The sequence below is a fragment of the Sapajus apella genome, unplaced genomic scaffold (genome assembly GCF_009761245.1).
Source record: "Sapajus apella isolate SASKATOON/1434 unplaced genomic scaffold, GSC_monkey_1.0 scaffold95, whole genome shotgun sequence".
Taxonomy (NCBI): domain Eukaryota; kingdom Metazoa; phylum Chordata; class Mammalia; order Primates; family Cebidae; genus Sapajus; species Sapajus apella.
This window is the reverse complement of record NW_022437035.1, coordinates 5,487,220-5,630,116: the sequence shown is the minus strand read 5'-3', so window position 1 is coordinate 5,630,116 and position 142,897 is coordinate 5,487,220. Positions and strand designations below refer to the sequence as shown.

General features: G+C 46.8%; 3 protein-coding genes, 1 long non-coding RNA gene, 2 other non-coding genes and 1 pseudogene across 19 annotated transcripts in view; 2 read left to right on the top strand and 5 right to left on the bottom strand.

The window, feature by feature from the left end:
• The window catches only part of EMID1 (EMI domain containing 1), a 50,821-nt gene extending 44,626 nt beyond the window's left edge, over positions 1–6,195 (bottom strand). For 5 of the 10 annotated variants that reach the window (XM_032256773.1, XM_032256777.1, XM_032256771.1 and 2 more), the window contains exon 1: positions 6,025–6,193. In XM_032256773.1, coding sequence (XP_032112664.1) covers positions 6,025–6,125 — 101 coding nt within the window. In that variant the 5' untranslated portion in view covers positions 6,126–6,193. Of the gene's footprint in view, positions 1–6,024 lie in introns of all 10 variants that reach the window. The other 5 variants (XM_032256774.1, XM_032256770.1, XM_032256776.1 and 2 more) reach the window with 3 other exon arrangements.
• Positions 6,196–6,337: 142 nt separating this feature from the next.
• Positions 6,338–12,658, top strand: LOC116535602. Of its 2 annotated transcripts, none has more exons than XR_004262282.1 (3): positions 6,338–6,606; positions 6,830–6,977; positions 12,624–12,658. It is a non-coding gene; the product is annotated as an uncharacterized LOC116535602 (long non-coding RNA). The 2 variants fall into 2 exon arrangements; XR_004262283.1 differs by having other exon boundaries at positions 6,338–6,677.
• Positions 12,659–20,438: 7,780 nt separating this feature from the next.
• LOC116535676 lies at positions 20,439–20,547 on the top strand. The gene has a single exon (XR_004262319.1). It is a non-coding gene; the product is annotated as a U6 spliceosomal RNA (small nuclear RNA).
• A 26,282-nt stretch (positions 20,548–46,829) lies between these two features.
• On the bottom strand, positions 46,830–48,978 carry LOC116535597 (annotated as a pseudogene). Its single transcript, XR_004262279.1, has one exon. The product of XR_004262279.1 is annotated as an uncharacterized LOC116535597 (transcript).
• KREMEN1 (kringle containing transmembrane protein 1) lies at positions 46,830–117,327 on the bottom strand. 3 transcript variants are annotated; one of them, XM_032256755.1, is made up of 9 exons: positions 117,218–117,327; positions 94,315–94,477; positions 89,828–89,919; positions 70,710–70,834; positions 67,175–67,328; positions 55,411–55,743; positions 54,293–54,502; positions 52,778–52,862; positions 46,830–51,052 (listed from the first exon to the last, which is right to left on the bottom strand). In XM_032256755.1, the coding sequence occupies exons 1-9, from the start codon at positions 117,312–117,314 to the stop codon at positions 50,884–50,886; spliced, it is 1,428 nt and encodes a 475-aa protein (XP_032112646.1). In that variant the 5' UTR covers positions 117,315–117,327; the 3' UTR covers positions 46,830–50,883. The 3 variants fall into 3 exon arrangements, with proteins under 3 accessions (XP_032112646.1, XP_032112647.1, XP_032112648.1); XM_032256756.1 differs by having other exon boundaries at positions 54,344–54,502; XM_032256757.1 differs by lacking the exon at positions 54,293–54,502.
• LOC116535673 lies at positions 59,231–59,337 on the bottom strand. Its single transcript, XR_004262316.1, has one exon. It is a non-coding gene; the product is annotated as a U6 spliceosomal RNA (small nuclear RNA).
• Positions 117,328–134,838: 17,511 nt separating the features above from the next.
• Positions 134,839–142,897, bottom strand: part of ZNRF3 (zinc and ring finger 3) — a 168,795-nt gene continuing 160,736 nt past the window's right edge. The window contains exons 6-9 of the mRNA XM_032256754.1: positions 142,241–142,408; positions 140,635–140,737; positions 138,170–139,912; positions 134,839–136,211 (exon numbers count right to left, since the gene is read on the bottom strand). Of these exons, the coding sequence (XP_032112645.1) occupies positions 136,168–136,211; positions 138,170–139,912; positions 140,635–140,737; positions 142,241–142,408 (2,058 nt within the window). The 3' untranslated portion in view covers positions 134,839–136,167. The remainder of the gene's footprint in view (positions 136,212–138,169; positions 139,913–140,634; positions 140,738–142,240; positions 142,409–142,897) is intronic.

The window sequence follows — 142,897 nt, the reverse complement described above, 5'->3', positions numbered from 1 at the left end:
AAGATCACATCATTGTACTCCAGCCTGGGCAACAGAGTGAGATTCCGTCTAAAAAAAAAAAAGCCACTTTACAGATGGGAAGACTGAGGCTCTGGAGTTCAGGACGTGCCCCAGGCACCCATGATGGGCGGCACAGTCAGGGTTGGAACACAAGTCCCTCTGGCTCCAGAGCTTGCACTCTCAACCCCAGGACAGAAATGTTTCTCCTAATGAGTAGGTGAAGATTTCAGCCCTTTTGAAGGCTGAGGCAAGGAGGATTGCTTGAGGCCAAGAGTTTAAGACCAGCCTGGGCAACATGGTAAGAACCCCATCTCTATACAAATTTTTTAAAAATTAAAAAAAGCCTGGACCAGTGGCTTACACCTATAATCCCAGTACTTTGGGAGGCCAAGGCATGCAGATCATTTGAAGATCAGGAGTTTGAGAGTGGCTTGGGCAACATGGCAAAACCCCATCTCTACTAAAAATACAAAAATTAGCTGGGCATGGTAGTGTGCACCTATAATCCCAGCTACTCAGGAGACTGAGACAGGAGAATCGTTTGAACTCTAGAGGCAGAGGTTGCAGTGAGCCCAGACCGCACCACTGTATTCCAGCCTGGGTGGCAGAGCGAGACTCTCTCAAAACCAAAAACCAAAAACCAGAGCTGTGGTTTTGAACCTGTTAGGGTTTTATAAGGAGAGTAAGGGCCTAGGCCCCTTTGGAAAATTGTGTGAATTGTGGCTTCTCTCCAGAAATACACATAAAACTTGGTGTACAGGTTAAGAGGGTTCACAGGTTCCTTGTGGTCTATGTGACACTTCCCAGGCTGGCCCAGGGGCTTCGTGAGTGAAGGAGGGAGAGAGGAAGAGGACAATCTGGACAGAGGACAGTTGGAAGCTCAGGAGGCAGGAAAGGGCGCCGGGACACAGAATGAATATGCTATGCCAGTGAGCAGATGCCACAAACATGAACATGCAGGGCCTGAGCACACACATGCATACACAGACACACAGGGCAAATGTGCACACTGTGAACACATGCACACAGACACACAGGCATAAGTACACACGATGCATGCACACATGTGCACCCATGCGCATATACCAGGTCCATATAAACACACAGCTACATACATGAACACACACAGGCTAAGGCAAATCCAGCAGGACACTTAACCACAGAAATGACCGTCCTCCCTGCACAAGAGTCCACACCCACAGATACTGGGCTGTGTGCCCTCACACACTCACACACACACTCATCAGCTCTGTCATAGAGCTGATGGACATAGACAGACCAAAGCAGGCTCAGAGGGGCACACAGTCACAGTCAAAGCTCCTCCCCTGCAAATGTGTTCACATTTGCACACCCACTGACACACCCACACCCGTACCTGCACACACACACACACACACAAACACATGCCCTCTCACCTGAACGCAGATAGGCTGAAGTTATGATCTCTGCACATGTCCATACAGGGACCCGCAGTGCTCTTTCATGTACACCTATGCATACACGTGCACACGTGTACGCACACACACACACATTCTCACATGCACACGGACAGGTGACGGCAAGCCCAGCAAGTCACTTCTTCTCACACATATCTATACAGCACACATGTGGACACCACCCCCAAATGCCCAGCTCCTGGACTAGTCCGGGAGAGGTGGCCTGTGATGGTCCACAATGGCCAGAGCTGTCCTTTTTACCACAAGGGAGCCAGAGAAAAAAACAATTTTTTTTCCTTCTTCTTCCTTAATTAAAATCTCTACCATTGGTGCGTGCCTGTAGTCCTAGCTACTTGGGAGGCTGAAGTGGGAGGATCGCTTCAGCTTGGGAGTTTGAGGCTGCAGTGAGCTATAATCATGCCACTGCACTACAGCCTGAGTAACAGAGTGACACCTTTTCTCTTAAAAAAAAAAAAAAATCTTCCCCATGTGGGTCCCTGCCCGGTTGCCACAATCTGGACAGTGCTTGAATCCTCTCCTTAGGAGACATGGAGCTGGTGGCTAGCTAGCCAGACCTATTGGACAGGAGAGGACATTCATGCCAGCTGCAGTTCAAGTTCAGTCCCTTGTCCCCCCGACATGGGGATCACTAATAACCACCCCATCCCCCACCTTGAGGACCCCAGTCGCAGGACACCTAGCATCAGCCTGAGCTCCTCCACAGGGACCCAGCCTGGCCCTGCCACCCTCCTGCTCCTCTATGCACCTTCCAGGGGTAGCAGGAGGCTCTTTCTAAAGCACAGACCTAATGCTGCCACCATCCACTGTGGAGTCCACAGCACACTGTGGCCCTGCAAGCCCTATCCTTCACTTTTTATGCTGCTCGCCTCTCCCGCACATTCATGCAGCCCCTTCTCCCACCTCTGATCTTAGCATATGAGGATCCCTCTGCCTGGAAAGCCCCTCCCTCTTGCTCTGGCAAACTCTTATTCATTCTTTGGGTCTCAGCCCTAAGGCCCAGGCAGGGGTTGGGCATCTCCCAGGGCACCCGTTAGCTACTCACAATAGCCCTGGTCTTCACTCGCTCATGCAGGCGCTGGGGGAGGATATGAGCTAGGACCAAGTTTGCGTAGGGCTCAGCCTGAGGACACTCAGTGATGTTTGTTGAATGACTGAATGATGGAGAACAGGCAGCAGCTCTGGACAGAAGAGCCAGGACTTGAGGTTTCCACAGATGAAGGGACCCATCCCCATGTGCTCCATCTCTGCAGCCCCTGGGGTCTTCCTTCCCTGGGATGTGGTCATTGATAAGCTGCCCGAGAGCTGGAAGAGGCTGCGCAGTGGGGTGGGTGAGGGCAGGGGCTGGGAAGAGGTGGCACTTCCCTCCTGGGCCCTCCACTTCTGCCCACTCAGCACCTCTAGACCCCCAGAGGCCTCCAGGAGGGGAGAAACAGGCCAGACCAGCTCAGCCTGGCACTGGCCACCCCCATGAGGGCCCCCTACCTATACCCACACTCCACCCCCTGCCACAAGGGGCCCAGGGGACTTTGTCTCTGTAGGTCCCAGGGCTGTGATCTGGAACAGTGATAGGGGCTAATTGCAGGAGGCAGCCAAGCAGGCCGGGGGCCAAGGGCCGTGATGAAAAGGAGAGGAAAGAAAGGAGCCTGGCGGGCGGGGGCGGTGTGATGGGAGCCAGAGCCCCGCAGTGGGGCGGAGTTCCAGTCCTGGCTCTGCTGCTTCCTAAATCGGTGACCTTGGGCAAGGCCCTGACCCTTTCTGGACCTCACTTTGTCCATCTGCAAATGGGGACAGCAGAATCTCCTCCAGCAGGGGAGGCTTCACTCAAAGCCCTTAGCACGGCGCTAACAGCTATTGTTCATTCCTGTTCCTGGACTGTGGGGCTAAGGCCCAGACATGGGCCCCACACCCCGCAGCTGTGGTCCTAGAGCTTGCCTGGGGCTTGGGGACACCAGCATAGTGTCCTTCCCCTTGGAATAGGGATTATCAGGTTCTGCATTTGATAGAAGGAGAAACTGAGGCTCCAAGAGAAAGCACCTACCCAGGTCACCCCTGTGGGCATCAGCTGGGATTGGAGCCCCTAGAGAAAGGCTGGGCAGATCCCCTCTGTTTTAGAGCCCTCCATTCTCCCTGATCCTAGGCTTTGCCCAAAGGAAGCCGGTGCTGCAGGGGCAAGAGGTCTGGGCTGGTGATGGCTTGAACCCTCAGCTGAAGCACTGAGATGAGTGGTTAAAGGAAGCAGGCTCCAGGCTTGGAAGGACCTCAGCGGGGCAGGAAGCCGCTCTAGCAGGGAATGGGGGGCTGGCAGGGGCGGGGGCAAGCCAAGGCAGCTCTGCATAGCCCTTGGGCACCCTGGTTCCGGGGGTCTCCAAGTGTTACCACATTCCTGGGGCTGGGGGCGGCCCCCTGGATGCCTTCCCAGGCCATCTCTTCCCCAGGACAATGCCTCTTTTCTGCCTCTGGTCCCTTGGCTGCCAAGGGGTGCCTGGGGTGCTGGACTGTGGGTGGCAGGAAGGCTGATGGGGCACAACATTCCCATTCTGTCTCCAGTAACGCGGGGACAGGGCCACAAGTGGAGGTCCTAGTAGCCCACAGACTTCTCAATCTCCATGTCCCTACCCCCATGTGACATGGTTGATAGAACCGCTGCAGGTGAGGCGTGGTGCTGATCCTTCCCACAAGGAAAGAAGGAAACAGAGAGCAAAACTGAGAACCATGGCCAGGAAGTGACCCATTTGAGGTCACACATCAGATCCATAACAAAGTAAGGAATTCTGTCCCCATTCTGTCCGAGGCCAGAGCCCCTAACTCCTAACCACGACTACAAACTTTTCCTGGTGCCCCCAAGCCAACAATCTCTTTCCCTCCTCCCAGAGGGCTGCTAGGGAGAAAAAGCCACTGAATTTGGAAATTGAATGGCCTGGATTGAGGTGCCACTTTTCCTCTCTAGGCCTCAATCTCCTTATCTGTACAGTGGGTGCAACAGCATTGTCCACAGGGCTTTTGTGATGCTCCGGCCACTGTAACAGCCTTCTGTGAACACACGGGGCAACAGTCCTCAGTGACCACCAGATACCTGCTCCCACCCAGGAGACCCTGGGAGGTGAGGATCCCAGGCCGGGAAGCCCTGCCTTGGACTGGCCACAGGGCAGTCTGGGCCTTAAGCTGTCGCCTCCATCATCCTGAGCATGACAGTGGATTTCTGAGTTCACACTCTGTCCTCTTAGCATCTGGGATCCTGGTGGCTCACATCCGTCCTCTGGGCAGGTCATGTTCCCTCTCTGGGCCTCACCTTCCTCCTCCATGAAACAGAATCAATCATAAAAAGCACGCCTCCAAGCAGCTGGGAAGATTCTGCAGCTGATAATGCAGGTAAAGGGGCCGACCCAGGCTAGCTGTGGTCTGCACACAATAGGTGGTGGCTGTGACATCTGCCACACCTCCATCCCTGGCTCAGACAACTGCTCTTCTGGCCTCTGATGCCTCAGCCACCTCTGTCCTCCAGCACTGCCCATGTCAACCACTCTTGCTAGCCCAGCAGGGGCATGCTGGCCCCTGACCACTGAGAAAGGAGAATTTCTGAAAAGAATTAAAGAATTGAGGCCGTAGGGGGTGGGGGCTGCGCAGGCCTTTGAATGGGATGAAAGGGCCTGGAGAGGCCTGGCTAGTCCACATTGTCTGCCTTGGACGACGGCTGGCCTTTAAGAGGGGACCCTGGCGGGGGCTGCAGCCAGAACAGGGGCCAGGGCAGGTTCAAACACTGTCATCAAGGACAGAAAGGCAGATATGCAACCTGGCTCATCAGTGACTACCTCATGAGTCTGAAACATGATGCCAATTCCCCGGGACCTCAGTCTGCTTATCCGTTGAATGGGGACAGTTTTCCCTACCTCATTCGGTCCTTGAAGGATTAATGAGGACACTATATACAATAATGGGTCCCACCACATCAGGTTCTGGGAGCTCCTCCATAAAGAGGAGGAGGGAGGAGGGTCCCTGCTAGTAGGAGAGCAGCAGGAAGATAGTGCTCCCTCTTGTCTCTGTCCAAAATGCCAGGTCCCAGGGGAGCCTCTGAAACTGACCCACTGGGCTGTGAGACTCCACCCCAGTCCCTCCTCGGAAGGAGAGAAATAGCTTGGTACTTTAAAACAAACAAACAAACAACAAAACAGGAACACGGAAAAGGGGACAGGGGGTTCCAGGAACAGGGAAAAGGGGAGAGAGGTCCTCGAAGGGTCAGCTAGGGGGTGTCATGGACCTTTCCCAAGTGCAGGGGGAGAGGCCCTAGGAACAAGGCGACAGAAGGGCCAAGGCTTCACTCTCCTCTCGGGCCCCAGGGTTGAAAAGGAGGGAGTGAGGGAGGCGGCCAGCTCCGACACATGGGATGTGGGACCCCGCACTCCAGGAGCCTCAGCGAGACCGCGGGATGGCGGTGTCCCTGCCCTCACCCGGGCCGGCACTGAGGCTGGGGACTGAGTTGCTCTCCCGATCCCGGCCCTGCCCGGAGGCGGGGGCGTGTGCGCCCCGGGACCCCCGGCCAGCTGGGCGCAGAGGCGCCGGGAGCCCTTACCTGCGTCCGGAGAACTGGGCTGCCCCGAGGCTCCAAGCAGCGCCGCCTCCCGGGAGCAGGAGCCCGAGGCAGAGCAGTGCCCAAGCCCGCGGGCCGCCCATGCTGCGCCCGGCGCCCTCCGCGCGCGGCCCTTCGCTGTCGCCGCCCCCAGCCTGCCGGCCCGTCCGCCTGCCCGTGCTGCCAGCCGCCCCAGACGCGCGGAGCCCGGTTCCCAGCGCGGCGGCTGGAGGGAGGGCGGGCGGGGACAGGGGCGCGCGTTCCCTGCCTCGCCCGGCCCCTCAGCGCGGCCCCCGCCCCCTGCGCCGCTGCTGCCAACCCGGAAGGAGCCCCGAGGGGCCCGGTCGCCCCCATCAGGACGCCCGCCAGGTGTCCACCTGAGCTCCACGCCCTTCACCTTGCCCCGCGGGGCTCTTTGGGAGGCGGGGTGCCAGCTCCTAGGTGTCCTCCCGCAGGATATAAACTGGGAAACCGAGGCCCGGGCCACGGTCCCAGACGCGGCCGGGACCCGAACCCACCTCACCTGAGCGAATGATACCGGGGACTCATCCTTTTTCAACACCTTTGCGGGATCCAGCTCTCCAAGTAAACTTCCTGAGCAGTGCGCACCATGCGTACTGGGCACCTCACTGCGGCCACCTCACATTCTGTCTCAGGTGAATCTTCAAGCCACTCTGCTCGTCGAGCTGGGCACAATATCCCCATTTTACAGAAGAGAAAACTGAGGCCCAGACACTCACAGTCTCCCTAGGAGGAGAGCTGGGCTGACCCCATGAGTGCAGGGTCCGTTCTTATTCTCATTTTACAGGTGTAGAAACCAAGGCACAAAGAGGAGCTGTCATTTACCTAAAGCACCCTGGCAGGGGTTTGGCAGAGCCAGGATTTGAACCTAGATGTCCTGACTTCGGAGAGTATCAGCTCTTAACCACAGCACTGATTTCACCATATGTAACAAAGTAAGAATTGGTGTTGAGTGGTTTCTTCTGGGGGAAGGGCTCTATATCCCACAAAGGTATATGTAAGTGTAGTGTGTGTGTTTGGTGTCGGGGGCGGGGGGGATGCATGCGTGTGTGGTGTGTATGATGGGTGTGTGTGCATGCATGATGTAGATTTGTGTGCATGTGTGTTATGTGTCTGTGACAGGAGTGTGTGTTTATGGGGAGGGACCAGAACTCTCATCAGAGAGGACCTAGACCCCCAACCTCCCAGGACAGTCTCTAACCCCGCCTTCTGCCTGGGTGGATGAGCAGCAGGCAGATAAGCCTGGGCTGGGGAAGCCCTTGCCCAGCTTGGCTCCTTCCTGCTATGGCTTATCCAGACCCACAGTCCCTGCTAGAAACACTCCCCAGAAAGGATCTGCCAGTCACTGCATTGCCCCTCCTGGACTCACCAGGGGCAGGCAGCATAGGCCACCATAGGCAGGCAGGCAGGCTGGACGGGGGATCCATCACCAATGTGTCCACACAGATGAGGCAGATGCCCTGTCCCAAGGGACAGGTAGTGAGAGCTGGGCTCAAATCCTGCCTCTGCCACTTCTGCTCCAGTTAGCTCAGGCAAGTCCTGCCCCTTTCCGAGCCTCAGTTTTTATTTTGCATGGAAGACAGTTGTACGTTCCTTACAGGAATGTGGGAAGATTGAGATATCGTGGTAACGCCGTTACCCACTCCCCCAGGTTTCACATGGTCCCCCACGGGTTCCCACTCCCCGCAATGACATTACCATGGTGCCAATGTTTCCCCCTTGGGGAGCTGTTGCCCTCCTTTTCACGTAAAATTTTAGGGCACCTCCTGTGCCATCTGTCTGACCCCCAAGAAATGCAGCTTTGTACCTCTGTGGTTAGCCCTTGTTTTTGACACAGCTGGATCAATGACTTAACACCCTGATAATTTATCACTCCTGAGGGGTGGTGCCCCCAAGAGGATGCCAGTCCTGTCTGAAGCCCCCGTCAAGGAGCCCAGATCAAACCCATCACCCCACGGGGTGCTATGAGCTGTTTAGGAAGCTCAAACAGGCAGCTGTTTAACACGCAGGAGAAGCACCGGGTAGTGCCTTGGAGGGGCTGAGAGGTGTCCGGGATGCCCACTAAGTGCCACAGGAGGAGGAGGCACTGCTGGGTCTGTTTGCAACATGTCCGAGATGCTCCTATCATTAATGACGTCCACATTTCTTAACCAATACTACCAAACTTGTGGCAGACTCAGGCCACTGCAGAATTTCTTCTCCTGGTAAAAGCTGTTAACATTTTCACATGGGAGACGGGCCTATGCTTCCTGAGGCTGGGACTCCTGGGTCCAGGGTATGTATTTATCACTATAGACAGACCCTGTGGCTGTGTGACCTGATGGTTACCACCCCACAAGCTCCGTGACCCGCAGGCCTGCATGTCAATTCCAGAGCAACCTCTGGGAGCTGTGTGACTTGAGACAAGTCACTTCCCCTCTCTGAACCTCATTTCTTTGCCTGAAAAAACAAGGCAAGGGACCTTTGTGTTTTGTTATTTTTGGACAGGGTCTCACACTGTCTCCCAGGCTGGAGTGCAGTGGTGCAATCTCGGCTCACTGCAGCCTCAACCTCCTGGGGTCAAGCGATTCTCCTGCCTCAGCCTCCTGATTAGCTAGGACTACAGGTGTGTGACAGCACATCCGGCTCTTTTTATTTTTTTTTTTTTAAGATGGAGGCTTGCTCTGCTGCCTAGGCTGGAATGCAGTGGCGTGATCTTGGCTCACTGCAGCCTCTGCCTCCAGGGTTCCAGTGATTCTGTCTCAGCCTCCCAAGTAGCTGGGATTACAGGTGCACGTCACCACCCCCAGCTAATGTTTTGTATTTTCAGTAGAGAAAGGGTTTCACCGTGTTGGCCAGGCTGGTCTCAAACTTCTGACCTCAGGTCGTCTGCCCACCTCAGCCTCCCAAAGTGCTGGGATTACAGGCGTGAGCCACTGCACCTGGCCTTTTTAATATTTTTTTGTAGATGCGGGGTCTTGCTCTATTGATCAGGCTGGTCTCGAACTTCTGGCCTCAAGCGACTCTCTCACATAGGACCTTTTGAAGGTCCCTCTGGCTCAAGAGTCTGAGCATCTGGGAAAGTGTGAAAGCTTCAGGTCTTCCTTTGGCGGCCCTGGGGACAGCTGAAGCTCTGTTTAAGGGCTCACTTTCCTGGTGGATGACAGCCTGCTTTCTGGTCCTCTTTCCTAGTTGAGTGGTGGAAAGGCAGGAAATGCCACGGGGGCCTGGGGTTTTGGTTATTTGAGGTTTCAGTGTTTGCTGAAACTGAGAGGAGAGGGGCCGGCTGACTTGAGGTCTCAGGGCCTGTCCCTGCGGGCGGAGCCTCCCTGCTGGGAGCCTGGTCCTTTTCACTGCCAAGACCAGACCACAACCGCCAGTAACGACAGCGGCTTCCGTTCCCGAGCGCTGACTGTGCGCCAAGCGCTGTGCTAAGCATTTTGCTTGTATTGTCTGCTGCGATCCTCTCCACCACCCGGGAGGCAGCCTTACTGTCCCCAGGTGTGGGGCTCACGGCCAGTGAGTGAAGGGCACCTGCCTATGAGCTTACCCACCAGACCACACTGCCACTACCACCCCCCGCCCCCCCACTGAGCCCTGAAGGTGGCTTCTTTGGGGTAAGGGATAACTTGGCTTAGATTTGGGGTCCCATCTTGGGGCTGATGAGGCCAGAGAGAACGCATGGTCACATACCCAGATCTGGACCCATGCCCACGTGGACCACGGGGACACACACAGACACCCTCCTGGGGCAAGGCATGGGATCCGGGAAAGAGTCTGTCTGGGGCAGATTCACTGACACATCCATCTAGGCCTAGTCCAAACAGGAAATGTTTTATCCTCTTAACAAACAACCTGGGCTGCAGCCTCCTTCCCCTGTGAAGTCCCTCAGGGCCAGAGCTAAGGGACTCTCCTCCCGCTGTGTCCCACAGGGCTGTCTCTCCCGCTCGGAGATGCCCCATCATATCAGCCCTGTGCACACGGGCTCATGGGAGCCCAGGCACTCTTCCCATAACGTGCCTGCTCCATAGGTGAGGAAGCAGCCCAAGGGACACCCAGAGCCCATGGCTGCAGCCCCCAGGGGCCCAGGCCTGATGGCCAGGGCAGTACCTGGATGCCATGAAAGGGAAGGGACTGTGTAAGGCCACAGCCTTCAAAGCTGCTAACCAGACAAAGGACAGGGCCTAAGGGCTCAGCCTTCCCAGTGAGCTTCTGCACCTTTGGTCAGGGAGCTTGGCCCTCCTGTCCCCGGCTCTCAGAGCTGGGGGGAACCTGCAGGGCCAGAGTCGGGGCGCTGGGAGAGCTGGACAGCCTGCGGCTGCCTGGCCGAATTATTTATGCTCCATGGAGCTGCCCTTCTCATTCACCCAGCTCATTCTTTCCCCAGAGAGCTGGGACTAGGGCTGGAAGGGAGGGGTGGGAGGAAGGAAGCTGTCACAAAGTCATGAATGAGGGCTCGGGACGGCCTTCCTGTCCTCCTCTGGAATCTCCCGTCTTGCATCTTTGACAGGGGTACAGGGGGAGGATAACAGAATGACAGGGCTGGACATGAGCAAGTGTGGCAGGATGGGGTGCCTGTTGTTGAAGTTTAGAGACCTGGATGTTCTGTGTGATCTAGAGAGTCCCTTCTCTTGGGGCCTTAGTTTCTCCATCTGGAAAATGGGGGTGATGTGAGGACTTGGAGGCTTTCCTGCGACCACTCTGTTTCTTCCCCCTTCCCTCCTCTGGCAGTTTCTCCTAAATCCTCCCGTTTCTGCCCCCTCACCTCTGTCCTCGCCTTCTCTCAGGTCCCTTCCTCTGCTTCTCTTTCATCCCCTTTTGCAAAAATGGATGAACAATATCTCCATATGCAGCATTCACCCAAGTAGGGGGAGAGGGAAGAGCTGTTGGCTCATTCCTACTAGAATGTGAATGACTGACGTGTTTAATGTTTAATGTTGGGTGGAGGGGGAGTTAATGGGGCTTCCTGACATTTAAACCCTAAATCATTGGTAGTGGAAATTCCAGGCTGGTGAGAGAAATGTTTGGTGACCAGAGCCTAGGAACATGGCCTAAGACCTTCTGCGTGGGAAACTGTTAGTCTCCCAGCGCAGTGAGGTAAAGCTCACTCCCAGCTGGATGCATCTGAAGTGGCAGCTGTGAGTCCTGGCGTTTGGATGGATCTGGCAGGAGGGAAGGGCAGACCAGAGGAGCCCCTCAGAGCAGAGGCCCTGGAGCTGCCCACCAGTCCTGCCAATCCTGGGTGGCACCTGCTGGGCCATGAGCATGTGGGTCCCCCCGCCTGACAGCCCCAGGATGCATGGTTTTTACCTCTAGGGAGGTGGTGGTGGTGCTGAGAAGCAGGAGAATGAGAGAGGTGGGGAGAGAGGAGAGAGAACGAGTCAGAGACAGAGACAGAGAGATATAGTGCGAGACTCTCAGAAGAGAGCGTGCCACGTAGCCAGAGAGAGAGAGGGAGATGAAATGATCTAGAGAGATGTCTTCATCTTTCATAGAAAGAAACAGACGGAAAGACAGAGAGACAGAAAGAGACAGACACAGAAAGCGGGACTCTCTGGGAAGAGGATCCTAGGTTGCTGGTCTTAGCTCCTGTAGGAGCCTGGCAGAGGGGGCAGGACCAGGCACCAGTCCCCCCACCATCCCGAGCCTCATTCATTTTCAGCACTGCACAGACTCTGGCCTCCCTCAGACCCCCATCCCTTGCCCCCAAGGGTGGGGAGCCCGTCCTCCTTCCATTGCTCATCCATGCGCCTGGCAATGGCTGCCCTTGGGCTCTGGGCTGCCTAGGGTTGGAATACATCATGTGTGGGCAGCCCCTTAAGGCAGACAGAGCCCTTGGGCCCAGGAGGAATGAATTCCTAACCTGAGGCTTGGTCCTGGGGTGTCTTAGGTGGATTGACAGCTATATAGGGGGAGGGGGACCTGACTAGAGAGTGTCCCTGCCCCACCATCCAGTCCAGCCCTGCAGGGCTAAGTCTGGGTCCTCTTTCTCTGTGTCCATTCCTTGGCTCCAATCCCATCCAGCCTCTGCCTCCTTGAGGGATGTGGCATCGGTCTCCTCAACAGCCTCCTGTGTCCTCTGTGATGCTCTCAGTCCTTTAGGATCTTCCCAAAGGTACGAAGAGCCAAGCAACCCTGGGAGGAAAACCTTCCAGTCTTCCTGCTCCCCTCAGGCTGAGAACTGAGGGTGTCTCAGGTTCTTGTCCTCCCACTGTCCCCAGACCCTGGGACGCCACACATCTCAGTTCCCTAGCCCACCCTGTGCTCTCCGTCTGTCTGCAGGGCTTTCCCGCCCTGTCCCCTCTGCCTGAGCTCACCCTTCAGTCTCGGCTCAGACATCATCCCCACTCCACCTCCAGAAGGATGTCTCACACGACCAGCACTGGGTCACATGTCCACTGGGCTTCACCACTCACAGCATTCTGGGCTGGGGACATCTGTTGATTTGTCTGGTTCCCCTGACGGATCATAAATAGGCATAGATGCTGAGCCCTTTTTATAACCTTTCTAAGAGTTCTAGGGCACATACAACTCCAGAAGGCGTACAAGATACATCTTGTATCTTGTGCATAACAATGTCTTTTTTTTGTTATGTTTTCAAGACAAAGTCTTGCTTTTTCATCCAGACTGGAGTGCAGTGGAGTAATCTTGGCTCACTGCAACCTCCACCTTCCAGGTTCAAGTGATTCTCCTGCCTCAACCTCCTGAGTAGCTGGGATTACAGACACGCACCACCATACCTGGCTAATTTTTGTATTTTTAGTAGAGACGGGGTTTCACCATGTTGGCCAGGCTGGTCTCGAACTCCTGACCTCAGATGATCCGCCCGCCTTGGCCACCCAAAATGCTGGGATTACATTGTGAGCCACTGCACCAGGTCACAATTTCTGCATAGAACAAAAGCACAGCTGACTCTTGAACCACATGGGTTTAAACTGCTGGGTCCATTTATATGCAGTTTTTCTTCCACCTCTGTCACCCCTGAGATAGCAAGACCAGCTACTCTTCCTCCTCCTCCTCAGCCTGCTCAACATGACGACAAGGATGAAGACCTTTATGAAGATCCACTTCTACTTAATAAATAGCAAATATATTTTGTATTCTTTATGATTTTCTTAGTAACATTTTTGTTAAAAAATTTTTTGTCATATTTTTAACAGATGGGGTCTTGCCATGTTGCCCAGGCTGGTCTTGAACTCCTGGACTCAAATGATCCTTCCACCTCAGCCCCCCAAAATGCTAGGATTATAGGCAGAAGCCACCACACCTAGCCACATTTTCTTTTCTCTAGCCTACTTTATTGTGAGAATACAGTATATAATACATATAACATGCAAAATACGTGTTATTTAACTGTTTTTGTGATCAAGCCCCTGGTCAGCAGTAGGCTATCAGTGGTAAGGTTTTTGGGGAATCAAAAGTTACATGCACATTTTTGACTGTGCAAGAGAGGGACCATGCCTTAATCCCCATTTTGTTTAAACGTCAGCCGTAATATGATTAATTGTGGAAAATTTTGCAACATCTAAATCAGATAAAAAGGCTAATTTTCTCCACATATAAAGAGCTCTTACAAATCAATTGATCAATGATTCAATAGATAAATGAAAAAAAGTTGTGAACAGACGACTAACTCAGAATGAAAAGGCTTCACTCAAAAGAAAAGCAATGTGCTTGTGTGTGGTGGCTCACACCTATGATCCTAACACTTTGGCAGGCCGTGGCAGAATGATTACTCAAGATCAGGAGTTCAAGACCAGCCTAGGCAACATAGCAAGACCCCATCTCTAAAAAAAAAAAAAAATTAAATGGTGCACACCTGAGCAAGATCATGTCTTAAAAAAAAAAAAGAGAAAGAGAGAGAAAAAAAGATTCAAATGAAAATCACAATGCAAAGCTGATGGTAAGGACTTAACGATTTTGATAATATGGGTTGGCAAGGGCATGGGGCAAGTGTCACCTTCTTGTGCCCCCTCCTGGGAACACAGTTGGTAAATATATAAAACCAAAAAGTATATATCCTTTTGACCCAGCAATTCCACATCAAGGAAGTTTCTTAACAGGTATATTTGCAAAGAAAACAAGGAAATCAATGGTAGTATCTGTAGCAGCAAAAGACTGGGAGCAACCTAAATGCCCATTGCAGGAGACTGGTGAATTAAGGTACATCAGCCCGGGGAACATTGCAAGACCTCATCTCTACAAAAAATACAAAAATTCGCTGGGTGTGGTGACACGTGCCTATAGTCCTAGCTACTTGGGAGGCTGAGGTGGGAGGATTGCTTGAGTCCAGGTGGATCATGAGGTCAGGATTTTGACACCAACCTGGCCAGCATGGTGAAACCCCGTCTCTACTAAAGATACAAAAAATTAGCCAGGTGTGGTGGCATGTGCCTGTAATCCCAGCTACTTGGGAGGCTGAAGCAGGAGAACTGCTTGAACCCTGGAGGCGGAGGTTGCAGTGAGCTGAGATTGCGCCACTGCACTCCAGCCTGGGTGATGGGGTGAGACTCCATCTCAGAAAAAAAAAAAAATTAAATACACCTATCAGTGGAATACTACATTGCTGTTAAAAAGAAAGAGGGGCTAAACCAAATGTGGTATATGTATACAACAGATATTAGCCATAAATAAAGGAACAAAGTGCTGATACACACCTGCAACATGGAGGGGGCTTGCCAACGTTACGTTAAGAGAAAGAAGCAGACACAAAAGGCCATATATTGTATTCATAAGAGACACCCACATTGCACAAATCCATAGACACAGAAGACAGATTAGTGGTTGCCAGGGACTGGGGCAAGGGATGCGGGGGTGTCTGCTCATGGGTGTGGGATTTCTTTTTAGGATGATGAAAGTGTCCTGCAATCAGACAGTGGTGATGGTTGCACAGCTCTGAATATACTAAAAACCACTCAGTTGTACACATTAAAGGGTCAGTTTTATGATGTGTGAATCGTATATACATAAAGATGAGGGAGATCTAAGTGTTTTGATATGGAACTAGTTTCCAAGATCACCGGTTAAGTGAAGAATGTTAGTACAGCTGTAAGTAAAGGATGCTGCCATTTAGGGGAAAATTGCAGGAATACATATCCATCAATATTAATATCTGAATTGTGCATTCACTTTCTTTTTTTTTTTTTTTTTTTTGAGACGGAGTTTCGCTCTTGTTACCCAGGCTGGAGTGCAATGGCGCGATCTCGGCTCACCGCAACCTCCGCCTCCTGGGTTCAGGCAATTCTCCTGCCTCAACCTCCTGAGTAGCTGGGATTACAGGCATACGCCACCATGCCCAGATAACGTTTTGTATTTTCAGTAGAGACGGGGTTTCACCATGTTGACCAGGATGGTCTCGATCTCTTGACCTCGTGATCCACCCGCCTCGGCCTCCCAAATTGCTGGGATTATGGGCTTGAGCCACCGCGCCCGGCCTGCAGTTTCTCTAGAAGGATTCACAAGAAACTGACCACCTTCAGGAAGGTGAACTGAGGGACTGACGGTGTTAGGTTTTTTTTTTTTTTTGTTGTTCTCCTTGAGATGAAGTCTTGCCCTGTTGCCCAGGCTGGAATACAGTGGTGCAATCTTTGCTCACAGCAACCTCTGTCTCCTGAGTTCAAGAGATTCTCCTGCTTCAGCCTCCTGAGTAGCTGGGACTACAGGCGCATGCTACTGCGCCAGGCTAATTTTTGTGTTTTCAGTAGAGACAGGGTTTCACCATGTTGGCCAGTCTGGTCTCCAACTCCTGACCTCAAGTGATCCCCCCACCTTGGCCACCGGTGTTAGTTTTCATTGTGAATCCCTCTGCACTGTTTGAAAAAAAATTAGTGTCAAAAAGTATGCATGGCATAGTCACCCCTCGCCCTAAAAACGAAGCGTGTGTCTGTGTATATGTGTCTGTGTGCCTGTGTGTGTGTGTCTATGGTATGTGTGTGTTTATGTGGTATGTGCGTGGGGTGTGTGTAAAACAGGAGCCCTTGACATACAGGCGCCCCTTGGCCCATTTGGGCTGCCTATGTTCAGGCTGTGCCTGGCACAGCCTGATCAGGAAGTAGTACCTAGGCTGCATCCAAAACATGTTGCCTGAGGTCTCAGGAGCTGTTGTCTGCAGCTGGGGAGTGCTCCTGGGTGCTGTGTAGAGGTTTCCATGTAGGTTTCCACCTCCAGGGAGAAACATGGGGCAGAGGAACCACAAGTGTTGGGGCTGATTTAGGAGCTCTTCTAACTAGGGCCCCAGCCCCTGGGAGGCCGTGGGGGTGGTTCCTAAGGGAGATGACCCCCTCCATGCTCTCCCAGGATCCCACTGCTGAGGACCCAGGGCTCCCAGTTGCTCGGGACACACCTGAGTGGAGGCTATTCAGGGCAGTGAGTAGGGGATATAGGAACCTGGCCAGGAGGTGGGCTGGCAGGCAGCCAGGGTCTGCCCTATGCCTGTAAGCTGGGGCCTCACAAAGCTGATGTTGGCTGTGTCCTGTGTCCTCCCTTGACCCCTGGGAGAAAGGAAAAGGAAAAGGGGGAAGGGAAAGACAGAGAGACAGACAGTAGTACAGGGACACACACACGCATACAGGGAGACAATGTTAGAGACAGAGATAAAGAGTGACCACTGCCCCGCTCCCCACCGTGCCATCCCTGAGCCTTTATCTGAGTGACTGAATGCATCATCACAGCTGCCCCTGGAGGAGGGAGCTGGCACAGGAAAGGGAGGCCAGGGAGGGTGGCAAACTGTTGCACAGCCAGCAGCAGCCAGATTCAAATTCTGGCTGCGGAACCCTGGGGCAGTCGCCAGGATAATGCAGGTCCAGGATCAGCCCTGGGGCCCTGCACTGTCCCCTTTCCCTCCCGACAGGTGCCCCTTGGCCCATTTGGGCTGCTTATGCACAGCCTTGGTGGGACATTCCTGGGGCACAGCTGACCTGTCTTGGACTCCTCGGGCAAGAGAAGGGTGGCCTGGTGTCGAAGAGGAGCCCAGCACAGGGCTAACAATGTGGGGCCTGTAGGCCGAGCGTGGCCAGGAGGAGGTTTCAGTCCGGCCTATCCCTGAGTGAGACACTGAGTGACCTTGGCCAAATTGCTTCCCCTCTCTGAGCCTCAGTGTGTTCACCTGGAAAATGGGGATAGGGCACTTGTCTCAGGGCAAGTTGCTATGAGAAGCATCTAAATGAGGCCCATGGATTTCTTTGCCCAGTGCCTGGCACAGACTGATCAGGAAACAGTATCTAGGTTGCATCCAAAACATGTCGCATGTAGTCTGCAGAGTGAGGAATCTGGGCAGGCGGGGGGTGCGAGGCCTGGGACAGCAAGAATGGTTGCTTTTGGCAAAGAGGATATTGGGGAAAGAATCTAGGTTTTCTGGGTTTTTTTTTTTTTTTTTTGACACACAGTCTCACTCTGTCATCCAGGCTGGAGTGCAATGGCGAGATCTTAGCTCACTGCAACCTCCGCCTCCTGGTTCAAGTGATTCTCCTGCCTCAGCCTCCTGAATAGCTGGGATGGATTACAGGCACCCACCATCATGCCTGGCTTATTATTATATTTTTGTAGAGACCAGGTTGGCCAGGCTGGTCATGAACTCCTGACTTCAAGTGATCCGCCCACCTTGGCCTCCCGAAGTGCTGGGATGACGGGTGTGTGAGCCACCGCGCCCAGCAGTCTGAGGTTTTCTAAAGGCCTTTTGTTACCAACTGTCACCTGAAAGGCTTCTATTAGCCAGTCTTGTGGGCTGAAGCAAAGAAAACTCATGTTAAAATTCAAGACTCTTCTCTAGGAGGGAAGTATTTACAGAAGACTAAATTCATTCATTCATTTACTGCCCTGTAGTCTTGCTTTGGTCCTAAGTACTGTGCCTGCAATTAGAAAGCTCTGCCACTGGGTGGCGCCTTAGTTTTGCGCCTGCACAGAGAATTTTTTTTTTTTTTTTTCCTCACCCAACACTCGCCCTCCTGGATGCCAGCTCTGATCCACTCCTAGAAGCTGCCTTTTGAAGAATAAAAAGGGATAGAGAGGCTAGAGAGACAGTCTTTAGATTGGTGGAGAAGAATGCTGTGATCAGTTCATAATGTCTGCACTTGGTGAAGGAGTGGAAAGTCGGTTCTGTGCCAGTCATTCTGCCGCCTCGGACCGTGCTTCTGAGTAGACAAGTATGTTTTTCTATTTCATAGTACTTTTTTAGAGTAAGTGGAACTCTTTTTATTTATTTATTTATTTATTTTTGGAACTCTTTTTAAAACACTTGAGCTTACATATTAGAACGATCAATCACTGTGTAAGAAGGGATGCCTGTATGAGTTATTTTTTCAATAGAGAAAATATAATTTGAGATTGGATACTTACACAGAGAGATATGTGAAAAAGCAAACACTGGCCAGGGGCTGGTGGCTCACACCTGTAATTCCAGCACTTTGGGAGCCTGAGACAGGAAGATCACTTGAGCTCAGGAGTTTGAGACCAGCCTGGGCAATGTAGTAAGACCCCGACCCTCAAAAATATTTAAAAATGAGCTGGGCATGGTGGCCTGTAGTCCTAGCTACTGAGGCAGGAGGATCACTTGAGCCCAGGAGTTCGAGGTTACAGTGAGCCATGATCGCACCACTGCACTCCAACCTGGGTGACACAGCAAGCTTGTCTTTATAATGTAAAAATTAAAACAAAAACATTTAGGTGCAGCCTTTCTTACAAATCATGAATAGTCAACAATTTCTAATTTTTTTAACAATGATTTTGAAGAGAGTAAACTTTTATGTCTTTTCTTACCTGATTTTTCCTCTGTGCTCCAAGGCACTCTGATTCTTGCAGATGAGACGGTCATAGCTTTCCTTAGGTCTGTAGCCGTCTGCCTGCTCAGCCTCCGTCTTGGTGGGCCAGTTACTGGAAGAAACTATAAAGGAGTAAGAAAGCCTTTTTGGCTGTACTCTTCTTAAGAATTGCTGAGTTTTATAAAATCATTCTTTTTCATCAATAATTCTCAGTGGGTTCTTAGAATCTTTTTTAGTAGTAAAACATTATAATAGCAATATAATGTCATTAAAACAGTTTTTTAAAAACAAATCACCCATAATCCATCCATCTTAATATAATGATTCCCCAGTTTTGTTTTGTTTTGTTTTTTTTCGGAAGGTTTTTTTTTGGCCTGCTTTTTTGCCAAAGAAACAGTTTCCGGCCCTTTGAATGTCTGCCCACCACCCCCCACACCCCACTCCCTCCGGCTGCTGAAAATCCTCCTCCTTTCTCTTACTCTTAGCTGCTTGGTCCTTTGAAGTCAAAGCTGGTTTTATGTCTAATCTGCACTGAATGGGTCATTACTAATAGGCACATGTGGGATCAGAGGGGCCTGATACAGGCTACCGTCTGCACAGGGCAGGAGCTGTCACAGTTTCCGTTCACACGATTGCTGTGTCACATGCTGTGAAAGTAAACGTTAGCAAATGCACATCTGCAGGGTGGGACACACCAGATCTCTTTGGGGACATTAAGGGTTTGTCCATATATATATATATGTTTTGTTTTTAATGGAGATGAGGTTTCACCATGTTGGCCAGGCTGGTCTTGAACTCCTGACCTCAGATGATCTGCCTGTCTCAGCCTCCCAAAGTGTGGGATTACAGGCTTGAGCCACCATTACCAGCCTCGATATCTTCTTCTTTTTTTTTTTTAGACAGAGTTTTGCTCTTGTTGCCAAGGCTGAAGTGCAATGCCATGATTTCGGTTCACTACAACCTCTGCCTCCCAGGTTCAAATGATTCTCCTGCCTCAGCCTCCCAGCCTCCTGAGTAGCTGGGATTACAGGCGCAAGTATCACCATGCCTGGCTAATCTTTTTTATTTTTAGTAGAGACAGGGTTTCACCATATTAGTGAGGCTGGTCTCGAACTCCTGACCTCAGGTGATATACCGGCCTTGGCCTTCCAAAGTGCTGGGATTACAGGCATAAGCCACCACGCCTGGCCAATATCTTCTTTTTGAACATTTTAAAAATTTTTATTTTTTTGAGACAGGGTCTTGCTCTGTTACCCAGGCTGGAGTGCACTGGCACAATCTTGGCTCACTGCAGCCTCAACCTCCAAAGCTCAAGTGATCCTGCTGCCTCAGCCTCCCAGGTAACTATGACAATCGTTGTGGATCACCACACCTGGCTAACTAAAACAAATTTTGTTTTGTATAGATGGGGCCTGCCTATGCTGCCCAGACTGGTCTTGAACTCCTGGGCTCAAGTGATCCTCCCACCTTAGCCACCTAAAGTGCTGGGATTACAGGCATCAGCCACCATGCCTGGCCTTGTATGGTGTTTGAATTGTGTCTCAATCAAGCTACACACACACATTCAAACAGAACAGACTTTATAGGTGAGAAATGTTTTCTTGTTTCCAATTTGTTACTTTGGTGATCTCTAACGAATTACTTTTGTAATTAAGAACACATGTGCTGCCTTTGGCAGCACATATAGTAGAAATTGGAACAACACAAAGAAGATTAGCATGGCCCTTTAACAAATTAAAAAATATTTAAGCATTAAAAGAAAGAAATTATACATGAAAAAGAACATACCTTATTAATTTAAAAAACACATTCACTGGCTGGGCCCAGTGGCTCAGACTTGTAATCCCAGCATTTTGTGAGGCTGAGGTGGGTGGATCACCTGAGGTCAGGAGTTTGAGACCAGCCTGACCAACATGGTGAAACCCTGTCTCTATTAAAAATGCAAAAATTAGCCAGGTGTGGTGGCACGTGCCTATAGTCCCAGCTACTTGGGAGGCTGAGGCAGGAAAATCACTCAAACCCAGGAGGCAGAGGTTGCGGTGAGCCGAGATCACGCCACTGCGCTCCAGCCTGGGTGACAGAGTGAGTCCCTGTCTCAAAAAAAAAAAAAAAATTTTTTTTTTTTTTTTTTTTTTTGAGACGGAGTTTCTCTCTTATTATCCAGGTTGGAGTGTAGTGGTGTGATCTTGGCTCACCGCAAGCTACGCCTCCCCGTTCGAGCAATTCTCCTGCCTCAGCCTCCCAAGTAGCTGGGACTACAGGTGTCAAAAAAAATTTTTTTTTAATAAAAAAAAAAAAAAAAACAACACATTCACCACTCTTAGGTCTATCTACCCAAGAGAAATGGACATAGGGTCATACAAAAACTTGCACCTGAGTGTTCACAACAGCATTATCTTTAAGAACCAAAGATGGCAACAGCCCAAATGTACGTCGACAGGTGAATGGACAGACATGAGGTCCATCCACATAATGAAATATCATTCAGAAGGAATGAATCACTGGCACCTGCTGCAACATGGGTCAGCCTTAACAACATTATGTACAGTGGAAGAAACCGTCCACAAAAGGCCACATGGTGTATGATTCCACTTACATGAAATACCCAGAATAGGGAAATCTACAGAGAAAGTGGTTTCCAGGAGCTAGCGGTGGGGTGGTGGGGGCTGCAGGAGAATGGGGAATCACTGCAAATAGATATAGGTTTTTTTGTTTTTTTTTTTGTTTTTTTTTTGTTTTTTTGAGATGGAGTCTTGCTCTGTAGCCCAGGCTGTGCAGTAGTTTGATCTCGGCTCACTGCAACCTCTGCCTCCAGGGTCCCGGTTCAAGCAATTCTCCTACCTCAGCCTCCCAAGTCGCTGGGATTACAGGCACGAGCCACTGTGCCCAGCTAATTTTTGTATTTTTTTAGTAGAGACGGGGTTTCACCATGTTGGCCAGTCTAGTCTTGAACTCCTGACCTCTTGATCCGCCCACCTCGGCCTCCCAAAGTACTGAGATTACAGGTGTGAGCCACCATGCCCAGCCGGGTATAGGGTTTCTTTGCCTTTTTTTTTTTTTTTTTTTTTTTTGAGACAGCATTTCACTCTTGTTGCCCAGGCTGGAGTGCAATGGCATGATCTTGGCTCACTGTAACCTCTACCTTCTGGATTCTAGTGATTCTCCTGCTTTAGCCTCCCAAGTAGCTGGGATTACAGGAGTCCACCACCACGCCTGGCTAATTTTTGTTTGAAATGGAGTCTTGCTCTGTTGTCCAGGCTGCAGTGCAGTAGTGCAATCTCAGCTCACTGCAACCTCTGCCTCCCAGGTTCAAGTGCTTCTCCTACCTCAGCCTTCCAAGTAGCCAGGATTACAGGCACCGGCCATCATGCCTGGCTACTTTTTGTGTGTTTGTAGAGATGGGGTTACACCATGTTGGCCAGGCTGGTCTCGAACTTCTGACCTCAGGTGATCCCCTGTCTTGGCCTCTCAAAGTGCTGGGATTACAGGCATGAGCCACCATGTCCAGCTGGGTATAGGGTTTCTTTTTGGAGTGATGAAAATGTTCTAAGGTCAGTTGTGGTAATGATTGTACAACTCAGTTATATACTAAACACCGTTGGATTGTACGCTTTAAAGAAGTGAATTTTACAGTTTGTTGTTTTTTGGGACAGGGTCTTGCTCTGTTACCCAGGCTGGAGTGCAGTGGCACAATCATAGCTCACTGCAGCCTCAACCTCCTGGGCTCAAGCTGACCTCTCATGCCAGCCCCCCAAATAGCTGGGACTACAGGCACTCCCCATCATGCCTGGCTAATTTTTAATTTTTAAAATTTTTTGTGGAGATGAGGTCTTCTTATGCTGCCCAGGCTGGTCTTGAACTCCTGGTCTCAAGCAATCCTCCCACCTTGGCTGCCCAAAGTGCTGGGATTACAGGTGTGAACCTCTGTGCCTGGTCTTGTATGTATTTGAATTATGTCTCAATAAAGCTGTCTCATACACACACTCCCAACACCCACATACCCCACATGTACACATTCAAACAGAACTTCAGATCTTAGAGGCGAGAAAGGGCCAGGTGAGGTGGTTTACGCCTGTAATACCAGCACTTTGAGAGGCTAAGGTGGAAGGATTGCTTGGGGCCAAGAGTTTGAGACCAGTCTGGGCAACATAGCAAGACTTCATCTCTACAAAATGAAAAATTTTAAAAATTAGGCATGGTGGCACATGCCTATGGACCTAGCTAGCCAGGAGGCTGAGGCAGGAGCCCAGGAGACAGTACGGTAGCAATCTCTGATCACGCGGCTGCACTCCGGCCTGGGTGACAGAGCAAGATTTTGTCTTTCTAAAAAAATTCATTTTTAAAGGTGAGAGAAAGGTGTTCCCCAAGACTCTGAGGAAGGAAGATGGGAAGAAGTGGAAAGTGAAGAGTAAGGTTCGGCCTCGTCTGACCTTTAAGCCCTCCTCCTGCCCTCAGAAACGCTGCCATTCTAGTCAGGCATGTTCGCATGTGCCTGTAGTCCCAGCTACTCAGGAGGCTGAGGTAGGAGGATCGCTTGAACCCACGAGTTCCAGGGTGCAGTGAGCCATGATTGCACCACTGTACTCCAGCCTGGGCAACAGAGCGAGACTTCGTCTCAAAAAAGAAAGGAAAGAGAAAGGAAGGAAGGAAGGAAAGAAGGAAGGAAGAAAGGAAAGAAGGGAGGGAGGGAGGGAGGACAGACAGACGGATGGATGGACCTCCCCCCACCCCCACACACCTATTCTGCCTGAATTCTCAGGCAGTGTCTTTTATTTGAACTGCATGCATTTGTAATTAATTCCTCCAACTTCTAGTTGTTTGAGGTCAGAGGAAGGAACACAGGATGGGAATGTGTTCAGGAATGGGAAGAGTTACAGAAACCTCAGGGCCTCTGCTCAGACAGGCGTTGGGATGAATCCCACAGATGGGAATAATCAGCCATGAGACTTCGAGTGAGTGACTCCTCCCATTGAGGCTCACCTGCACAATGGGATGATAGCAGCCACCCTGCCACTGAGGACTGGGCAGCATATGTCAAGTGCCTGGCACACAGCAAGCAAGCACTCAGCACGTGGTGGCAAGTTATCCATTCTTAAAACCATAGAGAGTATGTGAAATGCCATTCCGTGTGCAAACATTGCCAACCCTCAGAACATTCCCCGCTGGCCTCCTGGGCAGCTGAGAAGAGTCATAGCATTGCGGGAGGTGTTATGTTTGGAATTACGTCCCCCCAAAAAGATCCTGAAGGGCTAAGGCCTAGGATCCGTGAATGGGATCTTATTTGGAAATGCGATCTTTGCAGATGATATGTTGAGATGAGGTCACGAGAGTGGGCCCTAATCCAATGTGGCTGTGTCTTTACATAAAGGGGAGATGGGACACGGAGACAGACGCGCACAGAGGGCACAAAGAGAAGATGGCCCCCCACACGCCAAAGAGCGCAGGAGGCCACCTGAAGCCGGGAGAGGGTCCTGGAAGAGACCCTCCCTCTCAGCCTCAGAAGGAACCACACCTTGATTTCAGACTTCCAGCACCAAAATAGTGAGATGATAAGTGTCTGCTGTTTAAGCCAGCCAGGTGGTGTGGCTTTGTTACAGAGGTAGGAGTAAGATCAATCCACCGTCAGAGCTAACTGGGCCTCCCAGGGCCAGCAGGATCCCCCGGGGCCTTGGAGGGGATGGACCAGAGGCCAGTGCCACCCCCCGCCAGCCCCCAGTCACTGCCCAGGCCCATGGCCAGGCCTGGCTGCTCCTCGGCCCCCCACTGCCCCAGCAGGAGGGTACCAGACGCTTCTGGGACAGAAATCTGGGATGCATTTGGAAATCCTGGCAGAGGGGTTTCAAGTTAGGCCCTGTCCTGGTGACTGGGGGAACCGCCATCTGGATCCTGTTTGCTGGTCCCCGGCAGAAGAATCTGAGTGGGATCTGCGGGGAGCCGTCAGGAAAGGGGGCCACTCCTTCTGTGGCTGGGCACAGTCAGCGGTCCTGGGTGGAATCCTGGCCCTGCTACTTGCTGGGTGACCTCAGGCTGCTCATGTCACCTCCCTCTCTTGGCCTTCTTACCTGAAAACTGAGGACAATAGCAGCATGTACCTCAAAATGTCGCTGCCAGGATTTACTAGGATCATGAGAATAGCAGGCTTCTTAATAAACAGGAACTTCAGATTTTTAATTTTTTTTTTTAGATGGAATCTTGCTCTGTTGCCCCGGCTGGAGTGCCCGATCTCGGTTCACTGCAATCTCTGCCTCCCGGGTTCAAGCAATTCTCCTGCCTCAGCCTCCCAAGAAGCTAGGACTGCAGGTGCTAACCACCACACCCAGCTAATTTTTGTATTTTTAGTAGAGCCAGGGTTTCACTGTATTGGCCAGGCTGGTTTCGAACTGCTGACCTTATGATCCGCCCGCCTTGGCCTCCCAAATTGCTGGGATTACAGGTGTTGTTTTTTTTTTTTTTTACAAGTACTGGTAACATATAGATAATGTAAAATTGACTTTTGTTTTTTTGAGGCAGGGTCTCACTGTGTCACCCAGGGTGAAGTGCAGTGGGGTGATCATGCAGCCTCAACCTCCCCTGGTGATTCGACCTCCTCAGGTGATTCTCCTACCTCAGGCTCTAGGTTAGCTGGGACTACAGGCATGTGCCACCATGCTTGGCTCATTTTTCGATTTTTTTTTTGTTGAGGTAGGGTTTCGCCATGTTGTCCAGCCTGGAAAATTGACCATTTTACTTATTTTAACCATTTTAAAGCACACAACTCAGTACATTCGCATTGCGGTGCAACTATCACCACTGTCCAGAGCTTTTTCATTTTCCCCAAATGAAACTGTACTGGTCCAAGGTTGACTCCTCACCCCCCCATCCCTCAGCCTCTGGCAACCGCCATTCTACTTGTCTTTACAATTTTGACGACTCTAAGTATCTCATTTAAGTGGAATTTTACCATTTCACTCATTACAAAATATAACAAAATTTCCCTTTTTTTTTTTTTTTTTTTTGGAGACCAGGGTCTCACTCTGTCAACCAGGCTGGAGTGCAGTGGTGAGATCATGGCTCACTGCTGCCTGGACCTCCTAGGTTCAAGCGATCCTCCCACCTCAGCCTCCCAAGTAGCTGGGACTATGGGTGCGTACGACCATAACAAGCCAATCTTTGTATTTTTTGTAAAGACAGGGTTTTGCTTTGTCAGCCAGCATGGTCTCAAACTTCTGGGCTCAAGCAATTCCCCAGCCCCCTACCTTGGCTTCCTAAAGTGCTGGGATTACAGGCGTAATTGCACCACTGAACCTGGAAAAATTGACCATTGTTAAGGGTACGATTCACTGGAATTAAATGCCTTCATAGTGTTGTGCAACTACCACTATCGTCCATCTCCTGAACCCTTTTCATCTTGTAAAACTGAAGCTCTGTATCCATTAAACAGTAACTCCCGTTACCCCTTTTCCCTAGGCCTTGGCCATTGCCATTCTACTTTCTGTCTCTATGATTTTGACTATTCTAGATATGCCACGTAAGTGAAATCATACAGTATTTATTGTTTTGTGACTGGCTTAGTTGACTCAGCATAATATTCTCAAGCTTCATTCTCTTGTGGCTTGTATCAGAATTGCCTTCCTTTTCAGGGCTGAATAATATTCCATTGAATGGATAGACCTCATTTTGCTTATCCATTCTTCCCTGATATATACCTGGGTTTCTCTATATTTTAGCAATTATGAATAATACTGCTATGAACACGGGTGTACAGGGATCTCTTTGAGACCCTTCTTTTAATTCTTTTGGATATATATCTAGAAGTGGAATTGCTGGGTCACATGGGTAATTCCGTGTTTAATTTTTTTGAGGAACTGCCATCTGTTTTCTGCAGCAGCTGCTCCACTTTGCATTCCCACCAGCAGTGTGCAAGCGCTCTGATTTCTCCACATGCTTGCCAGCAATGAGTAGCGGACTGTTCCCCGGGGCCACCTGGCTCCCCCAGTCTTTCTCTGGGGAGCTTGAAAGGGGCAGTTTACTTAGGGATGCCAGAACCCCTGGAATCCTGACCCCTTTTGAGTTTCTAAGGTTTCTAGAAGATCCCCGGGCCCTAGGGGAAATCCACTGTGGCAGTGACGGCCTGGCTCTGGGCCTGGGGTGCACACTGAGCTGGGGAGCACTGGTTCCGGGCATGCAGGGGTGAGGAAGTGGCTGTGTGCATGAACGCTGTTGTGTATATAAACCCGTGTGAACCAAAGTGGGAAGTGCTGCAATGCCAGGAGAGCCAGGCTCCTTTGGAGATGGTTTAGCATGCATCCGACATAGGGCCTGGAAGTCTCTCCCTCAAAGGGCTACATCTGGGCTCAGGTTCTGCCATTAAGACAGCCAGGCTGGCTGGGTACAGTAGCTCATGCCTGTAATCTCAGCACTTTGGGAGGCCGAGGGGGGTGGATCATGAGGTCAGGAGTTCGAGACCAGTCCAGCCAACATGGCAAAACCCCATCTCTACTAAAAATACAAAAATTAGCTGGGTGTGGTGGCACATACCTATAATCTCAGCTACTCAGGAGGCTGAGGCAGGAGAATTGCTTGAACCTGGGAGGAAAAGGTTGCAGTGAACTGAGATGGTGCCACTGTACTCCAGCCTGGGCAACCGAGTGAGACTCCGTCTCCAAAAAAAAAAAAAAAAAAAACCAAAAAGCAAAAAACAAAAACCAGCCAGGCTGAACTCTGCCTGAAAGAAGCTGAGATTCCCAGACGTACAGCAGGAAGAGGGCTGATGCTAAGAAGGCGACAGAGCCTGCTCATGATAGACAGCAGGGGCTGACCTCCCTGGCCCTGAACCTAGTGAGTGCTCCCAGAGGATGGGGCTCTTGGCCCCTGGGTCAGCCTCCCACATGACTGGGCCTGCTCCCTCGGGCTCAGTGGAACCTCATGCCCAGCACAGATGAAATAGCTGTTGGCTGGATGGTGGCCCAAATGGCCATGTGGTCATCCTTCGGCACAGTGGTCTTCACCATCCAGGGAGAAGGGAAAGCAAAGGAATCTGGAAGCGAAGCACGGGGCCTCGAGGTCAGAAAGACTTTGGCCACCCAGTGGCTTAAGCAGGGACCCCCCTCTCAAGCCCAGTCTCCTCACCAGTAAGCTGGAGATACTAATGACAGCGGCTGCCTGATGGAGCAGGTGATGATTCAGTGGTGCAATGTATAACGTCCAGCCGGCACCGGGTACATTGTAAGTAAATGGCCCTGTTCCCATTAGAAAGGAGAACAGCTGCCTGGACTGAATGTGCAACAGGACACTCCCCTGAAATGTGTTTTTTTTGGATGCATCAGCTCACTTTCTAGCCACTGGCCTCTTCTAGAAGTTGCACACAGATAAAAAGGTCCCAGTTAATGAGGATTCTGGTTAAAGTTTTAAAATTCACAGCAAGCCCACTCCGCATAATAAAGTATCAGAAGCACAACAATCCTTTAATCTAGAAGGAATTAATTGCTGGGCCCAGAAATTCAGGGCACGCTGACAGAATCCTTAATTTCTCAAGCTGATGGTTTCAAAAAGTGACTGATTTTAGACTGGCTTCTCTCTAGGCGTACTTAAGACTCTCACAGTCCCAACAAAGGGCGAGATTGTCTTGGTGTCTAACTCAGTAAGAATCATGTATGTGGGGTCTGAATTAATGTCAGCTCTGAATTTTTCCTGCTGAGTGGCACATGGAGGACTTTAACCCCCAGGAGATTCAATGGCAGCTCTGTGGCCTGGGCATCCCAGGCATCGTCCAGGGAATGTCCTCACTCATCCCACATGTTTACAGAGCGCCTATTCCGAGCCCAAGCTCTGCCTCTGTGTTGGAAATGCAGGAGCCAGCACGACCAGCCTCAAAGACAGACTTACACAAACCCATGGTCAGATAACCGCGTGACTGCACATCGTCAAAAGGAATGAGGCAGCGTGTCTGAAAGGACATAACAGGCTGGGCGCAGTGGCTCACACTGTAATCTCAGCACTTTGGGAGGCTGAGGCGGGAGGATCAGTTAAGGCCAAAAGTTCAAGTCCAGCCTGGGCAACATAGTGAGATTCTGTCTCTGCAAAAAATAAAATATTAGCTGGGTATGGTGGTGCATGCCTGTGGTCCCAGCTACTCAGAAGGCTGAGGCAGGAGGATGGCTTGAGTCAGGGAGGTTGAGGCTGTAGTGAGCCATGATCGATCGCATTCTTGCACTCCAGCCTCAGTGACAGAACAAGACCCTGTCTTTAAAAAAAAAAAAAAAAAAAAAGAGAGAGAGAGAGAACAATAGGAATCTAATTTAGATGGCAGGGCTTGGCAGATAGGGTCACAGATCTAATAAAATGTTTTTTTGAGACAGGTTCTCACTCTGTCACTGTAGATTATTTTGCATTTTCTAGAATTTTTCTTCTTTTTCTTAAAAGAGAGGCTCTCACTCTGTTACCCAGGCTGGAGTGTAGTGGCATGATCATAGCTCACTGCAGCCTCCAACTCTCAGGCTCAAGCAATCCTCCCATCTCAACCTCCCAAAGTAGCTGGGATTACAGATGCACACTGCCATACTTGGCTAATTTTTTTTTTTTTTTTTTTTTTTAGAGATGGGGGGGGGTCTCCCAATGTTTCCCAGGCTGGTCTTGAACTCCTGGACTCAAGCAATCCTCCTGTCTCAACTTCCCAAAGTGCCAGGATTACAGGCGTGAGTCATCTCACTTGGCCTATAGAATTTTATATAAATTAAATCATACTGTGTGTACTCTTTTTTTTGTCTGGCTTTTATGCAACATAATAATTTAAGCCTCATCCTTGTCATCGTGCATATTACTAGTTCATTTCTTTTTCCTGCTAGGTATATTTCACAACTTGTTTGTCCACTCACCTGTTGATGGACATTTGGTTGGTTTCCAGTTTGGGGCTATGATGAATAATGCTGCTATGACCATTTGCATACATATGTTTTCATTTCTCTTGGTTAGAGACCTAGGAATAGAATTGCTGGGTCTCAAGGTAAGTGTATGTGATGTATGAGAGAAACTGCAAACTGCTTTTTTTTTTTTTTTTTTTTTTTTGAGACAGTCTGGCCGTCACCAATGGCATGATCTCAGCTCACTGCAGCCTCCTCCTCCCAGGTTCAAGCAATTCTCCTGCCTCAGCCTCCTGAGTAGCTGAAATTATAGGCATGCAACACCATGCCTAATTTTTTTTAGTTCTCAAGAGTTAGTTTTTCAACCCTTGCCCCCTTCTCTCCCTTCCCTACTTAGTGGTCCCAGTGTTTACCGTTGCCATCTTTATATTCCTGACAATCCGTATTAGTTTGTTTTCACACTGCTATAAAGAAATACCTGAGGCCGGGAGCGGTGGCTCATGCTTGTAACCCCAGCACTTTGGGAGGCCGAGGCAGTTGGATCACTTGAGGTCAGGCGTTTGAGACCAGCCTGGCCAACATGGCGAAACGCTGTCTCTACTAAAAATACAAAAATTAGCTGGGCGTGGTGGTGGGCACCTGCAATCCCAGCTACTTAAGAAGCTGAGGCAGGAGAATTGCTTGAACCCGGGAGGAGGAGGTTGCAGTGAGCCGAGATTGCGCCACTGCACTCCAGCCTGGGTGACAGAGCCAGACTCAGTCTCAAAAAAATAAAAAAAAAAAAAAAAATAAAAGACATACCTGAGACTGAGTAATTTATAAAGGAAAGTGGTTTAATTTACTCACAGTTCCGCATTGTTTGCTGGGGAGGCCTCAGGACACATAGTCATGGCGGAACGCAAAAGGAGAAGCAGACACATTCTTCACAGGATGCCAGGAGCGCGCGCGAGAGCGCGCAGGAAACAATTCCACTTTTAAAACCATCAGATCTCGCGAGATTCATTCACTGATGAGAAAGGCATGGGGGAAATTGCCCCCGCAATCCAATCACTTCTCTCCCTGGACAAGTGGGGATTACCATTTGAGATAAGATTTATGTGGGGACACAGCACCAAACCATATCAGTTCCCAGTGTTTATGGTTTTATGCACTTGTGTTAATTTGCTTAGGATAATGGCCTCCAGCTGTATCTATGTTGCTGCAAAGGACATGATTTCATTCTTTTTTATGACTACGTAGTATTCCACAGTGTATATGTACCACGATTTCTTTAATTCGTCATTGATGGGCACCGAGGTTGAGTCCATCCGTGTCTTTGATTTGTTTTCTTTTGGATATATACCCAATAATGGGATTTCTTTTCTTTCTTTCTTCTTCTTCTTCTTCTTCTTTTTTTTTTTTTTGAAACAGTTTTGCTCTTGTTGCCCAGGCTGGAATGCAGTGGCACAATCTCGGCTCACTGCAACCTCCTCCTCCCGGGTCCAAGTGATTCTCCTGCCTCCTGGGTAGATGGAATTACAGGTATCTGGCACCACGCCCAGCTAATTTTTTGTGTTTTTAGTAGAGACGGGGTTTCACCATGTTGGCTAGGCTGGTCTTGAACTCTTGATCTCAAATGATCCACCCGCCTCAGCCTCCCAGAGTGCTGGGATTACAGGTGTGAGCCATTGTACCCAGCTGGGATTGCTTTCCTTGTTCCAAGGGGAATGCTCTAGTGTTTGCCTGTTCAGTATGATGTTGGCTGTGGGTTTATCCTAGATGGCTCTTATTATTTTGACGTATGTTCCTTTGATGCCTAGTTTCTTGAGGGTTTTTATCATGAAAGGATGTTGGGTTTTATTGAAAGCATTTTCTGCATCTATTGGGATGAGGATTTTTGCTTGTAATTCTGTTTATGTGGTGAACCATATTTACTGATTCATGTTTTTTTTTTTTTTTTTTATTAAATTTTTTAGACAGAGTCTTGCTTTGTTGCCCAGGCTAGAGTGCAGTGGCATGATCTCAGCTCACTGCAACCCCCACCTCCCGGGTTCAAGCTATTCTCTTGCCTCAACCTCCTGAGTAGCTGGACACAGGTGCTTGACACCACGCCCAGCTAATTTTTGTATTATTGGTAGAGACGGGGTTTCACCATATTGGCAGGCTGGTGTTGAACTCTTGACCTCCACCCGCCTCAGCCTCCCAAAGTGCTGGGATCACAGGTGTGAGCCACTGAGCCTGGCCAACTTTTTGATGTGCTATTGAATTCAGTTTGCTAATATTTTGTTGAGGATTTTTGTATGTGTGTTCATCAGGAATATTGGCCTGAAGTTTTCTTTTTTTCATTGTTTCTTTGCCAGATTTTGAGGTCAGGGTGAAGCTGGGTTCATAGAATGAAGGAACATACGTCAAAATAATAAGAGCTATCTAGGATAAACCCACAGCCAACGTCATACTGAACAGGCAAACACTAGAGAATTCCCCTTGGAACAAGAAAAGCAATCCTAGCTGGATGTAATGGCTCACACCTGTAATCCCAGCACTTTGGGAGAGGAGTTAGAAAAGAGTTCCTCCTACCTGATTTTTTGGAGTAGTTTCAGTAGAATTGGTACCAGCTCTTCTTTGTACATCTGGTGGAACATGGCTGTGAATCTAATTGGTCCAAAGCTTTTTTTGGCTGGTGTTTTAGTACTGACTCAATTTCTGAACGTGATATTGGTTTGTTCAGTCTTTCCATTTCTTTCTTTCTCATTCAATCTTGGGGAGACAGTGTCTTTCCAGGAGTTTCTCTGTTGTCTCTAGATTTTCTCATTTGTGTGTGTAGAGTTGTTCATAATAGTCCCTGAGGATCTTTTGTATTTCTTTTGTGTTGTGGAGTCACTTGTAATGTCACCTTTGTTATTTCTGATTTTGCTTATGTAGATCTCTTTTTTTCTTTGTTAATCTAGCTAGCGGTATATTGATCCTGTTTATCCTTTCGAATAATCAATGTTCGGTTTTGCTGATTCTTTGCATGAATTTTTGTGTATCAATTTCATTTAGTTCCACTCTGATTTTAGTGATTTTTTCTATCTTCTGGGTTAGTTTGTTCTGGTTTATCTAGTTCCTCTGTGTATGATATTAGATGGTTCATTTGAGGTCTAGCTTTTTGAGGGAGGCATTTAGCACTATCGACTTTCCTCTGAACACTGCTTTTGCTGCATTCCGGAGATTTTGGTATGTTGTATCTCTGTTTTCTTTCAAAGAATATTTTGATTTCTGCTTTGATTTTGTTGTTTACCCCAAAAATCATTCAGGAGGAAGTTATTTAATTTTCACATAATTGTATGGTTTTGAGAGATCTTTTTTTATAATTTTTTTATTTTTGAGACATACTCTTGCTCTGCTGCCCAGACTGGAGTACAGCGGCATGAACTCGGCTCACTGCAACCTCCGCCTCCCAGGTTCAAGTGATTATCCTGCCTCAGCCTGCTGAGTAGCTGGGACTACAGGTGCCCACCGCCACACTTAGCTAATTCTTTTTTATTTTTTTGGTATTCTTAGTTGAGACAAGGTTTCAACATGTTGGTTAGGCTGGTCTCGAACTCCAGACCTTAAGTGATCTGTCCACCATCACCTCTCAAAGTGCTAGGATTACACATGTGAGCCACCGCACCTGGTCAAAATCTTCGTAGTATTTTCTGTCTTTATTCTACTGTGGTCCAAGAGTTTGGCTGGTATAATTTTGATTTTTTTAAATGTATTGAGGCTTGCTCTTTGGCCAAGCATGTGGTTGATCTTGGAGTATGTTCCATGTGCAAATGAGAAGAACGTATATTCCGTGGCTGATGGGTGGCGTTTTCTGCAGATGTCTAATAGGTCCAAGGTCAAGTGCTGAGTTTAAGTCCAGAATTTCTTTGTTAATTTTCTGCCTTGATGATCTGTCTAATGCTGTCAGTGGGGGGGTGGAAGTCTTCCACTATTGTGGGGCTAATAGACCTTGTCTTTTAAAAAAAAAAGTCCAGGTCTCCTTAAGTGTTTCTTCATATATACAAGTAGAGTGCCCTGAGGTCAGCCTCCCTCTTGCTTTAATCTGATGCCCCCGTTTTCCTATATGGGCAACTGAACTTCCTCCACCCATCTGCCATCATCATCATCACATCACTTGCAGAGCTCATCATTCTCTGTGAAAAACCTCTCGCCAGTAAGCACCTGTTTCTGATCAGTCTTGCTCCCTAGCAAGCAGAGTCTGAAACCTGTGCTTCCTGAATGTTTATTTGTTTTGGTTTGGTTTGGTTTGGTTTGGTTTTCCTTCCTGAATGTTTACACCTGAGAGTGTTAAGGAGCCAAACGCTCCTGGACTGGCCGGCTGCAGTGGCTCCTGCCTGAAATCCCAGCACTTTGGGAGGCCAAGGAGGAAGGATCACTTGCGCGCAGGTATTGGAGACCAGGCTGGGCAATGAAGTGAGATCCTGTCTCTAAAAGAAAACAAAACACTTGGCTGGTTGGTGTGGCTTATGTCTATAATCCCAGCACTTTGGGAGGCCGAGATGGGCAGATCGCCTGAGGTTGGAAGTTTGAGACCAGCCTGACCAACATGGAGAAACCCCGTCTCTACTACAAAAAGAAATATATATATATATATGTATGTATATATAAACTAGCCAGGCATGGTGGCAATGCCTATAATCCCAGCTACTAGGGAGGCGGAGGCAGGAGAATCAGTCACTATAACCTAGGAGGTGGAGGTTGCAGTGAGCCAAGATCGTGCCATTGCACTCCAGTCTGGGCAACAAGAGTAGAACTCCATCTCAAAAAAACAAAAACAAAAAACAAAACACTTAGCTGGGTGCCATGGCTCATGTCTGTAATCCCAGCACTTTAAGAGGCTGAGGCAGGTGGATCACGTGAGGTCAGGAATTCGAGACCACCTCTGGCCAACATGGAAACCCCATCTCTACTAAAAATACAAAAATTAGCCCAGTATGGTGGTAGCTGCTGCAACCCCAGCTCCTTGGGAGGCTGAGGCAGGAGAATTGCTTCAACCAAGAAGGTGGAGGTTGCAGTGAGCTGAGATCAGACTATTGCACTCCAGCCTGGGCAACAGAGTGAGACTCCGTCTCAAAAAACAAAAACAAAACATCAACACTCCTGAGCTGACCACCTCTGCCCATCATCCTCCAGACCTATTTCCTGTGGCCTTGGTCTCCCACCAGGCTGGCAAATAACCATCAGCCATACCCATGCCCTGGAGGTAGGGTCATCTGGAACCAAGGCTGATCCCTTCTGGACTCAGGACTGGCTTTGTAATTTGTGAGGCCCAGTGCAAAATAAAAATATGGGGCCATTTGGAAAATGATTAAGAATTTCGAGACGGTGACAACTAGGGCCAAATGTGGGGCCTGAGGATGAGCCCTGTGTGACTCTGGAAGCTGCACATCTATGAAGCTGCCCTGCTGGTGGCAGAGACCTTTCCAGCCCTCCAGGCCCAGTTGCCCTGGAATTCCCCATGCCCCATGTGGGCTTTCATCCTCTGCTCTCCCTTTTCCTTCCCCAGTGCCCTCTCACATCCTCTTTTCTGACTGCAGAGGGAGTCAGGAATCTTGGCTGGTGTGGCCTTCCCTTGATGTCTTCAGGGCTATTGGGTTTCCCTTGACATTCATCTGGGGGACTCTGCCTCTTGCTCTGGCCTCATTTCATCCCTCTCCTGCCATGGCTGGCCGCATGTTAGGGACCTGGGTCCCTAACCAATTTGCTAGATTGCAAATTGGTACCCCATGTTTCTCACACTGGGCCAGCCCACTTCTCCAGCCTCATGCTCTCATGTGCTGAGCAACAATCTCAAGGCATTCTAGGCCCTGACATGACTACGAACTTTTGAATAGTGTGGCAGAGATGAGCTGTATAGTTACTAATTTCATTGTACACATATCCTGGCGCACTGGAAGACTACATTTCCCAGTGGCCCTTGCATACAGGTGAGATCACATGACCTGTAACAGCCAATGAAAAGTGAGGGGAAATGAAGTACAGGACTCCTAGGCCATGTCCCTCTGCCATGCTTGCTCCCCAACCTGCCTGTCTGTGACACAGATGGTGAAGCTGTAAGATGGAAGCATTCCCTTATACTCTGTAGTCTCTCTTAGAGACTATATGATGCCCTTCTCCCAGCCAAGGGCCCAGGGAATGCATCTAGGGGGTTTAGCTTTCTCTCTATTTTCTGAGGTGGGTCCTTGCCACCAGCCTCCATGTTTTCAGGAAGCTCCATGTAGCCACGGACATAACATTGGCCACAGAGGCAAAGTCATGGTGGGGGCCAGGCGCTGTGGCTCACACCTGTAATCCCAGCACTTTGGGAGGCCGAGGCAGGTAGATCTCTTGAGGTCAGGAGTTAGAGACCAGCCTGGCCAACGTGGCAAAACCCCGTCTTTACTAAAAATACAAAAATTAGCTGGGCATGATGGTGCATTCCTGTAATCCCAGCTATTTGGGAGGCTGAGGCAGGAGAATTGCTTGAACCTGGAAGGTGGAGGTTGCAGTGGGCAGAGATTGAGCCACTGCACTCCAACCTGGGTGACAAAGTGAGACTCCGTCAAACAAGAACAGCAACAATTAAAAAACAAAGTCATGGTGGGACCTTGGACATGAATTCTGCTCTTTGGGCCTCAGCTCCCCCACTGGAAAGAAGGCAATCTCCCAGCCTCTCATGATGGAAATCTGGTCCTGGGGGCAGATGAAAGCTGTCCCCTCACTCTCTTTGGCTATACCCAAGGGAAGACTTGACTGCGATCTTCGCATGCAGCCCCCACAGGTCACCTCCTCTGAGCTTGGCACAGTTTGTAGAAGCCTGAATATGATAACTCTCTGGAAGTAGTTTTCCGATATGAATAGGTGGGGATGGGCAAGTGTAGCTTCAAAGTTGTAAAAAGGGTTCAGTCCAGCTTTGCCTCCACTTACCAGCAGGATGACCTTGGGCAAAGAACACCTTTTGTCTGCAAAAGAGACTTTATCCACCCAGGATTAAGTGATGGCAGCACAGGCTTTATTTCTCCAAGACTCAATTTCCTCATCTATAAAACGGGAATAGAACTATACCTACCTCGGTCGGGCGCAGTGGCTCACGCCTGTAACCCCAGCACTTTGGGAGGCTGAGGTGGGCGAATCACGAGGTCAACAGATCGAGACCATCCTGGCCAACATGGTGAAACCCCATTTCTACTAAAAGTACAAAAAAATTGGCCAGGTGTGGTGGTGCGTGCCTGTTGTCCCAGCTACTCGGGAGGCTGAGGCAGGAGAATTGCTTGAAACCAGAAAACGGAAGTTGCAGTGAGAAGGAATCGTGCCACCGCACTCCAGCCTGGGGACAGAGCAAGACTCTGTCTCAAAAAAAAATAAAATAAAATAAAAAGAACTATACCTACCTCATGGGGTTGCTGGGAGCGTCAAAGGAAATAAGGCATCGTGTGCAGAGTACGGCAGGGAGCCTGGTCCTAGGGTGTTTGGTGAATGTCAATGTCAAGATGACCAATGCCTGCTACTCAGCAGCCTTGCTCTTCCCAGCTCTGCGTGCATGCCCTGGAGCTTCCCTCAAGTGGTCTGATGAATGCTAGGGCTTCTCACAGCCCTTCATCTGGAATGGCGTGCGGCAGTGTGGGGGCCTTCTTGGGGGTGGGTCCCTAGTACCTCATTTAGAGTTATTTTTTGAGGCAGAGTTTTACTCTTCTTGCCCAGACTGGAGTGCAATGGTGTGATCTCAGCACACCAAAACCCCAGCCTCCAGTGTTCAAGTGATTCTTCTGCTTCAGCCTCCCAAGTAGCTGGGATTACAGGCATGCACCACCATGCCTGGCTAATTTTTTTTTTTTTTAGCAGTGATGGGGTTTCTCCATGTTGGCCAGGCTGGTCTCGAACTCCTGACCTCACGTGATACACCCGCCTCAGCCTCCCAAAGTGCTGGGATTACAGGTGTGAGCCACCACCCCCAGCCTCATTTGGAGTTTAAGAGGCAGCCAGTGTTCTTTGCAGAGAGCATTCCAAGGCCTGGAAGCTCCACCAATCACCAAGTTACAGCCCAGGCCCAATCAATCACTCCCACAACCTGCTGCAGACCAGCTGGCGGAAGATCAGACGCCTCAGTTGCTGAGGGTTAATTGCTAACTTGGCACCCATGGCTCAGGGAGAACTTGCAAGAGACTTTCTTTCTCTTTCCAAAGGCATAAACATTTGTATTGCAAGTGGCCCAGGGGGTCTGGAGATGTTTATTTTGTAGTTAACAAAGAGAAGGACATTTTGGCTTGGGAGCTGAGTGTTCTGCTGGCCTGCAGAAGCTTTTGGGAGACTCCCTGTACCAGGAGGTGTCTCCAGGAGTGACTCAGGGTGGGGCAGGGCAGTGGCGTGGGTGACGCTGGGCAGCAGGATAGATGTCCAGTCCAGCGGCATTGGCTAGGCCCCCTCCCGGGGCAAGCAGGGGAAGCAGTGTTTCTTAGTGGTCCTAGCATGTGCTGGAAACACATACACCGGCATTCTGACAGTGCTTCTGCTGAGCAGTGTGACAGTGGGAGACTTATGTTGTTCTTTTTGTTTTGTGTGCTTTCCAATTTTTTTTTTTTTTTTTGAGACAGAGTTTTGCTCTTTTTGCCCAGGCTGGAGTGCAGTGGCGCCATCTCAGCTCAGTGAAACCTCCGCCTCCCAGATTCAAGTGATTCTCCTGGCTCAGCTTCCCGAGTAGCTGGGATTACAGGTGCGTGCCACCACACCTCACTAATTTTTGTATTTTTGGTAGAGATGGAGTTTTGCCATGTTGGCCAGGCTGGTCTTGAACTCCTGACCTCAGTGATTCATCCACCTCAGCCTCCCAAAGTGCTGGGATTACAGGCATGAGTCACCGTGCCCCGCCTCCAAATTTTTAAATAATCATCATGCATTTTATTTTCAAACTTGCACATGTAACACATGAATGTAAAAGATTCAAGCCACATATAAATACATCAAATAAAATGTGAAAATGTAAGTGTCCTTACCTCCTCTCTTCCTTTTCTTGGGGGACAGGGTTTCACTCTCTTGCTCACACTGGAGTGTAGTAGCGCAATCATGGCTTACTACAGCCTAAACCTCCCAGGTTCAAGTGATCCTCCCACCTCAGCCTCCTCAGTAGCTAGGACTACAGGCACACACCACCATGCCTGGCTAATTTGTACATTTTTTTTTTTGTAGACGCAGGGTTTTGCCATGTTGCCCAGGCTGCTCTCAAACTCCTGGGCTCAAGAGATCCACTTACCTTGGCCTCCCAAAGTGCTGGAATTACAGGTGTGAGCCACTGCACCTCCCTCCTCCTCTCTTCCTCCCTTTTCCAAAGGTGACCATGATAAGAGTTTGGCACAGACCTCGCAGGACTTTGCTGGTGCCTTTGTATACACATTCATACACGTGACAAAAAAAAAATTACACTTATGCTTTAGTCTGTGACTTGATTTTTTTCACTGAAGATATTCTGATACAGTATCTGTAGAGGCACTACATTAATTTTTCTTTTTTTTTTTTTTCAGTGCTTTGGAGATTATACACCACATTAATTTCCATGGTGACGTAGGATTTCATAGTATGGAGGTAGAATAATTCATCTGATCACTTCTCTGATGAAATGAGTTCTTTAGAGGGCTTGGTGAGAGTGAGACCTGGGCTAATGTCCAGGTTTAGGGTCAGGAAACCTGTGACATTATTTTTTTCTTTTTGAGATAGGAGTCTCGCTATTTTGCCCAGGCTAATTCTGAACTCCTGGGCTCGAGAGATCCTTCCTCTCAGCTTCTGGGGTACCTGGGATTATAAGCACGCGCCACCGCGCCCGTCAAAATATCCTGGTGGCAGTAATGGACCGGCATGCGTGCAGTCGGCGGTTCAGGGCTGGTTTTCTTCCGCAGATCTCCGGTCTTACCACAGGGCGGCGCTGGTGAGCAAGCCTGCGCTGGGATGGCTGCCGCAGCGGGAGCCGGGCGGGGAGATGGCGGGGGCAGCCGCTTACCTCTGCCAGCTGGCCCAGGGGCCTTAGCCTGTTTGCCCACCTGCAGCATTGGGGGATCTATGAGGACATTAAAAATTTGCATTTGTTCCCTTACCTGAAGCAACAGGTGAAGAAATTCTCTGCAGGCAGGGAGTCGGCAGAAAAGGGTATTTTCACCCAACAGTTAGGTCCCTAAGAAAGTGAAGGTCAGTAGATACTTTTATTAAATGGGGCGACATACTGAAGGTCTTGGGGAAAATCAGCTACTTGAAGGAACCAAGTCAGGAATTATTTTCTAAGGAGGGAACTGACCCTACTTCGTGCATTGTAAGCTTGGAGTTTGATAAATGGGGTTCTCAATGTGAAAGGCAGGGCTCTTCTGGGGTCCCCCTGCTCCTAGTGGTCCCCGTAGTTTACAAAACCGTTAAAATTTATTGAGGACTCACAGGCCAGTCACTGAGCTAAATATTTTACCTTTATTATTTCATTTAATCTTCACAACAACCCTATGAGAACCTACTGCTGTTATCTCTTTTCTTTTCTTTGGAGACTGAGTCTCGCTCTGTCACCCAGGCTGAAGTGCAATGGTTTGATCTCAGCTCACTGCAACCTCCGCCTCCTGGGTTCAAGCGATTCTCCTGCCTCAGCCTTCCAAGTAGGTGAGACTATAGGCATGAGCCACCATGCCTGGCTAAATTTTTGTATTTTTAGTAGAGATGGGGTTTCACCATGTTGGCCAGGCTAGTCTTGAACTCCTGACCTCAGGTGATCCGCCCGCCTCAGTCTCTCAAAGTGTTGGGATTATAGGCATGAGCCACCACACCCAGCCTGTATCTATTTTCTAGATGAATAAATGGAGGCTATAAAGGAGCCAGGCATGGTGGCTTAGGCCTATAATCTCAGTGCTTTGGGAAGCCAAGATGAGAGAAAGCATCTTGAGCCCAAGAGTTCAAGACCAGCCTGGGCAATATAGTGAGACCCTATTTCTACAAGAATTTTTTAAAAAAATCAGCTGGACATGGCAGCTCATGCCTGTGGTCCCAGCTACTCAGGAAGCTGAGATGGGAGGATTGTTCAAACCCAGGGGGTTGAGGCTGCAGTGATCTATGATTGTGCTGTCAGAGGCATCGGAACCAGAGTGACTCCATCTTGAGTAGGGGCTGAGTAAAATGAGGCTGAAACCAGCTGGGCTGCATTCTCAGGAGGTCAGGCATTCTTAGTCACAGGATGAGATAGGAGGTCAGTGGGAGCGGTTTCACAAGATACAGATCACAGAGACACTGAGGATAAAATGAGATGCAGTAAAGAAGCCAGACAAAACCTACCACAACCAAGATGGCAATGAAAGTAACCTCTGGCTGTCCCTACTGGTCATTAGATGCTAATTATGATGCATTAGCATGCTAAAAGACACTCCCACAGGGCCATGATAGTTTATGAATGCCATGGCAATGTCTGGAAGAAGTTACCCTATGTGGTCTAAAACAGGAAGGAACCCTCAGTTCCAGGAACTCCCCGCCCCTTTCCCGGAAATCTCATGAATAATCCATTCCTTGTTTAGTATATAATCAAGAAATAACCGTAAGTATACTCCAAGCAGCTCATGCCGATGCTCTGCCTATGGAGTAGCCATCCTTTATTCTTTTACTTTGTAAGAAATAGACCTGCTTTCATTTTACCCTGTCAGCTCACTCTTGAATTCCTTCCTGCTCAAAGCCAGGGACTCATGTAGCCTCCCAGGCTGGATCCCAGTTTTGGAGTTTACCCTGTGACGATGCCACTGCTCTCCAGCCTGGGCGACAGAGTGAGATCCTGTCTATAAGGGGAAAAAAAAAAAAGGAAAGGTTGTCCTTGGCAGGCAGTGTGCCAAAGCCCCAGAGTCAGCGGAGGGGGGAGCGGGCGAGGAGCTGAAGAAAGTTGAGCTGATTCTGTCTCCCGCTTTCCTAGGAGATATGGGGGGAAGATCCCAGCCAAGTAAGTCAGCTCGCAGAAGGGCAGGCCTTGCCTGCTGGTCTCACAGGGCTGAGAAGAAAGACGAGTTTCTAAGAGCCGGGAGGACTCCCTGCATGGGAAAGGGAAGTGATTTTAGCCGCGTTTGGCTGGGAGTGTGGCGGACGGTTCCAACTCATGCGTATTAGCAAAAGGGAGCGAGGAATTGCTGAGGGTGGCAAATTGGTTATAATTAAGAGAACCTGGGAGACGCAAAACAATGTGAAGACCACCAGCTGTCCTGGATCTGTCCTGGATCTGGAGCCAGGGGGTTGGAGGGATGGCTCAGGAAACCAGCCACCCTCCCCTGCAGCGTAGACCATTCAGCAGGACGGAGCCTCTCTGCCTTACATTCCCAGGGCCCACAGGACTGCCCTTGCTCTGGGTCTTCCTTCCTGCTTCACTGTCACCTTCTCTTCCTCCACAATTTAAATGCACCCATCTTGTCACTTAGGAAAGCAAACAGGCTTTGGAGTGGGCTCAAGTTCTGACTCTATGGCTTTTTTTTTTAGACAGTCTTGCTCTGTCACCCAGGTTGGAGTGCAATGGCACAATGTTGGCTCACTGCAACCTCCACCTCCCGGGTTCAAGCCATTCCCCTGCCTCAGACTCCCAAGTAGCTGGGATTACAGGAATCTACCACCACGCCCAGGAAATTTTTGTATTTTTAGTAGAGATGGGGTTTTACCATATTAGCCAGGCTAGTCTCAAACTCCTGACCTCAAGTGATCCACCTACCAAGGCCTTCCAAAGTGCTGGGATTACAGGCATGAGACATCACGCCTGGCTGTTTTTTTACATTTTTTAATTTTGGGGAAAAAAAATCAAAAGAATAGCATTTTGTAGCATTTCGTGACATGTGAACATTATATAAACTTCAAGTTTTGGTGTTCGTGAAGTTTTATGGGAACACAACCGCGCCCATTTGTTTACATATTGTCTGTGGCTAATAAGCAAGGGAGCTTGGCAGCCCCTTATCCCCCACTCCTCAGGGAGTTGCCCTGATGGCTCCAGGGCTTGTTGGAGTCATTGAGGGTCAATGTGGGGCCTGTGGTTCTGGTCAATGGATCTGAGACTATAGGGCGTGCAAAGTCTAAAATATTTAGTATTTAGCCTTTTACAGAGAATGTTTGCTGACTCCTGACATAAGTGGTCAGTAAAATGTATCCTGTTAGTAGTATTATTACTGCTACTGTTATCCCTTTTGGCCTCATTTAAACTTTCAAATAATCATGCTCATGCCTTAATAGAGAGATTCTAAACCTGAGATCCATGGAAGGGTTTCGGGAGTGCAGAGTGGACCTCTGCAGTTTGGCAGATGGAGCCTTTCTTCAGGGAAGAGGCTCCATTCCAACCCCTAGTCCTCAAAGGGGATTGTGTCATCAAATAGGTAAAGAAGTGTAGGTTTGATTCCTTCCTTGACCTAGGCAAATAGATCTGCACTTTCCCTGGGCTGTCTGGAGGCCACATCCTTAAAGATGAGCTATTTGGGGGCCCACCCACTGCCTGTGTTGAGGGGCCTGAAGTTCAACAGGAGTGAGAACGCCCAGCTTTGGAGCCAGTGGTCCCAGGCTGAGTCCAAACCTTGTCCTCCCCTGGCTGGACCCCTTCTCTGACCCTCGGTTTCCCTGTTGGGTTGCTGCAAAGATGAATTTGGTAATGTCTGTTGGTCACTTGGCACAGCGTCTGGTACACGATAGGTACTATAGAGATGGGAGTGGTTATTAATCTTATTATCCTCGCACATTCAAAAGTGCTTTCCTCAGCTCACTCAGACTCAGAAAAAGCTGCCTCTGTATTTGGCTGAATTTGAGGTCTGAATACCCCTTGAGGGTTCTTAATCTGTATCTTTGGTGCTAGCAACTAAGGCAAGTCCACTAAGCATTCACATAATCAATATGCAAAGAAGCAGGTCTCTCAGTGATGTTTTTAGTAGTTCAGTGACCTCATTTGAACAGAGACAATGGTATTAAGAGTGAAATAAATGGGATCTGCAGCTTCACTATTGCAAGAGCCTTGGCTGTTTCGGAGCGTTTGGTGTTTCCCTCGGAGGGGTTACTCTGGAGCTCAAGCTTAGGTCTACTTTCCCCCTGAAACGCTTCTTGCGGAGCCCCTTTTCCCAGCCCAGTCACCCAGAGCTAACGGGTTTATTCCAAAGCCCAGCAACCACCATCGGGAGGGTACAGGGTGTCCTTGCAGCCAGGCTGTCCTGGAGATGGGCGTCCTGCACACAGACTGGTTCCTGTCCAGCCCAGCAGGCACTGCCCGCCCCCAGCTGCTGGGCATTGGCCCATTCAGCTGAGGCCTGGTGGCTCCAGACAACAGCTGGAGACCAGAAATGAAGACTTCCAGCTACAAGCAAATGTTGCTGCTTCTTGAGGTTGAAATATTCTATTCCTAAAAGTGTCCCTTTCAGCTGAGCAAAAACAATCCCCCATCGGGACCCGACCTCGGCACAGAGGAACAAAAGCTTCCCAGTTCTCTGAGCCCCAGAGACTGTCTGCAGTTTCAGGCACGCATGGCCCAGAGGGGAGAGAAGATGGTCATGTGACTTCCAAGTTTGGAGACAAGGTCACCCTTGTCCAGTGCTTTTCCTCTTCACAGGAAGAAAAGCTTTTGAGTGCCTGACAAAGGATGGGCTGGTGCTGCCCTGGTGCCGGCTCCCGGACTGGCGGGCTCTCCAATATCTGCATCTCTCAGGTTCAGAACACAGGTCCAGGTCAGTGGTCCCCAGAGTCCACTCAAATGTGTTTGGGGGTCTCATCCTGTCCTCATTGTCCCATCACCCTAAACGGGTTCTTTAGGTGGGACAGTTGCATGTTCTGGCTGCATTTATTTATTTTTCTGTGGCAGCCTAAAGCCTAATTTGTCTCTAGGAAATTCACTAGCAAGGCCACCCCGTTTGTTTTCCACCAGCCATTTCCTGCCATTACAAATATTTTCCTTCATGGAAGGAAAGAGCTTCTGGGAGAGAGAAGGAAAGCCCCATGAAGATAAACACTGAAGTGCGGCTGACCTTTAAAGGTGCCATCACATTGCAACAGCTGCAGCTGTGTTCGGGGTGGGGGCAGAAGTTAGCCAGGGCTGGGGACAGTGGTGAAATGAAGGGCGCAGACTCCATGTCGAGGCCATGCTTCCAGGGATTCTGACTGGGGTGGGGCCCAGGGACCTGCAGTTTAATAGATCACGTAGGGATTCCCAGGCAAGTGTTCAAATGCATCACACCGAGAGCCACGTCTGCATCTATGGCAGTGGTGATATTCTTTAGTGGGACTGGCCTGTGCCTTTCTTTTCTCCGAGAACCCTATCCTAGCAAAAACTGGCTAGATGAGGGAGACCACCTGGCTAAACTGTCTCCTGAGAATCTGGAACTGGGACTCGAAGCGCCAGCAGTTTGTGTGTGTTGGTCAGGTTAGAAGCTTTGCCAGGCGAGGTGGCTCACATCTGTAATCCTAGTACTTTGGGAGACCAAGGTCGGCAGATCACCTAAGGTCAGGAGTTGGAGACCTGCCTGGCCAACATGGTGAAACCCTGTCTCTACTAAAAATACAAAAATTAGCTGGGCGTGGTGGCAGGCGCCTGTAGTCCCAGCTACTCAGGAGGCTAAGGCAGGAGAATTGCTTGAACCCAGGAGGTGGAGGTTGCAGTGAACCACGATTGTGCCACTGCACTCCAGCCTGGGTGACAAGAGCAAAACTCTGTCTCAAAAAAAAAAAAAAAAAAAAGTAGCTTTGCTCGTGGGTTCTTTGGCTTCCAGGCAAGTCCCCATCTCCTGTCTTACCCTGCCCACCCTGGTCCTGCCAGGCGCTCCCTCACTGCCTCAGTGCATCCCAGGACACTGTCCCCCGCAGCCTTCTGAGGGGTGGCCCCAACACTTACCCTGAGGATGCCACCTGTGCTCATGTTCCCATGGGTTGGGGTTCAGGCTGTCTCTCCAACACCTGCCAAACAGCTCTGCCTCAGTGTCCCACAGGGACTGCAGTGGACTTAGCCCCCAGAAGTAGCTCGTTAGGTTTCTTCTCATACCTGGGGCCATTTACGTCCCTTATGTCAAAGAATGGCCCCTGTCTCCACTCAGAAACCCATGTTAGGATACCCGAGCACCATCCCAGACACCTCCTCCTTCTTACCCCCCACCTCTATTCTAGAATGAAAGGACCATCTACCTTTGATAGAAAACATACTGCAGGTAATAATAATTCATAGCCCAATGCCACATAAAGGCAGGTACTGTAACTGCTCCCATTTGACAGGTGAGAAAACAGGTACACAGGGTCGCGTTACTCGCCCCAGGTCACATGGTGAGCGGTGGAGTTGGGATGTGAGCCTGAGCTACCCAGCCCCACAAACGTGCCCCAGCTTCTCTCTCCACGGCACTGGCCTGGGGGTCCAAGCATGCTCTCAGCATCTCCTGGCTGGGCCTGTAGAGTCTCCTGACTGGTTTCCTTGCCCTCGGTCTTACCCCACTCTGATCTGTTTCCCCAGATGCAAGGAGGAGAGCTTTCTAAACTGGGACTCTGATGTCACTCCTCCGCTGAAACCCTTCAAAGGCTCCCTGTTTCACCCTCGATGGCCTCACAGAGAATCAATGGAGGAAGCTGAGTCCTGGAGGGCTGACTCCAGGGCTGTGCTCCCAGCTACCATCCCCCATGGCTTCTCCAAACCTCACCTGTCTCATCTGCAAAAGAGGGAAAGTGATACCTGTGGCGAAGAACTGGAGGATGTGCACAGTGCCTGAGGTGGAGTGCCTGGTGCATGGTGGGTGGCTCATACATGGAGCTTCTAGTAGTCTTACTAAAAATGAAAAGATATGGTAAGAAGGGGTGGAGAGGAGGAACTGGATGCTCTGAGAGGCAAGGTAAATTCCACCTGGGGTAAAAATTACATAAGCATGTCCATAGCCTCCTGAAGAATAGATTCCATTCCTCTTTCCAGATGGGGAGGCTGAGGCTGAGGAGGAGAGTGACTGGCTCCAGGCTGGCCTGAGCCCAGATCTTTTGGGGGCAGAGCACTCCCCTGCCCCGGCACTCCTCGGCTCTGCGCTGCTGTGCACCGGTTTGGAATTCCTCATCTTTCAGGTCTTCCCAGCTGAAGGTCAGCTCTGGGTCAAAGCCATGACAAGACTAGAAGAAATTTGGAGGCACTTAGGAAAAAGTGAGCAAACGGTGAGCTGGTACTTGAGGAAAGGTAAGAATCCCACCACAGACACCCTCCTCTCGTCCCACAGTCTCTGGGGAACTCCCAGGGAAATGACAACGTAGGGCCCATCACTGTTTCTACAACAATGAGAATATTTATTTTTTTTCCAGACAGTAAAAATAACATTTTTTTCTCTTTTGTAAAAGTACCATTACATTCCACTTTCTTAAATAACAAAATCCTAAAAATATATATTAAATTGTATACAGTGCGTCACACTTCATCTTATATTTTAAAATACATGATGTTTCTATTTTATTCTCAAAGTTGCATATTAAGAGCATATTTACAAATAAAGCCTTGTCATCCAAAGTCAAAATCCCTGCTGGAAGGTGAGTTTGGATGTGGGAAGGTCTTGACGTGCATGAGCCCCACGGATGGCAGCTCCCCACAGGTGGGGAAGGGCCCCCCAGTCTGTGTGTCTAAAGACCCTTCCTTTCTGAAACAGATTTCCCTCTGACTGTCCTCCACGCCCCACTTCTGCCTCCATATCCAGCTCAGCAAGACGAAAGCCTGTGAGATGTGCCTACCAGGGGTCTGCAGGCAGAGGGTGAAGTCCTGTCACCCCTGAGCCATCCAGCCTGAGGGAGATAGCTGTGGTTGGAAGGCTTGAAAAACACCCCATACCAGGGAAGCTAAGCTGAGACCTGGCCAGGAGGTAGAACAGTGAGGAAGGTAAACAAAGACACCAGAGGAAACAATCCAAACTCCCAAGGTAGGAACAAAAGCCGACATCAAACACCACACGGGAGATCTGAAACCTAATGGTGCCAGGTGACTGGGTGGTGGGGTGGGGAGCTGCCTGGCTCCGTTGCAGACCTGGCCTGGTCTCAGCAGACCCGTGAGGCAGGGTCTCAGAGGCCATCGGCATATAAGTGCTTGTGAAGAGTAAGTGTGCAATGCTGGGATGCATTGGGGCTGGGTGATGGCCTGGAGGAGGGCTCCTGCCTGGGCTGACAGTGGGGCATGTGGGTGGAGCCACACCCAGGCACACCCGTGGGTTCTGCCCGAGGGCCAGGACAGCTGAACTTACAAGTGCTTTGATCTCTGGGCTTCTGGCCGATTGGAGTCTTGAGCTAGAGCCCACTCTTCTGAAGTTAGAGCAGCCTGGTTTCCTCGCTCACACCCAGAGAGGCCTCAAGCCTTTCCTGATGTGGGGGACAGGGTGGGTGAAGGCACTTGGGTTCATTCCTACTCATTCTCTGCTTTGCAAGCGACTGCACAAATGGGGAGGAAGAGGGCACTGTGTGCCTCCTGCCTGCCTTCTCAGAAGGGCCAAGAACACTGAGAAATGCTGCTACAAACTAGGGGCCACAGCCGGCTGAGACACAGTAACCATGGGGAGTGACAAGATTGGCCGGTGAGGGCACACGTGCCAAGAAGCCAGGGCCTGGCGCCAGTGGGGAACAGGGGTGAGGATGGCATGCAGGCCCAGTGCCCCTGCAGCCTCCTCCCATGCTCTGTCACCTCAGGAGAGGCTTTGGGCAGGGTGCTTTCAGAGCTCCATCTACAGTGGTCCCCAAAGCCCTTCCCCTGCCTCTCCCACAGGTTTCTGCCATGTGTTCTGACATTTACTTTCCCAGGGTTACCCTCTTCCCGCCACCTTCAACCGCTACTTTATCTCATCTAGGGAGTTTCCTAAAAGTTCAAGTGCCACCTTCTCCGTGCTCCTGGAAGCCCACATCATCTCTTCTGGTATAGTTTCTTTCTCAGGTGCTTACTTAGCCGCAGTGGCCTTCTGCGGGGTGTTGATGACTTTCTAACTGGTTCTAACTGAGGCCATGGCCAGACTGCGGCAGGACCCAGTGCCCATGGAGATTTAGCCTGGGATGATTTGTAGCCCCCATTCCCCCCCTGTCCTGAGGCAGGTTTAGGTTTCCCGGGGCTGCTCCACGGATGGTAAGTTGATCCTACAGGCACTGGGCCATGGCAGGGCCAGGCAGGAAGAGAAGTGCTGGGGCATCCCCAGCACCTCCCAGCCCCTCTGAGGAAGTGCCGCCCCGCTGCAGGCTCTGATAGCACACTGGCTTGGGCAGGGCCTCCCCTGACTGAGATGTGAGGAGGGCAAGGTAGGCAGGCAGGCTGCAGGAAACCCCAAAGGCCAGTGGTGTCAGCCCTAGGCAACTGAACAACTGCCCCCTGGCCAGGTGACCTCTTCCTGGGGCCACATGCCACATTCCCTTTGTGCTGCACATGGATCTATTCACAGCACAGGACCTGCTGGGATGACACACACCTGACACTTGTGTTTGAGATGAGATTCCACAAACAGCACGAATAGCTTGGCGGGGAGACTGCACATGTGGGTATGTTTCCAGAGGCCCTCCTGTGAGACAGGCCTCTTAGAGACAGAGGCCTGCGGACAGCTGCTTTTCCAGATCAAAGCATGAAGGTTGCACTGGGCAGCTCTGTGCCCTCAGCAGGACTCCCGTGGGGCCTGGGGCGGCAGTCCTGCCCCTGCCTGCCTGTGACACACTGCCCGGTTTCCTTCCTCTGAAGGCCTCTCCACCTGAAGCTCTGAGCATCTCTCCTGAACTCAGGCTGGCGAGTGTCACCTCTCCCTATGGACACTCTCCCTATGGCCCTCTGTCCTCCCAGGAGTGGCAGGTGCAGATGTCTTGCCAGACCCTCAGTAGGAGCCCCAGCAGGCAGTGGCTCAGGGCTTGGGGGAGGCAGGCAAAGTGCTGCAAAGAGGAAACGCCAAGGCCAGGGGCGCAGCAAGCATTGAGGCCTGAGTGCGCTGGGGAGACGCATGTTCTAATGAGGGCCTGGGCCTGGCCAGCAGAGGCACCGGCTGCTTTCCTCAGCTGCTGTTGACAAAGCCTGCTTCCGGATGGCGAGGACTTTTAAATTAACGATGGCACTTACTCTCCCAACTGGCAGCCACTACAGCTGTAGCTCTCAATCTCACGGCTGATCCTTGGAGGATCTCCAATTCCCAAACCCACACTTTCCTAGCACCAATCTCTGCAGTTCACCTCCCTATCTAAGGGACAGGGTGGCATGGGGCTGGGGACAAGAGCGCTCTCCTTTCTGAGCCATTCCAAACCCCACTCGGTCCCCATAGAAGGGGCAGAGAGCACAGATGGCCCTGGGGGTGTTTTTCATCTTTTAACATGGGGGACACCAGAAGGAAGGACCGCAGGGCCCATGTCTCATATTGTATTGCCTAAAGGCAAAACCACAAGATTGATACTTTCTGTTCTGAACTGAGAGTTGGCTGAGCCAATCATGGAGAGACCAAGGCCTGGCTCAGATTCCAAAGGACTACGAGCTGCTCAGGGGCAAGGCCAGTCAACCCAATCCTGAAAACTTACTGAGTGCCCATAAAAGCCTGCAGGAGAATTGGTTGTATGAGTAAATGAGTGGATGTTTTATACGACCAAAGCTCTTCAAGCTTTCTCTGCAGCTCCATGAGCTATGGAAAGAAGAATCTAGGAAGAAGCCCATATGTGAAAGGCATCATGTTTGATATAAATGGGGGTCACTAGATCTTATTCTCAGACCCTCCTAGGCTGGAGGAGGCCCTCCTAGTCCAGCATCTGGAGAGCAAAGCTGCCGATGCAGCGGAGACACCACCCTCTTTACACTTTGCTAATGTCAAGGAGTCCACACTTGCATGGGACCAGACCAACTCCCAAGAGTACCTGAGAGTTCTCCCTGTCTGGCCCTGTTCCAGACCATAAAGACCAGGAGAAACTGATTTGTATGTGGACAAAATAGAGAAGAAGCAAGAAAAATTCAATGTAACTAAACCTATCCACCACCTGACAGCCATCTAGAATGTACCTGAGCCCAGTGCCAGCCATGACCACCTCTGTCACCTCAGCCTCACTGTCCTGACACCCCCATTGCTAGCTAGATCAGAGAGAGAGATGCAGAGAGGGCCGAGCCCCAGGGCCTTGAGTCTCTCTCCTAAGTGCAACCGATGAAGCAGGAGGAATCCAGGCTCTGCCTTCCCTGGCAGCAGGGCACCTCTTCCTGGTCTGTAGGAGAGTGCCCTCCAAAGAGGCCAAGGCAGAGGGAGAGGCGGGGAAGAGTCTGTCAGAGAAGAACCACAGGAGAGGTTGTCCCCAGCAGCCTTGAGCTCAAGGAGGGACCTCGACTCCTAGGCACAGTGGGGTTTTTAGTCACTCACAAGGGGATTGCGGTCATCTTGTTGACTCTGACCCTTGAGTTTCTTCTTAAAGATGGAAATCGAAGTGGAAGGCTTGTAAAAAATGCTCCAGATTTCCCCCGAAGTCCCTGGTTGATGACAATCCCTAAGGTCCCCTGAAGCAGGAACACGATGGGATCTGTCAAGTAGAAATAATTTTTCCAACAGGTCAGAACAAAGCACTCCAAACAACCTATCATCTCATGAGATGCTGTACCTATGAAAGGGGGTGGGGCAAAGTCTTGGGAAAGACCTCACAGCTACCTCTAAAGATCTGAAGGACTAGCGTGCAGCTGAAATGGGGCCTGTGGCCATCAGGGGCTGAGGCCAAGTACAGCAGAGCAGAGACCACATCAGAATAACAAAGAACTTTCTACCTAGCAGAATTCTTCAAATCTGGAAAAGTTCATCCTGAGAGATTATGAATTTTCAAATTCTTTTATTTTAAATAAAAGAACTATCTTCAAATGCCATGTACCTGGAATTCCACCTAGCTGAAACAAGAGAAAGGCAAAACTTCTCCGCTTCAAGCAGAGACCCATCTAACCTCCGGCACTGGACTCTGTTGAGCCTCCATGACTGCCTAGCAGGGAAGCTGCAGCTGATGTCAGAGGAAAGTCAGGCATGCACTTTAGGGCCTCAGCCATGCTGCCAGATGCTGGACGCTGTAGGAAGCATTGGACTTTCTTGCTGCCACAGAGGATGTGGTCAGGACTGAGCCTGAGAGGCTTCCCCAGAACATGTGAATTGTGACTTTAAAACACACACACACACACACACACAGACACGGACACAGACTGTGTCTGTGTGGGATTTTTACAAGATATGAAGTAGAGATGGTGGGGAGTATTCAGAATTAAGGGAGGAAATGCAAGGTAGGGGAATAGGAATATATTTATGGCATATTAAAAACAGGAAAAAAAACACAGACACACATACACAGACACATAGACACAGACATAGATACACACAGACACACACACACACATATTAGGACATTATTTCCACTGAAAAATTTCAAGTGTAGGGTGGAGGTGACTATGTAAAGCGGTTCCAATGTGGCCAAAGGCAGCCTTCACAAGGCAATGGAAGAGCTCATATTTAATGTATAAGAAGTCTGTAGCAGAGGGCGAGTGAGACAGTCAGGAAAAAGACAGCTTTTAGTGGACATAAATTTTCAAGGATGCTGTGAAATGAGAAGAGCCTGGATTAGAAACCACAGGAAGACAGAGTGGGGGTCTAGGAAAAATTAGAACGAACTCCCCTCTAAGTACACAATCATCAGTAGCATGAACAATTACCCCTTTCCTGGAAGCTGGAACTGTTAGACTTAAGTAGCAAAATCAGGGAAGGAAATATATTTTTTCCCCAAATTGGTCAGAATTGAATGTTAAAGGTTTCATAAGTTTCTTCAGTAACTGTTTTAAAATAACTGCTAAGTGACAGTTAATAAAATGTGAAAATTCTCTTCCTAAGGATGTCTCTCAATTTCTAGAAGGCATCAGGACGTACGCATGGCATTGTCCTAGATATCTTCACTCTTGCATAAAGATCTCTGTAAGGGACTGCACAAGCCAAAAAATGAAAATTGTTGCTTTTGAAGCCAGGAATGTTGCAATCCTCCTTGAAATTGTGTGCTTTGGACACACAGCAAACAAAATGCCTCAAACCTTAATGAGATTTGTCCAGTTGTACATTTCACTCTACAGAGGAGGAGGAATGTCTGCTGCCTTCGGTTCCCTCGGACTGAGGCTTTGGAATCATGTGCTGATTGTACAGTTGTACCCAGACAAATGAAGCATCATAGAAAATGAACTCTGAGCCTTCCCCTTCCTGGAATCAGGGAGCTCCCTCTTGTACTCACTTGAATGTGACGTGCAGAAGTATCTTTGCTACAATGGCTGTGACTGTGAGGATGAGGAGAGTTGCCAGACCATATACTGTCCATCCTGCAAGTGCAAAAGACAGAGCTTACCACACCTGGTTGTGGTTGGTTTTCGAAAGGAGGTCTGCTGGAATACCCAAGTGAGTAAGTCTGGCTGAGGGGCTCCCTGCAGGCCAGTGTGGGAGGGCAGCCAGCAAACCCAGCCTCAGGAGCAGCTGAGAGCCAGGATAAGCATGGGGCCCCAGGTGTTCTGAATACTTCCCTTTGTTCTACAGTCACTCTCAGAGAGGGGCAGGCAGGATGATCCAAAGTCTACTGGACTCAGATTCTAAAGGGATGACATTCATTTTGTCTCTGCCACTGGACCCCTGTGCAACCACAGATGAGTTATGTAAACTCTTTGGGCCTCGGCTTCCTCCTCCGAGGAATGAGATGTGTGGCCCATGAGATATTGCTGAGATCAACAGCCAAATGAAGCACAGGAAGTGCTGGACAGGCCCTTCCCCCTGACCTTCTATGGTGGGTCCTGCAGGGACCTGGGGCAGTTTGAAAGCCTCCAGGCTAGGTCACCACTAGGGTATTTTCCAGTTCTACCAGCTCATAAAGGCCTCACTTACTTGACTCACTGCATCCTCAAACTCCTGGGCTCAAGCAAACCTCCTGAGTAGCCGAGACTATAGGAATGTGCCACTATGCCCAGCTAATTTTTCTTTTCTTTTCTCTTTTTTTTTGAGACAGGGTCTCATTCTGTCACCCAGGTTTGAGTGTAATATAATGGTGCAATCATAGCTCACTGCATTCTTGGACTCCTGGGCTCCTCCTATCTCAGCCTCCTAAGTAGCTGGGAACACAAGTGTACACCACCACACCCAGCTGATTTTCTAATTTTTTGTAGAGATAGGGTCTCCCTATGTTGCTCAGGCAGGTCTCGAACTCCTGACCTCAAGCAATCCTCCTGCCTTGGCCTCCCAAACTGCTGGGATTATAGGCATGAGCCAATGCGCCTGGTCTGCATGGCTTTTCTTCATAGCTGTTATCATTATCTGATTTTTATTTTGCTTTCCATCTTTCTCCTTTCATTTATATGAAGCCACAGAGGGGCATGGATTGTGTTTGGTTCACTATATAATCCAGCGCCCAGAACACTGCCTGGCACCACTGAAGCACATACATATCTTTTGAATGAGTGAGTGAGTGAATGAATGGAGTTCTTGCAAATACCAATGGATGTAGGTAGTTTCAGTGTGGGGCTCTAGAAAGATAATCTCAATGTGAGAAAATACAGGAGTAGCTGATTAGTCGCAATGTACAAAAGGCACACTTGCCTAATCTTTGGAGGTTAGCACTTTTTCCTTGGGACTAAGGAACCAAGCTAATGAGAAAATTTCCCTCAAAAGCCAGGACAGACTATGGGTCACAGAGTCAATATCCCAACCTGCCTTTGAATGAGAAACACCTAAGTACTTTTGTCTTTATAACTGTCAAGAGCGCTACCTTCAACTCTGTGGCTTCCAGCCCCTATGGGTGGCGCCCAGGAATTGCTACCTGGGACAGTCTGAGGTGGGTGGCTGGGGCTGGTGGTGATGACATAGAGGACTTTGGAGGACCGGGCAGCGCTGATGCTGAGGTTGGCCTGCTCTGTGATCACCTCGGCCACCGTCTGGTTGACAGCGGGCCTCTCCTGTGGCAGTTCTTCCTTGACAGCTGGAAGAAAAAAACAAATTAAGTGGGGAGAGGGCTATGGAGACAACAAAGAGCTGTGCAGGAGGAGAGCATGAGTGACCTCCTTCTCTGACTCCATTCTGTGTGCAATTCCCTCCATGGGTGGGTCCTACCAGTGCCAAAACAGCACCTGTCAGCCTCTTGCCCTTTAGGAGGCAGAAGGGTGAAGCTGTCAAGTTCACAGTTGGTGGCTAGTCTCATCTCAGACACCTGGGTGTGCTTTCCAGGTTCTCTGCCCCTGCACTTGGCAGCTATGGCTCCCTATGCCTGGAAGGTTCTCTTTTCCTACTGATCCAAATCCTGCCTGTTCCTCAAGACTGTCCCACCTGCAGAGGAGGCCTCTTTCCATGGTTCTCCTGGAGCACACACTACCGTAACTTTTCTTGAGGTTTGTTATCCAGGACAAAGACAAGGTCTCACACACCTTCTGTGTTTCTTTTGTCCTGGCAAAGAGATGTGCCCAGCACACATATGTTCACATTACAGAGGCAGAGAGAGTGGCTCCACCTTGGCAGGGTTTGAAGAAAGATGGCAAGCCAGTCTTTTGGAATTAGCTAAGATGTTTAGAGGCAGGAGGATGGACCAGGTGACCTTTTGAGAACCTTCCAACTGTCCCAATCTCAGTTGTTCCTTTTAGTTATTCTGTTTCTTTATTCTTTTAACCCTCCCGTGAAAACTGTCATTAGACTTACTAAAATAGCCAAATTGACAGGTTTTCGCCTCTTTTCTGTCCGTTGAAACATAAACGAGTTATGAAATGGGGGAGGTCTGCAAGTGGAGTCAGTAGTTCCTGAGGCCCAATCAGGAACTGCCCACATCTCAAGGGTGAGGAACAGAAGCCCAAGGCACATGGGCCCTGAATAGCCCCCAAGGAGGCGAGGATATCTTACCTTCGTATAAAACAGCAAATCCCTGGGCCTGATTGATGCGATCAGAGAAGAAATACAAGATGACGAAGTCCAGAGAGACATTGAGGGACAGAGGTGGGCGGCTCCTCCCGTGGAAGCGGGCTAGGACACGGTGTGTGTAGCCGTCCAGAAGCTCCACCATGTCCGCCGAGTCCCTGATGTCAAATAGGGGGAAGCTGAAGTGGATGCGGGAGGCTCCCGGAACCCGGATGGTCCAGTAGCAGACCCTCCCTGTAGCATAGGTGTCGGGGAAGTCAGGGGAATAGACCACAGAAGACATGGCTGAGTAGTTCCCACCGCAGGCACCGACGAGAGCTGGAGGAGAGAAAAAGATACCACGCCCTCAGTCTGGGCCTCTGCCCCAGGCGTGCTTCCAACACCAAGGCACTAAGCTTCCTAATGAGCAGGATCCCATTTAGGACATTGTTTCTATCTATAAAACCAGACAGTCTTAGGTTTCAGGATCCAGTCACAAAATGAATCGCTGAGACTGGACAAATGATGTAGAGAAGTTCCCCCCGCCTCCCCCAGAGACCTTAGAATTAGCACACAGCACAGTGGTGTGGCCTAGGTTGGGGCTGGGCTGGAGTCAGAGAGTCTGGATTTGGGACTGGCAGGGCCAAGTGATGGCAGGGGCGGCACTTTACTCGCGGGCCTCGTTTCTCTCAGTTTCAAGGCTGGAAAGAGCACCACCTGCTCCTGTATGACGGGAATGTGTGACGGCACATGAGACAAAGCACACGAACCACTCAGGCCTCTCTGCAGGGGGGCCACCCGATAAGGTAAAGTCGTTGAAAGAGAAGGGCTTTCCAGCTGCTCGTGTATCCCCGATCCCCTTGCAATGCTCCCTGAGGGGCCACATCTTCAAGCAGGGAAACTGCGGCACAATAAATGACTTTATGCAGTGAGGAGACATGCTAGATTCGGACCACTCTGTAGTGAACACATTTGACTTCTCTGGACTCCTGTTTTTGATAGGTTCTAGAAAGGGGATGCCGGGATTTCCTGTGTTACACTGTGAAATCTAAACAACCTCTTAGAACTGAAACTCCTTGGGAGGGAGTATAGGGCTAGGATTTAAAAAGCAGGCTTTGGGGGAGTTCTTCTTCCCTTTAGGAAGAAGAAAACAACAAGCAGGCCGGGTGCAGCGCCTCACGCCTGTAATCCCAGCACTTTGGGAGGCCGAGGTGGATGGATCACCTGAGGTCTGGAGTTTGAGACCAGCCTGACCAATATCGTGAAACCCTGTCTCTACTAAAAATACAAAAATAAGCTGAGCATGGTGGCGTGCGACTGTAGTTCCAGCTACTAGGGAGGCTGAGACAGGAGAATCGCTTGAACCCAGGAAGAGAAGGCTGAGTGAGCCAAGATCACGCCATTGCACTCCAGCCTGGGCAACAGAGCGAGACTCCATCTCAAAACAATATCAACAAGCGAATGCTGCTTCTAGCCTAACAATGAGAAAAAGTTTAAAACTCAGAAAGCTGAGGTCTCGTGACAACCAGGGGAACTTAATTCTACAAAATCAAAGTCCCACCAAGGAGAGTCAGGCCACACAAATAGTTTAGTCTTTGAGAGAAGACAGAAGGAAGAGGTGACTGCCAGAGAAGTAACCAGAAAGCACTAAAATTTTAACAAACTCTTAAAGGCTGAGAGTGAGTGAGTGTCTCAGCTTTAGGGCAACTGGGAGTCCCAGACACAAGGGGCATTTTGCACTCACTTGGGAGCTTTTCTGCACAGACTCCACTCAATGCTCTCACAAGTGGCTTGGGTTGGGCAGCAAACCACAGTCCCCCTGGGTGGCATGAGTGTGCAGGAGGTGACAGGCTGCCACTGAGGGACAGGCATGAAATACTGCCCACTTCCTCCTCTTTGTACCTGCAGGAGGGGACTCTCCTCTCAAAGAAAGTAAAAGCCTTCAGCTGCTAGGAGAAGGGAAGCAAATCCTCTTACTCCTAGGGCCACTGAAAACGGGCAGAAGCAAAATCTGTTTGCCTCTGGGGGAGGGAGGGAGAAATTCTCCTTCCTGTTAAAGTAACCAGGTGAAGATCCACTGCTTCTGGAGGAAGAGCAGAAGCAAAAGCCATTGGTCCCTGGTTGCCTTGAGCCCCTACCCTTTATTTTTTTTGAGACGGAGTCTTGCTCTGTCGCCAGGCTGGAGTGCAGTGGCGTGATCTTGGCTCACTGCAGTCTCCACCTGCTGGGTTCACACAATTCCCCTGCCTCAGACTCTGGAGCACTCAGGACTACAGGTGCACATCACAACGCCCAGCTAGTTTTTTGTATTTTTAGAAGAGACAGGGTTTCACCATGTTGGACAGGATGGTCTTGATCTCCTGATCTCATGATCCGCCCACCTCAGCCTCCCAAAGTGCTGGGATTACAGGCATGTGCCACCACACCTGGCCCACCTTGAGCCCTCTTGAGCCCAAGATCCTGCAGCCAATGCAAAGTAGAGCTCTACTACTCCTGGAGGGAGGGCAGGAAATTCTCTTTTCCAAGATCTACCACAGACACAAGGCAGTGCTTGGCTGCCAGGGAGAGAAGGGAATGGGAATGCTAACAAGACCTCAGGCTGGTGGCCTTTTCATATCCTGTCTAAGAGTGAGGACAGGGCAGGACAACCAAGAACTAGCCCCATGACCTCACCATGAGTACAGCCAGGTAACAAGCAGCAATAGCCTACCAATGAGGAAGGGAAAGAGGGTGGAGAAAGAGCTCTCTTTGGCACAGGCATGTAAGAACACCTCAAAGCTGAGGATGGAACAGCACTACTGAGGAAAACACATGGGTACCCTAGGCTTCACACTAAGCACAAGCTGATAGCAGGAGGAATTTAAAGCCTGATGTGCATTGAGAGTAGTGACAGAAACAACCCAGCTCAACCTCTGACAGCTTGGCTCAGTCCCTACACTACGCAGATCTGCCCAAGTGTAAACACTATCTCAGCCTCTAGTGTTCTTCTATACATAGTGTATGACATTCAATAAAAAAATTACAACACACATATAAAAGCAAGGGTGGGAGGGGGGAAAGACTTATTGTTAAGCGATAAAACAATCTACAGAACTAGACTCAATAATGACCCAGATGCTAGAATTATCAGACAGAGATTACACGATGAATACAGTAAAGAATCTACTGGAGGCGAGGCATGTGGCTAATGCCTGTAATCCCAACACTTTGAGAGGCCAAGGCAGGAGGATCTCTTGAGGCTAGGAGTTCAAAACCAGCCTGAGTGACACAGTGAGAACCTATCTCTACAAAAATTTTAAAATTGGCCATGCATGGTGGTGTGTGCCTATAGTCCCAGCTACTCAGGATGCTGAAGGAGGAAGATCACTTGAGCCCAGGAGGTCAAGGCTGCAGACAGCTTTGATTGCACCATTGTACTCCAGCCTGGGCGACAAACTAAGACCTTGTCTCTTTAAAAAAAAAAAAAAAAAAAAAGACTACTGGAAATCAAATAATATTGGTGATGAATTTTTTTTTTTTTTTTTTTTTTTGAGACGGAGTTTCGCTCTCGTTACCCAGGCTGGAGTGCAATGGCGTGATCTCGGCTCACCACAACCTCCGCCTCCTGGGTTCAGGCAATTCTCCTGCCTCAGCCTCCTGAGTAGCTGGGATTACAGGCACACGCCACCATGCCCAGCTGATTTTTTTGTATTTTTAGTAGAGACGGGGTTTCACCATGTTGACCAGGATGGTCTCGATCTCTTGACCTCGTGATCCACCCGCCTCGGCCTCCCAAAGTGCTGGGATTACAGGCTTGAGCCACCGCGCCCAGCCAAATTTTTTTTTTTTAATTATAGAATGCTTCATGAACTTGCATGTCATCCTTGCATAGGGGCCATGCTAATCTCCTCTGTTTTGTTCCAATTTTAGTATATGTGCAGCTGAAACAACCACTGAAGAATTCCTTTGGTAGGCTTATCAGCAGACTAGACATAGCTGAGGAAAGAATCAATAAACTTGACAGGTCAATAGAATTTATCCCCAAATGAAACAAAGGAGAAAACAAAATGAAACAAAGAGAACAGAGCACCCAACAGCTATAGGACAACATCAAATGGTCTAACATATGTGTAACTGGTGTGCCAAAAGAAGAAAATAAGAATGGAGCAGAAGAAATATTTGAAGAAATAATGGTGAAAAATGTTCCAAAATCAATACAAGGTGACAAACTACAGACCCAAGAATCTCAGCAAACCCAAGCAAACCAACAAAAAATTAAAACAAAAGCAAAAAAAAAAAAAAAAAAAAGGAAGAGGAAGAAGAAGAAAGAAACCAAGTAACAAACAAAGAGAGACATCTGACACATCATAGTTAAATGCTGAAAACCAGTCTGGGCATGGTGGCTCATGCCTGTAATCCCAGCACTTTGGGAGGCCAAGGCAAGAAGATTGCTTGAGCCCAGGAGTTCAAGACCAGTTTAGGTTACATAGAGAGACCTTGTCTCTACACAAAATTCAAAACGTAGCTGGGTATGGTGGCACATGCCTGTAGTCCCAGCTGCTCAGGAGGCTAAGGCAGGAGGATTGCTTGAGCCCAGGATGTCAAGGCTGCAGTGGGCCATGATTGCACTACCGCACTCTAGCCTGGGTGACAGAACAAGACCCTGTCTCAAAACAAAACAAAACAAAAAACAAAAAAAGTTGAAAACCAAAAACAAAGATAAAATCTTGAAGGCAAGCAGCGAAGGGGAAAATATTACATACAGGGGAATAAACATAGAGCAGACATCTCTAGAAACTATACAGCTCACAAGAATATGGAGCAACATCTTTGAAGTACTGAAGGAAAAAAGCTGTCAGCACAGAAATCAATATCCAGCAAAAATTACTATAAAAAATGAAGGTGAAATAAAGTTTTTAAAAACAAAGGCTGAATGAAGCCATTGACAGTCAACCCATAGTGGAGAAACTGCCAAAGGAATTTCTTTAGGGCAAAGGAATATACCAGATGGCAAATACAAATATGAAAAGATATTCAATATCATTGGTAATTAGATAAATGCAAATTAAAACCACAATGAGTTACCACTACATACCTACTAGAATGGATCACATTTAAAAACAGATCGCACAAAAGTATCTGTAGCTGGAGAGAATGTGGAGCAAATGAAAATCTTACTATTGTTGGTGAGAATGCAAAATGGCACATCCACTTTGGAAAATAGTTGGCATTGACTTATAATGCTAAATATGCACTTAGCACATGACCCAGCAATCCCACTCCTAGGTATGTAAGAGAAATGACAACATATGTCCACATAAGCACCTGTACTTGGATGTTTATAGCAGCTTTATCATAGATGGACCAATGTTTATCAATTGCTGAATGGGTGAACAAATTTCCATACATCTGTACAAAGGAATGTTTCTTAGCAATAGAAAGGAAAAAACTACTGATACAGGCAACAACGTAGGTGAATCATAAAGCATTATTCTAAGGGCCAGAAGCCAGAAGCCAGATACAAATGGTTAAATGCTATGATTCCATTTATATGATATTCTGCAAAATACAAAATTATATGAACAGAATACAGATCAGTTGTTGCTCAGGAGTTGGGTTGGGGAAGGGAACTGAACACAAAGGAGCAGAGGGAACTTCTGAGGTGATAAAAATGACCTAATCTCGATTGCTTAGATATTTGTCAAATCCCACTGAACTATACAACTGAAGGTGATTTTACTGCATGTAAATTATACCTAATATTAAAACCTAATTTAAGAAAAAATCGGGCTGGGCGTAGTGGCTCATGCCTGTAATCCCAACACTTTGGGAGGTGGAGGCAGGCTTATCCTCTGAGGTTGGGAGTTTGAGATCAGTCTGACCAACATGGAGAGACCCCATCTCTACTAAAAATATGAAATTAGCCGGGCATGGTGGCGCGTGCCTATAATCCCAGCTACGCGGAAGGCTGAGGCAGGAGAATCACTTGAATCTGGGAGGTGGAGGTTGCGGTAAGTTGAGATCACACCATTGCACTTCAGCCTAGACAACAAGAGTGAAACTCAAAAAATAAATAAATAAATAAATAAATAAGCTTTGGAGAAAGACTTCCTGAGTTCTAATCCTGACTTTACCATGTATAACTATGAATTTGAGCAGATTCTGAACCTCTGTATATTTCAGTTTATTAATCTATAAAATGAAAATGATAATAGTTTCTCTCTCATGGGGTCATGAGAATTAGCATGAGTAATGCTTATAAAGGGTTTAGAATAAGATGTGGCACACAGTATAAGCTCGGTAACTGTTGGCTGTTCCATTTTTACCACTATTTGAAAGAATAAAGTATCTAGCTTAAACTGGTAGTTTTCAATAGCAAGGGCAGACCTCAAACCTAAAACTTTGGATTCCATGCTGACAGCACATCTAATTCAGCAATTTTGAGAATAAATAGATGATACTTATGATAGATTATTAAAAATCAGTGATAATCCAACAGGAAACTTGAAATACAGTAGTCAAGACCTTATTTTTTGAAGGAGAGATTAGCCTGACATATACAATCTGGATGAGTGGAGGGCACAGGATAGACTTGGGCAAGCCCTCCATGGCAGGGAGCTGGTGTCCTCCTGCCTTCTGTGATTTCTATTCAATCTTCCTGCTCCTCCTTAATGCTAGCTGAGTCCACTTTGGGAAAAAGCCTCATGCACCAGTCAGGACAGGCAGCTTCCCTGAGCCCCAGCTGAGTGCTCGGCTTCTAGACAGAAATGATAATGGGCGTGTCTCAGGATACAAACCTCAACCAAATGGGTCTCAGCCATGAATCAGATTCCACTCAGGATAGAAAGATTCCACCCTTTCTTGGCTGCCAAGAAAGACAGCTAGTACCATACTTCATCAATTCTAACAGATACGTTTTAATCTTTAAAACTGGGATGTATCTTTTACTCAATGCATGTCATTGTTAAATTGGAAATTTTTTCCCTTAATGATGTATAAAATAATGTTGCACCTCAGAACTGAGGCATCTTAGAGTCTATGAAATACAAATATGCTAACACAGTCCTGGGAACCAGACCCTACCCATCCTTAGACCCTCAATCATTTTCATAATTAATCTTTTCCCTTCCCGATAAAATATAAGTTCCCCGAAGACAGAATCTTTATCTGTGGGACTTTGGGCAAATTACTGAACTTTTATGAGCCTCAGTTTTCTCATTTGTAAAATAAGCATAACAGTACCTGCTTCACAGTACTGTGAGAATAAGGGAGACAGTGGAGGTAAACTGAATAGCACAGGCCCTGTCAATGAGAAGTGTTCAACTAATGCTACAAAATGAGGCCCAGTTCAGATGACTGACCCCTCCCTTCAGGGCCTGCAAGCTGAGGGAGTCCCAAGAGGCCAGCCTGGGCAGTCCCTGTGACCCACTGTTGACTCTGACCTACATGTTCTTCTATTTGGTTCTGTTAATTCAATAAATTATAATCCGAGGGGTAACAGAGGCTTTGAAGCCCCCGTCAGTGTTGTGTTTACACACAACACACGGCTCACCTCAGTGACCTCTCCAAGTCCATGAGAGCTTGCTGAAAAATCAGCCAGAGAATCTGTGACAAACTACTTCATGTAGCAATGATGACCAAGCAGACAGCTTCTGCCAGCTGCCCCTCACCCCATACCCTCGCTAGCCCCATCGCCTCTCTCCTGAAGAGTAAACAGAGCTTGAGTGCTTCTAGTGCAGAGGAGCCTGGGTGTTCCTCTAGTCAGCAGAGGACAGGAAGACCTCGCTGACACTCTGACTGAGACCCAGATTCGAGACACGCTGGTAGCGGGGCCTCATATTCTGGGAAATAGACTGTAACCTGGTCATTTCTCACTATCTAACTTCGCCAGTATCTTTAGGGAGACGTCTTCACCCTCCCAAATCATGGAACAGTCTGTGGTCACCATCCAAAGTGCTCAGCCTTGTTCAATGAGTCATAAGGGGCAGTACTTGAGCTATGCAAACTATTCTACTCTCAACCAGACGAACCTTTTTTTTTTTTTTTTAAAGATGAAATCTCACTCTGTCGCCTAGGCTGGAGTGCAATGCATGACTTCAGCTCACTGCAACCTCTGCCTCTCAGGTTGAAGATTCTCCTGCCTCAGCCTCCCACGTAGTTGAAATTACAGGCCTGCGCACCCACGCCCGGCCTCTAGATGCACCTTTAGAGACTGTTTCCACAGTGCTGCATTTTGTACCTTTCTAAGCAGAGCAATGGCATGTGAGTTACAGAACTGGCTACTGTCAGGGCTCCTGTAGTCCACACACATCCGGGCCTCTGGAAGATGGTGTGAGCAGCCTCTCAGAATGCCAGCCTTCTTAGTCCTTGAGCAAGTGCAGGCCAGAAAGGGCAGCTTCTGGAAAGCTGCACAAGGGGCCAATGTGGTAATAATGAGAACTGGGAATACTTTATTCATATACCTTTAAAGCATAAAACTGGATCCATTATTATAATCTATTTTACTTTGTTAATAATAAGGGATTTTAGCTGCTGAAAATAGAAAAATTTCAAATGTGGCAAACCATGGTTTGAATCCTGGCTGTGGCACTTAATAGCACAGACAAATGACTTCATCTTTTGATCCATAGTTTTCTTATCAACAGGGCTGCTACAAGGATTAAATAACATGAAATACACAAAAGCACGTGGCATCAAGTCTAGCACACAACATGCGCTCAAAAAATAGCAATAATTTTTGTTGTAATTAATTCATTTTAATGCATTTTTATGGGAGGACCAGTACTATTTCCTAGTAGTACCAAAGATGCTGCTTCATACGTACTTTAGGGATTATTTCTACAGTGCTGCATTTAAAATTTAATCCAAATTATTTCTACTTGACACCCCCAGTAAAGGCATTATACTAAAGAAAACATAATTTTATCTGCCACACAGCAGATGCACAATGAAAATGTGCTAAATGAAAGATTGTCATATAAAGCCTATACTCTATTTTTTCTTGATCTGAAATCTACCATTTTAACCATTTTAAAGTACAGATGACTTACAATGGGGCTATGTCCCGATAAATCCATTGTAAATTGAAAATATCTTAAGTCAAAAATGCATTTAATTCTCTGATAAACCCACCATAAAGCTGAAAGATCCTAAATTGACTATCTTAAGTTGGGGACTATCTGTATATGAATCAGTGGTATTTAGTATATTCACAATGGTGTACAACCATCATCCCTATCTAATTCCTGAACATTTCTTCGCCCTGAAAAGAAAATCTGTACCTATTAAAAAGTCACTCCATATTCTTCCCCTTCCCCCAGCCCTTGGCAACCAGTAATCTGGCTTCCGTTGTGTAGATTTGCCTATTCTGGACATTTCATATAAATGGGATCATAAAATATGTAGCCCTTTGCATCTGGTTCTTTCATTTAGGATAATGGTTTCAAGGTTCATCCATGTTGTAGCATGCATTGGTACTTCATTTATTTTTGTGGTTGAATAATATTCCATCAAATGGATATCCACTTTGTTTATCCATTCGTCAGCTGATGAACACTTGGGTTGCTGCTGCTTTTTGGCTATTATGAATAATGTTGCTAGGAGCATTGGTATGTATGTTTTTTGTGGAAACATGTTTTCAGTTCTGTCAGGTATATACCTAAGAGTGGAATTGCTGGGATACACAGTTATTCTCTGCTTCACATTTTAAGGAAATGCTAGACTGTTTTCTTTTTTTTTAATATAATAAAAAAAAGTTAGAACTCTTGAGTCAGCCAGACTGTTTTCCAAAGCAGCTGCACTATTTTACATTCCCACCAGCAATGTATGAGGGTTCCAATTTTTCCGTATATCTGTGAACACTCATTTTCCATTTTTAAATTGACATTGCATTCTATTTAAAGTAGAAAAACAGGTAGTAAACCCTCACACTCTACTCCTGTTTCCTCTCTAGCACCTCTCTAGTGGCTTCTTGGCAGTGTGAATCCCAGCAAGTTATTTATCCTGTCCATGTCATAAGGCTCTCTTCTGTGAAATAAGTAATCACAATAACCCCTACTTCAGAAGGGTGCCAAGAGGACCTAATGTGATAATTTAGAGAAAGCCTTCACACATACTAGGTACACAAGAAATGTTTACTTCCTTTTCACTTAAGAATATACCAGGCATTTTGCAAGCTCAGAAAAACTTACTGTCCTGACTTACTGTGTTAAGGCAGAGAATCTTACAATAATGAACTCTAGAATAAAAGGTTAAATTAATGTGTAATGCATAATTATTTGCCAACTAAGCATTAGCAAAATTCCTTAATCATTAGCCAAAGTTCAGTCTTTAGCCAAAACAAAGGTAACAAACTAAGCATTGGTCTGGACATAACAGGCTGTATAGGAAGCAACTGGCAATCTCCAATGGGCACACTTAGCTAAAAGAAAACAAATGACTGTGAGTTCTGTTCATTAATCCTTCCCCCATCTTCCCACCCCAAATACAAACACTTTAGACAATGTCTGAGCTATAACATGCAAAAGGCTCAGTTATAAACGTGGGCTGGGTTTTACAGTCACCATATATAGTGGCTGAACTGTGTCCCCGAGAAAGATATGTTCAAGTCCTAACACTTGGTCCCTGTGAATGTTATGTAACTGAGTTAGGATGAGGCCATACTAAATCCAATGACTGGTTCCTTTTAAGGAGACACACAGAGACATACACCACAGACACACACAGAGGGAAGATGGCCATGCAAAGGAGAAGGCAGAGATCGGAGTGGTGCAGCCAACAAATGCCGAGGATCTCCCACAACCACCAGAAGTGAGGAAGGCTTCCTTGGAGACTTTGGAGAGAGCACAGCCCTGCTGACCCCTCGATTTTGGACTTCTAACCTCCAGAACTGTCAGAGAATGAATTTTCATTGTTTTAAGCCATTCAGTTTGTGATAATTTGTTACGGCAGCCCTAGGAAACTAACAGACCGTATGACATTTTTGCTCAAAAGTAGCCACACTACCTGGTTGAGATTTCAGGAGTGTACCTCCTCTAGCCTAAAGGCTAAAGACACCACAGACACTAGAGTATTTCTTGGTAATCTCAAGCCTTTTATTTTGTCTGCCTCCACTATCTTGAAATCTGGTGCTGCATTAGTGCTGTAACTCTAATGAAGTCTCACTGCCACTGAGTGGATGCTGGTGGATTATGATGAGGAATCAGTTGGCTCAGTGGTTACAACACGATGTTGGCGAGGTCAAGACCCTGGGTCCACTCCCATTCTGAACACACTTGGCCCCTGGCCAACATCTCACAAATTCAGCAGTTTAGAGAGAAGGTGGGTCAGGGCAAACCCAATGCCAGGCCTGGAAAAACAACTTAGAGCTATGTTCTCTTCTCAGGTGTATCACAATAAGATGTAAATCCCAAACGCCAATGAAAAAGAAGTAAAAAGGGCTTGGAAATTATATTAAAGCAAGTGGATAATAAAGCTGATACTGAATTGTTATATTAGTGTCTACGGAAAGGTTGTATTTTCTAGGTTGTGTAAGCATCACACAATAGGCCATGTTGCTTCAAACCATTTGGCATGACTGTAGCTAATCACTCGTTAAGTGTCTGTTCTCCCTTCTACAAGGCTGGGGCTGAGTCTTCATGCATTGTGCTATATTCCCAGGATCTAGTCACAAGTATTGCCCATTGCCAAGTGAATGAATGAATGCATGAAAGGGAGGGAGGGTGGGCAGGCTCCTTGCTCTCGTCCAAGGGTTCCTGTGCCTTGGGCAGTGATGAGCACGGGGCATACTCACTATCAAAGAGGATGATCCTCCCGTCGCCACCACATGGTTGGGTATGATCCCCGAAGCAGACGCTGTTGCATTCGGTGCTGGCTGCCTCCCCGTACTTCCAGTAATCAGGATTGTTTCCACAGAAGCAAGCATAGCCTGACTCCATCCCAGCAAACTGCCACAACAGAGAAGCAGCACATGGTAAGCATTATTAGGGATGTCAGATGGTGTGAAGAAGCCTGGCCGGGTGGGCTTCCAGCAGTCAGCTTCATCTTCCCAGGGACCCTTCCCCTGGGGTCTCCTGCTTCTTCCACTCTTGTAACACTTAATTCCAAGCTGACCAATAAGTACGTAACCACCAACGTATTTTCCTGTCAGCAAGCATCCCTTTTTAATGTTTGTGTTTCTACTGCACTTAAGTAAGTTTTAAGAGGGAGAAAATCTTATAAACTTCAAACATGAGTAACAGCTAAACATTTTATTGACTGTTTACTATGTGCCAGGTAGTGAGTGCTTTATGGCTAACCCTCAAGGCCCCATTTTACAATTTGGTTTTTATATTACTACATAATATTTTGGTATATAATTCTGTACATTTTAACACTTGTATACATTTGTGCAACCACAGCCAGGCATGGTAGCTTACGCCCATAATCCCAGCACTTTGGGAATGCAAAGCAGACGGATCACTTGAGGTCAGGAGTTAGAGACTAGTCTGGCCAGCAAGGTGAAACCCCGTCTCTACTAAAAATACAAAATATAAAAATTAGCTGGGCATGGTGATGGGCACTTGTAATCCCAGCTACTCAGGAGGCTAAGGCAGAATTTCTTGAACCCGGGAGGTGGATGTTGCAGTGAGCCGAGATTGTTCCATTGCATGCAACCTGGGCAACAGAGTGAGACTTTGTCTCAAAAAAAAAAAAAAAAAAGATTTGTGCAACCACCAGTACAATCAGGGATTCCGAACAGATGCATTACCCTGTTAATTTTCTTTGCACTATTGCTTTATAGGCCCCTTCCCCCAGAACCCCTGGCAACCACTGAACCATCTTCCATTATCATAGTTTTGTCTTTTCGAGAATGTCATATATATGGAATCACACAGTATGTAATCTTTCTGAGACTGGCTTCTTTCAGTCAGCATAATGTCTTTGAGGTTCATCTAAACTGGTGTTTTTATCAATAGTTTACTCCTTCTTATTGCTGAGCAGAGTTCATTGTATGGATGTATCACAGCTTGTTTATCTGTTGGGCTGTTTCTAGTTATTCATGACTATGAATAGAACTGCTACAAGCATTTGTGTAGAGATTTTTATGTGAATATAAGTTTTCATTTCTCTAGGGTAATAACTAGGAATGGAGTTGCTAGGTCATGTGGTAGATATATATTTAACTTTATAAAAAAGTGCCAAACTTTTCCAGAATGACTATAGACAGAATGACTTTAGATCCACACCAACAATTTATGAAAGTCCCACTTGCTCTGTATCCTTGTCAGCACTTGTTATTTTCAGTATACTTTATTTTAGCCATTCTAATAGGTATGTAGTAGTATCTCATTGCAGTTTTAATTAGCATTACCTTAATGGCTAATGACGTTGACTATCTTTTCTTTTTCTTTTTTTTTTTTTTTTGAGTCGGAGTCTCACTGTGTCACCCTGGCTGGAGTGCCGTGGTATGATGTTGGCTCACTGCAACCTCCACCTCCCAAGTTCACACGATTGTCCTGCCTCAGCCTCCCGAGTGAGACTACAGGTGCACTACCATGCCCAGCTAATTTTTGTATTTTTAGTAGAGACAAGGTTTTGCCATGTTGGCCAGGCTGGTCTCGAATTCCTGACCTCAAGTGACCCTCCTGCCTTGGCCTCCCAAAGTGCTGGGATTACAGGCGTGAGCCACTCACACCCAGACAACTACCTTTTCATGTGCTCATTTGCCGTCTGTATATCCTCTCCGGCAAAGTAGCTGTTCAGGTCTTTTGCCCATTTTTAAATTGTTTTGTTTTTTTGTTTGTTTTGTTTTGTTTTTTTACTGAGTTGTTTGGCTTTTTTTTTTTTTTTTAAATTTTACACATTATGGATACAAGTCCTTTGTCACATATGTGATTTGCAAATATTTTCTCCCAGGCTATAGCTTGTCTTTCATTCTATTAAAAATATCTTTCACAGAGCAAGATCTTTAAATTTTGGTGAAGTCCAAATTAAAATGTACCAATTTTTTCTCATCATGGGTCATGCTTTTGGTGTCTCATGTAAGAACTTTTTGCCTAAACTCAGGTCATGAAGATTTTCTCTTATATTTTCTTCTAGAAGTTTTATAGTTCTACATTTTAGAGTTAGAACTAGGATCCATTTTGAGTTCAGTATGTAGTCTTGTTTAAATTCTTTCAACTGGCATACTGTTTTAAAGATTCATCCATGTGGTGTGTATCAGCATGTCTTAATATGTCTCTTCTTTTTATTGCTGAGTGGTATTCCACAGTATGGATATATTATACTTTGTTTCTCCATTCATTAGTTAATGGATGTTTAGATTATTTACAGTTTGGAGCTATTATGAATAATGCTGCTATGAACATTCATGTATAAGTCTTTGTGTGAACACAGGTTTTAATTTATCTTGGGTAACTATCCAGGTGTGATATTGCTGAGTTTTAAGGTATATGCATATTTAATGTTAAAAGAAACTTTAAGATCTTTCTTCAGAGAGGCTGTAGCATTTTACATTCCTACTAGCAGTTTATGAGAGTTTCAGTTGCTCCACATCCTTATCAATTCTTCAGACATTCTGAAGTAGTGTGCAGTGGTATCTCATTGTGATTTTAATTTGTATTTCCCTGACACATACTGGTGATGCTGAGCATCTTTTTATGTGGTTAATAGCCATCTATATATTTTTAGAGGATAAAATATTTCTTCAAATTTTTTACTCACTTTAAAGATCAAGTTATCTTATTGTTGAGCTGTAAGCCTTCTTTATATATTCTGAATACAAGTCCTTTATCAGATATATATTTAACAACTACTTTCTCCTGGTCTGTGGCCTGCCTTTCATATTCTTAACTCTATTTTTTGAAGATAATATTTTCACCAACTTTTAAAAATGATTTGTGTCCAATTTAAGAAATCTTTGTCTAACCCAATATTTTAGGATTTTATTTTTCTAGAAGTTTAGTTGTTTTAGCTTTTTAAAAAATTGAAATGTAATTCACATAACATTCACTGTTTCAGTGTATATTTCAGTGGTTGTTGGTATAGTCACTGTGTTGTGCAATCACCACCATCTAATTCCAGAACACTCATAACCCCGAAAAGAAACTCTGTACTGATTAGTAGTTAGTACCAACTCCTCCCGCCTCCCACCATCTGGCAACCACTAACCTACTTTCTATCTCTATGGATTTGCCTATTCCAGACACTTCATTTAAGTGGAATCCTACAATATGTGGCCTTTTGCATCTGGCTTATTTTATTTAGCACTTATTTTTAAGTTATCTCAGCAAAATGCATACATAGCTTTATATTTTTCTATAGTTACATAGCCACAGAGTCATCACCTTGAACCTCTGACTCCGACAAAAACTGATGCAAGTTTGTATGGTGAGTTTGTTGGAAGTTTTACTGGTGCCAGTTAGAGGAGGTGGGTTTCCATGATCCTTGTAGCAGCCAAGGTTTCCGGGCACTAGGGAAAAAAGAAAAACAAAAGAATGTCACAACATCTGGCTGTGAAACACCAAGAAGGAAAAGCGATTTGTGGTAAGTACTTTGATCTCAGCCAGTATTTCCACTCCTGAAGTACAAATAAACAATAAGCAACCAGCTTTAAAAATGGAAGCCCTAGTGTCCTCTGCTAAATACCATGTTTTTGTTTTATTTTGAAGAGGAGGTAAGACCTAGGTCTATTCTTTAACTAACCAAATACTTAAAAAAACAAAAAACACTTTAATATTGATAGGATTTAGTACTGAAGAGAACTAGGAACAATTTTCTAAAAACAGAAAGACTCCAATAATGTAAATTATGTTTCAGAGTTGCCAGAGGATACGAAAAGCCCTCAGAAGCCCATTAGCCTATACCTTCTATGTAAGCCCCCAATTCCTTAAAAAATTCCACAAGTGGGTTTCCTCAAGGACTTTTGGTGAGTATATTAGTTTCCTAATGCTGCTGGGACAAATTACCACAAACCTAGTGGCTTAAAATAACATAAATTTATTATTTTTCAGTTCTGGAGGTCAGGAGTATTAAGTGGGGTTTATGGAGCTCAACTCAAGGTGTTAGGTAGCAAAGCCAAGGTCCTCCTGGAGGCTCAAGGGGATAATCTTTGGAGGCTCAAGGGAACATCTTTGGAGGGCCATTCTTCAGCCCACCACACCGAGCATATTAATGTTTCACAGCCACACATCAGTTGGTTTGGTCTAGTAGAAAAAGCTGTAGCTGAGAACAAAGAAAGCTAAATTATATGCACCAAAGCTGGGAGACACCTTTCAAAACTGGGCTTCAATGATTCTGCTATGCACTAGATGTTTGCATACCCCTGTGACACCTGGTCTCTGCCCTGGCACAGAGCAACTCTCTGGGAACTTTCTGGGTGACCAGAGCATCTCTCGTTCCAATGAGGCAACTTTTGGTAGGCTCCTCAATAGCTTCAGGATGCGGGTTGGTCAAGAGAAAGATCAAGCCATGATTAAAAGCTTGGAACTTTCAGTCCCACACCCCCACATCCTCTAGGGAAGAGAGAGAGTCTAGAAATTCAGTTAATAATCAATCATGCCTAGGTAATGAAGCCATCATTAAAATTCCTAAAAGATACAGTTCGTAGAGTTTCTGGGTTGGTGAACACACATCTGTGCCAGGTATGGTGAACTCCACAAGAACAGAAGCTCCTGTGTACAGGATCCTTCCTGACCTCATCCTATATATCTCTTCATCTGCAGTTCATCTATAGCCTTTTAATTTTTTTATTATTGAATTGAGATGGGGTCTTACTATGTTGCTCAGGCTGGTCTCGAATTCCTAGGCTCAAGAGATCCTCCTGCCTCAGCCTCCCAAAGTGCTGGGATTACAGGTATGAGCCACCATGCCCAGCCAAACCTACATTCTTTATAATAAACTGGTAAGTATAAGTGTTTCCCTATGTTTTGTGAGCTATTATAGCAAATTATCAAACCAGAGGAGGAGGTTGTGGGAACTCCCACTTGGCAGCTAAGTTGGGGCCCACTCCTTGTAATTCGCAACTGAAGTGGGGGGCAATCTTGTGGGACTGAGTTAGGTAATGACATAACTTAATTGTAGGACTCCCAGGTGGTGTCTGGAGACTTGGAGAATTGTCTGGTTTAAGACAAATCCATCCATTTGGTGTCAGAAGAGAAGTGTATGAATGTATGGGAAAAGATTTTTCCCCGAATGTTCCCTAAAATTAATATACTGAAGCCTGAATTCCCAGTATGAAGGTATTTGGAAGTGAGGACTTTGAGAGGTCATTAGGTTTAGATGAGGTTATGAGGGTTGAGCCCCCATGATAGGATCACTGCCCTCATATGAGGAAGAGACCAGAACCCTCTCTCACTCTGCAGCAAGAAGGTAGCCCTCAGCAAACCAGAAAGAAAGTCCTCACCAGGCACTGAGCCACCAGCACCTTGACCTTGGACTTCCCAGCCACCAGAACTGTGAGAAATAGATGTCTGTTGTTTAAGCCACCCACTCTATGGTATTTTGTTACAGCAGCCTGAACTGCCTAAGAAAGATCCCCCCGGCCGGGCGCGGTGGCTCAAGCCTGTAATCCCAGCACTTTGGGAGGCAGAGGCGGGTGGATCACGAGGTCAAGAGATCGAGACCATCCTGGTCAACATGGTGAAACCTTGTCTCTACTAAAAATACAAAAAATTAGCTGGGCATGGTGGCGCGTGCCTGTAATCCCAGCTACGCAGGAGGCTGAGGCAGGAGAATTGCCTGAACCCAGGAGGCGGAGGTTGCGGTGAGCCGAGATCGCGCCATTGCACTCCAGCCTGGGTAACAAGAGCGAAACTCCGTCTCAAAAAAAAAAAGAAAGATCCCCCCTTCCTGGTATTCATGCCTTTTTATAATCTCCTCCCCCTGAGTGTGGGCTGGACTGCTGATGTGCTTCTGACCAGTAGAATGTGGCAAAGTTGATGGGATGTCACTTCTGGGATTAGGTTACAAAAGATTATGACTTCATCTTGCCTGCAGACTTCTATTGTTTTCTCACTTTATATATTTCTATGAAGCAATATCATGCCAGAGGCTGTGTGGTAAGGAACTGAGGGTGGCCTTCAGCCGACATTCAGCAAGAAACAGAATTTCACTCAATGGTCCACAAATAACTAAATCCTACCAATAACTATGTGCGGTTGCAAGTGGATCTTTCAGTTGAGCCTTCAGATGAGACTCCAGCCCTGGCAGACACCTGGATTGCAGCTTTGTGAGAGACCTTGAAGCAGGATCTTGCTACGTCATACCCCAGATTTCCTGACCCATGGGATGTATGAGATAATAAATGTGTGTTGTTTTAAGCCACTAAGTTTTGAGGTAATTTGTTAGGCAGTAATAGATCATTAATATGCCTTATAATACTAAATATAGCTTATAGCTTTATTGAGTAAAGAAATTAATTCATCATGGGTCACGGAGAGTGAATCTCTGTGGACCTTAGTTTTCCATCTATCAGCCGAAGTCCTTTCCTTTTCTCCATTTGTTCCTCATGGTTTATATAACTGAATATATTAAAAAAACACACATGAGGCCTGGTCTCAGAAGCACTTCTAGGTCAGCTAAGAGTTATATATCATATAATTCCAAAGTGACAGCCATATAGACTCTGAGATAGCATTTTTTTTCCTTGATGTTTCAGACTAGAAAACAGCACGGTGCCGTTTAATAAGCTTTATATCCACATTAGTTTTTTGGGCATATAAAAATATATTCATGTGTATGTGTACATGTACACACACACACACACACATTTTAACCAGCTCATTTTAAATTGGCAGGAAGTACCTCCGTTAACCTAAAGATTCACCCTTCCCCCTCTAAGCCAAATGCTTACCTTTCTCCCTTGCGTCACACATGGTTCAAATATAACAAATGTGGCTTACCACACAAAAGTTAAAATGCATCCTTCGGAAACAAACTAAATCTCTATAGTAGCAAATATAAACAGAAAAGCTCTACACAGTGGGAGTCCAGGGTTCGGGTGGCGGGGGTTGGCTTGGGAATGTCTGGGTTTTAGGGTTTAAACAACTGCAGTGAGTCAAGCTTCTCTAGTCAAGAGCATATGAAATAAACTGAGTTTGTTAAAGGGATCTTGTGCATGGAAACCTGAGCCAGGCATTTAATGGTTCTTAATAAGAGCTACTTGATGATGATCATCTTGGCCATTTACTCTGATTTTTGTCTCATTCATTCCATTATGCTTATAAGTAAGCATGTTATTACGTATTAGTTTACAGAGAGCCTAAGGCATGTAATCATATGTTAAGGTTAGACATAAACAAGGCCATGGCTTGCATTAATGCAGCTGGAACCTCTAAGCTTTATTAATTTGTTGAGCAAATCCAGGTGGTTTGTGTTCCAATGGGACAGTGAGGTCTTGAAACACATCATGAAGTAGATCAATGGGAATCAGACCACAGCCTACTGCCCTTCTATCCCATTTGAATTTCAATGGCCTAAGGTATCAAACTTGACCCCCAAGGCAATGACTTGCCAACTGTGACACTGTCAATTCTACCTCCTACAATATCACATACATCTGCCCTTGCCTCTCTGTTCACACTGCCACTTCCCCAGTTTGGGTCACCGTCTCCTTTCACTTAGACCACTGCATCAGACTCCTATTCTGTCTCCATTTCTAGGCTTACCCTACTCTAATCTAGTTAACACACTGCAACCAGAATAATCTTTATGGTACATTCCAGACAAAAGTGCAAAGGCCTGAGGCAAGAAAGATTGTGGCCGTGGCAGGAACTACAAGAAGTGAGCGTGACTGGTGGCAGAGAAAGGGAAAAGCAGCAGCAGCTGGAGAGGTAAGTGGAGCCCTTCCCCAAACCCTCAAAGCTCTCTGGTTGCCCCCTAGAATAAAGTCCAAACTTTCTCACATGGTATACAAAGGCCCTGCCCCATCTGTGCTGCTCCTCCTTCCCCTCTCCCTCTACCATGACCTCTCTACCCTTCAGTTCACATTCTATACAGAGGCCAAACTATAGTGTATTTGCAAGCTTCCCAACTGCACTTTACTCTCTGGTCTCCGGATTTTTGCACATGCTATTCCCTGTGCTTAGAATATTCTTCCCTTAAGATTTCAGCCTGACATCCTTTCCCCTGGGAAGCCCCATGGCCCTCCCATCCTCCCCACCCTGCCCCCACAAGAAAGAGGGTTACATGCCCTGCTGTGTAGTCCTACAGCAGACTATGCTGAGTTTGATTCTGAACACCTGTTTACTTGTCTCTCTACCTGAATAACCACAAACAACTTAAGGGCAGGACTGTATCTTCCACACACCCCTATATTCACAAAGCAGGTGCTCTAGGACTATATGCTGAATGAACAAGCACTTTCTGTGTCACCCACTGAAATCATGGAATGAGTGGATAAAAGTACTTCTTTTTTTTTTTTTAATTTCCATAGATTATTAGGGAACAGGTGGTGTTAGGTTACATGTGTAAGTTCTTTAGTGGTGATTTGTGAGATTTTGATGCACCCATCACCTGAGCAGTATACACTGCATCCAATTTGTAATCTTTTTTTTTTTTTTTTTTTTTGAGACAGAGTCTCGCTCTGTTGCCAGAGCTGGAGTGCAGAGGCATGATCTCAGCTCACTGCAACCTCCACCTCCTGGGTTCAAGCGGTTCTCCTGCCTCAGCTTCCTGAGTAGCTGGGACTATAGGCATGTGCCACCATGCCCAGCTAATTTTTATGTTTTTAGTAGAGACAGGGTTTCACCATGTTGGCTAAGATGGTCTTGATCTCTTGACCTCGTGATCCGCCCGCCTCAGTCTCCCAAAGTGCTGGGATTACAGGCATGCGCCACTGCACCCACCTCGTTATTTATTTATTTATTGAGATGGAGTCTCACTCTGTTGCTCAGCTGGAATGCAGTGGTGCGATCTTGGCTCACTGCAACCTCTGCCTCCTGGGTTCAAGTGATTCTCCTGCCTCAGCCTCCCGAGTATCTGGGATTACAGGTGCATGCCACCATACCTGGCTAATTTTTTTGTATTTTTAGTAGAGATGGAATTTCACCATGTTAGCCAGGATGGTCTTGATCTCCTGACCTTGTGATCCGCCTGCCTCAGCCTCCCAAAGTGCTGAGATTACAAGCGTGATCCACTGTACCCGGCCCAATTTGTAGTCTTTTATCCCTCATCCCCTTCCCACCTTTTCCCCCTGAGTCCTCAAAGTCCATTGTGTCATTCTTATGCCTTTGCATCCTCATAGCTTAGCTCCCACTCATGAGTGAGAGTGTACGATGTTTGGCTCTCCATTCCTGAGTTGCTTCGCTTGTAACAATAGGCTCCAATCCCATCCAGGTTTCTGCGAATGCCATTAGAGTGGATAAAGGTACTTCTTTGGCAGAGTGAATGAACAGGGTAGAGTGAAAGTGGAAAGCACTATAATGACATCCACTTACAGCTAGGAACAGTTGGTTTTGACTCCATTCTTCTCACTGTCTTCTTTGGCTATGTAGAAACATCATTCTGGATAACCGAGTATTCCATAAAGCTTAACTTTAAAGCTTAACATTTTATCTTACTCATTTTGGATGAAACCTTTGCATTAGATCTTTCTTAAACAAATTTAACGCAGTTTAGCCTACTTTAAATTTTTCTTGGTAACTTGAGGTCATCAAATATACTTTAACATGGCCCCAGGACTGGTGTGCTTTTTTTGTTCCAATGTCTGACTTCAGTTGTTGTCTCCTTGGTTGCTGTCTCAGTCAACTCAGGGTGCTGTAACAAAATACCATAGGGTGACGGCTGAAACAACGGACATGGCTGTGGAGGCTGAGAAGTCTAAGGTCCAGATACTGGCAGTTTCAGTTCCTGATGAGGGCTCTCTTCCTGGTTTGTAGACCAAAACCTTGCTGTGTCTTCACACGGCAGAAGGAGAGGAAGCTGTGGTTTCTCTTCCTCTTCTTATGAGGACACTAATCCCATTATGGGGGTCCTACTCTCACGACCTCGTCTAAACTGATTACCTCCCCAAGGGCCCCATCTCCATATATCATCACACTGCAGGATTAGGGCTTCAACATAAGAATCGTGGGGGCCGGGAGGGGGTGGGGAGACAAACATTTAGTCTAAAACGGTTGTTTGCTGTCAAGGCTGCTGTGACCTCAGAACCTTAGAACTGAAAGGGGTCTCTGAAAGCATCTACTTCTTATTACTGTCAATGCCTGCAGTCTTTGCTTATCCTCTTCTTAATTTGCTGCTTCTTAGGCTTAAAACAAAACTGTGGAGCTTATAAAAACTGTATGAAAAATAGAACATGCAGCTTCTAAAAGAGGGAGGGGCTGGGCAAGGTCCCAGCACTTTCGGAGGCCAAGACGGGCAGATCACCTGAGGTCAGGAGTTTGAGACCAGCCTGACCAACGTGGAGAAACCCCACCTCTACTAAAAATACAAAATTAGCTGGGTGTGGTGGTGCATGCCTGTAATCCCAGCTACTCAGGAGGCTGAGGCAGAAGAATCACTTGAACCTGGGAGGCTGAGGTTGCAGTGAGCTGAGATCACGCCACTGCACTCCAGCCTGGACAACAAGAGCGAAACCCCATCTCAAAATAAATAAATAAAATAAAAATAAAAGAGGGAGGGCCTTTATGCTCCTCACTTTCTGCCATCCACATTGTGGCTCAGGAGTGAGATTTGCTTGCTCCCTTCCTAGGACTTGGCAATGTTCTGAAGGGCACTGGTGCTACCATCATGTGTCCAGGAGCAGCTGGCCTTTTACAGTGAGACAAACCCTAGGGTAAACTTTGGCTTCTCCATGACAGCCTTTCTTAGCTCAGTTTCATCAACAGCAAAATGAGAATCAATACAGACCTCAAAGGGTTCTTTTGAGAAATAAAATGAGATAATGTAAATAAGGTAAATACCACAAGGCCTGGCAGAAAAGAATGTGCTGAATAAATAGTGTTTATTATCATTATATACAATAATGCTTTCATCATTCACCACACAAACAAGAACTACTTGCTGAGTAATAGAAAAATAAAATAGACTGATTTAAAAGACAAAAATCAAAGGCAGCCACCTAAGAAAATGGTTTGATTCCGGATATTAAAATATTAATCTCTTACATCTGTATAGCATAAAGTGTATTTTCACATAAGTCAGCTCATAGGAAGCTCTAGCCCTTTCAGGAAGGCCAGGACAGTTGATATTATTCCTATTGGCCAAAGAAGAAACCAGTCTAACAAGGTTAAGGGCCTTGTATGGGGACACACAAGACAGAACTAGAGAGTCTAAGCTCCAGGGTTGCAGACTCCTATTCCATGGTTTTTCTTTTTTTTTTTTTTTTTTTTCCCATGTCTCTGACTCCTTTCTTATAAGACCAGTCTTGGCAATTAAATGAAAGTGACTCCCTGAGATTCAAGACTCAATTCTCAAACACATTAGTCCTTCAACACTCTGTACCATGAGGGAAGCCTCTGAGGTCACAGTCAGCCTCTGAGGAGGCCACTGCCCTATGACTTGTCCTGGAAAGTGTGGCTCGAAGTCTAGCCAGAGAAGACACGTCATGTTGTCTTCAAAAGCATGACTACTCAACTGAGTGGATTTCTAGATCATGTCCCACCCTTAGCTCTTCCCAGAAGCAGGGAGGAAAAGTCAATTTGAAAAAGGATATTTGTCCTCAGATTCCTTTTTCATTTCAAGCTGACTTTGAAGTCCTTGTGGCTTGCTCATTGATTTTTCCTCTTACCAAAGAGGCTTCATCACTTTCAATTTTTTAAAAATTATCTTAACATACAAATGGACCCCTTGTTTATCATAGCTGAGGCTTCAAAACTCATGAACATTAATTACAAACGTTCAGATGTTCAAGATAAAAATTTTAGAGGAGTTAAAGTGAGATGGTCCTCCATTCACATTAACCCAGGAACTATTATTCTTTTACTATCATAAGAAACAACTGGGAAGCAATCAGGCAGGCTCACTAAACATTGTTACATTTGAACACAACTGTGGCTCCATTGTGAAGGTGCTACTGACGCCTCCATGGGGGCCTCCATGGCTGACAGCCCTTCTCTGAGAACCACCTATTACTCACAGCTGCTTCTCAGAGAATCTGTTCCCAAAACTGCTGCTGGTTGGGGACCAAGACAAAGGGCTCCATCCTCTGGCCACAGCTGCCTCACACACTGGGGCGACCACATTCTCTTTCTTAGGAAGCTGGAATTGGGAACCACTCAGTGAATGCAGGCACTGAAATTGTAGAGATCTGTCAAGTAGGAGGTGAGGCAGCCAAACTCAAGTTTGGGCCATGTGAGCGGGTGAGTGAGCCAATTCTGCTGGTCCACAAAGAGGAAGAAGGATGGATGACAAGCTGAGAGAGAGGCAGAGATGGGAGATGAAGTGGCCACAGAGAGAGATGGTGAAAGTGCCTGCTTTCTTTCTAGTTTCTTGGGACACAAGGGTTGGGTTCTATGGTATATCCCAATGGTCTTCAAACAGATTTCTTTTGCTCAAGTTAGCCTGAGTGAGTTCTAGCCCTGGTAACCAAATCACTCCTATAGAAGACAGAAGGCATGCCCATCACAGCAAAAGCTCAGTTTGAATCCAAATCTTCACTTGGTAATTTACTAAGAAATAGCACTGACTATTATGTTTTCTATTCCACTGCTCTGACCAGATCTGGAATATTTGCTTTAAGAAGCCAGAAGCTAAGTTCTTGTCCTCTGTCTTAGAAAACTCTTCCCAAGGCTCTGCAGAGCTCCTTTTTTTTTCTTATAAGTACAATCTGCTTCTTCAGAAATGATACAGTTCCTCTGTTGATTTTTTGTTTGTTTTAAATAGAGACAGGCTCTCACTCTGTTGCCCAGGCTGGAGTACAGTGATGCAATCATACTCACTGAAGCCTTGAACTCCTGAGTTCAAGTGATCTTCCCATCTCAGCCTGAGTGGCTGGGACTACAGGTGTATACTACCATGGCTGGCTAATTGTTTGTGCATCTTGTAGAAATGAAGTCTTGCTATGTGGTCCAGGCTGGTCTCAAACTTGTGGCCTCAAATGATCCTCCCACCTCAGCCTCCCAAAGTGCTTCTCTGCTGATTTTAAATGTCATTTAACCCTGTGTCAATACTATCTTCTGCCTCAAGGACCCCACACTGGTGCTTCAGTAGCTGATTTCTCCCCTCCATGGAAACAAAAACTATGTACACCTGAGGTGCGGCAGCTGGTATCCTATTCAATGACCAATCTATTTGAATACTTCTTTCAGAGCATCAACAGGTTAAGTGTGGATTCATCCACACCCTCAGACCCGTGACCATAAGCTCACTAAACTTCATCTGCAACTTCCATTCCAAATCTGACAGCTGCCATCTTGGTCTAACTCCTTCTCACAATATGGCCCCACCCTACCTCTATAACTTTATTTCTAAACATAAACTTCCTTTTCGGTCACTCTGATTCTTCCAGCAGTCTTACTTGTGCCCCTGAGTCTTAGAGCAACACACCCAAATAAATAAATAAGCACAGCCTTTTCTTCCCCTGTGAAATTCTGCCCTTAGAGGGAGGTAGTAAGAGTTCCTAAAGATCCTGATCTCCTAAGGCCAGGATGTATCACAGCAGTAGTTCCCTTCCATGTGAGTTCCTTCTCTGAAACTTAGTTTCTGGTGAGTTAATGTGGTAGAGGTCAAAAAAGGCTCTAGTCATTTCTCCCCTCCCTGTATATGTGTATTGCTCCCACTTTAGTAGATCCCACTTCTTAAATCAGGGCTGGCCTTGCAACTTGCTTTGATTCATAGAATGTGGTGGACTTCTGAGTTCACACCTTCTAGAGGAATGGCAGCTTCTGCTTCTTCTCTCTTGGAAGCCAGCCACCATGTAAGAAGTCTGAATACACTGCTGTGGAGAGAAGTCACTGGATAGAGGTCTGAAGCCCCCTTGAATGCCAGCAGAGGTCCCAGTTGAATGCAGGCATGTCACTGAACCCAGGTGACAGCAGCAGAAGAACCACTCAGCTGAAACTCAGTTGACCCACAGAACTGGGAGAAATGATAAACTGCTGGTGCTTAAGTCAGTAGGACTGGGGATGGCTCATTACACAGCAATAAACAACTAGTACAGCTTACTTGGTAAAAGGTCAGTCCCAGTTCAAGAGGAAAGATAACCGCTGTGTCCCTGGGAAGAAAAGATCGTTTGTTGACTTGGACTTTTTTTTCAGGGATACCACAAATATCCCAGGCAAGGAACCTCTTCCTGCTATTTCATCCCTTATACATTCCATTTGTCATCAAACTCTGTCTTCTTCCTAAACACATTTTGGACTTAATCCTTCCTGTCTGGTCTCACTGCTGCCATCACAGCTCAGACTCTTATCTCCCGAGTTTAGAAATCTACACCCATCCTCTCTTTCCCAAACTTTCTTCCTTTGATCCGCCCTGTAAAGGACACTGGGCTTGCTTTTCTTCTTAAACAAGGGCTTTCAGCATATTAGTCCTATCTAATCAACTCTTGCTTTCTAGGTCTGACCTGGTTCCTTTCTGTCCACTCCTCTACTCAGGAAGCCTGGATCCCAACCCATGCACACATCAAGTCTGTGCTTCCTACAAGCCTCTGTCCTGTTATTCCCTGACCCATCCAGCCACCAGCCACCTTTTCCCAGTTTCCACAATACTGAGTCTTCCTGTCTTCAAAACTCACAACACTCTACCTCATAATTCAACACTTATTTATATAATTGGTGTGCTCATCTGCAATTTTCTCTTAGGTTTATAACTCAGATTCCCAATTACATCACAAGATTGAGGGGCTATTTCTTACATTTATGTATGTTCCTTACAGGCAAGGGCTGATATAAAGATTTTCAGTGAAGTCATCTCTATCAATTTGAATGAGTTTTCCTTTTTAAGTCACTAGTGTGCTTTATACAACTGTGCTTTAGAACATTTGCATCTGTCACTGAACCAATATCCATTTGGTTCAGAAAGTCTATATTTTTTAAATGGAAAATTAGATAATACCCACTGGCAAAACCAAAAAATAATTGAGTACATGCCAGATCTGAAACCATAAAACTGCATTGTAGGAACAAACGTGGGAGCCAGGTACAGTGGCTCACACTGATAATCCTAGTACTTTGGGAGGCGGAGGTGGGAGGATTGCTTGAGCCCAGGAGTTTGAGACCAGCCTGGGCAATACAGCAAGACCCCATCTCTACAAAAAGTAAAAACATTTGCTGGGCATAGTAGTGCATACCTATAGTCCCAGCTTCTTGGGACACTGAGGTGGGAGGATCACTTGGGTCTGGGAGGTAAAGGCTGCAGTGATCCATGAGCATGCCACTGCACTCCAGCCTGGGCAACAGAGCAAGACCCTGTCACAAATAACAAGCAAACAAACCAAGAAACGTGGCTCCTCTTGTGTTCCCTGAGTTCAGAGCTGCAGCAGGCCACAGGGAACAACCACTGCAGCAGCTGACACCTGGTATTAAGACCCATAGTCAGCCAGATAAAAAACGGATGGGCAGAAATAAAATGCAGGTTATGAATAACATAGTCTAGGAATTAGATAACAGGGATATACTAACGATAGTCCATTCCCTGAGAAAAGCATACCATCACAATACCTGCTGGTACATTCATGCCTACCTGATATGTGCTAGGACTTGGGGTAGTGTGTGCATTTTATCCATTTAATCTTCAAAGTAACCCTGGAAGGCACAGATGAGGAAACCCAGGCACAACTCAGAGTCATTGTTCTGAAGCTATTAAGTGGATGATTCAAACCTAACTGGGTGTGACTCAGATGTCCACATTCTTTTCATCTTTCCACCAGCTTGTGTTGTCTCTTATGGGAAGAGAGGAAGAGAAAAGACTTCATGGAATCAAGAAAGAATTTTTTTTTTTGAGACAGGGTTTCACTCCCATCATCCAGACTAAAGTGCCATGGTGCAATCTAGGCTTACTGCAACCTCTGCCTCCTGGGCTCAAGTAATTCTCCTGCCTTAGCCTCCCATGTAGCTGGACTAAAGGCATATGCCCACCACACTTGACTAATTTTTGTATTTGCCATAGAGATAGGGTTTCATCACATTGCCCAGGCTGGTCTCCAACTCGTGGGCTCAAGTGATCTGCCCATCTTGGCCTCCCAAAGTGTTGGGATTACAGGCATGAGCTACCACGTCTAACCAAGAAAGAATATTTAGCAAGCACTTATACAATTCCCACTGTACTAGGTGTGGGAAAGATTGTTGAAATATATGGCTCTTTTTAATGGCTACCAAGGAGTGGCTTGACAGGGAAAAGCCCCCATAAATTCCAACAGCACTCCTCCACAAATAAAAGTACAATCAAGCAAAACAAGGGTGTCTGTGATGCGAGCTCAGCCTCAACCTCCTGAGCTCCAGCGATCCTCCTGAGAAGCTGGGTCCATAAGTGTATGTTACCACATCTGGTGAATTTTTAAATTTTCTATAAAGACAGGGTCTCCCTATGTTGCCCTGACTAGTCTTGTACTCCTGGGCTCAATGTATTCTCCCACCTCAGTCTCCAAAGTGCTGGAATTATAAGCGTGAGCCACCTTGCTCAGACTATCAATGTTCATTTCAATATTGCTTTGGCTATCAACAAAAGTTGGGAGTTTTCACTTTAGCTGTAAGGTATAAATGGTACATGGCTGGGCGCAGTGGCTCATGCCTATAATCCCAGCACTTTGGGAGGCCAAGGCGGGTGGATCACAAGGTCAGAACTTCGAGACCAGCCTGGCCAACATGGTGAAGCCCCATCTCTACTAAATATACAAAAATTAGCCAGGTGTGGTGGCAGGTGCCTATAATCTCAACTACTCAGGAGGCTGAGGCAGGAGAATTGCTTGAAACTGGAAGGTAGAGGTTGCAGTGAGCTGAGATTGTGCCACTGCACTCCAGCCTAGACAACAAGAGCAAAACTGCGTCTCAAAAAAAAAAAAAAAAAAGAAAAGTATAAATGGAACATAGGGATGTGTCACTTTAGAGAAGGTGAACTTCAGCCCATAGCAGTGACAACATGGTATCGGGAGAGAACCTAGGGCCCGGACAAAGCTGCTGATGAACTGTTTTGTGCAGTGGGTCCAACCCCAGGGGAGCCCTTTCCTAGCTAAAAACAGTTGGTCTGGGAACACCCACAGAGATAGCCCAGCATACTGCAGAGCGGCTCTGCTGGGCAGCAAATGCTTCCCAGATCCTGTCTCAGCCTGCTTTACTCCTGGGGCTTGGGATTTCCCAAAGCCAAAGAAGAAAAGAAAATGACTTAGAGCTAACAGCATGAACTGCAGACCCTCTGTCGCCACTGAGTTAATCCTTTGGTTTCCACAACGTCACAAAAGCCATCTTAATAATTCACCATACTATCAGAATTTCAAACTTTAATTCCCAAACAATTGACAAAGAAAATTCTGAAGAATGACCTCGACAGTAGCCCAAATCCATCCCAGAGCCCCTGTTTTAAAAGAAATAAAGGAAATGGGACTGTTCTCAAGTACTAGAAGGAAAGGCACTGGTCTTGCTATCAGGAGTCCTAGTCAAAAATCCTGTTTGACTCAGAGTATAATCCTCACCAAATCACTTAACCACGTAGGCTCAATTTTCTTATCTGAGAAATGGAGGCGGGAGAGTAGGCATGCCACCTGTTTCACAGGATTGCTGAAAAGGTTAAATATGATAATGTGAATGTAAGTGGCTTTTTGCACATAGTAGGCACTCAGCAATAGCTGAAACACACTAAAAAGCAGTGCTGACACTGAAACACAGAAAGTGCTGACAGAAACAAAACATTTTCTGTAATTGAGAAACTGCCCTGACCCCCACTGCCGCAGCGCCCTTGGCTTTTTACTCAAACTCTACACACAGTTTTAAAAACTCTTATCAGGGATCATAATAGGAAGCTTTCACATCCTACTTTTTGGGCTGATTTTTGTAAGGCAAATACTAACATCTGAAATCTATTTTAAATCTATTTTTAACAAGTCCAGGTATTATTTGGTTAAAAGAAACCTGAGCTGGTGAGGTTACCAGCTGAGATGGCCCTAAGGTTCTACACGTATTGCAGAGATGTGACTGCTATCATCCTCTTAGGGCTAATCTGGGTGAATGAGACAATCACTAGAGAATTTCTTATAGGTTAAAAGCGGGCAATCTTGATCCAAATCCCTAATAGAGGTTTAAGGAACTATGGGGAAATGTCTCCTTCAGACACTCAGCCCTCACCTCAGCTTCATCACCATCTTCCTGGATCAGGCCCAGGCTTCATACCCAGACCATAAGACCTGACATCACCTAGTCCTGTCTACTTCTCAGACCTTATCTCCTGCCCCTTTCTCCTTAAAATGTATGTCTCAGCAGCACCAACTTGTTTGGAATTCATCAGTGCGTGTGCGTGTGTGTGTGCGTGCATGCAGGCATGCACATGCGGGTGCAAACTGTTTCCTTTGCCTCCAATGCCCTCACTATCCCCACCCCACCCAGCCCTAACATCTAGAACCTTGCTACTTAAAGTGTGGTCCTGCAGCTCTGGCATCCCACAACCTTGTTAGAAATGTAGACTCTCAGGCCTGTTCTAGACCTAATGTTAAGAATCTGTATTTTAATAAGATTCCAGGTGATTGGATGTAATTTAAAATGGAGAAGCCCTAAACTAAGACCTTACTCTTTCCAGAAGCCCTCTTTGACAGACAATAGCCCCTGCCTCCCAGCCATGCCAGACAGATGCCCCTCTTGGGTGTTCCCAACCTTTTGTTTGCCTCATTTATTATAGAGTAATTTGCATATGCTTATCTGTTTATGTGTCTGTCTTCTGTCCCAGACTGAGGGCTCCCCATAGGCTGCAGAACATACCATCCTTGTGTCTCCCATTTTGTACAAGTCCTGACAGATGGTCAGAGCTTAAGAAATGTCATTTGACACAACTAGTAACTTTTTTTTTTTTTTTAATTGAGATGGAGTCTTGCTCTGTCGCCAGGCTGGAGTGAAGTGGCGCAATCTCGGCTCACTGCAACCTCCACCTCTTGGGTTCAAGCGATTCTTCCGCCTCAGCCTCCCGAGTAGCTGGGACCACAGGCATGTGCCACCACGCCCAGCTAATTTTTGTATTTTTAGTAGAGACAGGGTTTCACCATGTTGGCCAGGATGGTCTCAATCTCTTGACCTCAAGATCCACCCGCCTTGGCCTCCCAAAGTGCTGGGATTACAGGTGTGAGCCACTGTGCCCAGCCAAATTCTTGTGATTTTAAATTTTATTTACTACTTTAATAGGTTGTTTTTGTTTTTTGAGATGAAGTCTTGCTCTGTAGCCCAGGGTGGAGTGCAGTGATGCAATCTCTGCTTACTGCAACCTCCACCTCCCAGGTCCCAGTTCAAGCAATTCTCCTGCCTCAGCCTCCCAAGTAGCTGGGATTACAGGCACCCACCACCATGCCCAGCTAATTTTTTTTTGTATTTTTAGTAGAGACAGGGTTTCACCATTTTGGCCAGGCTGGTCTTGAACTCCTGACTTCATGATCTGCTGCCTCAGCGTCCCAAAGTGCTGGAATTACAGGCATGAGCCGCCATGCCCGGCCCTTAAATAACTAATAGTTTTAACAAGTTCAATAACCATAACTTTAATAAGTAACTTTGCCAATGACATCAGATACCTGTGGGCTATGTGTAAAAGTATTACAATTGGCTGGGCGCAGTGGCTCACACCTGTAATCAAAGCAATTTGGGAGGCCAAGGCAGGAGGCTTGCTAAACTCAGGAGTTCGAGACCAACTAGGGTAGCAAGGTGAAACCCTGTCTCTACAAAAAACACAAAAATTATCCGGGTGTAATGGCATATGTCTGTAGGCCCAGCTATTTAGGAGGCTGAGGTGGGAAGACTATTTGAGCCTAAGAGGGAGAGGCTACAATTAGCCAAGATTTCGCCACTGCTCTCCAGCCTGTATGACAGGGCAAGACTCTGTCTAAAAAAAAACAAAGCATTACAATTTAGGTTAATCATGTTACATATTTGAATCTAGATACTCAGAATGCTGTGTTTATGTATTCTTCATACGTAAAATATTATAAAATTAATTTTAAATTGTATTATATAAAGTTTCAAACATACACAAAAGTGGGGAAGAATAAAGAACCCCTCACCCAACATCGACAAATATTCATTTTTTTTTTTTTTAACCATTCTTGTTTCATCTATTTCTCTCATCCTCACTTAGTCACTCTTTGGGGGCTGGATTGTTTTCAAACAAATCCAAAATATAACGCCATTTCAACCACAAATATTTCAGTATGTAACTGTAATTTTAATGGACTTAACCACCATGCCATTATTGTAGCTAATAAAATTGACAGTAATTCCTTAATATAATCTAATACTCGGTCTGTATTCAAATTTCCCTGTCTCAAAGATGAATTTTTATAGCTGGATTTGTAGAAATTGGTGAGGAGAATGTTTTTCAGCAAACAAAAAATAGTTCTCAATAGTCAAACCAACAGGCCCTAGAGATCTAAAGCGTGGGATCTAGAGACATAAACCTGATAACATTGGAATTTGCTTTTGAAGTCTGCATTTCTCCTGGCTGCAATAAGAACTTGGGGTTTCTGAGAAACATACTGGCAGAAGCAGTTTAAGGGGTAAATCCAATTACTTCCGAGTTGTTCTTTTAACAGTAAGTTCTGATCCGTGCTCTGCAGGTCAAGAGCACAGTTCAGATTTCTCTCTGCTCCCATTTGAGTCGCACTTCAGGTCTGCCTCCTGCTTGTTGCAGCTCTACACATAACACACAAGGGGCAGAGATCTGGCCCACCATTCAACCAGATTCTGCTTTGTCCCCACACATTCACTCCCCCTGGCTCCTGCTGGGTCTGTTATATTCAGATATGAATTTTCCAGGAATATGATCATGTCACAGGCCTTTTTCTGTATGACAAGTTCAATGCTAATCATGAATAGCAGGCTTCATGCAAAGGGTTAGTATTATTCATGAAAATTGTGACTTCACATCCAGAAATAGGACAAAAGTGGCCTAAAATAGGCAGGCTGTATCTCGGTTAAATCCACCAGGCAATTACCAACGTCTCTTGCTATGAACAGTACAAGAGTTTTTGCTCAACTATGTTAATCAGACATGCTAGAAGCACAATATTCTGCCAGACTCAATGTCTGAGGTCCGGCTTGATGGGGAGCCCTGCTGCCCACAGGGTAAACTGAAGGGTTTTCCAAAGAACCAAAGCCAGACACCGCCCATCCTCTATCCCCAGAAACCAGGTACTATAGAGCTCTCATTCCCAACTTCTACAAATCTCTCTGCCCAGACCACTTAAAGGCTAGCTTTAGAGATTTGAGACAGTTATCAAGGGGCCACAGAAAAACTGAAATAATATTTAATTTTCCTTTGCTGGAACAGTAAAGCATATATGGTAAATATTACAAATTAGAGGCATACTAAATGGTTTGTAGCATTTTGTTATAATTCTCTCCTCTAGAACCTGGTTTCAATGACCACATGAATCAGTTACTACTGGCCCAGATTGTATTTTAGAAATGCAAGTCAAAGATTATCTTTCCAAATAAAAGTACCCAGATTGAAACCCCCTCTTTACCACTCCCAAGAGAATGACACAGGCTGGTATTAAAAGACCATCTTTGTGTTGAACAAATGGACCGAAGAAAATCTGGTTTCCTCTCTCTCTGCCTCTTTCTTCTTTACATAACTAGAGGCAAATGAGATGTTTTTCGTTTTAAAAATTTGATTAAGCAGACTGAGCAACAGCCCATTCTTCTGTTCTTTACTGTTTTCTCAATTTGGGGACTGGATTAAGGCACACTCAGGTTGGAAGGACAGTGAAGCTAAGGCCTAACTGCCAGGCAGTGTTGACATCTGGGCATTTAAATTACAAAAGGTGAGTACTAGGTCTGCAGCACTGGTTCAGGGGCTGCCTTTCCCCCTGGAGGCCTTGGAATTCAGACTGCTATTCCAGGTGCCACTGAAAGGGTCCCCAAGTCCCATATACAAGCCTCCTGACCTGAGAAGTAGGAAAGATGGCAGGGCAAAGAATAGGTTTAAATAATAACCTACCTAAATAATTAGAAAAAAAAATAACCCAGATAGAATGGTTATGAATGCACTCTCTTTTTCTTCAGCTGTAGGCACTGAGCTCTTTTGGCAATTTTTTTTTTTTTTTTTGGTGAGATGGAGTCTTACTCTGCCACCAGGCTGGAGTGCAGTGGCATGATCTTAGCTCACTGCAATCTCTGCCTCCAGGGTTCAAGCAGTTCTCCTGCCTCAGCCTTCCAAGTAGCTGGGACTACAGGTACCCACCACCACACCCACCTAATTTTTTTTGTATTTTTCATAGAGTCGGGGTTTCACTATATTGGCCAGGCTGGTCTTGAACTACCTGACCTCGGACAGGGGACTCCCTCTCTGCACTCTTAGTGCTCAGTTCTGTAAACCATCACACTAGGTATTGCGGTCTTACTCTGGCAAGCAGGTATCTCACAGTACTTCCAGTAGACACCATCCTCATGCTCCGCCACATAGCACCAGGGGCTCACGTCTCCATCTGGGTTTCTGTTGGGGAAAAGGATAAAATTCATGATTTCTGATGTGTTAACTCAGCTGGTTCATTGCTGTTCAGTTTTACAGAAAAGGAAATGCTTTGCTTCTGTATTGTTTCTAATACTTGGTCTGTATCTCAGTGCCATCTCTTGTCAAAAAGGAAAATATGGTAATATTACAAGAACAAACATATCCACCATGACATATAGTTCAGAGTCTGGAGGAAAGTGAGCAAAGGTAATATATGTTTAGGTAAATTCACTATAGTTTAACTAGGACAAATGACTACTGCACACATCATGCCAAATAGCACTGGCACCTTGAATGTGAACATGGAGACTCCAAGGCTGAGTGAGCACAGGGGCTCTCAGTGCTGCTGATGAATATGCGAACTGACACAACTGGTCAGAGCAGCAATTTGGTAATTAGAGCCAAAGGCCCTAGAAATATGCAAACCCTCCACTTGGCAATTTCCTCTTTAGGAATTTATTCTAACGAAATCTCACCTATATAGATGTTCAACAAAACACTTTTATAATATGAAAAACAGGTGGAAATAGCAAATGTCCAATAAAGGATTGGTTAAATAGTATATCCATAGAAGGGAATACTAGGCAGCTAGGGAAAATGTGGTATAGAAACCAGTCTTATTAATTTGCAAATATATTCACAATGCCTTATTAGACATTTTTTTTTTTTTTTTTTTTTTTTTTTTGAGAAGGACTCTCACTTTGTCGCCCAGGCTGGAGTGCAGTGGAGTGATCTTGGCTCACTGCAACCTCTATCTCCCAGGCTAGAGCAATTCTCCTGCCTCAAGCCTCCCGAGTAGCTGGGACTACAGGTGCACACTTCCACGCCTGGCTGATTTTTCTGTTTGTTTTTAGTAGAGGTGGGTTTTCACCATGTTGGCCAGTCTGATCTCCAGCTCCTGATCTCAAGTGATCTGCCCATCTTGGCCTCCCAAAGTGCTGAGATTACAGGCGTGAGCAACTGTGCCCAGCCTTATTAGATTTTTTTTTTAAAGAGGCAGTTATAAAACCCAATAGATGACACAATCCCATGTTTTGAAAAGACGTACTTAAGAAGGAATGTACACCAAACTCTTATAAAGTATCTCTAGACACTGGAACTATTGGTGATTTCAATATTTTTTTCTTTTCTGGTATTGTTTCCTTGATAGTGAATACTCCAATGGTGTAATTTTTAAACAGTAAAATAAAATTCACTTAATAAAGACTCCACTGACAAGCTTTCATCAGGATCAGTCTCACATTTGCTAGAAATGGGTGCTATTCCTTCCTCAAAGTGCTGACTCCTCAGAAAATACTGAGGAAAACTGCGCCAGAGTTTCAGTCAGAACTTATGATCCTGTCATGTGGTACCAATTTCTGATATGGAGATATTTTTAAAGATGTATTTCGCATTTCTAAATGAGAATGGCCTGGAATAAATACCCTTTAAGGTCTTTTCAACCCATAGATGCCATAACAATAAGAAGCAACACTACTGAAGCAGACAAATAAAATGGCAGGGGCTACTGGACACACAGAAAAGACTCCACTGCTTTCCAAGCCCCTTTTATTTAGACTCAGAACACTGGAAACCTGACACTCCGGTTAGGCCGGAAATGGGCATAAAGACCCTGCAGCAGGAGCCGGGGAGCAACCCCTATCAGGCCAGAGCGGGCTAAGCCTATCATGTGGCCTGGAAGATAAGCTTTCCCAAAGCACAAAGCGTCCTTTTATTTCTTGTGCCCAAAGGCAGGTGCCAGCACCAACTCTGCTCTTCCCCATTCTCTGCCTTCCTTCTAAGCCAGTTACTTTGAGCCCAGAAAAGTGCATTCCCATCACTCGCCAACTCTCAGACATCTCTAATGTGATGGGTCTGAAAAAGTCACACAGGACAAACATGGTGTCGGGTGTCAGCTGAGAAATCAAAGTAGGAGAGCTTGTACAAAGCCCTTCTTTAAACAATATTTCACTGTCATTTTCCTCCCTCTATTCAGTGTTCAGCTTTGATGTAGTATTTATTTGGTAAAGCCCTTAGAAAACAACTGTTTATTATCAACGTCAAAACCATATTGAAAAGCATCAGAATAGCTTAATAAAGAACAAGCAAATTCATCCTTAACTTTGCTGCAGTGCTAAAACAAAAGGCCTGGACTCTTTGATGTAATAATCCACAATTTCAGCCTCCCTTTTCCAAAGTATAAACTGGTATTAAATAGTTCAGGTCTCCTGCATTCCATCAAATCAAAGGAGAGGGTTTGATGTGATGGCTGCCCAGGGCTAAGGAGAAAGGTTGTCCCTCCTGGCTCTCACTGCTCTCTTAATGGAAGTTTACAGGTGCATTTCTAGGAGCCTTGGGTAGAAGTGAGTGCTAATCCATAAGAAAGAAAAATTTTTTCACATAAATTAGGCCTCACTGGAAATTTGAAATTTACCTTAAAGTCATATTTAAGGCTGGGTGCAGCGGCTCACACCTGCAATTCTAACACTTTGGGAGACTGAGGCAGGTGGATCACAAGGTCGGGAGTTTGATACCAGCCTGGCCAATATGGTGAAACCCCATCTCTACTAAAAATACAAAAAAAATTAGCCGGGCGTGGTTGCACATGCCTGTAATCCCAGCTACTCGGGAGGCTGAGGCAGGAGAATTGCTTGAACCCAGGAGGTGGAGTTTGCAGTTACCCAAGATTGTGCCACTGTGCTCCAGCCTGGGTGACAAAAAGAGATTTTGTCTCAAAAAAAAAAAAAAAAAAAAAGTCAGACTTAAAAACAGGAGTTCCTCTAAGATTTGTTTGATAGGAAGCAGCAGAGCAATAGAATAAACCAACAGCCTACTACCACGAGACACTTTGGAAAAAGAAGAGAAGTAACTATGGAAAGACAAAAACCAAATACTTCTTTCTCTTCCTAAACACTCTTCTCAACCCAACCCAACTATTCCTATAAACAGAAAACCCAGGGTAAGGTAATAAATAAAAAATGGGGTGAGACTAATATTTTAATTAATGCAAAAAATTAACATGTATAAGTTTGAAAATAAAATATGAAAGAATCATTTAATGAACACGTGTAACTTTAATAATGAAATACAACAGATAGCAAAATGTGACATGGCAAATACATAAATTGTATCTGGGACTTGGGACTTGGTGGGGAGGGTTTCAAGAAAAATGGGTAAAATGGGGAACTTTATTTAAACAACATACATCTGTAGTGTTTGAGAAGTTTTTTTAAAGAACAAGCTTTTAACACTTTTATAACATGCAAAATAAGTCAATGGCAACTAGGAGGGAATGGTGAGTTGATACAAGATAGCACAGAGGTGAAGGGAAGTGCTGAAGGTATGGGGATAAAGAGAACATAGACTAAAGGCCTGGTGACTTTGAGATAACTACAAGGGCCCTAGAGTGTTAGCAAAGGTATGTAGAGGGCAGAAGGTAAACAGTGTGGCCCACACAATACAGGAAAATGTATGTTGGCTCAGCTGGGTCAATAGCACCATGGTTGAGATTCCAACATATGTAGAACCAGGGACATGGTGTATAGTTCAACAATGATTTTTTCCTGCCCCAATGGCTCAAGAGGCTGCCTTTGCACCTGTCCTAATAATAATTAAATTCAGTGCATTGCTGAACCATGAGTCTCATTACCAGGATCTTGAGCACAAGCAGCACAAATGTGTAACCAGAAGTGCTTACAATCATTTTTCTGGGCCCTACATACCAGTGATTCTGAACCTGTTTTCAATCACAGATAATTTTGAGAAGCTGATCAAAGCTATGGATCATCCCCAGGAATTGTGAATACACATTTGAAGTATCACGGATGTCAGGTTAAGAGCCCCTGCTAGGGTCAGACAGGAGGAGAAAAGCAAAGCAACACTTAGTCTACTAAAAGGAAGTAAACAGCACACATCTGATGGATACAGCTGTTCCCAGAGCAAGGTTATCCTCGGCTGGCCGGAGGTAGTATAACGTAGGCAGCTTCCTTTGCTCAGAAGCAGGAGCTTGGGTCACAGATGGTGCTGTTTGACCATGACATTCTCAGTAGCGTAGGCTGCTCTTCTAACTGTGTATTGTCCACTGGTGGTAGGGCTAACTGAGAAAGCCCTCCCAAAGAGACAAGAAGTGATCAGACAGAAAAGCAGAGCTTTGAAAACCAGCATTAAAGCATGTTAATGAGTGAAGAGTGTTGAAAAGAGTGGCAAATTGTGTGTGTGTGTGTGTGTGTGTGTGTGTGTGTGTGTGTAAAGTGTGGGAGAAATATTTTAAAAGCTGACAAAATAAGTCTCTGAAGTGGCCAAAAGGCTTTCCCAAGTTGTGAGCTGGGATGAAAGGGGTTCAAAGGAGAGACCAGACATATATCTGTCTTTTTAAAGTACGGCATGGCCCCATCTTACCTGCAATAGTTGTGCTCACCCAGGCCCCCCTCCCCGTTGGGGTATTTCAGAGTATTGTACGGATGCTGAAAAGTCTCGTTCCAAAACAGACATGGCTTCCCGCCTTGCAGTGCCGTCCAGTTCTGTGTTCCCCTATAATCCGCACCATTGGCTGTGAAACACTCTAGGAGAAAGCAAAGACAGAGCAAACTAATTTTCCGGCAACATTCATAGTTTCCTCCCTCTTTGGTTGATGTTTTGTTTGTTTGGACCAAGTTGGAAATGGATAGTGTCTTGCTAGATCCTGGACACAGTGCAGTGAACATTTCTGGGGCTAAATAAATCTGAAATAGGTACCCTCAAAAAGCCAGGCTAATCTTGGCACTAGCTTGTCTACAGACAGTAGAACATTTTTCCCGTAAAGCATACAGATCCCAACTAGGATATAGACAGAGAGCTGAAGTGTACTAAAGCCCATGAAGTGAACTAGGAAACCCCCAAATCTGGGAACAGTTGGTAACAGCCATCCACATGGAATTCTGGGTACTCGGAGGGGGTCAGTGCTCTCGCCAGTTTCTCTGTGTGGTAACTAGAACCAGGTCACCAGCTGTAACTGAGCTCTCCCCTACAGTCTGAAAGGCTGCCCTGACACTTGGATTTAATAAGACCATCGGATACAGCAATGCTTTGGAATCCCAATCACACAAATCTGGGAATGACTCACATTCCCTGGTAATGAAGAACAGTCCTCCCCATGCTGTTTGAGATAGAGGTGCAACAAAACAGACAGTCAACAGGAGGGAGGAAGGGCCGAGTTGGCATTTTCTCTCACCTCTTTCTGAAATTCTTTCTGCAAGGCACATTGAAAATTGTCTCAGGTCCAATTTAATAAAATGACAAATCCTCTCAGGTGCAACAATGTGTTTCTAAAATCTGCTTCTCAGACTTTGGGGGATGGGAACTGAGGCTGATAGGATTTTCACCCACATATTGCATGCATTAAACTTGAAGAGGTTCATGAGACCAGCACAGTACAAAGAACAATTTTTAGAAAGTAGCTTAGTTGAAACTGACAGATAGAAGCACTTCAAACACTTTTTAAAGATATATCACTAGAAAACTGACAATCTGGGGGATTTATACGAGCATTCTCAGCTGTATTTCTTTCCTTCTCCTGGCATGCACTGACCTCTAACTTCCGGTATTAAGGACTCTTAATGCCATCTCTTAGTGTTGTCCATGTGCCTACTCTATTCTAAGCATGTGAGCAACACGAGCACATTCTGGAAGATATTTCTTTTAATACTTCAAACTGTCCACAGAACATCTTTCTTCTAGTGCCCTCTTCCTCTGACCATCCAGGCTCTGTGTTTTGTCTGGAATGGCACCATTTTATGGATAGCCAAAATAATCTGAATGCCCAGCTATGCAAAAAACCCTAGCAATTTATTATTTATTATTTATTATTTTATTTTTATTTTTTGAGTCTTGTTCTGTTGCCCAGGCTGGAGTGTAGTGGTGCGATCTCGGCTCATTGCAACCTTCACCTCCCAGGTTCAAGATTCTCCTGCCTCACCCTCCCTAGTAGCTGGGGTTACAGGCACCTGCCACCACATCCAGCTAATTTTTGTATTTTTAGTAGAGACGGGATTTTGCCATATTGGCCAGGCTGATCTCAAACTCCCAACCTCAAATGATCTGCCCACCTTGGCCTCTCAAAGTGCTGGGATTACAGGCGTGAGCCACTGTACCTGGCCAACCCTAGCAATGTATCATGTCTGGTGCAAAGCTCATGTGTTATGATAAGAGCAACTCTTCATGTACCATGAGGCCAAACCCTCAAACAAGAGTCTGCATAAATAAGTTCAAAGGTAATTGAAAGAGGCAGCTCAGTGTAGCATAAAATGCACTAAACCAAGAGACTAAGCCTTGGCTTCTTGTCCTGGACCTGCTGCTGACCAGCTGTGCGACCTTGGATGAATAAACATCATCCAAATCACTTCTAATATTTACACAATGTTTTACAAATGTCAACTTACCACCGACCCAGAGCAGTACCTTAGTACCCCATTTCACAGATGAAGGAATTGACACTCGACCACGCCTGTGCTGCCTCTTATGGAGCCCCTTTTGCATCACCCTTGTTTCCCCATTCTCTCCCTCACTCCGCTTCCAATTCATCAGCAAGTCCTGTTGACTTCCTTAAAACTTATACCCTGAAACTGCCTTCTCCTCTCCATCTTGGATGCCAACAGTATAGTTCCCTTTATCATTAGAGAATGGTTTGGTCTCACAGCCTCCATTTCTGTTCTCTTACAGTCCATTCCCCATAGTTCTGAAGAGAATGACGGCACTCAGAACAAAACCAACTCTTCCTCGGTGATTGCACGGCCTCTGTGATGCAGCCTCAGCCCCTTCCTCCCACTGAAGCAGAGCTCTTCCCTTACTCACTTGCTGTGCTCCAGCCACACTGGTCTGCTTTTAATTCTGTGAGTACACTATGCTATTTCCTGCCCAAAATGTTCTTTCCCTAATACTTCCCATCACAGACTAAATACTACCTCCTCAGAAAGCCTTCCCATCGTCTTTACTCCTATTTTTCTACCCTGTTTGCTTCACAACACTTACTATCACAAGGAATATATATGATCTGAGAGAGAGAGAGAGAGAGACAGACAGAGAATGTGTGTGGGATCTACCACACCAGACACACCAGAGCCCTATTCCAACCCCAGAGCTATAGTAGGACCTGAGACCTGTATTTTTGAAAAGCAGCTCAGGTGGTTCTGTTAAGTAATCAGGTTTGAGAACCGCCAGACTAGATGATTCTAAGAACATCAAGCCAACCAACTGCTAAATTTTAATTGCTATGTTTTAATACACCTTTTTCTAAAATGCCAATTGCTAGAATTTTAATTGCTATGAGTTAATACATCTTTTTCTCCTATCAGAGCTTGTATAGCAAAACATCATATTGTACCCCTTAAATATATAGGATAAAAATAAATTGTTTTAAAAAGTGTGAGGGGTGCCGGGCGCGGTGGCTCACGCCTGTAATCCCAGCACTTTGGGAGGCCGAGGCGGGTGGATCACGAGGTCAAGAGATCGAGACCATCCTGGTGAACATGGTGAAACCCCGTCTCTACTAAAAATACAAAAAATTAGCTGGGCATGGTGGCGCATGCCTGTAGTCCCGGCTACTCGGGAGGCTGAGGCAGGAGAATTGCCTGAACCCAGGAGGCGGAGGTTGCGGTGAGCCGATATCGCCCCATTGCACTCCAGCCTGGGCAACAAGAGCGAAACTCCGTCTCAAAAAAAAAAAAAAAAAGTGTGAGGGGTGATCCGGCAGCCAGAAATGCAACTCAATATATCAATGGAAGGTCTTAGCTATACATAGCAACCTGCAGGGCAGGAGGGGGTCCTGAGACTTGGATGACTTGGTTTGTAATACAGAAGAATGTGGCAGATGTGTAATAAAAAGAATCCACACACAGGACTGTCCTTATGAATGGAGACAAGATGGCATCTCAGAGTGGAAGTGGGAAAGTGCAGTCTTGTTTGCTTGGGTCTGTTCCTCTTAGACCCAATCTTTTCTCAGTTACACTGGGGAAACTGAGGCAGTGTAACACATTCTGTGATTGTTTTTTGACCAGCCTTGCCCAGTACTTATCAATTGTGGAGAAAAGCAAAGAAAACAAACCTGAAAGCTCTGGATTTTTTTGTTTTGAGATAGAGTCTCACTCTGTCACCAGGCTGCCCAATATTGCAGTCTCAGCTCACTGCAAGCTCTACCTCCCAGGTTCAAGCAATTCTGCTGCCTCAGCCTCCTGAGGCCCACCACCATGCCCAGCTAATTTTTGTATTTTTAGTAGAGACAGGCTTTCACCATGTTAGCCAGGCTGGTCTCAAACTCCTGATCTCGTGATCTGCCCTCCTTGGTCTCCCAAAGTGCTGGGATTATAGGTGTGAGCCACTGCACCCTGCCAAATGCTCTGGATTTAAAGTCATCCGTGCATCTTGATTTCATCAGATACTAGGATGTGTATTAGGTAAATAGGACCCTACCTCCCTTATTTTTTTTTTCTTCAAAATAGTGATTTTACTTCCTTTGTATATGTACCTAGAACTGAGATTGCTGGAATATGGTCATTCTATTTTGAATTTTTTGAGGAACTTCCATACTGTTTTCTATAGTGATTATATTGATTTTTTTTGACTTTATTTTAGGTTCCGGCATACATGTGAAGGTTACATAGGTAAGCTTGTGTCACGGGGTTTGTTGCAGATTATTTAATCACCCAGGTGCCCAACAGTTATCTTTCCTGCTGCTTTCCCTCCTCCCACCCTCCGCCCTCAAGTAGACCCCAGTGTCTGTTGTTTCCTTCTTTGTGTTCCTAAGTTCTGTCATTTAGCTCCCAGCCTCCCTTATTTTCTACTGCTATGAAACTGATATAAGCTTTGGCTAAATAAGCAAGAGATCTAATGTTTAGGAAATTATTCATTAATTACTTCAGCAAATATTTATTCAATACCATGTGCCTGGCACTGTTGACAGCACTGGGGCTACAGAGATGAACAAAGATCTTGTATTCATGGAGCTTACAGACTTATAAAAAACTGATCAAAATTAACATCAGATAGTGATAAGTGCTATTAGGAGGAATGAAGCAGGGTAAAGGGAGGGATATGGAATGGGGAGGGTTCCCTCCTGGAGTGGGTCAGAGAAGGCCTAGGGAGCAGAGATGTGGATGAAGGGAGGAAGCAAACCCAGTGAATGGGGTGGGAGGTGCGTAACTGGCAGAGTGTCCAGCAAATGCAAAGCCCCTGCAAATGGCAATATGCTTGGCAGGTCGGGGAGCTACAAAGCTGCTCCTCTAATCTGACTGAAGTAGAAGAATGAGTAGGGAAGGGCAGGCAAGGCCAGGATGTGTGAGGTCTTGAGGGTTAGATAAATGAGATTTTCGCTTTTTTTGTAAGTGTAGGGGGAAGCCACTGGAGGGCTTTGAGCAGGGGAATGACATGATATGATTTATCTTTTATTTTTATTTATTTATTTTTGTGACTTATCTTTTAATAGAATTGACTAGCTGTTGGGTAGAGGAAAAACCATTGATAGGAACTAGACAGGGAGAAAAGTAGGTAGTTACTGTAGAAGGATGGCCTGGACTAGGCTGGCAGCTGTGGGGTGGTGAGAAGTAGACAGATTCCAGACATATTTTGAAGGTAGTGGCAAAAGTATTTGCTGGGGGCTTGGATACAGGGTCTGAGAGACAGAGGGGTCACACAGAAGACCAAAGGAGCCTGAGCAACCAGGTAAGAAGTGATACCATTTACTGTAATAGGGAGGGCTCAGGAAGGTCAGAGTGTTTTGGGATAGAATCAAGAGTTTGGTTTTGGATAGGTTAAGCTTGACATCTTCTGAAAACTGAGTGGAGATGTAGAGTAAGCAAATGGCTACACGAGTCTGGAGTTGAGAAAAAACACTGAGGCTAGAGCTAGAAATATGGTCCCCAGCACTTATGTGTAGAGAGAATAGGCTACTGTGTGTATCAGCCCTGACATCTGGGGCTGAGCCCTGGGGTCCTTCAACATATCACGCTTCACAATGATGACTGAGAAAGTACAGCCTGTGAGATAGGAGAAAAGCTAGGAAAGCTCTTTCAGTAATTTTTTTTTTTTTTTTTTTTTGGGAAGGGATTTTCTCTTGTTACCCAGGCTGGAGTGCAATGGCGCGATCTCGGCTCACCGCAACCTCCGCCTCCTGGGTTCAGGCAATTCTCCTGCCTCAGCCTCCTGAGTAGCTGGGATTACAGACACGTGCCACCATGCCCAGCTAAGTTTTTGTAGTTTTTAGTAGAGACGGGGTTTCACCATGTTGACCAGGATGGTCTCGATCTGTTGACCTCGTGATCCACCCGCCTCGGCCTCCCAAAGTGCTGGGATTACAGGCTTGAGCCACCGCGCCCGGCCCAATTTTTTTTTTCTTTATCACACACTACCTCTAGCAACAATGTGGTACAGTGCAGAAAGCATATGTTAGGGGCTCTAGAGCCAGACCCCAGCTTTTCAGTTTACAAGCTACAAGAACCTGCCTAACTTCTTTGAGCCTCAGTTTCCTGACTTGCAAAATGAGGGATTTGATTATCTACAGCTCAGGGCAGTTGGAAGAATTGGAAGGTGTGTAAGTAAAGTACTCAGTACATGGTAGGTATCCAAAAATTATTACTGTATAATCATAAAGGTATAAAAATAATCAAACTTTATATAAGCTTAGAAATATTATAAGCATCATGATAATGTAGGTTATTCTGAGGCCAGGCGCGGTGGCTCATGCCTGTGATCACAGCACTTCGAGAGGCCTAGGCGGGCAGACCACTTGAGCTCAGGAGTTCGAGACCAGCCTGGGCAACATGGCGAAACTCCATCTCTACCAAAAATACAAAATTAGGCAAGCATGGTGGTGTGCACTTGTGGTCGCAACTACTTAAAAGACTGAGGTAGGAGGATCACTTGAGCTTGGGAGGCGAAGGTTGCAGTGAGCCAAGATGACACTACTGCACTATACCCTCGGTGACACAGTGAGACCCCATCGCAAAATATATGTGTGTGTGTGTACGTTATTCTGGTCCACAAAATAATTAGCTATAAAAGGCAATATAACATGAGTATATGAGCACATCATCCTACTACAATTCTGTTTAAAGTTAGGCTACCATCAGCTAGGCGCAGTGGCTCGCACCTATAATCCCAGCACTTTGGGAGGCCGAGGCGGGTGGATCACAAGGTCAGGAGTTCAAGACCAGCCTGGCCAACATGGTGAAACCCTGTCTCTACTAAAAAGACAAAAAAAAAAAATTAGCTGGGTGTGATGGTGGATGCGTGTAATCCCACCTACTTGGGAGGCTGAGACAGGAGAATCACTTGGACCCGGAAGGTGAAGGTTGCAGTGAGCTGAGATCGTACCACTGCACTCCAGCCTGAGCAACAGAGCAAGACTTCATCTCGGGGGAAAAAAAAAAAAAAGGCTACCATCAAGATGGAATATATATATGGTTTGACTCCTGTGTTAAATCCTAGCATTCAGTGGACATGCAGTAAAGGAAAAGATACAGAGGAGCAAGTAGGTCTTTCTTAATCAAAATTTCAGCTACAAATATGATAAAAATACATCTTCATTTATTTATGCTACTAAAATCACATAATTGAATGTTTATACTAATCATAAGTGAGAAAAATACAAGTTAATAGAGTCCCAGAAAAAACTGCCAGGTTGTAGAATACCTGCTCTGCAGCTTTAAAGTTCATGCTTAAACTACCACAAGGTATTCTTTTAAAATAATTAAAACTTGGCCAAGCAGGATGGCTCATGCCTGTAATCCCAGCACTTTGGGAGGCCGAGGTGGGTGGATCACCTGAGATCAGGAGTTTGAGACCAGCCTGACCAACATGGTAAAACCCCATCTCTAATAAAAATATAAAAGCAGCCAGGTATGGTGGCACATGCCTGTAATCCCAGCTACTTGGGAGGCTGAGGCAGGAGAATCACTTGAACCCAGGAGGCGGAGGTTGCAGTGAGCCAAGATCGTACCATTGGACTCCAGCCTGGGCAACAAGAGCGAAACTCTGTCTCAAAATAATAATAATAATAATTAAAACTTGACGTGTATAAGATAGTGGTAGGAAAACAGCAGTTAATCTCAAAGACATCCTAATCTTTGGTAAGATTTAATAAAGCTGAAGAATATGCTCTCTATAAAGCTCTATAACTAGTTAATTCTTAATTTGTCCCAAACCACACTACTGAGAAATATAACACTTTTCTCATATTGAATCTAGAATATTCCTGGTTTTCTGGTAGAATTACTAGTTAGATCTCTATTAACAATGCTTGTGAGAGTCATTGGGTGTTTGTTTTTTTTTTTTTTTTAATCCACCAAAGTTAAGTCTTTGTTCTCTCAAAATTCTGTCGGAGAATTTTGTTCCTGTGGGTCCACTTAGCACTTCTACTGATCTTATGTTGGAAGATTCTGGCTGGTTTTAGCCTGGCTTGAAATCAACATGAATCAATACACATTAAATTCAATTACAGCATCTTAAAAGCAAGACAGCAGATAACATATTCCAATGAGAACATCCTGTTCTTTAAAAAATGTCTATGAAACTTGGTAGGTAGATAGATTACAGAAATCTAAGGGTTAGGTGGAAATGCCTTTTTTTTTTTTTTTTTTTTTTTTTTTTTAATATTTAGAAGGTATGGCTCATGCCTATAATCCCAGAACTTTGGGAGGCAAAGGCAAGAGGATCACTTGAGCCCAGGAGTTTGAGATCAGCCTGGGCAACGTAGGGAGACCCCATCTCTACAAATAAAAATCAAAGTTAAAAATTTGCTGGGTATGGTGGTGTGTGCTTGTAATCCTAGTTATCTGGGAAGCTGAGGTGGGAGGATCACTTGAGCCCAGGAAGCTAAAGCTGCAGTAAGCCATGGTTATGCACTCCAGCCTGCATGATGGAATGAGAGAGAGAGGGCAACATGACAGTGTTGTCAAATATTCACAGAACACACCTGTTGCCCTGTTGGGTTTCAAATACAGATTGGTGCCCAGTGGGAACTTGCACCACTTCAAAGCTCCTGGGCAGACTACCCTTAGCCCCCAGATACTCAAAAGCACTATGGAAAAGCTGATTTCAGTTATGTGAAACCCTGTAGTAAAGGGGCATGTGGCCCTGGGAAGGCAGGGGTTCCGTTTTTTCCAACCCAAAACCATTGAGGATATGAGAGGACACACTCCCATCTTCAAAAATGGCTCTCCAAGACCAGTGATTTCTACAATTACATAGAGGAATGTCATCAGATTTAGACTAGAAAGAGGACAGTTTGGGGGAAAACAGCCCTGTACACACATAGTACGTATGGAGAATCAGTGCAATAAAGGGGAAATGATATCAGAGAAGCAGCTGACATTGCGGTTTGAACAAACCACACAGACATGTCATTGGGCCTCGGTTTCTTCCTTGGTTTCCTCATCTGTGAAATTAGGAGGGTTGAGCCAGAATTATCTCAATGTCCCTTCACTGTAAATGTCTACAATTTCAAGTTCAAGATCTAAGAAAATGAAACTCAAGTTCAAAAGTCTGGGGTGATATGACTGGAAAGCACTAATGGCTAAAAATCTCTTCCAGGCTTAAAATTGTCTAATTTTATGTTTCTCTAATGGAAGTAAGAATTCTATGGTAAACAAACAAACAAACAAACTCGCCTCCCATGTGGGTCTTCCCTCTGAGAGACACTTAGGCAGGGTGTCACACAGGCTGGAGTGCAGTGGAGCAATCCTGGCTCACTGTGGCCAGCCTCGATCTCCCAGGTTCAAGTGATCCTCCCATTTCAGCCTCCCATATAGCTGGCACTACAGGCATGTGGCACCACACCTGGCTAATTTTAAAATTTTTTTGTAGATATGGGGTCTATGTTGTCTAGGCCGATCTTGAACCCCTGGACTCACTCTATCTACCTGCCTCTGCCTCTCAAAGTGCTAGAATTACAAGCAAGAGCTATTGTGCCCGGCCTACTTAGGCATTCTTCTTGCTTAAAAGAAACTACATCTTCAACAAGTAAAATGCAAGAAAAGAAAAAAGGGGAAATCTAAGGGTTAATAGAAATTTAGGACTCACATTATCTAAATATACCCTGTTAGATCCTGACTAAAGTGTAAAAAATACTAGTAAGACAACCAGGAAAATTTGAACATTGACTGGGTATTTGATGGCTTTAAGGAATTACTTGGTTTATTTTAGTTGTAATAGTGGTACTGTTACTATGCTTTTGAAAGGAATCCTTAGCATTTAGAGATACATACTAAAATGTTTACAGATGTGGTGACATACCTGAAATTGGTTACAAAATAATATAGTCAGGAGAAAGAAGAGCGTATAGAGGAAACATTAGCCATGGTTAATAATCGTGGAGGTCGGGAGATAGATACATGAGACTTCCTTACACTCTCTTCTCTATTTGTGTCCTAAGTTTCCCATAATAAAAAATTTTTCAAAGAACATCTTGAAAATAGTTACTAACATGTTATTTTGAAATTAATCTACCTTAGCCTTTTTTCAAGAACTATAAACAAATTCAGCCATAAAGTCAGTCATCTAAATAAAAATTGACATTCATTATCAAGCTCTTGGATTGTGTATTAACAGTGCCAAATGACCATAGAACAAGCTTCCCTTTGTTTTTTTTGCCCAAAGTGGAATTATTACAACAAAAATCACTATAAATTAAGTATTAGCTTTTCATTAAAATACCTTTTAGATCTTCTTTTCCATTTAAGGAGACAGTGTCCTTCAAAACAGTATGGAAGGAAAGGCCATGCCTCTCAAAGTTACTTTAACTAAAGAATTTATACTTTTGGAAGGGGACTTGAGGTCTTCTATTTGAATCTCCCATTTATCTCTACTAAGAGATGAAATATTTACTTACTTAAAAGATCATTCCAAGAAAATCTGAACTTACAGTACATATAAGACCAGATGTTTGAATTCAGAAGAACCATGAAAATTCTTCAGAGAGGGGGCCTTATTTGTTAAATAAAAATTCAAAAAAGAAATAATTATTAAGGCAGAGAAGGTCCAGAATGCAGTGGCTTGGGTAGCACTCTTTCTTCATCTGGCTCTCATCTTGAATATGCTCCACTCCTACCCAGGCAGGACCCACTAGAAAACATGCCATGCTTGTCACTGTGAAGCATGTGTGTTTTTGCCAGGAATAGTCATCATGAATATGCATTAGTGCTTGAGGAATTTTTATTTATCATTTACCATGTTATAAACCCATACAATAGTCAGAGGCGTTTGAATCAGAGCAACTCCATGTTGAATAGCAGATAGGTAAAACGAGGCTGAGACTTGCTGGGCTACATCCCCAGTTTAGGCATTCTTAGTCACAGGATGAGATTGGAGGTCAGCACAAGACACAGGTCACAAAGCCTCTGCTGATAAAACAGGGTGCGGTAAGGAAGCCAGCCAACCCTCCACCCCCAAAACCAAGATGGTGACAAAAGTGACCTCTGGTCACACTAATTATAATATACTAGGATGCCAAAAGACACTCCTACAAGCACCATGACAGTTTACAAATGCCACAGCAACATCCAGAAGTTCCCTACACGGTCTAAAAACAGAGGAACCTGGGCCGGGCGCAGTGGTTCATGCCGGTAATCCCAGCACTTTGGGAGGCCGAGGCAGGCGGATCACAAAGTCAGGAGATCCAGACCATCCTGGCTAACCCAGTAAAACCCTGACCCCCTCTACTAAAAATACAAATTAGCCGGGCGTGGTGGCGGGCGCCTGTAGTCCCAGCTACTTGGGAGGCTGAGGCAGGAGAATCGCTTGAATTCGGGAGGCGGAGGTTGCAGTGAGCCCACATCGCGTCACTGCACTGCACAGCCTGGGAAGCAACACTTTGTCTCAAAAAAAGAAGAAAATAAAAGAAAAAGGAATCCTCAGTCTCAGTTCCAGGAACTCCTCACTCCTTTCCCCAAAAGCTGATGAATAATGCACCCCTTGTTTAGCCTATGGTCAAGAAATAACCATAAAAATAGCCGACCAGCAGCCCTTGGGGCTGCTCTGCCTATGGACCTATGGAGTAGTTATTCTTTTGTTCATTTACTGCTCTAATAAACTTGCTTTCACTTTACTCTATGGACTCGCCCGGAATTCTTTTTTTTTGATACGAGTCCCACTCTATCACCCAGCCTGGAGTGCATGGTGCAATCTCAGCTCACTGCAACCTCCACCTTCCAGGTTCAAATGATTCTCCTGCCTCAGCCTCCTGAGTAACTGGGCTAATAGGCACCCACCACCATGCCCGGCTAATTTTTGTGTTTTTAGTAGAGATGGGGTTTCACCATGTTGGCCAGGCTGGTCTCAAACTCCTGACCTCAGGTGATTCACCTGCCTCAGCCTCCCAAAGTGCTGGGATTACAGGCGTAGCCACTGAGCTAGCCCCTAAATTCTTTCTTATGAAAGATCCAAGAACCTTCTTTTGGGGTCTAGAGAAGGACCCCTTTCTAGTATCACAACCATCGAACTGAAGCCCAAAAGATACTTTTTGAGAAAAAAAAAAAAGTCCATTAACCTATCAGCATTCAGGTCTATAATACGTAGAGAGAGATTAAACCTCAAAGAATGGACTCGTTCAAATAGTCAGAAGTCACAGACTCAGCAGAACTCTAAGAAAAACATTTCATTTATTAACCAAAGCACCTTGATGGATTTCACTTCCAATATCAGTAGAATATATTCTATTATACTTTGGTGATATAAAGCATTTTCTCTCTCAATATAATATGTGAATACAAATAAATCTACCTTAGATATTTATTTATAAATATCTTCCAGAATCTTGAAATAAAATTTCATACTAGAAAGTTTTCACAGCCTTGGCAACATAGTGAAACCCTGTCCCTACATATATATATATTTTTTTTTTTTTTTTTTTTTTTTTTTTTTTTTTTTTTTTTTTTAGAACTGAGTTTTGCTCTTGTTGTCCAAGCTAGAGTGCAGTGGCGCAATCTTGGCTCACCTTAACCTCTACCTGCCAGATTCAAGCAATTCTTCTGCTTCAGCCTCCTGAGTATCTGCGATTGATTACAGGCATGTGCTACCACACCCAGCTAATTTTGTATTTTCTCCATGTTGGTCAGGCTAGTCTTGAACTCCCAATCTCAGATGATCCACTGGCCTTAGCCTCCCAAAGTTCTGGGATTACAGGCGTGAGCTACTGTGTCCGGCCAAAAAATATTTTTTTTAAATTAGCCGGGCGTAGTGTTGGGCGCCTCCCAGCTACTTGAGAGGCTGGGGTCAAGCAAGGGGCTCTCTTGAGCCTTGGGAGGTCAAGTCTGCAGTGAGCTGTAACCATGTCTGGGTGACCAAGTGAGAACTTGTCTCCAAAAAAAAAAAAGTTTTCTCATAAGGATACAGGAAATATTGAGATATTTTAAAGCTGAAAGTCCCACTTGCTGATGGACAATACCTCAGCTCATTATAAGCCAGCTCTAAAGAAAATAAAAAGACAAAAGGCTCAGGGTCTAGAATAGGTAGCACTAACTTCTAGAGAAACCAGGGGTTTTGAAATAAGTCACACGGTGCTTGCTGCCACAGCTCTTAAAGGATTTGATTACCTTGAATTGTAATTGCTCAAGAAGCACATGGCCCTGTTTCCAATAGCCTATGAGCTTGATCGTCTTACTCACCTTTGTATCCTCAGCAACTACAGACCACATAGAAGGTGCCTGGCAAAATGTGTGTTGAATGAAGGAAGCTGGTGAATGAGGGGCTAGGGGAAAACTCCATTACAGATACATTCAGGGTGCCCCAGTTTCCTCACCAATGTGTTCCTCTAGGCCGGCCTCAAGACTTACCTAGCAATACCTAGAAGTTCTAGGAAAGTTTATGTAAATCAAGGAAATCAAATATTTGTGCTTTAAACCAGGAGACTCTGCTATTTAGAGGAAATGGATGGTGTCTGGGTACAGTGGCTCACGCTTGTCATCCCAGCACTTTGGGAGGCCCAGGTGGGAGAATCACTTGAAGTGAGGAGTTCGAGACCAGCCTGGTCAGCATAATGAAACTCTGTCTCTATTGAAAATACAAAAATTAGCTGTGTGTGTTGGCACACACCTGTAATCCCAGCTACTTGGGAGGCTGAGGCATAAGAATTGCTTGAACCCAGGAGGCGGAGGCCGCAGTGAGCCAGGATTGCACCATTGCACTCCAGCATAGGCTACAGAGCGAGACTCCATCTCAAAACAAAAATAAAATAAAAATATGAATTTCATATTTAGTTTGCTTTAAGCAGAAGGCACCCAGCTCAAATCTATACCTTACCTCACTATCACGTGAGCAACCTTTTTCCATACTGTCTGAAGTTCTCAATTAGATGAAAAGGAGATAAACTGATATAATCCAGCTTCTAGACAAGTTTTGTTAGCAATGCCTGTGACCTATGTTTAATGTCAGATGGCAAGAAAATTCCCAAATAATAGAGTCCTGGAGGGCAGCCAATACACTCCATGGAAGCCAGACTCTGGGCTTTTCAGCTTCCCTTGGCTGATATGGGATAGACAAGTAATATAAGAGCTCCTGAGTGGGGAGCTGATACCAGGTAGACCATATATTGCTAGAGGACATTTTCAAGGTAAAACCTGAAGCAACAAAATCGCAGTCTTCTGTCAATTGGCATTGGGACAAGTCCTAATCAGAGATGCTGAGCACACAGTAGGGATTTGATAAGCATTTGTTAATCATTCCCAACAAAAAAATATGACTCAAGAGATGGGTTTCATAAGTTCTAGCCAGGGAGACAGTTTAGGGCAGAAGGAAAGGCTCAGTATAACACTGACTTATAAACGAACTATCATCTCCGGTCACTTGGAGTGATAAGAGTAAGAGCAGACAGTGGCCAACAGATTAATTCTGATTCTCAAAGGTTTAAAGTTTCACGGAGAGTTCCATGAAGCTTGATTAGGGTTGCCAGATTTAAGAAATAAAAACAGAATTCTCAGTTAAATTTGAATTTCAGATAAATACCAAAGAATTTTTTAAGACAAGTATTCCTAAATATTGCATGAAACAGACTTATAAAAAATTATTTGGTGTTTATCTGAAATTCAAACTTAATCGGGCATACTATAATTTATCTGCCAATTATACTCTAGAGAGAATAAAAAGATACAGTGAATCACAGACCCCCTTCCTGCATTAAGGTTTCTGAAACGATGTCCACAGAAATGCTTAGAGAGGTTAGATGTGGATAATGAAGAGTCTGCTTTTTTTTTTTTTTTTTTGAGATGGAGTCTCATTCTGTCACCCAGGCTGGAGTGCAGTGGCGCGGTCTCAGCTCACTGCAACCTCTGCCTCCTGGGTTCAAACGATTCTCCTGCCTCAGCCTTCCGAGTATCTGGGACTACAGGCACATGTCACCATGCCCGGCTAATTTTTGTATTTTTAGTAGAGACGGGGTTTCACTATGTTGACCAGGCTGGTCTCGAACACGTGACCTCATGATCTGCCCACCTCGGCCTCCCAAAGTGCTGGGATTACAGGTGTGAGCCACTGCGCCTGGCCAGAATCTGCTTTCTTAAGAGTGAAAAAAGATGCTGATCAGTATCAACTGTTTCTGGGCAGGCAACTAACAGTAAAAAGAAGGACAAAAGAATAATGCAATCAGGATGGGGTTTATCAACCTCAGCACTACTAACATTTTGAACTGGATAACTCTTTGGTGTAGAGGCTCTCCTGTGCATTCTAGGATGTTTAGCAGCAGCATCCCTGGCCTCTACCTGCTAGATGCCAGTAGCACCTCTTTAGCTGTGACAGCCAAAGAGGCCTCCCTCCAAGTATTGCAAAATGCCCCCTGGGGGCAAAATCTCCTCCAGTTGAAGTCACTGAGTTAGAAGAAATGGTCAAATAAACAGAAAGTGTCACATCCATTAACTGATGGTCATATAACTAAAGATCGTTCTCAAGGGAGACTTTCTCAGCTCAGCCCCTGGCCCCTCCAAGCCCCTAACAAAGACGGTCTAGTCATTTCAGCTGAGACAATCAGAAACTCTTCATCTGCCAGAAGCGCTAGAGAAGAATCTTTGGTGAGCCAAGCCAGTGGAGCTCTGCATGGTCATGCACACATCACAGTAAGCAGGGCATCGCACCCAGCCTTTGAAGACACTCCTTTTAAGTTAATCTCCCCTCCAACTAAACTTTTTCCAAATCTCTTCCTGCCATTTGGAAGTTGAGTGATTCTCAGCTGAAAAGGCCTGCATATACGAGGTGCAGATGGCAGCAGTTACAGCCCTCACCAGATGCTACAGTCTCTAATTTGATTGAAAGGATATAATTAGACAACAGAAACACTTTAATGAAAGAGCAAAACATGGAGGGAGGGAAGGATTGAAGGCCCTTAACTGATGCCAAAACACCCACCAGTAATAGAGGCTTTGAGTCTGGGGAAAGGAAAGGGGAAAGCCCCTTAAAAGGACAGTCCCCATCCTGTTTATTTCCTCATAGACATAGGAATAGGGATTTTATTATTGTAGATTTCCACTGTATTTTATGTGGGAACAATCTGATTAGAACCAGAAGGGTCTTCGGAAGAACATCAAAGAAAAACAAATATGGCTTCTGTGGTCATTATTAAAAATATTTTTTACCAGCCCAATAATTTTCTTTGAAGATGAATTTTTATAGATTGAACAGCAGCAAGTAATTTACATACGGTGATGGGATTGGTTAACAATCCCCACTAGTCTAGTAGGGAACTACTTGGTTGCCATGTTTTCATCCAACTTTAGGACATTAAGGAACATGCACAGGCATCTAATATGTCTGCTTGGAAGGGATGAAGAAACCGTGCAATCATACACGCTGATAGCTACAACCACTCTGAATCATCTCTAAAAGTTGCCTACACTGTTTTTACTATTTCCTAGCTTTAAAATTTTGAGTGTGAGTATACTGTTCTGGTTCTAACCAAGAATCTAACCAAACTGAAAGAAATCCAGCCCTCAAAGTCTGCAGTTGCTAATGTGGTGTGACACTTGGGTTTGGAAGCGGCTGCAGCCTCCTCAGCCCACTAGAAGCAAGGCCCCGCCCTTGTGGCAAATTGAACAATAAAAGTTTAATGCTTTGGCTACTTGCCAGGGATTAAATCCGTGGCAAGGGGAGCTAGGCCCAGCAGAGCGGCAGCTCTGAGAGGGTCCTGTTGTACAAATGCAGGGAGAGAGGCAACTTAGCATGTGAGGTGGCCTAAAACATTTTGTCTGCCAAGGTACTCCCTAGAACCCCAAATCATTCCTCTTGAAACTGGTACAATTCTGGGCTAGGGAGCTGTTTACCTAGAAAGAGCATTTAAAAAGAGGGGAAGGATTCCCTTAGAGGAGGAGAAGTCACGTTTCTGTGAAGTAGTAATCTGTGAGGTGTATGGACACCCATCTGACATTTTTCTACGATGGCCTCTTTCCTTTCCCTCCTCAGTCTAAATCCAGACAAAAATCTCAGGGGTGAGGTGAGGGTTGAGGGAAGCACTGCCATCTAGGGAGGAAGACTATGAAGGTAAGAGAGGGAAGAAAAAGAGTGATCTCAGACTGCTCCTCCTGTACTAATACTTATGAGTTCCAGCTGGATTCTCAAGGTAAAACTGAATATGGAAGGAATGTCAGTCATCATTCTCACCAATGAGGAGGCTACACAGTGAGCCGGCCAGAAAGGAACCGCCAAGTGGCGTCAGGGGTCTGGATGTCACTTCAAAACCTATACAGGTAGTTTTCTAAGGGACACATACACTTCCTGCTATGTTGTCCTTATTCAGGCGGCAAACACTCAGGCAAAAGCTACAGATCCAAACTTCCAGCCTCTCTCAAGTGTTTTGCATTAACTGTTCCACAATACAAGCACAATCAACTTGGTATGTTTGAATGTTTCATTTTGCTTTTTCAAAAATGTTTTAATTAAAACAAAATAATCGGTCATGCTAAGCACATTGTTGTTTTTTAAAACCACTTTAAATATGACAATAGAACCATGGAAATAAAAATTAACTGCTTAGCAAAGTGATAGAAGTTTGTCTTTTTTTTTTTTTTCCTGGCTGGTTTTCTGTGTCAGGGCTGGTGCCACCTGCTGCCTGGGCTTTCCTCTCATGGATCTCTCGATGGTTTGTTCTAAGCAACATCTGCAGGCATAGTTGAACAGACCATAGGCCGGTTCCAAGGCAGGCACTATTTATGTAGTGCACACTGAACCACACTGAATTTCTCTTTAGGGCATTTTCAAAGTCTTTTTTTTTCTTTTTTTTTTTTGAGACAGAGTCTCGCTCTGTTGCACAGGTGGGAGTGCAGCGGCACAATCTCAGCTCACTACAGCCCTGACCTCCCAGGCTGAAGTGATCCTCCCACCTCAGCCTCCTGAATAGCTAAAACTATACAACATCCGGCTAATTTTTGTTTATTTTTTATAGAGACAGGGTCTCACTATGTTGCCTCGGCTGGTCTCAAATTCCTGGGCTCAAGGGATCCATTCAACTGGGACTTCCAAAGTGCTGGGATTACAGGTGTCAGCCACTGAGCCTGGTCTAAAAGTCTTATTAAAGACCCAAATGTATGTGTGTGAACTTCTCCCTTATGTATTTTTTTTTTAAATTGGGTAAAATAAAACAAATTTTACCATTTTAACCATTTCTCCCATATGTATCTCAAAGTTAGTTAACAGTAAATGGTAAAAGGTTCATTCATTCACCAAAATCAAGCCTCCTTGTCACCTTTTCTAGACCAGAAAAGAAAAAAAGAAAAAAAAAAAGAAAAAAGACCTTTTCTTTTTTTTCAGTGAATACTGAAAAAAAAAAAAATCAAAAGACATGGACCTAGAGCAGAACTTGGCAAAGCACACCCTGTGGCTCACTGCTTGTTTCTGTATGGCCCACAAGCTGAGACTTAAAATATATAAATAATTTTTAAAATATTTTAGTTTTGAAAAAAATCATATAAACAATGTTTTGTTAACATAAAAATTATAGGAAATTCCCAGCCTGGGCAACATGGTGAAACCCCGTCTCTACTAAGAATAAAATACTAGCCAGGCATGGCGATACATGCCTGTAATCCCATCTACTTGGGAGACTGAGGCAGGAGAATTGCCTGAACCTGGAAGGTGGAGGTTGCAGTGAGCCAAAATCATGCCACTGCACTCCAGCCTGGGCAACAAAGAGAAACTCCATCTCAAAACAAATAAATAAATAAAAAATTATAGAAAATTCAAATTTTAGTGTTCGTAAAGTTTTACTGAAACACAGTCACACCTATTCATTTACCTATTGTCTATGCTGCTTTTGCCCTTAAGAGTTGAGTAATTGCAACAGAGATAGTATAAGGCCCACAAATCTCATATTACTGTCTTCCCTTTACAAAAAATGTTTGCCCACACCTGACCTAGATCATCAGTTGACATTCCAGACTCAAAAATTCTAAATTAAAGATGGTATATTCCCCATCACCAAAAATCCCTAATCTGTATATTGTGAAGCTATTTAAAGTAATATATTTTATGTTACTCATTTATTGCTTTTGGTCTAACTATGCTAAGCCATGAGTGTATCAATAACATCAATATTGAGGGCATCAACTTTCTGTTTATGAGTAGTGAGCCTAAATGGAATGCTCTCTTGCTTTAAGATTTAATAAAAGGGCTCATTTTGCCTATCTTATTTATTTATTTATTTATTGACAGAGTTTTGCTCTTGTTGCCCAGGCTGGAGTGCAATGGTGCAACCTTGGCTCACTGCAACCTCCGCCTCCGGGGTTCAAGTAATTCTCCTGCCTCCCAAGTTGCTGGGATTACAAGCACCTGCCACCATGGCTGGCTAATTTTTTGTATTTTTAGTACAGATGCAGTTTTGCCACATTAGCCAGACTGGTCTCCAACTCCTGACCTCAGGTGATCTTCCTGCCTTGGCCTCCCAAAGTGCTGGGATTATAGGTGTGAGCCACCACGCCTGGCCTCAAAGATTTAAATAGTTTGTCTAGGGGCCAAAATATATTTTCACAAAAATATCAGAGGTCTCTGATGATACCAGGTCAAAATGGTGTTTCTTAAAATACTCAGAGCATACAAGTAACTGGTATGCACCCTTCAATCCTTCACTGATTCAGCCCCCATGTTGCTTACAGGTAATTCTATTAGCATTAATGAAGTCCCCAAGAGGGCCAAGAATTGGTAGACAGTATCATGCTCTAGCTGTTAACTGAACTCACAGGTTTTATGGCAAACGCACTACTGGCTAGTGGGACAAATTCCAGATGAGGAGTTAAAGGAGAATGGGCATCAATCTATAAACCTATAGAAGGTATTCACAGTAAACATAACCTGAGAGGAGAAGCTCTGTCGATGCGCATCCGATAGACCCTAAAGACAGTAAAACACCCAATTTGAGTAGAACATAAATTCCATAAATTCCAGATGGGACCCACTACAGAGAACCCATCAACCCTATGGCCCTAGCTGCACTCCTCCTTGAAGGAAAATCTAGATTCCATTACCCTCTATCTTCCTTCTTATGAGTTGTGAAGGAAGGAAGAGAATTTTTTTTTTTTTTTTTTAAGACGGAGTTTCACCATGTTAGTCAGGCTGGTCTTGAACTCCCGACCTCAGGTGATTTGCCCGCCTTGGCCTCCAAAGTGCTTGGATTACAGGCGTGAGCCACTACGCCCGGCCGGAAGAGAATCTTAAAGGAAGAATGAAAAGAAGGGAGATCATTTGGGGTTGGCTACACATTGTAATTAGAAGTAGGATTGATGGGGAATGAGCTAACTGTTTTTATAAAGTCAGCATTCAAAAATGCAAACCACCAGTAATTTAAATATTACAAAATTGTACAGAATATAAATATTGAAATAATTTTTTCCATCCACAAAATTTTAGAGAAAATTACAGTATCAAAAATATAATATGGCAATCCTGGCATATCCTCAGAGTAAAATGTGTGTGTGTGTGTGTGTGTGTGTGTGCGCGTGTGATATTGGAAAGGATTTTAAAAGCTAGTGGGTAGGATCTAGACAGGATATGTTGCTGAAGACCATGTGGTATCTCCCTAAAACTGCTTCTGCAACTAAACAGGAAAAGTCAAAAAAAAAAAAAAAAAAAAAAAAAAAAGCACTGATTTACCAGGTGGTAAGACACCAAGCTGGCAAGGCTCATGGAATTGGGAACTTGGACCACTTATCACAAATCATTTCACAATGGTTATTTGCCCCTACCCCAGACTCTTAAATAAAAGTACACCAAGATTTGGGGTGCAAACTTCCTAAGAGCTGCTGCACTTGACATTAAAAAAGCAAAGAGACTTGGGAAAAGAATACCTTCCAACAAGCACGAGCAGAGTTGGCTCACTTGATGCTTTTCAGAGCTATGACTCTGCCCTTTCCAGAGGGGAAGCAGTCTATTTCCACCCATACATTTCCCTTTGTAGGGGACATTAAATCCTGACCACACAGATAGCAAAGTTGAGCTAAGGGGTTACTAGGTTACAGTTATGTTGACATATCCTGGCTCTCGGAATGTCCCTCACTCCTCACAACAGTAGAAATGATCATACTGTAGAAGTCCCATAAAAGGTGGTGCTCACTCAGAAACTGCTTACTGAGCCTCAGGTTTACAACACTTGGAGACCCCAGTTCTACCATTTAAAGCCAAGTTTTGCCTTTTAACAGAAATTAATCAGACAGAAAGCTCTTAGCATTCCCAGGGTAAATGAGGTGTCTAGCACTTGATGAACTGTGAGGCCCCATAAAAGTATTATTGAAATATGTTTATTGACTGCCCTCCTATATGTGGGTATGTTACCTACAGTGTATCATTTAATCTTCACAACACTCTGCAAAGAAGTTATCATCCTCTCTTTACAGACGAGGAAACTGAGGCTCAGAGAGCGGAAGCCATGGCCCAAGGTCATGCAGTGACAACACCAAGTCCTAGCTTTTTCGATAATCTAAGCAAATGAGTAAACAAGGCAACTCTGAGTTTTCTTACACAAGCAAAATCCCATCTTTTCAACATCAGTCTGCGACGTTGGGTGGAGAACCCAGAGGCGGGTTTTCCTACTCCCGCAGACGGGTAATAAACTCTTCCCATCTCTTTCACAAACGTCCTATACCAACACCCAAACAACCTGCAGAGAAATGTAACTGCGCCAAGCAACGCCCTCTTGCCTTCTCTTCAACTTAGAAAGGATTCGGCTACAAGGTTGTGTGTGGAAGTGAAGTGAAGTCCAAACTTCATCCTGGTCCAGGGCCCCGCCTCAGGAAGACCTGGCCTTGGGCTTGGCCTGGGCAGTGAGCGGCCCGTTTAAGGCATGGGGTAACCCGAAACACGGAGCTCGGAGTTGCACCCTCAGGAAGAGCACCCTAAGCTCAGTAGGGGAGAAGTTTTCAATCACCCATTCCTTTCTTCCTCTCCCCCTGCTGAGCCATCACCTGAGTCATACGGACGTTCAAAGCGGCCCAGAGAGAGGGCACGTCCCGTCCCGTCTGGGTACAGGGTCGTCCCAGGACCCTAACCTGCCTTTAGCAGGGCGAGCAAGTCAATCCCGTTCCTCGCGAGGCAGAAGTTACAATGTCCGCCCAAGCGGGTGCAGCTGAGGACTCGGGAAAAGGGGCTGAGCGCCGGCTCCTCCCGCCTCCACTCGGCTCTACGCGGGGAGGCGCCGGGTTCCACCGGTGTAGGAGGGAGGAGAGAACAGGGGGATGCGGGGGCGTCGTAGTGAGGCTCGGGGAGGGGACCCTGGCCCAGGGTAGGGATGCCGCTGAGAGTCTTGGAGACGGGGGTGTAGCCTCTTGTAGTCGGGGAGCCATACCAGTGCAAGGTGCGTCGGTGGGGGACTTGGGGATGGGATTCCAGGAGGTTCGGGGAGCAGGGGGCGTCCTGGCCCAGGGGAAGTCGCTGGGGTTTGGGGCGGGGTCCCAGGAGGTACCGAGGAGAGGGGGCGTCCCGGCCTGATTGGTGTCGCTGAGGGACTCGGGCAGCGCGTCCCGAGTCCCGAGACAGAGGAGATGTCCCAGCCCAGGGGGCGTCGCGGAGGGGCTTGGAGGTCTCAAGGCGGAGAGGGCGTCCTGGGTTGAGGGTCGTCGCTGAGGAGCACCGGGTCCTGCAGCCGGAGGAAGGCACCGGGCCCGGGGGCGTCGCTGAGGGGCCTGAGGGCGAGCCCGGGTCCCAGGGAGGGATCGTCCCGGCCTGAGGGGCGTCGCCAAGGAGCTCGGGGAAGGGGCCCGGAAGGTCCTGAGGCGGGAGAGGGGGGCCCCCAGGGCGGCCGGCCCTGGTCGCTCCTCGAGTGGGCTCCGCGCAGGGCGGGCGGCGGGGGGTCGCTCACACTCACCGGGTCCGGGGCCGGGGCCGGGGCCGGGGCCGGGGCTGGGCGCGGGCCGGGCCGCTAGCGTGAGCGCCGCGGCGGAGAGCAGGGCGAGGCGAGCGGCGGGCGGCGCCATGGGCTGTCAGTGCGGGGCCCCGGGGCGCGGCCCGGGGGAAAGGGGGCAGCACGGGGAGCCGGGGGCGGCCATGGGAGCGGGGAACGGGGCCCGAGTGTGGCCCCGCCCCGGCTGCCCGGCGGCCCCGCCCCGGCCCGCCCCGCTCAGTGCCGCCACCGCCCCTGCAGCCTGGGGCCCGCCCGGCTCCGCGGAGAGGCCCAGGGGGCGGAACCCACTGCGCACGCACGCCCCGCCCCGGCCGCTGGCCGCTCCTGCCACTCACGCATCAGGCCCCTCCCACCTCTCCCCACACCTGGGCCCGCCACGCAGGGCGCTCGGTTTGTCCCATCCAGGGGTGGGATCAGCAGGTGAGGGGCGGGGCCTCGGCCCGGCCTCCGAGTCACCAAGCTGTTTGGCGGGGCTGAAATAGGCCGGGCTCCCAGTGACCCCTGCTCCACCCTCACTCGGGTCGTGACCCGCGCGTGGGCTCAGCTACAGCGGTAATAATTAGAGCAGCAGTTTGCAAACTGTTTTTCCTTGCTTAGCTCATCGTAATGATTAAAAAGGACTGCTTTGGAGAGTTCACATCCCACTTAGTCACCTGTAAGACCTTGGGCAGGTTTAAAGGAAAAATAGCTTTTACCTCAATTTCCTCATCTGTTAAATGAAGGTGATAATAGCTACTACTCCCCAGAGCCGTTGCACTAAATAAGAATGCCTGGAGCCCGGCGCGGTGGCTAACTCCTATGATCCCAGCACTTTGGGAGGCTGAGATGTTAGAATCGCTTGAGCCAGGAGTTCGAGACCAGCCTGGGGAACACAACGAGAACCACACCCCCCCACACACACCCATCTCTACAGGAAAAAAACAAAAAAACAAAAACCCACCAATCAGTGGTCCCAGCTATTCAGGAGGCTGAGGCAGAAGGATCGCTTGAGCCTGGGAGGTCCGGGTTGCAGTGAGCCCGGTTTCACTGTGTGTTCGTACCACTGCACTGAGACAGAGCAAGACCCTGTCTTAAAACAAACAAACAAACAAAAAAAAGCATGAAAGCTCGGAAACTTGTGCGCACGCACAGTAGGAGCTCAGCAAATGCTGAATTTCCTTTCTCCACCCCAAGTTTGCAGTCATATACTGACCCCTGATTCCGTATCCCATCACGCAGCAAGCGCCAACTAGGGTAAGTTTCCTGATCTGAGGCTCGGCGGTTTGCAGAACAGGAATAATAAAAGGCCTTCAGAGGATTCGATGAGATAGAAGCAAGTACAACGCCCAACGCAAAGTCCAGAAATGGACCGGACAGGGCTGCTTATTCTACAGCCTGGGATGTCAGGGATGAGAGAGCTCGTGGCTTGCTTAAACTTTCATCCCCTGCGTGGTAGGCCCTTTGCCCACCCCACCACCACCCCCCACCCCGGCAAGGGCTTCCCCTGCCGCGCCCCGGGTCGGTAGTGGGCCGCGCTCCTCCCCTGCATTCCCCCCCAGGCAGAGGGGATTTTCCTAGGGCTCCCGCCTAAAGCGCGGCGGTGACGCCCGGCGGGGCAGGTTCGGGCAGCGTGCCGGGCGCTTTCAAGTCCCTGGTCCCGGGCTTGCAAGTGCAGACCTGCGCCCGGCGCGGCGGCGGAAAATCTGCCCCAGTGTGCAGACTCGCCGCACCCAGAGCGCTACTGGGCGGGACCGGCCCCCCGGGCTCCCCCTTCCTGCCTTGGGTACACTCGTCCCTGGGCCCCCTCAACCCCCGGGCGCCGCCCCCTCGCCCACTCCCAGAGCCCGCGTCCCCCAAACTCCTTTCCCCGCCCACGGCTGCTCGCAGAGCCGAGCCCCAAGGGCGCAGCTGCCTCCCACTAGGCCTCGCAATCTCCGTCCCTCTCCACCCACACGACTCAGCGCCGCAGCAAGAAGAATCTTGTTCGGCCATTGTTTTCATGTGTCATTCCCGAATTCAGGGATCCTCTGGGCTTCTTGGAGATTAGGGGCACCCACCATCCCCTCACCCAGCCAGCCTCTGTCCCGGGGACCCTCATCCCCACGTCCCACCGGTGATCTCCACTTTTGGTCAGCTTTCCCCTGTTCTGCCATTTTGGGCCCTTCCCACCTTCTCCACAAGGCCTGAGAACTCTTATTCTGGGACTTCTGTGCCCTCCCAGACAGCAGTGCCTTTGAAGAGAATGAAATGAGAAGATGCAGGTGAAGCCCTCAGCCCAAAGCAAACACTCAATAAAGGCGAACCTTCCTTCGTTCAGCACATATTAAACGAGGAACATGCCAAGGGCTGAGGATACAGCCATCAAGACCAAAGCTGCCTCTTGGAACGTACATTCTAGTCAACCTGAAAACACGCAAATTTCAGAGAACGAAAAGTGCTACAAAGACAAGAAAGTGATGTTAACCGAAAGCTCTACGGATTTTTTTTTCTTTTTCTTTTTCTAGAGACAGGGTCTCCCTCTGTCACCCACGCTGGAATGCAGTGGTGAGATCATGGCTCACTGCAGCCTCCAACTCCTGGGCTCCAACGATCCTCCAGCCTCAGACTCCTGGGTAGCTGGGACTACAGAGGCATGCCGCCACACTTGGCTAACCTTTGGACCACTTTAAACAGGATGCCTGAGAAAGACTTTAGCAAAGCAGGGCACAGTTCTCTACAGTTTACAAGGTTCTCTGCATCTCATTTGGGTTTCAGAGGAGAAAATAGGAAGGGCACCCAGGAGATTGGAAACATTTGTGATAGTAGCTTTGGTCTGTCCTGCCTGCTGCGGGAAGTCACCCCTCCGGGGCTGGCTGCAGCCTCCTCGTCCAATTGGCTCTCTCTGTCATGTGCACTGCCTAGGACCAGCCATATAATTGGCATGGCACAGTGAGAAACGAAAATGTATGTCCTTTGTCCAAACTTAAGAATTTCATGACAGGCCGGGTGCTGTGGCTTACGCCTGTAAACCCAGCACTTAGGGAGACCAAGGCAGGTGGATCACCTGAGGTCGGGAGCTTGAGACTAGCCTAGTCAACACGGTGAAACCTCGTCTCTACTAAAATACAATAAAGTAGCCAGGTGAGGTGGTGGGTGCCTGTAATTCCAGCTACTCAGGCGGCTGAGACAGAAGAATTGTTTGAACCTAGAGGTGGAGGTTGCAGTGAGCAGTGATCATGCCACTGCACTCCAGCCTGAGTGACAGAGCAAGACTCTGTCTCAAAAAAAAAAAAAAAAAAAGAATAGGCCGGGCGTGGTGGCTCATGCCTGTAATCCCTGCACTCTGGGAGGCCGAGGTGGGCGGATCATCTGAGGTCGGGAGTTTGAGACCAGCCTGACGAACATTAAGAAACCCCGTCTCTACTAAAAATACAAAATGAGCCAGGCATGGTGGTGCACACCTGTAGTCCCAGCTACTTGGGAGGCTGAGGCAGGAAAATTGTTTGAACCCAGGAGGCAGAGGTTGCAGTGAGCTGAGATCGCGGCATTGCACTCCAACCTGGACAACAAGAGCAACTCTCCATCTCAAAGAAAAGAAAAAGATAAAGCATGTGTGGGACCCTTCCCTGCAAGGGGACCTATGTTGATACACAGGTTGCACACCCCTAAAGTTGGCCCTGTTGTACAACAGGACTTGGAAATCGTGTACAAGTTCCTCCTGGCCCTGGCAGCGGTGAGAAACGTCCCTCTAGCCTTCTCCACCCCCACCTGCTCTTTTCCAGCTGAAAGCCCAGCACAGGTGATGGAAACAGCGCACAAGAGGCTAAAAATACAGCCCAGTGTGTCTACGTCGTGGTGCTTAACAGCTCAAGGTCTTTTGCTCCGCTATGTGGTCCTGGCCTCTGGCAGGGAACGACCTGGGATATTCATTTCATTGCTTTACATGCCTAGGGTGTTTAGCAGCTTTATTTCATGGAAAGAGTGAGGACACTGAATGCAGCTCCTGGGCCTCCAGAAAGATGCTGGTGTCCATTTGTCTGTCTGTCTGCATTCTGTACAACTTAGGCCCCTTTCATCCTCTGAGGGCAGCAGGATTTGCCAAGAAGCTGGGCAACCTACACTGTTGGAGTTTGGGTCATTCTGGTGTCTTTGAAACTCCAGTTGGCATGATTTCTGCTCAGAGGGTAGTCATTTTATGGAGAGAGCCCTGGAGGAGGGGGCCTGTTTATAGTGACAGCAATAGCAAACATTTACTGAGGACTTTACTAAGGCTGTACAGGGTATTGACGGTTGCATTTCAGAAAATCCTCCCGGTAGCCTATGAGGGAGGCATTCTTACCAGCCCCACGCCCATCCCAGTACAAAGAGAGGTTAGATGACTTGATCAAAGGTGACATAGTGGTAGAGCTGGGCCTTGAACCCAGGCACTGGGACCCCAGTGTTACCCCGATAAGTACCAGACTGAGCCACCTCCTTGTCTTTTTTAGTTTTAAAGACAGGGTCTTGAGGCCAGGCACAGTGGCTCCCACCTGTAATCCCAGCATTTTGGGAGGCCAAGGTGGGTGGATCACTTGAGGTCAGGAGTTTGAGACTAGCCTGGCCAACATGGTAAAACCTCATCTGTCAAAAAAAAAAAAAAAAAAAAAAAAAAAAAAATTTAACCAAGAGTGGGAGCATACACCTATAACCCCAGCTATTCGGGAGGCTGAGGCAGGAGAATCACTTGAACCCAGGAAACAGAGGTTGCAGTGAGCAGATAGTGCCACTGTCCTCCAGCCCAGGCAACAGAGTGAGACTCTTTCCAAAAAAATAAAAGGGTTTGATATGTTGCCCAGTTTGGAGTGCAGTGACTATTCACAATCACGGTATACTACAGCCTCCAATTCCTGGGCTCCAGCAATCCTCTCATCTCAGACTCAGTAGCTGGGGCTACAGGTGCTTGCTACTGTACCTGGTGCCTCCTTGTTCTGTCATTAGGCCTGGTGTGATGGCTCATGCTTGTAATCTCAGCGCCTTGGGAAGCTGAGGTGGGAGGATCACTTGAACCCAGTCGTTTGAGGTTACAGTGAACCAGGATAGAGCCACGGCACTCCAGCCTGGGCAACAAGAAAGCAAGACCCTGTCTCTAAAATTAATAATAATGGGCCGGGTACAGTGGTTCATGCTTGTAATCTCAGGACTTTTGGAATCCAATGCTGGCAGATCACCTGAGGTCAGGAGTTCAAGTCCTGGCCAACATGGTAAACCCCCATTTCTGGCCTGGCCAACATGGTGAAACCCGATTTCTGCTAAAAATACAAAAATTAGCTGGGCGTGGTGACTCATGCCTGTAATCCCAGCTACTTGGGAGGCTGAGGCAGGAGAATCGCGTGAACACTGGTGGTGGAGGTTGCAGTGAGCCAAGGTCATGCCACTGCACTCCAGCCTGGGTAACAAAGCAAGACTCCATCTCAAAAAAAAAAAAAAATTAATAATAATAATTACTAAAAAATATAATAATAGGGTTCTGTCACCAGATGCTCAGTAGAGTGGTCCAGAGCTGGGATTGGAATGAAGTAAGTGAGATATTTGCTTCAGGCACAGAGTTTAAGAGAATTTTTAGAAAATACAGTAAAAAACCCAGTAATCAAGATAAATATTATTTAATAGATATTTTATACATCTAATAAATATATTTAATAATTAATATCTAATTCAATATTTTAAAACAATTTTTAAAGTTTAAATGAATTTTAAAAATCCATTATGAACAGAGTATCCCAAATTTAAATGAAGATAGGATCTGTATTCCCAATTTTCCTTTAGCCTCGGGCTTAGGTCTGCTCCATATCCTTACTAAGCCCGTCTCCCAGGATTCTGGCTCAGACAACTAGTGATGGGAAATTCAAGAGAGGCAGTCATTTGCTTGTTCTAATGAGGTTGAAGGAAGAGAGAGAATCTGGTCTTGAACATAATGAGTTAGAGGTGTCTGTGGGGCACTCAGGTGGGCACCTCTGAAGACTCATGATAGGGTTTGGGTTAGAAATGAGGAAGCGTGAGGCATCTGCGGGACTCAAGTGAGAACTGGTGGGAAGGGAGACAGGACACCATTATTTCACATACTTGGCCCACAATTGGTGCATAGTCAGCACATGCGGTCTAAATCATTGGTCCTCAGAGTTTGCATCATAGTTCAGGAACCTTTTCAAATTCTTTCTCATCCAAAGTGTTTCTCTTCTTCTGCATCATGAACCTCAGGTATGTTCCCACATGAGTATGGAAGCTTACTGCTTGGGTGTTAAAATAAAAACATCTGAGGAAATTAAAAACAACTAAATTCCACTAGAATTGCGTGGGTGGGGCAGGGCCATAAAGGCGGAAGACAAGAATGAATAGAAATTGACTCAATTTCTTCTTTATTGGCTGATCCAGCAGAAAGAGAATAAAAGCTAAGAGAAGCTAAAAAGAAGAAAGGTAGTGGTGAAGGAAAGAAAAAAAAAGAAAGAAGGAAGATTATAGGTGCTAAAAATACTGCGAGGAAAGTTTGGCTAACCATCAAAGAAGGACAGATGTGTTTCCAAATAGAAGTGGTGGTTTAGATATGTCAGGAAGCACAGCTCCAAATGATGGGTGGAAAATAAAGGTTAGTGAGACTAAGCTCAGCAGAATAAAAAAGCTTCATGGGAGAATCAAACTAAGGAACAGGTCTTTCAGCAACATGGAAGCCCTACTGCTTCAACCCCGAGTCCCCGAATCAAGTGCTGGCACCTGCGATGGAAACTCTTGCCATGGTTTTAGTACCCTGGACCAAATATCATTCTACCCTGACTTTATCATTCTAAATAACCTTCGATGGGACAATCTCTGCTAAAGACTAACCACTTCCTTATCTTATCCTCAGCTACCTGCTTCCCTTTCCCTTTAACAAAGCATGGAGGCTGGGCGCAATGGCTCATGCCTGCAATCCCAGCACTTTGGGAGGCCAAGGCGGGCAGATCACGAGGTCAGGAGTTCGAGACCAACCTGACCAACATGGTGAAATCCCATCTCTACTAAAAATACAAAAATTAGCCAGGTGTGGTGGCACATGCCTGTAATCTCAGCTACTCAGGAGGCTGAGGCAGGACAGTCGCTTGAACCTGAGGGGTGGAGGTTGCAGTGAGCCGAGATTGCACCACTGCACTCCAACCTAAGCAGAGCTACAGAGCAAGATTTCATCTCAAAAAACAACAAAAAAACATGGAATATTCTGAACAACTCCCATAACCAGGGGTGAGATGTAGCTCCTGTACGTGCAATATTTCTGTGAGGTCAATCAATCTGACAAATATTTAATGAAGACGGATCTTGAAAGTCTGAAACCCAAGTCAATTAAGAAACATTCCCCATTTCCAAGAGGCTTATTGCTTGGCCTCATACACTAGATTTTTTTGTTCTTTTTTTTTTTTAAGAGATGGGGTCTTGCTTTGTTGCCCAAGCTCATCTTGAACTCCTGGATTCAAGTGATCCTTCCACCTCAGTCTCCCAAAATGCTGGGATTATAGGTGTGAGCCACCACACCCGGCCATAAACCAAAGTGATGCACATGAATGACGTGAGACAAAGATTATATCAAATGTTGGGTTATATCACTTAGACCATGGGCAACAGTCTCAAGAAAGGGTCAGATGAATGAATGAACCATAATATTAACAATGTTCACATGGCCGGATGTGGTGTCTCATGCCTGCAATCCCAGCGCTTTGGAAGGTGAAGGTGGGCAGATCATGAGGTCAGGAGTTCAAGACCAACCTGGCCAACATGGTGAAACCCCATCTCTGCTAAAAATATAAAAATTAGCCAGGCGTGGTGGCGGGCACCTATAATCCCAGCTACTCGGGAGGCTGAGGCAGAATTGCTTGAACCTGGGACACAGAGGTTGCAGTGAGCTGAGATAATGCCATTGCACTCAAGCCTGGGTGAAAGAGTGAGACTCCGTCTCAAAAATAAATAAATAAATAAATAATAACATTCATATGGGATGGCTGTGTTGGCTCACAGCTGTAGTCCCAGCACTTTGGGAGGCCGAAGAGAATCACTTGAGCCAAGGAGTTCCAGACCAGGCTGAGCAACATAGGGAGACCTCATCTCTACCCTCTCCCCAAAAAATATATATATTAGCTAGGCATGGTGGCATATGCCTGTGATTCCAGCTACTTGGGAAGCCGAGGTGGGAGGATTGCTAGAGCCCAGGAGGTCTAGGCTGCCATGAGCCATGATCACACCACTGCACACCAGCCTGGGTGACAGAGTGAGACCCTGTCTCAAAACAAAAACAAAAACACAAAAAAGCGAATATTTATTAAGTGCTTACTGCATACCAGGAGCCATGCCAAGTCCTTCAGATGCCTTGTCCCACTTCATCCTCACAATAATCCTTAGGTAGAGACTATGATTAGGCCTATTTCACAGCTGAGGAAATCAAGGTTCAGAAGTATGAATTCACTTGCCTATTGAAAGATGGATCTGGGATGCCAACACAGGCAGACTCTCTCTTGAGCCTAGAGAAATTCTCATGACAGGACTAGAACTGGGCCTGGGTATGGTAGGTGGATGGGCAGAGGCCAAACATCACATTGATAACTGTGAGTGCTTAAGAACAAGGGCAGTAGGGCTGGGCGTGGTGATTCACACCTGTAATCCTAGCACTTTAGGAGGCTGAGGGGGGTGGATCACCTGAGGTCAGGAGTTTGAGACCAGCCTGGCCAACATGGTGAAACCCCATCTCTACTAAAAACACAAAAATTAGCCGGGTGTGGTAGCGCATGCCTGTAATCCCAGCTACTCAGGAGGCTGAGGCAGGAGAATTGCTTGAATCTGGGAGGTGGCGGTTGCAGTGAGCCGAGATCGTGCCATTGCAGTCCAGCCTGGGTGACAAGCATGAAACTCCATGTCAGAAAAAAAAAAAAAAAAGAACAAGGGCAGTATAGACTTTGGTTGGGTTCAGCCTTTGTTGGTTACTTGGGGCATGATACTTGAGGAACTTGTGCCTCAGTTTCTTTATCTGTAAAACAGGGAACGGTACCCAAACTCATAGGACTCTTGGTAGCATTTCATGACCTGATGCTAGTAAAGTGGCTAGAATAGAGCCTGGCTTTCAGGAAGCATTCAATAAATATAGCTTAGACCAAGGTACCCTGGGTTAGTTCTAAGGAAGGCTGAGGGTTACCTGTTGTGGCATAGTCAATTGAAGTGAGTTACATTGGAGGGAGAGGCCAAATTTGGTAGACCTTGAGGAGTATGTATCAAGTGCTGCCCCTGTGAACAGCTCTGAGCTGGAAGAAGGAGCCTGAGGCCTGGCACAGGCTCATGCCCGTAGTCTCAGCACTTTGGGATGCCAAGGCAGACGGATCACTTGAGGCCAGGAGTTTGAGACCAGCCTGGCCAACATGGTGAAACGCTGTCTTTACTAAAAATACAAAAATTAGCTGAGCTTGGTGGTGCGCATCTGTAATCCCAGCTTCTTGGGTGGCTGATGCACAATACTCGCTTGAACCCAGGAGGTGGAGGTTTCAGTGAGCCAAGATCTCACCACTGCATGCACTCCAGCCTGGGCGACAGAGTGAGTAAAAGACCTAGCAGAGTCATTGAATAAAAGACCTAGCAAATTAAATCTAACAGATGAGTGTCTGGAAAGAGGAGGTGCAGAAAAGCCAAACTCAAGACGGGGAAGGAGAAAAGAGAAACAGATGAGCTATTCCTACTATGCCTTTTTTGCTTGACATTTTCCCCCGGTCCCTGCTTTGCAGAGTAAAGACAGATGATAATTTCCAGGTAGCCCAGGAGCCTGGTGCCATTTTTCCAAGATTCACCAGCTTTGAAAAGATACTTGCCTGCCCAGTCTCCAGACATTCGCAAACTCTTCCCAAAGACAAACCCTTTCCAAAGCTCTGCTCTAAAACTGACCTAGCTCTTAGGAGGTGAGGCCAGGGCTCACCACTGAAAGGGCGCCATTGTCTTCCCAAGTGTCTGTGGGTCCAGCTGCCATAGGCCTGGAGGTGGTTCACAGCCTGTGGTGCGGTCTGCCTGCAGGCTTTGATTCACCCCAGGGACAACACTTAAAAACTCAAGCAGGCAACACATGAGATTCCAGGAGCCCCTGCCAGATTCATACTCTGTTTTTCCATCATTTCACTCTCCTCCCCCTCAGGAGGGAGCCTCCCGAGGCATTTTGCAAATAAAAAAAAATCAAACCCACCAACAGGACGAGCACCTGATAAGGAGTGAGGCATTGCCCAAGAGTTCCCAGGAAGAGGCGGCTTTGTTCTCGTTTCAAGCCCTTGACACTGCTAACAGCTCTAATTACTGCATTTGCCATGGGATGTCAAATAAAACCACATTCCAGAAACCATGTAGTCTTCCCGGGAGAGACACGCAGGGAAAGATGCCCAGGGCTGCAGGAACGTGTTCTTTCATTTCTGGTCCCTAACCTTGGCAGCTATTCTGAGAATTCAACAGTGCTTTCTTTATGTGCATGAAGGAAGGCGCTTTTGCACATGTAGGGATGCATCTCACTACCTGTATCCCCAAATCTGATCTGCATGTTTGACTACATTTCCTGCAAAACATGCTTCTTAAGAACGTGAAGGTCTTCAAAATTCACCCAAGCCATTTGGGGGAAATGAGGACTTCAGAAATTTCTGAGGCTAGAAGCGAAACCATATAGGACGTCTTCCCACATAATTTAACTATAAAATCTGATGATGTAACACCCACCCACACCCACATCACAAACCAAAGTGACATCACAAATACTAGGGATAATGGCTCAAAGCTGCCTGCATTGAGCCCAAATCTAAACAAACAGCAATTTGCCCATACGTGACTGAGGCAGAGAAAGACAGGTGATTAGAAGTATTAAAACAAAACAAAACAAAACAACAAAAGAGAGAGAGAAAGGAAAGAGAAAATACATATATCTTCCCCCTACTAAGCTAGCGAAAATAAAATTTAAGGCAACTGAAATATGGTAAGGTGATTTTACTTTTTATAGATGACATTTCTCGGAAAGCCAGGTCTCTCTGAATATGTGATTCTAATCTATCCAAATTGTTCTGTTGTTCTTAGCTGGTCCCAGGAAATGGAGGCCAGCATCGTTTACCTTTTCGTCTTGCTGTTACGGTCCCCAGAGTATACTGATTTCCCTGTGAATGGGCTCTTCTTGGCTTAAGGCCGTTGGTTAGAAAGCGTATTCAGGGTTTGGCAGAACTTACCTGTTGTCATGTCTGTGTTGCAGCGTGGTGGAGTGTCTAGAGCTCATATGGAAGTCGTGAGTGACTCTGTCTTCATTCTCTTTCCAGCAGGCAGGAATTGTCTTCGATTCCTTGCGAACCCCCCCTGACCCCCGGCTTCCTGCCCCAGCATGCTCTGTTCTTTGAGAGCCTGAATATTACTATAACCTTGTGGAGTTACTTACTTTCTCCTCACTACTTGGTATAAAAGGCTTTGGTGAGAAGGAGAGGACATATAGTAAGATTTCTAAGAACTGGGTGGAAGGAATGGCCTATAAAAGATGTTAATATTTTGCCTTCAAAATAGACCTTTTATTCTTCGCTGGAGAGCAATCTTTTAAAAATTAATTTCTCCCTCTTATAACTCTAGCACCCAATCCATATGAGACAAGACCCCAGCATCCCAATCTATGGACTCCGACAGTCCATCTTATTAAACACCAGGCTTCAGGACTGCTATGTGGACTCACCGGCTCTCACCAACATCTGGATGGCCAGAACGTGTGCAAAGCAGAACATTAATGTCCCAGCACCAGCTACCACTTCTTCTTGGGAAGTTGTAAGGAATCCATTGATTGCCAGTTCCTTCTCCCTGGTTAAGCTTGTACTCAGGCGGCAACTGAAGAATAAGTGCTGCCCAGCACCACGCAAGTTTGGAGAAACAAAACTCTCAAAGAGATTAAAACACAAGGGCAATTCAGTGATGAAAGCCACCCAGCGGGCCAGGAAAAGAAACTCCATCAGTTCCAAGAGCAAGCGGCCAGCAGGGCATAGGATGCCTGCAGGAGGCATCAGAGAGGTAGATGATGGCCAGTAATGGGGAAAATGTAATGGGTTGGGAGAGGGAAAAGGTAAAACCAGAGAGCACTTAACACTTGACATATATATGGCGTGGGGCTACTGCCTGTAATCTCAGCACTTTGGGAGGCCAAGCAGGGAGGATCATTTGAACTCAGAGAGTTCAAGACCAGCCTGAGCAACATAGGGAGACCTCATCTCTACTAAAAAAAAAAAAAAAAAAAAAAAAAAAAAATTAGCTGGGCATGAATGATGGCACACGCCTATGATCCCAGCTACATGGGAGGCTAAGGAGGGAGGATTACTTGAGCCCAGGAGGTTGAGGCTGCAGTGAACCATGAATGCCCTACTGCATTCCTGATTGGGCAACAGAGCAAGATCCTGTCTCAAAAAAACAAAACCAGGCCGGGCGTGGTGGCTCACACCTGTAATCTCAGCACTTTGGGAGGCCGAGGCGGGCGGATCACCTGAGGTCAGGAGTTCAAGACCAGCCTGGCCAACATGGGTGAAACCCTGTCTTTATTTAAAAAAAATTTTTAAAAACCCCGCAAAACCAAACAAACAAAACAAAAAACTATACCAAGTGAAGGAAATCCTAAAGTCGAAGACAGAATGTGGGGCAGAGGTACAGCATGAAAGAGTGGAAGAATGCGTCGGATGTTGCAGTCATGCTATTATTTATACTATGCTTAGTTCTAGAAAAGGATGAGATGGCTTTCATAAGCACAGACTTGACACGAAGGAAAAAATAAGGGTGAGAAGGAAGTCTAGGATATGGGTAGTATGTGCTTGTGCGCGCGCACGAACACACAGTGGTGGTCAGCTATAGATCTGGACTGTGAGCTTCCACATGGAGAACCTGGACTCCGGAGGCCTGATTGGAGTCCAGGTCTGTTACCCCATGGTGGCCAGTAGAGCTCAGTGTACCCTGGAGTTAGGCCATCAGGGTTCAAATCCCAACTCTGACTATAACTGAGGACGACCTCGGGTCTAATTTCTTTGTGCCTTGATGTTATCATATTAAATGGGAGATGATGGCCCTTCCCTCATAGAGCTTTGTGAAGATTAAATAAGTTAATACATGTAAAAGGCTTTTGAATAGAGGCTGGCAGAAGGTAAATAATTAGGATCTTGCATAGCATTCAATAGATGACAGCTGTGGTTATTAATCTTCTGGCTGTGTGGCCTTGGGCAAACCAATTCCAATCTCTTTGCCTTTAAAGCTGTCTCCTGCTGACCTCACAGTGTTCTGGAGAACACACGCAGTGGTATGTACATAAAGGAATTCAGTAAACTAGAACATACTAGACAAATGTTGGTTGTTGCTGTAACCAAGACTCTGGGACACAAATCCCAGATAATTATTCTGAGCTCCCCTCTCAAGTTTTAGCTTTCACTTCTCTGCTTTCTTCCTGGCTAGAGTAAAGAAAGTTCAAAGGAGAAAAAACTAACAGTCCGCCAAGATCTTGAGGACAGATATGCTGAACATGTGGCTGCCACCCAAGCGCTACCCCAGGACAGTGGGACAACAGCTTGGAGGGGCCGAGTGTTGCTTCCGGAAAGCCACAGGAGACACCAGTTGTCGGAGGACATGCTAACCATCCACGGTCTCCCCACAGAGGGTTACCAGGCTCTGTACCATGCTGTGGTGGAGCCAATGCTGTGGAATCCTTCAGGGACCCCCAAGAGGTACAGCCTGGAGCTGGGCAAGGCCATTAAACAAAAGCTCTGGGAGGCTCTGTGCAATCAGGGTGCCATCTCTGAAGGTGCTCAGAAGGACCATTTCTCTGGCAGGAAGCGGCCGGGTGTCCACGAGGAGCCTGTACACAAGAAATGGCCCAAATTAAAGAGCAAAAAATAGGAACAGGAACTCATGGGATTAGGATATTCTCTGCTAGAGATCTGAAAAATAAACACAACTTTGCACCTTCCGTGTCATCTCAGAGTGCTTTATAAATTAGCAACACCCTCAGAGGGAAACAAAGAGGTACCAGATTCACTCAAGACCACGGGTGTCTCTCCACTCATGATCAGGTAATTTTATTTTTTAAGACAGAGTTTCACTCTTGTTGCCCAGGCTGGAGTGCAATGACCTGATCTCTGCTCACCGCAACCTCTGCCTCCTGGGTTCAAGTGATTCTCCTGCCTCAGCCTCCTGTGTAGCTGGGATTACAGGCATACGCCACCATGCCCAGCTAATTTTGTATTTTTGGTAGAGACGGAGTTTCTCCGAGTTGGCCAGGCTAGTCTTGAATTCCCAACCTCAGGTGATCCATCCGCCTCGGCCTCCCAAAGTGCTGGGATTACAGGCCTGAGCCACCATGCCCGGCCATGATTTGGTAATTTTGAGGGGTAGATGCTTGGAGTATTTTTCCTCCAAGGCCTTGAAGGTCTCTTAGTCTTCCAGGTAGGAAAAGGCTTGACAGATAAAGCAGATGTTTTAAATCCAGGCTATGATTCCCTATTTCCTTCTTTCTTTCCCTTCCTTTTCTTTCGAGACAGCTCTGTCGCCCAGGCTGGAGTGCAGTGGCATGATCATAGCTCACTGCAGTCTTGACTTCTTGGGCTCAAGCAATCCTCCTGCCTCAGCCTCCTGAGTAGCTAGGACTGCATGTGCACACCATACCTAGCTTTTTTTTTTTTTTTTTCTCTTGGTAGAGATGGGATCTCACTATGTTGCTAAGGCTGGTCTCCAACTCCTGCCTCAAGAGATCCTCCTACCTCAACCTCCTGAATAACTGGGATTATAGGTATGAACTCCCATGCCTGGCCGTATGGGTCCCTATTTTTAAAAAGTGGACTGCTAGGCTTGATCACTATCACTTTCCCTAGCTCCTTCTACATAGGACTGAACAGAAAGCCTACCATTCTCACAAGGATATAAACTCACACACCCTATAACAGATTCTCTCCTGTGACACTGCCTAAACCCCCAATAACCTGCACTCTAGATTAACAAAGTTATATGAATGCTTCAATGGGCAAGTTGAAGCTAAAATACTGCCCCATGCAAACCTCCCCTCGTTGAATCTGTAGGCTTTTACCGAACAGAGCAATGACAAGATATAACACATACTTGATAAAATTGTATTTTTTTTACAGTCATTTGTACAATTTGTTACAAAACCATAGAAGACTAAAACTTGTTTTAAATCATTTTTGGTCTGCAAATATGTAAAATCTGTGTGCAATTATCATGTATTTACAGGGTCTTGTGTTAGTCATTTTCAATGATTATTCCGACAATGTCACACTCTCAACATAAGACATGGCTTAAGATAAATATATTAGTAAATAAATATTCTGAGAACATATTTCCATAAATGAAATGTGCTGCTATATATATACAGAATATACATAAGTTGTTTTCTAGCTTTTAAAACATTTTTTTAAAAAATGGTAATGTTGAAAAAAAGAGCCCTTAGACCATTTTATTACAAAATCTTTACAGCAAAGTCTTTACAAAATCTCTTTTAAGTGCTACGGGAGAAATTAAAAAAATTAAAAATAGTGCCTCGTTAGACCAACACCATAGAGTTTACATAGAGTAGAAAAAGGCAGTTCTGTTTAAAGAATGATATTCTAGATTAATTATTTAGACCTCATTTTAAAAGCATTAGTCCTGCATGAACTTTGAGTAGAAACTAGCAGCACAGAAGGATGTGAGCAGTGGGACAGATGGGGCTTTATTTTACAAAAGGGCTTGGGTTAGGAGGAGGGGGAAGGGGCTGAGAGTTAAAGCCAGCTTACTGGGGCTGTGTCCATAAAGAGGTACCTTGTTGGTAAACACCCAAACTTCCATTTTTAGCTGGTTCTAGAACTCTACATTGAAGGTGGCTGTCCTACACCCAGGGATGGGTCACTTGACCATGCCCAACGGTCACACCTCAACTTGGAGGGATTGGGGACAGGGGTTCTCAGTGGAAAATGGGATACTCCCAGGTTCCATGGCTATAAAAACACTACACACCACTCAGAGTCCACCAAAAAGGGTGTGTGTCATTGGTGGAGTCTTACAACTTCAAAGAGGACATTTATTTTGATTTATGTGTGACAAAATAAGATCATTGGTTATTTTATTCTGGCAATCCCCCTGACTGATAAGCCAACACAAATTTAAAAGACAATGGTTGGTATTTAAGGTTTTGAAATTGCATTTTTCTTTCTACCACCTGTAAGCTACAAAAATTAAATGGGTTTCTTTTGACATCCGCAGCTATCACTTGTTCAAGTGAAAATTAGAGGCTGGGCGTCATGGCTTACGCCTGTAATCCCAGCACTTTGGGAAGCCGAGGTGCATGGATCACGAGGTTAAGAGATCGAGACCATCCTGGCCAACACGGTGAAACCCCGTCTCTACTAAAAATACAAAAAAAAAAAAAATTAGCTGGGCATGGTGGCGTTCGCCTGTAGTCCCAGCTACTCAGGAGGCTGAGGCAGGGGAATTGCTTGAACCCGGGAGGTGGAGGTTGCAGTGAGCCGAGATCACGCCACTGCACCCCAGCCTGGCGCCTGGTAACAGAGTGAGACTCTGTCTCAAAAAAAAAAAAAAAAAAAGAAAGAAAACTTGACACACTTATTTTAATAAGCCCAGTGGAAGCCACATTCTCCACTCATCTATTTATTGCTTAAGGCTATTGAGGAGTGGTTTTCCAGCCAGGGCTAAAGCAAGCCACTTTGGGAGTTCGGTTTCAGATGAGGAAGACAATATGCAAAGGCATTAAAAACAAAACAAAACCCCACAAACAACAAAAATCTCAATGAGAAGCTGCTTTTTGCAGTTCATATTAAAACCCAGACCTCGCTTCCCTAAAACCATGTAATGCAAGCTGTTGTCCTTAGCAGCTGCTACTCCTGGCCCAAGAAATAAAGGCGTCCCAGATCACATGTCACCAGCTTAGGCACTTCTCACACCCTTGGCAACAGGTGTGCGGGCTACAGTCTGAGAAGCAGCCCCCCAAGGGACTGTACCCCAGAGGCTGAAGAACAGATCTCACCAGTCAGTCCCTCGATGGCAAATGGTTTGATCATTTTATGTTGGAATTTCTGTCAAATCCTAACTAGAGATAAGTAAATTTCCTCATCATATGCTGAGGTTTTTAAGAAAAATATATTTTGATAAGAGCGAGATATTCGTTCAAAACATTCTGAGCTGACTTCCTGTGAAACTGACTGAGGAAGCACCAGCACCATCACCTGGCAACCCAGGTGGTCCCTGTCCTCCTACCCACAGGGCGCCAGGCCCCAAGTTTCCTATTCCACAAGTGAGCTTGCAAACCCAATGAGCCAATTCTTTCAGATGTCAACACATCTGATGAATGAATGAACAAATACAAGTGACCAGAAGAGTTAGTGAACACAAGGGCTAATATCATTAATTTCCTATATAAAAAAATTAGTTTTTAAAGAACAAGGAATACATTGGACAAAAAAGGATGACAATCCCTGATCTGAAATAGCTTTAAATAGATTCTCTCTCCCTTTTAAAAATGAAACACCTTAAAACCACAGCGGTTTGGGTTTTTTAACTCTCCCCTTCCCCTTAATAAAAAAGGCTGGAAAAATATACAAAAACCCACCCTTTGGATGTGAACTATCTGATAGTCTCTCTCTCTGTCTCATGGAGAATCAATATTTAACCAGTGCATTAGGTAGATAGGATAGTAGACATCTGCAAGCGAGATGAGCAATTTCAGCCATTAGGCAGAAGACTGAATAACCCTGAAGCAGTGCTTCCGTGGGGAAATGGGATAGGAAAGGTATCATTCAAATAGAGCTCAGTGCAGACCTCCTGGGTCTGGGCACATGCCCCCAGAAAGGCAGCCGAAGGAAGCAGCGGCCGAGGGGTGTGGGAGGCGCATGCGCACTGCACATTGGTGTGCTGCTGGGTCAGTGGAGAGCACTCTCCCCCAGCCCCATTGGACACCAAGGCCACAAAAGTACATTCCTTCTGGGTGTCTGCCCCCACACACCCTGTCAAGCCATTTCTGCAGCCAGTGGCAGGGAGCCCAAAATATTTTTGCAAAGGACTCCGTCAGGACAACCAAGGGGGACAGCCTCCTCTTCCCTGCCCTGAGATCAGAGTTCAGATCGAGGGCCCCAAGAACATGCCCTTACCATGGGATGTGAACTCTGTTGTTTCACTTGGGACCATGACCCGAGGGGACAGATTGAGGACACTGGGCAGAATCGTCCCCATCACTTTTGTAGCAGCGGCTTGGCCAGGCTCTGCAGGGCTGCGGCTCTTGTACACCCTTTTCCTTAGCTGCTTCCATCACCTACCTAAAGGCGTGGGCTGGAGAGGCATGGCGTTGGGGACCTGACATCGTGTACACTGGGATTGCCACGAGAAAGAAAGAGGCAGCTTTGCACTGCTCCTCAGAGCCTGTACCCATATCAACTAGCTTTACTTCAAGTTTCTGGTTCATTTTCTAAGGCAGGTGAAGCCCTGAGCTTTTCAAAGGCCTGAGCTCCCTCCAGGGAGACAACAGTATCTACACATGATGTGGTTCATTTAATGCAGCAGTGATTTTTTTTTTTCAGCAAAAGTTGGTGGTTAGGGTTCTTTAAAATATATATTTAAATAACTTTTTACATTTACATACAATATCTTAAAAACAAAAACAAAAACAGAACTCAATCCCACACCTCGGAACCCCAAGCACACACACTTTACAAAACAGAACATGTTATCAAAAGAGGCAAAGGACTCGGAGAATTTTGTCTGTTGATTTGTTAATGGGGTAGGGGGTGGTTTTGCCACAGGGGGCTCACATTTTGGGTTGAGAAGGAGGGCTCTCTTTATTACCACTTTTGTGTGTTTGTCAAAGCTAAAAAATTTTTTTGTTTATGTTTTTTGAAGGAAGTCAGTTTGGAGTCTCCATACAGTTTCCAATTTCCAGGTAAGAGCTCCTTCTGAACTCAGGCTCCTGTGCTGCTGCTGTCTGCTGAGCGAGATCTCAGTCCTGGGAAAGAGAGAGAACAATCATCAGGGGAGGGAGCTGGCACCACACATGGGACCAGACAAGGGACTCAGGTGGCCCTATCTGCAGTGTGTGGCAGGCCTGTGTACACTCAAGGGCTGAAGCAGGTTCCTCTTCCCAGAGGGGCTCCGTTTTTGCTGAGCACAGGTGACTTCTGGAAAGCCAGCCTCTCTTTTGGATGTAGAGAGCTTTCTAGAAGCCTTTAGGTAGCATGAAAATCCAATATATTAGTGATGTTAACTAGGTGCCCAGGATGTGTCATGCCCTGGGAAAAGGAGGAGGACCCCCTCACAGAGCTTACAGACCTTGAGACAAAGTAATTTAGCAATAGGATGATAGAAAATGAACAGAGATACCGTATGCAGGTGATCTCAGAGGGAGCTGGAGTGTTGCTTAAGCTAAGATCTGGAGAAGAAAAGTAGTGGAGAGGTCTGGGGGCTGGAATGAGCTTGGCACATGGGGAGAATGGGACAAAGGTCACGGGGGTGAAAGCAGCAAGCAAGGAGAGTGAACAAGGAGCTCATCAGATGGGTTGGCAGGGGCTGGATCACACAGAACTGGGTGAGATGCTAACATTTATTATTATTTTTGAGACAGGGTCTTGCTGTGTTGCCTAGGCTGGAGTACAGTGGTGAGATCATAACTATGGCCTCAATCTCTTGCGCTCAGCCTTCTGAGTAGCTGGGACTAACGGCATGTGTCGCAATACCTTTTTTTTTTTTTTTTTTTAAGATAGGTTCGTTCTACGTTCCCCAAGCTGGTCTCCAACTTCTGGCCTCAAGTGATCCTCCTGCCTTGGCCTTCCAAAGCACTAGGCCAGGAGTTAACATTTTTTAAGATTTTAAAGGTAATGGCAAGTCACTGAAGGGTTTTCTAGCACAAAGACATCAACTTATGTTTCACTAAAGTCCACTCTGGCTCCAAGTGGAATAGAAGGCAAGACCAGTGACGGCAGACCAGTCAGAGGCTATACTGCCTCTGCCCTGAAGAGAAGAAAATGGGGCTGGACTGAGGGGACAGCAGTGGGGGTGCAGAGAGGTAGATACATTTGGGATGTACTTTGCAGGCAGATCTTGTTGCAGTGCTATTCAGAGGTGCTAGACTACACAGTTTATTACTGAGGCAGCATGTTTGGAAATCTTGTAGCAATCTGATGTCTGCTGAATCTAACAATAAAAATCTGGACTTGTATCTTGCATGTCTTTTGCTAAGTTTCATTTTCTGGGAATTCATTTTCATGGACTGAGGCAAAAACAGGCAACTGGGGTCCTTCACAGACAGGTTGAGAAGCCCAGGAGGCAGGAGTGCAAGGGGCAGGGTGGGCACAGAGACAGGGCCTAGTTTTTTTTTTTTAGATGGAGTCTCACTCTTTTGCCCAAGCTGGAGTGCAGTGGTGCAATCTCGGCTCACTGCAACCTCCACCTCCCAGGTTCAAGCGATTCTGCTGCCTCAGCCTCCTGAGTAGCTGGGACTACAGGCGCCTGCCAAATTTGGCTCATTTTTGTATTTTTTTTTGTAGAGAAGGGGTTTCGCCATGTTGGCCAGGCTGGTCTCCAACCCATGGCCTCAAGTGGTCCACTGCTTCAGCCTCCGAAAATGTTAGGATTACAGGCACAAGCCACTATGCCCAACTGGTGCTAGGTTTTTGGTGTGAGCATATGGGTGGGGAGCAGGGCAGAGAAAGGAATGAGAGCACTGCTGTGGACGTGACCAGCTGGAGGCATCTTGCGGGAGAGATCCCGAGATCATGCAAGCAGAGGGCTCAATGGGTCTGAACTCCGAGGGAGGGCCAGGCTGAGAAGTAACCCTTGGATGTCTTCAGCCTCAGATGGTGTTTAAAGCCAAGGGCACAAAGGAAGTCATTCAGAAAATGCCTAAGAGAGAAGATGACCATGATGGAAACTCCTGCTCTGGCGTACTGCCATTTCCTGCTCTCTCACCTGCAGCCTCAGTGGCCGTGGTGCTGGACTCCTGAGTGTCCTGGAGGGCACTGGGGAGGCTGGCCCTGGCAGCACCCGCCTCCTCCGGAGGGCAGCCAGGCCGCAGCAGGGCCCTAGCCTGGCAGCACAGAGCCCGCTCCTCTTCCCGGGTTGCTCCCAGGCCCCTATGGGGCCGTGGGGCGTCTGGGCCCTGTGTCCCACCCCAGGAGCCGAGGCTGTGGGTCCCTTGGCAGTCCGAGGGCAGGCCCAGGTCACAGTCCACATCCTCTGGAATAATGGGGATGCGCTGGCTCAGGTCCTGGGCCCCCACGTGGCAGCCGGGCGGGGGCTCCTCGGTGAGCGTGTACTGCACACTCACCGAGTAGTCCTCAGTGTAGCAGCCGCTGCCCCCTCCGCCTCGACGGGCCACCTGCTTCTCTTCATAGAAGCAGCAGGGCAGGCCGTCATATTTCACCCCATCTGTCCTGGGCAAATGGTCAGGATGAAGGCCGTACAGGCCCTGGGAGCTTCCTGGCTGGGGCTCCCCACCGGAGGGGCCAGAGCCCTCTAAGAGGTGGGGCCCCAGGAACAAGGTGCTGTTGCCAGCTGCTCCGGCGCTAGGCCCAGGTGGGGAGGGCTGGGGTTCGCTGCAGCAGGCACACGATGGCCCCTCGTGGCCCCCCTTCCAGGTCCTCCTGATGTCCGGGGGGGCCACAGGAGAAGCCTCGAGCCCCACTTCTGAGGTAGAGCTATTGGGCCCCCTGTGCTCCAGGGAGGAGTTGCTGCTGTAGTTCATCTCCAGGCTGCACGTGGACACCTGATCCCCAGAAGGAGAGGCAGGGCCTGGCCAAGGCTCGCCCCGCCCAGCACCATGACTGTGCACCGCAGGGACCTCCTCGGGTGGTGGGGAGCCCTCGAAGCACAGTGCCGGCCCCAGGCCTGAGCCCCCTGCCTCACTGGCGCGACAGGGGCTCCGGCTGCGGTAGATGAAGGGATCATAGTCGCTGCTGAGGGAGCTGCGGAAGGTGGAGCAGCTCCCGTACACGCCCTGGTTGCTGACCTCAGTGCAGTCTACCACAGAGTCACTGGAGGAACAGTGGCACTGACCGGAGCTGCTGCTGCTGCTGCTGTCGCTGCCCGGGCAGTCGGCCAAGTAGCCACTGCACACCGAGCGGTGGCCGTGATAGCAGCTGAAGCTGGACGTGCTACCGCTCTCCAGGTGGGAGGGCGGGGCCACGTGCACTACGGTGGGGAACAGCAGGCTGCCGCTGCCACTCGGAGGAAAGGCACGTGCCGGACCCCGGGGCGCGAGGCTAGGCGGGGGCTGCCCCTCTTGCTCCGGGTAGCTGAGGCCCTGGAAGTAGTAGTGCTGGTACATGGTCTCGTACTGGGAGAAGCAAGCTGCCTTGGAGAAGCTGCGGCCGCTCAACTTGGGCCTGCGGAAGGGGTGGGCTGGGGAGTAGGCCCGGTGCTCCAGGCCGCAGCGGTGAGCGGCCAGGCTGTGGTCCAGGTGGAGGGGTGGGTAGCTGCGGACGTAGGCGGGGGTCTGAGGGGAAAAGAGGCTCTGCTCCCCGTGCCGGTCGACGGTCAGCAAGGTGACGGGGTTCCCGTGGGAGTCCATGCTTGTCCTCGTAGGGTAGGCTGGGATGGCGTTGGTCCTGTGCACGCGGCCGGGGTAATGCACGGGCAGGGTCACCCTCGGCTGCCGACCACGTGAGAGGTTGCTCGTCTCCACACACACCGCGCCTGGGTTTCCCTTTTGTTCTGGGGACAGGTGGAGGAAACAGAGTAGGCAGGGCTGAGCATACTGGTGTCAAGGGCTAGAGGGATTTTTAAAATGGGCAAAGGCTGCAGCAGGGTTGGTCACCTAACGAGGTACCCATTCTCACAATCCTGCCCCCAAACTCAGCTGCAGCAGCCCGGGTTGACCTGCCTCTCTGTGTGAAATGGCCCATTTCCTGTAAGGGCCCAGTTCTCACCTCCCCACTGCTCTGCCTGACATGGCACCACAAGAGTCCGCAGAGAAGAATCGGATTCCCAGATGCCAGTGTTCCTCCATCCCCATTTAATGACACAGTGATGCAGGAGCAACAGCACAAGCCGGCCACTGCACACTCATCGTCTCTGTGGTCCTAGGAACACCCCCGTAGTACGGGGTGTGGGCAAACACCACATTACTGTCATTGCCACTAAAGAGATGAGGGGCCTCAGGGAGAGGCCAGATGTCTTGCCCAAGGTCAGGAAGCTGCTTAACATGAAGCCCAAACTTGAACTCAGGGCAATTCTTAATGCCAGGGTCTCCTAAGGGTTGTGCAGTCAACCTCCAAAACTCAAGGCTGCCAGGCCTCCAAGTCCAGAGGGCAGAGCTGTGGTGGCTCTGCTCACTTCCAAGCCTGCAGTGTGTGTCACACTCTAGCTAGGCACTTCATAGGGAAAGTGTCCTCTCACTTGACTCTTCAGCAGTGGCTGAGGCAGGTGACAGTTACCTATGATGTTGTGCCGACAGTGGGGGCAGGTGTGGTGCTGCAGCAGCCAGGGGTCCACGCACTTCCTATGAAACCGGTGAGTACAGGGGATGACCCGCAGCTCCTGGGCAGGAAGAGAGGGGACACAGGTCTGCCTTCAGCCTCACAGGTGTGTCCTCCTGCAGAGCTCTGCACACCATGCCAGTGCCCTTCCCAACTCTCCTCCCCACCTCCAGCTAGGGATCAGCTCAATTCCCTAGAGGCAGGGCCCACCCATGTGTTCTAGGGAGAAGGAAACTGCCCGCAGCCAGCCCCAGCCACAGTCCTCAGTGTTAAGGGAGTGGGAACATGCAGAGGCAGGCGTCTTTTCTGTAGTTGGAGGAGGGCATGCACACTTGTCGCCTCGTGCCTCCACAAAGGGAAGACCGAGGCCTTGTGCTAGTGAGGGGGAAGCCCCAGGGGTATAGAGAGAGGGCTGGGTATACCCCAAGATATGCTCCCTCTCTGAGGTGCTGGCTGACCCTGGGTACCCCAAATGGGCATGAGTAGAAAGGAAGACGCCTGGGACTCATGATTGACAGGTGGGGCAGCAAAGGGGCAAAGCTCTGCTGTCCCTTCCTTTACTGGATCCTGAACCTCGTCATGGCAGCACATGGTTTATAAGAAAAGCAGCCTATCTAGAGAGATGGGGTTACTGGGACAGAACCACCTCCAGAGTTCCTAAGCCTAGGCATCTTCCAAATTTGCTCGTGTTACTTTGTCTTTCCATTTTCTGACCCATCCAGCACAATAATATTCCAGCTCACACCTAACACTGTGCCTGACAAAATGACAAAAGGTCTACCTGGATCTTCTCATGGAAACTTCATGATCACCTGGAATGCTGGTCAGTGTTGGGCCCATGTCACAAGAAAATGAAGTCACTTGCCCAGGATCACAAAGCTAGAATCCACCCAGACCAGGATAAGAACCCAGAGTCCATGCAAGAATCGATTATTCTATTCTGCAAAAACTCCATTTCCATCCAACAGTCTACGCAGCAGTGGAACGTTTTCAGCAAAGGGGCATCAAATGTCTGAAATTCTCAAGTGGTTTGCTCCCTGACCCCCAAATATGAGCATGTATACATCTGTCTAGGGAGAGGGAGAGTGAGCAAATGCAGGAAGATGTTAATCATGGGTGAATCTAAGCCCGTGACATATACCAACTATGGTACTAGTCTTTTCTGAAGGTCTGAAATTTTCTTTCCAAGAGAGACAAGGTCTCACTCTGTTGTCCAGGCCGGCATGAAGTGGTGTAATCATAGCTCACTGCAGCCTCGAATTCCTAGCCTCAAGTGATCCTTTCCCCTCAGCCTCCCAAGTAGCTAGGACTATAGGCACGGTACTAGACCTAAAATTCTCAAAAAGCCACAAGAAAAAAAAGTGAGGGATATCAAATCCTTTGTCTCTTTGTAAGTAAAAACAGCCAGTCAAGTATCAAGTCAAGTCTCAGAATTTTCTGAAGAGTGACTCTAAAAGTTGATATGTGTGACAGGACATGGGGCCCAGTCCTTTCTAGGTCTTGGGCACCTCTGCTGACCTGCCTAAGTTTTCCCCACCCAGGACAGGCCTGCCTCTACCATTACCTCTCCGTCAATGTACTTCTCCAGGCAGATGGCACAGTCAGACGTGGAGCTGCTGCTGAGTGTGTCCAGGGCCCCGCAGCTCCCTTCCCGGCGCCCCTTGCTCTTAGAGTTGAACTTTCTGGTTTCCATCTTCTCTAGGGCCTGCACAGCCAGCCTGTTCATGGAATTCTGCACAGGAGAATGTGGTCTGTGTGAGGGTCCCGTATGTATGACAATGGCACTCACCCCAGGGACGTGATACTCGATGGGTCAGGCAGACACTTCTCACTTCTCTATCATGCCAGAACAGACTTCTGAGAAGTCACTCAAAGCTCAGGCTGCCACAGCACACATTCTCCAGACCTGTGGAGCCTCCACATCAACCTAGGGTTTTCCCAAGTGGGAAGACTAGCAGGAGTCTCTCTGATTTGAAGGCAGGGGTCTCCACCAATTACTTAAACCTGCTGCCTCCTAACTCTACCAGACCCTGAGTTATCAACCTGTTCTACACCAAGGGTTCCTCCTCTTTCTGTTGGAGGAAGTGGTGACAGAAAATAGACAATGTGTAAGTGCTTAGCACCTGGCAAATAGGCTGTGCTAACAAGCCATCATCATGTTGGGAGTGGTCGCTCAACCCTCATGAGAACTTTGGTGATTCTCTTCTCTACAGACAGCCTG

Bases quoted from the DNA above. Each gene is read 5' to 3' on its own strand.
- KREMEN1 (XM_032256755.1), bottom strand. From the start codon at position 117,314: ATGGCGCCGCCCGCCGCTCGCCTCGCCCTGCTCTCCGCCGCGGCGCTC. The intron at 55,744-67,174 runs GTGAGTATGCCC...TCTCTCCTCCAG, and splicing joins GAGGATCATCCTCTTTGATA to CTCTCGTCGGTGCCTGCGGT. The intron at 51,053-52,777 runs GTGAGTACAAGA...TCTACTTGACAG, and splicing joins CTTCTGCACGTCACATTCAA to ATCCCATCGTGTTCCTGCTT.